The sequence below is a fragment of the Pongo abelii genome, chromosome 1, assembly GCF_028885655.2.
Source record: "Pongo abelii isolate AG06213 chromosome 1, NHGRI_mPonAbe1-v2.0_pri, whole genome shotgun sequence".
Lineage (NCBI taxonomy): Eukaryota > Metazoa > Chordata > Mammalia > Primates > Hominidae > Pongo > Pongo abelii.
Window position 1 is genome coordinate 222171066 of NC_071985.2, and position 139988 is coordinate 222311053.

The following is a 139988-nucleotide window of genomic DNA, read 5'->3' on the forward strand; positions in this document are numbered from 1 at the left end:
GAGCGGATTCACAAGCCGCTGGCTCTGTGACAATGGGCAGCTCTCTGGAGGGATGCTTTGAAGACAAAACAGAATAGAGCCCCATGTCTCTTGCGTGAGTCACTATATTCCTTGAAAGATAAATGGCCCCAGGCTTGCTTTTTCCTACACATAAGATACCATCTGGTGGGGTTAGTGATTCTGCCTCCACAATCGATTCAGCAGATGTGCTTTAGTCATCTATAGCCAGATGATGTGCTTTAGTCATCTATAGCCAGATGTACCCTATACCCAAACCTCGATGTGATTTTGTACATATTACAGCTTCACCACCTGTACATAAACTGTGAACTGAAACTGCCAGAGCAGCTGATAGAACCCCTCCACGGGGCTGCTCTCAGGCAATAGGCTCGGGCAATAGGCTCGGGCAATAGTCCTGGTAAAACTTCTGAATAAAAAGAACTCTTAAGTTTTTGTTTTTTGTTTTTGAGACAGAGTTTCACTTTTGTTGCCCAGGCTGGAATGCAATGGCGCGATCTCAGCTCACTGCAACCTCCGCCTCCCGGGTTCAAGCGATTCTCCTGCCTCAGCCTCCCGAGTAGCTGACATTACAGGCATGTGCCACCACGCCCGGCTATTTTGTATTTTTAGTAGAGACTGGGTTTCTCCATGTTGATCAGACTGGTCTCGAACTCCCGACCTCAAGTGATCCGCCCACCTTGGCCTCCCGAAGTGCTGGGATTACAGGCTTGAGCCACTGCGCCTGGCATTTTTATTTATTTATTTATTTTTAGACATGGTCTTACTCTGTTGCTCAGGCTGGAGTGCGGTGTTGTGATCACCACACACTGCAGTCTCAGATCTCCCTGGGCTCAGGTGATCCTCCCACCTCAGCCTACCCAGTAGCTGGGAACCACAGATGCATGTCACCATGCCTGGCTAATTTTTGTATTTTCAGTAGAGATGGGGTTTCATCTCTACATGTTGCCCAGGCTGCTCTTAAACTCCTGGGCTCGGGTAATCCACTGTCTTCAGCCTCCCAAATTACTGGGATTACAAGTGTGAGCTACCACACCCAGCCCGAACTATTCTTCAGAAGCTTTTTATTTTCTTTAGTTGACACCTGGCAAACTTCCACCACGGGAGTCGGGGGTGTTTGTCAGAATTTGCTGGGAATGGGATGGGGGGCAGCTAGTTCTCCCTCGAGGCTGGGGTGTTCTGTAACCCTCAATCCTGGTGGACAGGAAGGGTTCCCCCACCAAATCTGAGGCCTGGGGAATTCTCAAAGCCCTCCCTCTCCCCTTCTCCACTGGCTGAGATCTCATGAGTCCTGGATGGCCAAGAAAGGCTTCCTTGCCTCGGGAGCTGGAGGCCCAGGACACCTGGGTGCCTCTGGTATCCCATCAACAATGTTGGGGGATAGAGGAGGCAGGGCTGGGGGAAGCAGAGGGGTTTCTGCTGAGTTTCAGAGGCTATGTTGCCAACCCCTTAGCCACAGACAAAGAGGGCCAAAGAGAGTGTGGTCAGAGCTCAGCGTGGTGATGCCATGACAGGGGATGTCCCCAAAGGCCACCCAAACCATCATCAGGCACTCTTACGCCACCCCAACTGATCACATCACAATCCTGTGGGCCCAGCTTCCTCTCAAAACTTCCTGCAAGGCTTCAGCCATCCACCCTCACAGCCTCAGCGCTGGCCCCAGGGAGGGTCCTGCCCACCCACATCCCTCCTCCCTCCCTGTCCTCAGAGCCTCCACGCTAATGAAACTGGCAAGAAAGCTGCTGCCTGCATTGGCTCCCAGCAATAGCCCCTCCAGGAGCTGGGGGTGAAGGCCACTGGATCAAAGGACTCCATGCCCTGCTTCCATTCCCTCTTATCATCCTGGGGAAGGCATGAGCTGGAGCAAACTCAGGGGGCAAGTTCCATTCCAGGCAACAGGATGGCATCAATCTTATGATGGAAGAGCTGATGACAGTCTTGTCTTACCATTTATCACAGCTCCCCTCCCCGTCAGACCACATGCCCGGGTCTCTGCAGGTTGGATCTGGTTCACCTTTTCTTGGAGTTATCGCCCGTGTGCAGATGACAAAACTGAGCTACATACAGAAAGGCTAAGTGACACGGCTGCTGTCACGCAGTCAGTGGGTGGCAACACCAAGGGTGGGTGTTCGGAGCTACACTCTATGTCCTCCCACAGACTGGGCTGAAAAGTTCAGCAAACCTACAGCCAAGTCTGCATTGAGCCAGTGTGCATTCTCAGAACATCTGAATGCCACTTTCCAAAGGCAGAGGGGGAAAATCCAGCTGTGTGTGTGTTTCTGGGCCATGCACGCTTCACCTCATGATGAAGTGGGAGTGGAAGGGTCACCCAACCCCTCCAGGGAGAATTCCCCTTTGCAGCCTCCCTCTCAGAGTGTGGCAATCAGTAGCCAACAGGTCCTTGTCTTGCCTGGGAGGTTAAAAGTGGCCTGAGGGAGGGAAGGTGGGGTTATTTCCATACACTTCCATCTGCACGCCAAGGGACTGGGCCCTGCAGCTGCCAATGGATGGCGGACGTAGAGTTTCCCAGATGAAGATGTTTCAGCTGTCCCCAGCCACTCCCTACCGTCCACCCCAGGGGTCTAGACTTCCCTGGGAGACTGGTGCTGAGCCGAGACCCCACAATCTGTCTGAGGCCTAGAGCAGCAGATGCGCAGAAACCAGCGCAAGCTAGAACAGCAGCAGCTCAGCCCCAGTGCTAGATTCCCAGGAAACAGAAACCTCGGGTCTCAGGGCTGCCAGGCCTACCTTCCCAAGACCTGGGAGCTCATTTACTCCATCATTCATTCAACATTTATTTATTGAACGTCTATCATATGCCACATGCTGTACTAGGCCGTGGGGAGAGCGCCAAGGACAGGACAGGCTTGGTTCCTGCTGTGGAGCAGCTTACAGTCAAGTGTCACAAAGTCTACAATGGGGATGCTGCAGAACCCAACTCCAGGAGCCTTGGCCAGTTCAGTAGGATCAGGAAGGGCTCTGAGGAGTGGAAATAGAAGCTGAGGCCTGAATAGGAGTTCACTGGGTGGAAGAGAGCTTTGGGCAGAGGCAATGGAGTGGATAAAGACCCAGAGGCCAGGGGGAGCCTGCCGGTTTAAGACCCAGAAAAAAGCTTCAGCAGAGCTGGAGCCTCGCCTGGGAGGGGTGTGGGAGGTGTGAGACGTGGGTCAGGGAAGCGTGGTCGGGCCACTCTGGTTTTCTTCCCAGCACTGCCCGCCATCTGACACATTTTCTATTTACTGGCTTATTTCAGACTGCAGCTCCCCACCCAGCAGCAGGGAAGCTCCAGGGGGCAGGCTCCTGTGGCTGTGGGTGCTAGTGTTGTCTGCTTCACTGCTGCATCTGCAGAGCCTAGAACAGTGCCTGGCACACAGTAGGAGTCGAACACGTGGCTGGTGAATGAATGAGTGAGTGGGGGAATGGTGGAGGCATTACCGACCGTATCAAGGAGTTGGGTTCCATTTGGAGAGCATTCATCAGCTCTACACATTTTTTTTTTTTTTTTGAGACAGAATCTCACTCTGTCGCCCAGGCTGGAGTGCAACAGTGCGATCTCGGCTCCCTGCAAGCTCCACCTCCCAGGTTCAAGCGATTCTCCTGCCTCAGCCTCCCGAATAGCTGGGACTACAGGCACGCACCACCACACCCAGCTAATTTTTGTATTTTTAGTAGAGACGAGGTTTCACCATGTTGGCCAGGATGGTCTCGATCTCATGACCTCATGATCCGCCCACCTTGGCCTCCCAAAGTGCTGGAATTACAGGCGTGAGCCAGCGCACCCGGCCAGCTCCACACCTTTCTATTGAGGAATCCATCTCCCTGCCTTGTTAGGTGTGGTGGTGCTCGCCTGTTGTCTCACCTATTCAGGAGGCTGAGGCGGGAGGATCACTTGTGCCCAGTTCTGGGCTTTGGTGCCCTATGCTGATGGGGTGTCTGCACTAACTTGAGCATCAGTATGGTGACCTCCTTGAAGCCAGGTTGCCTAAGGAGGGTTAAACCAGCTCAGGTTGCAAACAGAGCAGGTCAAAACTCCAGTGCTGATCAGCAGGGGGGTAAATAGCCACTGTGCTCCAGCCTGGGCAAGGGCAAGAACCTGTCTCTAAAAAAGCTCTTATTTTAATTATTTTTATTTTTTGAGGCGGAGTCTCATTCTGTCACCCAGGCTGGAGTGCAATAGCACGATCTTAGCTTGCTGCAACCTCCGCCTCTCAAGTTCAAGTGATTCACATACCTCAATTTCCCAAGTAGCTGGGATTATAGGTGCTTGCCAATATGCCCAGCTAATTTTTGTATTTTTCACAGAGACAGGGTTTCACCATTTTGGCCAGGCTGGTCTCAAACTCCTGACCTCAAGTGATCCACCCGCCTCAGCCTCCCAAAGTTCTGGGATTACAGACGTGAACCACCATGCCCAGCCTCTTTTTTTTTTTGAGACGGAGTCTCACTCTGTCGCCCAGGCTGGAGTGCAGTGGCGCGATCTTGGCTCACTGCAAGCTCCACCTCCCGGGTTCACGCCATTCTCCTGCCACAGCCTCCGGAGAAGCTGGGACTACAGGCGCCCGCCACCATGCCCGGCTAATTCTTTTGTATTTTTTAGTAGAGACGGGGTTTCACCGTGTTAGCCAGGATGGTCTCGTCTTCTGACCTCGTGATCCGCCCACCTCGGCCTCCCAAAGTGCTAGGATTACAGGCATGAGCCACTGCGCCCGGCCTTTTTTTTTTTTTTTTTTTAAGAGAGATGGGGTCTTGCTATGTTGCCCAGGCTGGATTTGAGCTCCTGCCTTTTCTCACGTCCTCAGCTGACTGTCTCCAGCATGGTTAGCTCCAAGAAGACAAACTTCAGGCTGCTGCCTGGCCAGGGTCATGTTTCTAAGCTGTGGTGCAGGCAATGGAGGAGTCAGATCTTTCTTATTTCTAAATGACCAACACAAGACACTAGTTTTGGGAGAAGTAGGTGATCTTGCCTTTTTCCTTTGGGATTTACAGTACATACTCAGAAGGCACAAAAAAAGAAAAGAACGCTATCAATATGGGAGAGGGGGTGCATGTAAGGTGTATCAGGACTGTGCCCAAGCACTAGGGTCCTTTCATGCAGAGAAATGAAAGTATTTGTCCAACAACCTTCACAAGGCAGGTGAGAAACCAGGCTAGAGGGAAAAGCCAAATTCTGGAACACAGTTTAGCCAGTACTTTTGAAAAAGTACAATACGAAAGTATTTCAATGAAGAAAAACAATGCCATCTCTGTTTTCAGGAAGCTGCAATTCTCGCAGGGGAGAGAGCTTAGGCAATGCATCTCACTGTTAGTTACTTAATACTACTACTCAGGAGCCTTGGAGAAGAGCAGGAAGGCAGGCTGTGTAATGGCGGGGGCAGATCTGAGAACCCAGAGGTTCAGGGAGGACCTCTTGAAAGAAGAGACCTCCAAGCTGAGACATGGATGGGGCAAGGGTGGGAGACAAGACGAGCATCCAGGGTGACCCCAAGTTGTAGGGGTGAAAGGCCCGGGAGAATTAAGAACAGCTTGCAAGTACCTGGGAGGGCAGTGGGGACATTCACGAAATGGAACTGTGTGGGTGCCAGAGAGCTGCAAGACATGGGCTCTGCTCTAGGGGCCTCCTGACTGGAACCTTCATTCTTGGGGCCCCTTCAGCTTGAATAAGCCTGTATCCCATGCTGAAATCAGTCCTAAGAAGTGACTGGAGAGGCAGCCACAGGCCTAGGGCTTTCTCAAGCACCTCCCTGCCGTTCTCTGGAGGCCAGGGGCAGTGGCTCACGCCTGTAATCCCAGCACTTTGGGAAGTCAAGGCAGGTGGATTACTTGAGGCCAGGAGTTTGAGACCAGCCTGGCCAACATGGAGAAACCTCTTCTCTATTAAAAATACAAAAATTAGCCGGGCATGGTGGCGGGCGCCTGTAATCCCAGGTACTCGGGAGGCTGAGGCATGAGAATCGCTTGAACTCGCAAGAAGGACGTTGCAGTGAGCCAAGATTGCACCACTGCACTCTAGCCTAAGCGACAGACCCTGTCTCAAAAATTAAAAAGAGTTCTCAAGCGACAAGCAGGAAGGATCTGGTTCAGGCTGTGGTCTTCCTACGCCCGCCGATTGCTCCAGATGGCCCCAAGGAGGCTGCCTTCTGAAGAGACAGCCAGGAACAGGCAGAGCACAGAGGTCAGTACGTGGGAAGACAGGAGTTATTTGCTGCCACACAAAGAGGGTCTTTCAGGCTATGGCACCACAGGTTTCATTCAGCGCAGCGTCTACAGACTTTGGGCTGTGGTTCTCGTGCATGGAACTTACTGGGGGAACTTACTGGAAGCAAGCAAGCTGGAAGTCTTCCAAAGTTTCAAAAGAACTTTTTCCAGAGAAACCACGCACCCTGATGCATTATGGGCCCTGTGGCGGCATTCCAGCCTGTACGGTGATGGGAAAGAAGCATTTCTCTCTGGGTTAGGCTGTTGCTGTTTTGGACTTCTGTTATACACAGCTAAATCTGTAAGCTGATCTTAGCTTTGTAAATTTTGTAATTTTTTTTTTTTTTTGAGACAGAGTCTTGCTCTGTCCCCCAAGCTGGAGTGCAATGGCACTATCTCGGCTCACTGCAACTTCCGCCTCCTGGGTTCAAGTGATTCTCATGCCTCTGCCTCCCAAGTAGCTGGGATTACAGGCACGTGCCACCATGTCTGGCTAATTTTTAAATTTTTAGTAGAGATGGGGTTTTGCCACGTTGGCCAGGCTGGTCTCAAACTGCTGACCTCAAATGATCAGCCTGCCTTGGCCTCCCAAAGTGCTGGGATTATAGGGGTGAGCCACGGCACCTGGCCTAAATTTTGTAACTTTTTTTTTTTTGAGACAGAGTATCACTCTGTCACCCAGGCTGGAGTGCAGTGGCATGATCCAGCTCACTGCAACCTCTGCCTCCCAGGTTCAAGCCATTCTCCCGCCTCAGACTCCCGAGTAGCTGGGATTACAGGTGTGCATCACCATCCCCAGCTAATTTTTGTATTTTTAGTAGAGACAAGGTATCGCCATGTTGGCCAGGCTGGTCACGAACTCCTGACCTCAAGTGATCCTCCTGCCTCGGCCTCCCAAACTGCTGGGATTACAGGAGTGAGCCACCAAGCCCAGCCTAATTTTGTAACTTTTGTTTGACAGAAAGGCTTTGAATTATCTTCTCCCTCTGGCCAAAGAATTTCTAAAGAAACCACTGACTCCCACAGGTTCTCTGACTCAAAATTACACATGGAACAACAAACCAAGCCCAACTGAAATATGGGACAAAGGACCTGACTTCTCCAAAGAAGATATTACAAACAGGCCGGGTACAGTGGCTTGTGCCTATAATCCCAGCATTTTGGGAGGCCCAGGTAGGAATAGCCTGAGGCCTGGACAACATAGCAAGACCCTGTCTCTATTAAAAATAAACTAATAAAGATGTACTCCTGAACTTCAGTTAAAAAAAGACTATTAATAAATATTTTAAAAATACACAAATGACCAATAAGCACATTAAAACATGCTCAACTTCACTAATCCTTAGGGAAATGCTAATAAAAACCACAATGAGATACACTCATTATGGTTATAGTAGGATGGGTACTATCGAAAAACTGGAAAATAGCAAGTGCTGTTGAGGATGAGGAAAAATTGGAACTCCTGTGCATCACTGGTCGGAAAGTAAAACAGTATAGCAGTTCCTCGAAAAATTAAAAATAGAATTATTGGCCGGAGGTGGTAGCTCACGCCTGTAATCCCAGCACTTTGGGAGGCTAAGGTGGCAGATCGCTTGATCTCAGGAGTTCAAGACCAGCCTCGGCAACATAGTGAAACCCCTTCTCCACAAAAAGTACAAAAAAATTAGCCAGGCATGGTAGCACACGCCTGTAGTCTCAGCTACCTGGGGGGCTAAGGCAAGAGAATCAATCACTTGAGCTTAAGAGGTCGAGGCTGCAGTGGGTGAAGATGGCACCACTGCACTCCAGCCTGAGTGACAAAGTGAGATCCTGTCTCAAAAATAAAAAAACATAGAATCACCTTCTAATCCTGCAATTCTACTTCTGTATACCCAAAATAATTGAAAGCAGGGACTCAGACTTTGTTTCTCCAGAGAGAGGGAAAGGTTTTTATAGCTTCATAAACTCCAGGAAAAAACCCCAGGACAGCATAGCCCAGTTCCATCTCTAAGCCGAGAAACCTTAGAGAAAGTTCATGCCTCGTTTCCACATTTATTCCACTTATAAAAACAGGAATTTCATATTATGCAACCAACATATACAAGAGGTGAGTGAAAGACAGGGCGCTGCCTACTCTCCCAGACTGGACATCTGGGCTGTCTGCTAACCTTGCCTCCAACTCACTGCCCAGCCCTGTTTCCTCATCTGTCCCTGCTGGGGCTCTGAATGACCCGCGGCTGCCAGGGCTGGGTGGAGGAGCCATGTGACCCCAGGGACTTCCAGAGAGCCCTTCTGTCAATGGATCCCGGTTCTGGGACCAGGAAGGAGAGAGCTCAGTCACTCAACACGACTCACGGCTTCAGCGGAGGCCCTCACTGAAATGACTTTTTAATAACCTTGGCCCAGCCTGCCTAGGGGACCCCCCTCCCCCATCTGGTGGAGGCCACTACCCAGAGCTGGGGATCTGCGGAAGGAGCCACCCTCATGGTGACGGACACACACTGCCCAGTCCCGGTAGTTGCAGTATCTTCCTTCCGCAGGTGCCGGGAGGGCAGGCTGAGAGGCCAGAGTGCCTTCTGGGCCTCAAGTGCATTAGCAGGATGGAACCAGCACACGTGGGACTCGAGCTGCAGAGCACTGAGCTTTATTTACAAACTTCCACAGAATCCCTCACCCTCTACCCCAGGGTCCTCCCTCTCTGGAACCCAGGCAGCAGACAAGCCTGGGTCCACCCACCTGCCCAACCTAGGACAGCCGGGCCTGAGCTGGGCGGGCAGAGGCTTCCATCTCCTGGGTGCGCCGGCCAGAGGGGAGAGGCTGGAGGCAGCGGGAATGCTGTTCTCCTCCAGGAGTCAGTCCTCAGGGCTTCTGCCATGGGACGTGGGGCCGAGGGACCTGGGGCACTGACCAGGTCGGGGTCAGGGGCGGCACCTGCACTGGCGAGGCCTGGATGGGGAATAGGGAAGTCTCAGGGGGGCCACTTGAAAGGGACAGGTCATCCCCAGTTCCAGCCACATTCCCTCCTGAATCTTGCAGTCACGGTGGCCTTCCTGGGTGGAGCAGGGCAGGCGGCAGGGAGCAGAGGAGTTCCGAGGGATGGCTAGGGTCAGGGCTGGAGGGCTGGACCCTGCAGAGAGACACTCCCAGGCTCTATCCTCCCCACCTCAATCCTACCCCCCAGGAGACTCTGCAGTCCCCAGGCCTGCTGCGAGGTCTCTGTCCCTCTAGGGGGCACCCCAGGCTAGGATGCGATCTGGACCGTACCAGGTGAAAAGGGCTGCTGGTGCCTGACAGCTTCTGGTGCTGGGCCTCAGCGGAGACAGAGGACCAGAGGTCCAGGTTCCTGGGGGCTGAGCTTTTCTCAGACTTCGGAGGGAAAATGTCCCAGCCCAGCAGGCAGTGCTGTGGAAGGAAGGGGTTAAAAGTGCCTGACCTGGGACAGGCTCCCCACTGACTGGGCACACCCTCATCAGGTAGGGACTGTGCCCCCCATTAGGAAGGAGGCCCCCACCAGGGCAGGGCCTGTGTCTACCCACAAGATTACCCCAGGTCTCCCCTTTCTTATCCTGGCAGATCCAGCCATCCCTGGGGCCCTGAGAGCTGAAGTGGGAGGAGGACAGGTCAGTGACAGTGACAATCACAGAGCGCTTCCTGCTGTGGGCTCTCCAAGCGCCCGCATGTATTGCTTCACTGAACAGCTCCACCTCACCACCAACATCCCTGAGGATGGCGCTGTTATGTCCATTTTAGGGACCAGCAAACTGACTTTCCTCTGCATCCTTCTCCTCCTCTGACCCCAGCTGCCCTACTCTCAATTTAGGAGTCAGGGGGAGTTGCCACTGGCCCCCCATCCCGACCTGGAGACATAGGAAAGGACATTTTTTTTTTTTGAGATGGAGTCTCACTCTGTCACCCAGGCTGCAGTGCGGTGGTGAGATCTCAGCTCACTGCAGCTTCCGCCTCCCGGGTTCAAGCGATCCTCCCACCTCAGCCTCCCAAGTAGCTGGGACTACAGTGGAGGCTACAGTGAGCTGAGACCGTGCCAGTGCACTCCAGCCTGGGCAGTAAGAACAAAACTCAGTCTCAAAAAAAAAAAGCACAGAGACCTAGGTTCAAATTCCAGCTCCTCCACCAAGGCGCCTCCCCCTCTGCTTCGGTCTCCCCATCTGCAGGGTGGGGGTACAGCACTGCCTACACTCCTGGCTGCTGTGGGGGCTCCATGAGATAAGCCCCCTAAGGACTGTGCCTGCAGTACACAAGAGCATAATAAACAGGGCCCATTCATGTCATGCCAGCCCGCAGGCAGATCACCCTGGAAGCCCCGGGGTACGTGGAGTGAGGGGTCCTACCTCCCTTAGGTACAGGTGTGGGTGATGGAAGAGGCCCAGGCTGTGCTCCAGAGACTTGGGTGCTCACCCTTGTCGACCCTAGCCTCGCTCTACGACCCTCCCTGGGGACCTGGGCCAGTCTGGGCCAGCCCCACCCTCATCACCATCCAGCCCCATGTGGCTGCTCACCCGGGGCAGAGCCAGTGTGTCAGAGGCGTCAAAGCTCTTTCGCCGGTGGATGTGGTACCGGTGCGGGGGCTCCAGGATCGACAGCGGGATGCTCACCCTGCGCAGGGGGGCAGTGGGGGACCCCTGAGGAGCCTCCCAGCGGTTGGGGGCCCACGCCCAGGCCCATCTTTTCTCAAAACCAGTAGTTCAGGCTCTGTCCTCCAAGGTGTCCCAATACTCTGGTCACTCACCTGACCTGCGCTGGCTTCGCCAGGGTCCCAGGGCCCTGCTGGTCTCGCGGTGTCTTGCACAGGCGGCAGGGGGTGCCGGGATCCACAGGCACCAGGAACAGGCGCCGGTTGACACGGTAACAGTACATGCCTGCGAGACCCATGAGAAGCCGCAGCTCTCCCTGAGCCAGGAACCCAGGTCCCCAGGCCCCATGCTGCCCTCAGCAGCCCCCAACCACACAAGCTGCCAATCCCTCTGGGAAGCCCTTCGGCCCATTTCCTCCTAACCCCTTTCCTCCCAGAACCTGGGGCCCACGCCCTAAGGGGTGGGGAGGGACATCCTCCTGGGGCTCTCAGGAGCTGGGATGGAGTCCCACCAGCACAGGGGCACTGCTGGGGAGGGTGGGATGGTGTCACACAGGGCAGCCCCTAATTCGGTGGCCAGGCCTTAGCTCACTCCAACCTACCAGGGCTTGGCCACCCTGTCCAGACTGCAGGCCTCCCTCCACGAGTCTCAACACCTCAGGGGCCTCCCCAGGCCCCAAACCTCAAATGGGACTGCTCTAGGGCAGGGGAGGCCAGGACTACTCAGCGGCCTAGCCGAGGGCCCGCACTCACATTCATGGTCTTCCTCCACGCCGCTGCCACTGCTCTCGCGCAGGCCTAGGAACTGGGGTCTGAGAGGGCGAAGGGGATGAGAAGGCCGGGGGATGGAGCCGCTCAGCCGCCCTCGCCCACCCTCGCCCACCCCTGCTCACTCAGGATGGCTGCAGATACACTCCTCCTTGTTGGTTTCCCGAAACTCCTGCAGCTTCGAGAAGAAGGCCTCAGGCTGGCTGGTGATAGAAGAGCTGGTGTCCAGAGACCCTGGTGTGGGCAAAGCACCAGGCAGCTGACGGGAGAGGGGCTGGGGGCTGCTGTGTGGCCACCGGCCAAGGCTTAGAGAGACAATCAGCCCTGGCACCCCAGGCCACCTGCTTCACCCCTACTGTGCCTCAAACAGACCAGGAGGGCCCCTCCAGTCACTGGGACTGTTGGTTGGTTTCAGTGTCTGTCTACCCTGATGCATAGCCAACCATCCATGGAAAAAATATCGACAGAGCCCTTATGACAGCGCTAGATGCTGTTTTATGTGCCAGGAACTAAACAGACAAAGCCCCTGGCCTTAAGGAGGCTTACACTGTAAGGTGGCAAGAGATGAACTAGCCACCAAAAAAAAACCCGTGATACAAGACTGAATGGTGACACCTGCCAGAAAGCAAGAGAGCAGGGTCAGAGCCTAGTACGGCCAGGCAGCCATACCAGGGAAGGCCTCTCCGAGTGAGATGACCCTGAGCAGAGACATGGAGAAGCCACAGAGGCCTCCCAGGAAGGACATCACAGGCAGATGAAAGAGCAAGCACAAAGGCCCCGGGGTAGGCATGTGCGTGGTTCAGCTGAGGAACAGCCAGGAGGGGAAAGTGGCAGGAAGGCAGTGAGGGTGGAGGAGATGAGGTTAAGAAGCCCAAGGAGGGTTTGGGGACTGGGAGGGACACAATCATATCAGCCACATATTTTTACAGGATTCCTTCTCTGGCTGCGTCAAGGTGAGGGGAAGCAGAGGCATCAGTTAGGATTCAGCTGGGGAGAGGTAGGGGCAGCCCCCAACTTACCATGATTCGACTTAGGATGTTTCTTTTTTTACTTTTTTGAGAGAGAATCTCACTGTGTTGCCCAGGCTGGAATGCAGTGGAGCGACCTCAGCTCACTGCAACCTCTGCCTCCCAGGTTCAAGCGATTCTCATGTCTCAGCCACCTACATAGCTGGAATTACAGGTGTGCGCCACCACACCCAGCTAATTTTTGTGTTTTTAGTAGAGACAGGGTTTCACCATCTTGGCCAGGCTGTTCTCAAACTCCTGGCCTGATCCACCTGCCTCGGCCTCCCAAAGTGCTGGGATTACAGGCGTGAGCCACTGCGATACCTGGCCAGAATTTTTCAAGTTATGATTTATCAACTTTACAATGGCACAAAAGTGATCACATTCAGAACATCAGTAAGTTACATAAGACATTCAACACTTCATTATAAAAAGGCTTGTGTTAGATCATTTTCTCCAACTGTAGGCTAATGTCAGTGTTCTGCGCACATTTAAGGTAGGCTCAGCTAAGCTAGGATGTTTGGTAGGTTAGGCGTATTAAATGCCTTTTTGTTTTTGTTTTTATTTTTTTTTGAGACAGAGTCTCACTCTGTTGCCCAGGCTGGAGTGAGGTGGCATGATCTCGGCTCACTGGAACCTCTGCCTCTGCGGTTGCAGCGATTCTCCTGCTTCAGCCTCCCGAGTAGCTGGGATTATAGGCGGGTGCCACCACACCCAATTAATTTTTGCATTTTTAGTGGAGATGGGATTTCAGCATGTTGGCCAAGGTGGTCTTGAACTCCTGACCTCAAGTGATCCACCCACCTCAGCCTCCCAAAGTGCTGGGATTACAGGTGTGAGCCAGCACACCTGGCCTTATATGCCTTTTTGACTAAACAGTATTTTCTTTTTTTTTTTTTTTTTGAGACGGAGTCTCGCATTGTCACCCAGGCTGGAGTGCAGTGGCACGATCTCGGTTCACTGCAAGCTCCACCTCCCAGGTTCACGCCATTCTCCTGCCTCAGCCTCCAGAGTAGCTAGGACTACAGGTGCCCACCACCACGCCCAGCTATTTTCTTCTATTTTTAGTAGAGATGGGGTTTCACCATGTTAGCCAGGATGGTCTTGATCTCCTGACCTCGTGATCCGCCCACCTCGGCCTCCCAAAGTGATTACAGGCGTGAGCCACCGCACCCGGCCTAAACAGTATTTTCACCTTATGTTGGGTGTATCAGGATGTAGCTGGATGGTAAATCCAGCAAGTTTATGGCCTGACCTATTTAGTATGTGGAGTTGCAATTTATGGAGACAGGAAAGACTGCAGGAGGAGCACAGCAGTGGAAATCAGGACCTTGATTTCAGACAGAAGGTTAATAACTTCACGCTGATGTGGAGAAGACAGCGGGATATACAAGTCTGGAATTCGGAGGAGAGGTGTGGGCTAGAGATACAAATGGAGAAGTAGAGAAAGTGTCCAAACACCTCAGTGTTTGGGAGATCACAGAGGGAAGATAGAGAGGAGGAGTCAGAAGACCAAGTCCCAGGCCTAGGGGTGCAGCAGTCAGAACAAGGACCTTTCCTTCCCCAGAAGCCTGGGAAGGAGCACCAACAGAGATGGGGGAGAACCAGGAAGCAAGTGGCCAGAAGTCTAGGGGAGAAAGTGCTTCAGGGAGGGAGTGACCACTGTGTCCCCTGCTGCTCAAAGGAAGGTATAGATGAGGGCTAAGCTGGGGAGTTGGCACCACGGAGGCCACTGATGACCCAACTGAGGGCCATGTTGATGAAATGCTGGGAGCTGAAGCCCGATATAAAAAATAGTAGTGGAGGCTGGACACAGTGGCTCATGCCTGTAATCCCAGCACTTTGGGAGGCCAAGGCAGGCAGATCACTTGACTTCGGGAGTTCCAGACCAGACTGGCCAAGATGGCGAAACCCTGTCTCTGGCTAAAAATACAAAAATTAGCTGAGTGTAGTGGCACATGCCTGTAATCCCAGCTACTTAGGTGGCTGAGACATGAGAATCACTTGAACCTGGGAGGCGGAGGTTGCAGTGGGCCAAGATCACTCCACTGCACTCCAGCCTGGGTGAAAGAGCGAGACTTCATCTCAAAAAAAAAAAAAAAAAAGAAAAAAAGAAATAGTAGTGGAGAGAAACTGAAGGCAACGAGGCTAGACAGCCCTTTTGAAGAGGAAGTTTTATTATCAAGAAAATAGGCAGTCACTGGAAGCAAATGTGGGCTAAAGGTAGAAATGTGGCATCGGGATAAGAAATAACAGACTGCACTTTACCCCGACTGGATGTGAGCTGCTGGTAAGATTCTGTCTCACTAGGCCTCAGCCTACCCATCTGTGAATGGGCACCATGGTGGTGCCTACCTAACAAGCTTATTGTGAAGGGCAAAGGAGTTAGCAGGAGGAACAGGGAGCACAGCTTGGAGTGGTGCCCAGTGCAGGGAGCATGAGATACAACCAGCTCCCAGAATGCTTCCTGCACGTTCGTGTTCATGCTGAGGGGCAGGATGAGGATGCAGGACAGAGAGGGAGAGGATCACGGGGAGGAACCCCTGGAGGAGCCAGAAGCAGAGGGGCGGAGCACGCTGGAGCAGGGCCAGGGCCCAGGTGGCAGCATGGACAGTCACCTCGGGAAAGGCAGGGGAGCAGAGCACATGGACCAAGAGCAGGTATTGGGACAGGCCGCCTCCATTTCCCCAGAACCAGGAAGGAGGGCAGTGAGCTGAAAGTTCAAGAAGTACTCAAGGGCAGGGCCTGTGTCCCCGCCACCACTTGCTCTCAGCAACTCCACAGTGCACCTGTCTTGTTTTTTGAGACAGAATCTCGCTTTGTCGCCCAGGCTAGAGTGCAGTGGCTTGATCTCTGCTCACTGCAGCTTCCACTTCCTGGATTCAAACGATTCTCCTGCCTCAGCCTCCTGAGTAGCTGGGATTATAGGTGCCTGCCACCACACCTGGCTAATTTTTGTATTTTTAGTAGAGACAGGGTTTCACCATGATGGCCAGGCTGGTCTCGAACTCCTGACCTCAAGTGATTCGCCCACCTCGGCCTCCCAAATTGCTGGGATTACAGGCGTGAGCCACCATGCCTGGTCGTGGCCTCCTTTCTGGTCCTGCCATGCCTGTGGCCACCCCATTATGTGTGTAATCCCAGCACTTTGGGAGGCCAAGGCGGGCAGATCACCTGAGGTCAGGAGTTCAAGACCAGCCTGGCCAACATGGTGAAACCCCGTCTCTACTAAAAATACAAAAATAAGCCAAGCGTGGTAGTGGACGTCTGTAATCCCAGCTACCTGGGAGGCTGAGGAAGGAGAATTGCTTGAACCAAGGAAGCGGAGGTTGCAATGAGCAGAAATCATACCACTGGACTTGACTCTGGGCAACAGAGAAAAAAATAAAAACAAAAAAGGAGGAGGCCGCGAGGCTGGAAGAAAGAAAGATGGGAGGTCACATCATGGGGCCAGTAGAGGCCAGATCATGCCTCGTAATTCTAGATAGGGATTTTGGATTTTATAGTAAGTGCTGGGAAAAGCCCATGGGGAGGTCTGAGTAGGGGAGTGACATGATCTGATTCCCATGTTTAAAAATTCCCTCTGGCTGCTATGTCAAAAATGACAGTGCACAACCATGTCACCGGCAGCATTATTCCCAACAGTCAAGAGATGGAAACCACCCAAGTGTCCATCCATGAATGAACGGATAAACAACATGTTGCATCTACACACAACGGAATGTCACTCAGCCTTAAAAATGAAGGGAATTCCAGCCAGGCACAGCAGCTCACATCTGTAATCCCAGCACTTTGGGAGGCCGAGGCAGGAGAATCACTTGAGTGCAGGAGTTCGAGACCAGCCTGGCCAACACAGTGAAACCCCATCTCTACTGAAAATGCAAAAATTAGCTGGGTGTGGTGGCGCACACCTGTAATCCCTGCTACTCGGGAGGCTGAGGCACAAGAACCACTCAGACCTGGGAGGTGAAGGTTGCAGTGAGCCGAGATCGCACCACTGCACTCCAGCCTGGGAGACACAGTGCGACTCTCTCTCAAAACAAAACAAACAAACAAACAAACAAAAAAAAAAAAAAGAAGGGAATTCTGACACACAGTACAACATGACTAAATCTTGAGGCCATTATGTTAAATAAAATAAGCCAGTACAAAAGAACAAAGGCTATATGATTTCACTTATATGAGGTCCCTAGAAGAGTCAAATTCACAGGGACAGAAAGTAGAATGGTGAGTGTCCAGGGCTGGAGGGAGGGGGAATGGGAGTAATTATTTAATGGGGAGAGAAGTTTTTGGGAAGATGAAAAAGCTCTGGAGGTGGATGGTAGTAATGATAGCTCAACAGTGTAGACATACTTGGCACCGCTTAACAGTCCACTTAAAAAATGCCACAGGTGGCTGGGAGCGGTCGCTCACGCCTGTAATCCCAGCACTTTGGGAGGCTGAGGCGGGCGGATCGCCTGAGGTCAGTTCCAGACCAGCCTGGCCAACATGGTGAAACCCCTTCTCTACTAAAAATACAAAAATTAGCTGGGCGTGGTGCAGGCACCTGTAATCCCAGCTACTCGGGAGGCTGAGGCAGGTGAATCGCTTGAACCTGGGAGGCGGAGGTTGCAGTGAGCGGAGATCACGCCATTGCACTCTAGCCTGGGTGACAAGAGTGAGACTTCATCTAAAAAAAAATGCTACAGTGGTAAATTTTATGTTATGTATTTACACAAACACACACACACACACACATGCAATGGACAGCAATAGGACACAGGCCGGGGGAAACCAGCCAGAAGGCAGCTGAGGTTAGGTTGCTATCGGGGAGAGCTGGACAATAACGTGAAAAGAGCTAGCATTGGTATGAAGTTGTGCAGGGGCCTGGCACATAACAAATGTTCAAATATACGGCAGCTGGGACTCATTCATTCATTCAACAGATGCACCGTCTCAGTGCCTGAGGCTGAGAGAGCAGACATGGCTCAGAAGGTGCTCAGAGGCTGGTGTGAAGGTAGTGAGTTATCGCAATTGTATACTCACAGTCAGTGACAGACCAAACTCTTTGTTCTACTCTTCCCCCTTCTTCTCACTGCTGCTCATCTTGTTTTGTTTGTTTTTTGGAGACGGAGTCTCACTCTGTCACCCAGGCTGGAGTGCAGTGGTGTGATATCGGCTCACTGCAACCTCCGCCTCCTGGGTTTGAACAATTCTCTTGCCTCAGCCTCCCAAGTAGCTGGGATTACAGGCCCGTGCCACCACACCTGGCTAATTATTGTATTTTTAGTAGATACGGGGGTTTCACCATGTTGGTCAAGCTGGTCTCGAACTCCTGACCTCGTGATCTGCCCACCTCAGCCTCCCAAAGTGCTGGGATTACAGGCGTGAGTCACTGTGCCCGGCCTGTCTTCTCTTAAAAAGCAAAAAAAAAAAAAAGGCCGGGCATGGTGGCTCATGCCTGTAATCCCAGCACTTTGGAAGGCTGAGGCAAGCGAACACGGTGAAATTCCATCTCTACTAAAAAAAAAAAATACAAAAAAATTAGCCAGGCGTGGTGGCGGGCGCCTGTAGTCCCAGCTACTCAGGAGGCTGAGGCAGGAGAATGGTATGAACCTGGGAGGCAGAGCTTGCAGTGAGCCGAGATTGCGCCACTGCACTCCAGCCTGGGCGACAGAGCGAGACTCTATCTCAAAAATAAATAAATAAATAAATAAATAAATAAATAAATAAGAAAAAAAAGAACGTGGCTATGGGGGGCGGTGTCTCACTCCCGTAATCCCAGCACTTTGGGAGGCCAAGGTAGGTGGATATCTTGAGCTCAGTAGTTTGAGACCAGCCTGGCCAACACAGGGAAACCCCATCTCTACTTAAAATACAAAAAATTACCAGGCGTGGTGGTGCTTGCCTGTAATCCCAGCTACTCGAGAGGCCGAGGGATGAGAATCACTTGAACCTGGGAGGTGGAGGTTGCCATGAGCCAACATCGCACTACTGCACTCCAGCCTGGGCGACAGTGAGACTCCCTCTCAAAAAAAAAAAAAAAAAAAAAGAGGGTGCTCCCCAAAGAGGATGGCACGGTCAGAGAAACAAGCAACAGCACCGGGTGGAGGCTCAGACAGGAGCATGGAGGAGCCCAGGCCTCCACCTCCCACTCCCAGGCAAAGTGTGTGCAGGGCAGCAGCACGCCTTACCTGCAATCCAGTCATAGCCCAGGTATGGCCTAAGGCACCAGCTCCTCTCAGGAACTGCAGACTCCTCAGAGAAGGTCACCCTGGGCTGAGGAAGAAAGTACAGAGGGACAAGGACTAAGCCAAGAGGCCTGGCCCAGAGGAAGCCGCAATTCGAGGGACAGAGAGACTGTGTCTTAACTTACACCCTGACTTGGAGCCCAGGGCTCAGCCAAGGGCACAAGAGCAAGAAGGGAAATGTTTGGCCCCACTTTATGTGTGGCTGTGAACAAATCCTGGCCTCTTATCAAAGTGGTGTCTGAGAAACTCACAGCTACCACCTAGCGAGCATTTAGGCTGAGCCAGACCCAACTCACAGTATCTCCCAGGAGCCTCTTATTCTGCAAGGGAGGCTTCCCACAAGCACATGTGTCAGATAGGGAAACTGAGGCCCAAGGAAGCTCCTCCCATCAGCAGATGTCCCGCTCTCCCACGTTACCTTGGACAGTTTGCTCTGTTGAGCCAGGATGGACCTCAGGGCCTGTGCCTTCTGGGGTCCCGGATCACCCAGCCTCCCTGAGGGCTCTGGGTCCCTCAGGCTTGAGGTACCCAGCGAGGGTGCTGAGTGGGGTCTTGGTCGGCCCAGGGACTCCTGGTGCTGGCATTTGGCAGGTGGGAGAGAGGCTATCCCCGATCTGGCCACATCACGGAGGTCCCCTTGGCAGGCATCTGGTGGGCCCCACACAGACCACCGGCCCCGTGGGCAGGAGGTGCTTAAGGAAGTTGAGGATGTCTCTGGGGTCGATGGAGTCTCTGAGTTGTAGCTGCTGCTGGATTCCAGGCTTGACTGGAGAGAGGGGCCGGGTCACCCAGTGAGTGGCTGCCAGAACCTACCCACCGGGCCTACGCCAGGCACCAATGCCTGCAACCTCATCCTGCTCCGGCCTCAGCAGTGACCAAGGCCAGTCTCTTCCCTCCCCAGCCCCCAATGTCCCATCATCGGTAAAATGGGCGTGTTGAACAAGATGAGCCCAGAAGCCTGGATGCTGGCCTGAAGGTCAGGCGGCCCCTTCCTCTGGGGTTCCCAAGGCGGGCACGCACCTCTGAGGCTGCCCTGGCCACTGACCGCCGCACAGCATCCTGCCCTACCCACAGCTGCCTCAGGAGCTCCAGATTGAGCAGCCGCAGCTGTGCCAGTTCCTCAGCCTCCACCATCCTGGGCCTCTCTCAGCAGGTGTCACTTGCCCCTGGGCCGCAGGATGTCTTCAGGGCTGGGTTCCAGGCCCAGCTCTTCTACCTGAAGTCAAGACAGCAGGACACCGGGCTCAGTAGGGTGCCCTGTGGTGCCAGAGACCCCCATTCGACACTCTTTAACTGTACTGCCTCAGGCAAGTTATTTAACTTCTCTGTGCCTCAGTTTCCTCATCTGCTGGACGACAACAGTATCTACCTCATACGATTGTTGTTAGAATTAAAGAAAGCATGTTAAGCCTGGACAACATTTGTAGAAACATTTTTTTCTACAAAAAAAAAATTTTCGTTTTTTTTTTTTTTGAAACGGAGTCTTGCTCTGTCACGCAGGCTGGAGTGCAGTGGCGCAATCTCGGCTCACTGCAAGCTCCGACTCCCGGGTTCACACCATTTTCCTGCCTCAGCCTCCCAAGTAGCTGGGACTACAGGCACCCGCCACCATGCCCAGCTGATTTTTTGTATTTTTAGTAGAAACGGGGTTTCACCGTGTTAGCCAGGATGGTCTCGATCTCCTGACCTTGTGATCCGCCTGCCTCGGTCTCCCAAAGTGCTGGGATTACAGGCGTGAGCCACAGTGCCCGGCCAAAAAAAAAAAAAATTTAATTAGCTGGCCATGGTGGCACTTGTCTGTAGCCCCAGCTACTCAGGAGGATCGCTTTAGCCCAGGAGACCCAGGCTGCAGTGAGCCATGGTCGCATCACTGTAAAAAAAAAAAATACAAAAATACAAAAAAACAGGCCAAGTGGCTCACGTCTGTAATCCCAGCACTTTGGGAGGCTGAGGCAGGAGGATCACCTAAGGTCAGGAGTTTGAGATGAGCCTAGCCAACATGGCAAGAGACCCCGTCGCTACTAAAAATACAAAAATTAGCCGGGAGTTGGTGGCACGCACCTGTAATCCCAGCTACTCGGGAGGCTGAGGCAGGAGAATCACCTGAACCAGGGAGGCGGAGGTTGCGGTGAGCCAAGATCGCACCATTGCACTCCAGCCTGGGCGACAGGGTGAGACTCCGTCTCAAAAACAACAACAAGAAGAAACAATTAGCCGGGTGTGGTGGTGGGCGCCTGTAATCCCAGCTACTCAGGAGGCTGCTGAGGCAGGAGAATCGCTTGAACCTGGGAGGCGCAGGGTGCAATGAGTGGAGATCACACTACTGCACTCCAGCCTGGGTGACAGAGCAAGACTGTCACACACAAGCACAAAACACAAAAAACAAAGCACTCAGTACAGTGCTTACTTAATACAGTGCTTACAGTGGTATATAGTAAGCATTCAATAAACGTCTATTATTAGCAAAATGGCTGGGGCAAGGGCATGCTTACTTTTTTTCTTGGCTCACTGCAACCTCCGCCCCCTGGGCAGTGGTTTGGACAAGCTTGCTTTATAACTGGTGAATCCAATACAAATCAGGCTTCAAAAGGGATTCTTCCTCCTTTCCTGCCTCCGTTCCTCCTTCACTTTCTTTTTACATATGAAGAAACCAACTTCATATGTGACTTGCCCCAAGTCACACAGCTAGCAAGAGGCTAGATGTGACCCAAAATTTGACTCCAGGGTCCATGAGTTCAGGGTTCTTGGAAAGCCTTTCCCTGGAAGTGTGGGGGAGCCTGGGAAAACTCCGCCTCCTCCTCCCAGCCCTTGCCCCCCACCTCCAAGGATACTCAGGATCGGGTGCAAGGTCTGGAGCAGAGAGAAGCCGACTACCCTGGAACCTCCCCACACGTATATTACTCCGCAGGGCTGGGGGGCACGGAGATGCAGTCCAGAGGGGCCAACTGTTTGATCCGCAGGACAAAGATCCCGGCCCCCACCCCTAACTGGCCAAGTGGCTCTGGGCCACACCCCTGTAGTGAGAGGGTCGCCGTTTTCGCACGGGGTCAAAAGGCACAGCTGGCCTTGCCCTACCCTGGCCCCGGCCGCGCTTTGGAAAGGGAAACGCTGAGCAGAGACACCGGGAAAGCGACGCTCCAGAAACACCGGGGCCGCAGAAGTAACAGAGGGCGAGCGGGCGGACGCCGAGGCGGGACCCCGGCAGAGGCAGATGTAGCCTCCCCTTCTTTTCCACTGCGGCCCCCGAGCCCCTCGCGGGAATGCACGTGGGGCCTCCTGCCGAGCTCTTCCGCCCCACCCCAGTCCTGCTGCCCAGCACTCACCCGGCAGAATCCCCTAGCATGCGCCGCCGTAGCCGCCGCAGCCGCCTGAGCCGTTCTAGGGTCCTCGGCCGGCCATCCTGATTGGTCAGGTGAGGGGCAGGGCCGGGACGCCTGGTGAGCGTTACTCGGCTATCCGAAGTGGCAGTTTCAGCGTGGGGGCGGGACTAAGAGCGGAACTACACAACCGATTGGTCAATTTTCGAGGCCGGTGTGGAGGTCGATTCCTGGAATGGGGCGGGCCCCGGAAGGGCGGGCTCCGATTGGTCAGCTGCGGGACTGGCTATGCTGAGTTCAGCAGGGGCGGTTTCAGTCAGGGTCGGCGGCCTAGGCTCGGCGGCCTGGGCTCGGCGGCCTGGGCTCGGCGCAGGCGGCAGTCCGGAGCGGCTGGGTAGGTGGGGCAGTCGGCTGGCTACTCATTGTGCTCATCGTTTCATACTTTCTTTTTTTTATTTTGGAGACGGAGTCTCGCTCTGTTGCCCAGGCTGGAGTGCAGTGGCGCGATCTCGGCTCACCACAATCTCTGCCTCCCGAGTTCAAGCGATTGATTCTCCTGCCTCAGCCTCCCGAGTAGCTGGGACTACCGGCGCGCGCCAGCATGCCCGGCTTTTTTTTTGTATTTTTAGTAGAGACAGGGTTTCACTATGTTGGCCAGGCTGGTCTCGAACTCCTGACCTCGTGATCCGCCCGCCTCGGCCTCCCAAAATGCTGGGATTACAGGCGTGAGCCACCGCTCCCGGCCTGCTTCATACTTTCATTCAGGTTTTTAGCGAGTGCCCGCTTTGCGCCAGAAGATAAGGACTACACAGTAAACAAGAAAGTGTAGTATTGGGGCCGGGCGCGGTTGCTCACGCCAGTAAACCTAAAAATACAAAAATTAGCCGGGCGAGGTGGCCGGCGCCTGTAATCCCAGCTACTAGGGAGGCTGAGGCAGGAGAATCGCTTGAACCCAGCTACTAGGGAGGCAGAGGTTGCAGTGAACCGAGATCGTGCCACTGCACTCCAGCCTGGATAACAGAGCAAGACTCCTTCTCAAAAAAGAAAAAAAAAAAAGATACCCAGCCTGGGCAACATGGCAAAACCCCGTCTCTACAAAAAATGAGCCAGGCACGTACCTGTAGTCCCAGCTACAGCTACTCGGGAGGCTGAGATGGGAGGATCAGCTGAGCCCGAGGCTGAGGCTGTGGTGAGCTTTGATTGCACTACTGCACTCCAGCCTGACTGAGAGACCCTGTCTCAATAAATAAATTAATTAATTTAAAAAAGAAAGAAAGCGTGGTATTGGCGTCCAGGTAGACAAATGGATCAGTGCAACAGAATAGAGTTCCGATATGTGAGCAATTAATTTTTGACAAAAATGAAAGCGCAATTCAGTGGAGAAAGGATAATGCCTTCGGCCCGGGGCGGTGGCGCACGCCTGTAATCCCAGCGCTTTGGGATGCCGAGGTGGGCAGATCGCTTGAGGTAAGGAGTTACAGACCAGCGACACCCAACACCCCCCCAGCAAAAAATTTATTTTATCAATAATGTGTGTGGAAACTTTGAAAAACAAGAAAAGATGGTGTCTTCAACAAATGTTGTAGGTATAATTGAATATCCATACACTCATCCTAAAAAAAAAAAAAGAAACCCATATGCAAAAATTAACCTAGAATGGATCATAGATCTAGTTGTGAAACCTAAACTATATAACTTAGAAAAACTGGGGCCAGGCGCAGTGGCCCACACCTGTAATCCCAGCACTTTGGGAGGCCGAGGCGGGTGGATCACCTGAGGTCAGGAGTTCAAGATCAGCCTGGGCAACATGGTGAAACCCCGTCTGTACTAAAAATACAAAAATTGGCTGGGCGCGTTGGCTCACATCTGTAATCCCAGCACTTTTGGAGGTGCAGACAGGCGGACCACCTGAAGTCGGGAGTTCCAGACCAGCCTGATCAACATGGAGAAACCCCGTCTCTACTAAAAATACAAAATTAGCCGGGCATGGTGGTGCATACCTGTAATCCCAGCTACTCGGGAGGCTGAGGCGGGAGAATCGCTTGAACCCGGGAGGTGGAGGTCGTGGTGAGCCAAAATCGCACCATTGCGCTCCAGCCTGGGCAACAAGAGCAAAACTCTTTCTCAAATTAAAAAAAAAAAAAAAAAAAAAAGAATGAAAAGAAGATAGGTAGCCCCTCTACCTCCAGAAGAGCCGAGGGTGATAACACCAGGCACCGAGCTAGCAGGAAGCCCTCCGACTCAAGAAGATGGCTGATCCTTGGCAGGAATGCATGGATTATGCAGTAACTCTAGCAAGATGAGCTGGAGAGGTAGTTTGTGATGCTCTAAAAAATGAAATGAGGCCGGGACGACGTCTCACGCCTGTAATCCTAGCACTTTGGGAGGCCGAGGCGGGCAGATCAGTTGAGGTCAGGAATTCGAAACCAGCCTGGCTAACATGGTGAAACCCCGTCTCTATTAAAAATAGAAAAAATTAGCCGGGTGTGGTGGCGGGCACCTGTAATCCCAGCTACTGGAGAGGCTGAGGCAGGAGAATGGCTTGAACCTGGGAGGCGGAGGTTGCAGTGAGCCGCGATTGTGCCACGGCACTCCAGCCTGGGTGACAGAGTAAGACTGTCTCAAAAAAAAAAAAAAAAAAAAAAATATATATATATATATATGAACCCACATTCACTACTGGTGGGGATATAAGACAGTATAATCACTTCGCAAAATCTTGTAGAAGTTAAACATAAATTTACCATATGGCCCAGCAAGTCCAGCCTGAGATATCTACCTACAAAAAATGAAAACATCTGCCTACACAGAGATTTGAACACTAATGTTCCTAGCAGAAATACGCATAATGTTGTCTAAAAGATCACCAGGGTGGCTAAATAGTAGAAAGGAGCACTTTATTGTTGATACTTGTTTGCAAACCAGGAAGAGACGGTCTGCAGTGTGCACTGAAGGTGCTCTCTTCCAAGAGAGAAAGGACAGGTTGGGTTTTATGCCTCACAGGGCCCGTATTCATACATATTTAGCAGGTTTGAGGGAAAAGCTGTATACATATTTATGAGAGGAGGTGAACTCATGTGCAGTGGCTAAACAGGTTGTTCACAGCTTCTGTAAGCTGGCTGAAACTGGCTTAAGTTCTGCAGTTGCTTATCAGAAAAGAATGTTTGTTGGCTGGGTGTGGTGGCTCATGCCTGTAGTTCTGGCACTCTGGGAGGCTGAGGCAGGAGGATCACTTGAGCTTGGGAATTCGAGGCCAGCCTGGGCAATACAGTGAGATCCCATCTTTTTTTTTTTTTTTTTTTGAGACGGGGGTCTCATTCTGTTGCCTAGGTTGGAGTGCAGTGATGCAATCTCGGCTCACTGCAGCCTCCACCTCCTGGGTTCAAGTGATCCTCCTACCTCAGCCTCCAGAATTCCTGGGACTACTAGTACACACCACCATGCTGGGCTAATTTTTGTATTTTTTGTAGAGACAGGGTTTTGCCAGATTGCCCAGGCTGGTCTCAAACTCATGAACTCAAGCAATCCTCTCACCTCAGCCTCCCAAAGTGCTGGGATTATAGGCATGAGGCACCATGCCCAGCCATCATACATTCTCTATTTTAAAAATTAAATTAAATTTAAAAAAGAAAAAGAATGTTTGTGTCCAGGCATGGTGGCTCACGCCTATAATCCCAGCACTTTGGGAGGCCGAGGTGTGAGGATCATTTGAGATCAGGAGTTCGAAACCAGCCTGAGTAACATAGTGAGATCCCTCGTCTCTACAAAAAACAAAAAATTATCCGGGCATGGTGGTGCACACTTTTAATCCCAGCTATTCGGGAGGCTAAGGTGAGAGGATCACTTGAGCCTGGGAGGTCAAGGCTGCAGTGAGCCGTGATTGCGCCACTGCACTCCAGCCAACAAAAACCTATCTTAAAAAAAAAAATGTTTGTCAGACCGGTCTGCTATGTAATCAGAGGCATAAGTGTTTGGTTTGTAAATCAAGACTTGGGATAATTTGCCTGATGGCTCCTGATGTTAGGGAGTTTAGCGAGTATGTTGTTTTTCTTTGTAATTGAAGAAGGTTACTAATCAGCGAGTGAGATTTTTGTTGTTGTTGTTGTTTTGAGAGGGAGCCTCCCTCTGTCGCCAGGCTGGAGCGCAATGGCGTGATCTCGGCTCATTGCAACCTCCACCTCCCAGGTTTAAGCAATTCTCCTGCCTCAGCCTCCCTAGTTGCTGGGATTACAGGCACACACCAAGCCTGGCTAATTTTTGTATTTTTAGTAGAGATGGGGTTTCACCATGTTGGCCAGGCTGGTCTTGAACTCCTGACCTCGTGATCCACCCACCTCCCAAAAGTGTTGGGATAACAGGCATGAGCCACCGCGCCTAGCCCCAGAGGCAGATTTTTATCCACCTTAGGCTGGTCTTGAACTCCTGACCTCGTGATCCGCCCACCTCCCAAGTGTTGGGATTACAGGTGTGAGCCACCGCGCCTGGCCCCAGAGGCAGATTTTTATCCACCTTAGTCACTGCGTTGGCCAGGCTGGTCTTGAACTCCTGACCTCATGATCTGCCCACCTCCCAAAAGTGTTGGGATTACAGGCGTGATCCACCGCGTCTGGCCTCAGAGGCAGATTTTTATCCACCTTAGTCACTGCTATATCTCCAGCGCTTAGACCCATGCTTAGCATGTAGTAGGTGCACAGATATTTTGCTGAATTAATGAACTTCCTCATTTGAGGAAATTAGGGAAAATAGACCATTGGATTTTGAGGTTAGGGCTCATGCATATGAATGTCTGACATACTAAACTCTCAAAGTTCGCTGTTCTTATCTCAAGCCTAAGAGTCCCACTTAGACACAGGAAACCATCCACTTGAGGACACAGTGAACAACTTAGCTGACATCTGCAAGGAGGGCCCTGCTTCTGAAGCCATGTTATGAGCCAGATGCTCTCCGAGAGAGCTGCCTGGGCTGTCACCCCAGTGCTTGGGACACAGTGGAACATTCCTGACTACGCATTTTTTGTGATTAAATGGGGACATTGTTACCAGAGGGCTAAAACTTCCAGCCTCTCAGATTCCCCAGTGGACAGATGAGGTAGTCAGAGAAAGCACAGGAATGAGGCTGGCCTTGACTGGGAATAACTAAACAGGATTTGCATAAAGCAAGAAGGCCCTTTTTCAAACTATGGCTCATCACCCGGGATGATGGTGTTGTGAACAATTTAGTGGGTTGTACATAACATCTTAATGACAGAAACTACTTGTTTTGTGGATTGCAAAAAAAAAAAAAAAAAGGTAATGATTCATTTTTTCGTTACCTGAGAAAGTCTTTGGCTGCTGCCTTGAAACAGCCACAGGATGGCAAGGATAGGTGGGGACAAGGCAGGAACAGGAACCTGGATCTGGCCTGATGGTTATGATGGGGGTGAGGAAACTGGGCAGGGTCAACTTGGAAGACAGCAGGTGACAGATTTCGTGCAGCACGTGTGACTGCGGACTCGAGGGTGATGCCCCCAGTGTGTAGCCTGGGAATCTGGAAGGATGAGGTTGCTATCAGGTGAGCTGTGGCCTCTGTGGGCAAGCAGGGCGGACACTGGGTGGCACCAGAGCCGAGAGGACAGCTGTAGGGGCGGGGAAACTGACTAACCACCCCCATATCTACTGCTGAGGACCCTTAAAAAAAAAAAAAAAAAAAACAGTGGCTCATGCCTGTAATGCCAGCAGTTTGGGAGACCGAGGCGGATGGGTCACAAGGTCAGGAGTTCGAGACCAGTACGGCCAAGATAGTGAAACCCCATCTCTACTAAAATACCAAAATTAACCAGGCCTGGTGGTCGGCGCCTGTACTCCCAGCTGCTTGGGAGGCTGAGGCAGAGAACTGCTTGAACCCAGGAGGCGGAGGTTGCAGTGAGCCGAGATCATGCCACTGCACCCCAGCCTGGGTGACAGAGCGTGACTCCATCTCAAAAAAAAAGAATAGTCACAACCAAATTCTCAGAAGGCAAAGCAGGATGGAACAGTGAGTCATTTACTTTTTAAGTGAAAAATGGTCTGGAGTTACAGAGAAATCTGTAAAGAAATCAGTCTCGATTTCCTGATCCTTAAAGATCAGTTACACCATTTGTTCTTTTGAGAGTATCAAATTCCTTCCAAGAATAAGGAGCCAGATTATAGTGGGAACTTCCCCCAAAGTTATGGTCACTTCAGAATACAGCTGGCCATGTCGAAGAGGAGTTTGTACAAGAACCCAAAAAGACAGAGATCTCACAAAGGATTTCCAACTAGGCTTTATTTTAGTTTCCAATATTATGAGCAATGATACAGGAGTAACTCAGGCAAATACATCACCTTAAATACATCAGAGAAAACTCACTGTGTCAGCACGTCTTGTGCTCCAGCAAATGAACGTAAAAACAGAACAATGTCAGCAGCATTAAAGTGCTTTTGGCCATACTTCTTTCAGAAAGGGTCTCTCCCTCAGTGGTATAAATTTAATTTTACTTATTGAAGAGGCTCAAAATTTCATTAATTCCCCAGGGGCTACATTGAAAAAAATTCATGTTTATGCTAAAGAATTTTTTTTTTTTTTTTTTTTTTTCCCCAAAAAGAGCACAAAATCCATTGGAATTGTGTGACGGTGATTTTCCCTGACATGCTGTGAAGTGGCCCCTGTCCATTCAGGCCCGGCACACACCGGGAACATCCACCCACAGTATGTCCACCTGGCAGAGTCCATCACTTCGCCCCACACAACAGGACAGACTGAGGGCTTTAAGTACAAGCAGGTATGTGAACAGGACATCACCTGTGATGTGGCCACCAACCAGTGCACAGAGGCTACCAACTCATTTCCTCAAAGATGAGTGATGGCTGGGCTGCTGGGCCCCTGCCTTGTGGGCTGCTTTTTGGGAGAGGTGTTGCTTATTTCTAGGAAGCGATCCAACTTGTGCCACACAGGATTTGTCACCCAAACTGCTTTTCTCACACAGTCAACACCTTGGTGACAGGCATCTGCCCCCACTTCAACCAGTAACAATCCCAAAACTCAACATCAGCATAAAGACAAGGGGGTCAGTTGAAGGTTCTGGAGATCAGGGAGGGTGGAAAGATGGGCACTGGGTTTTCCACATTGTCCCTTGGCCAACTGCAGTCACTGGCACAGGAAATTTAGTCCATGGCACTTGGGGCAAAGTTGGGGGTGGGGTGGAAACATGTCTCTTAAAGGGCACAACAGGGATGCAATCAAGCCTAGTAGGTGGGGGCTCTCAGACCCATGAGCCCCTCGCAGAACGAGGCCAAGTGGACGGCCCATTCTCCAGCTGTCCTGTGTGGGGCCCATGCACCTCAGCCAGCCACCAACGTCCCCACCTTCCACCATCCTTCCTTCTACTACATCCTTCAACCACCTAGACCAAGCCATCTTCCAAAACAGATCTACACAAAACAGGCCTGCACAAGTCCAGCACTGACACTAAAGCAAAGGACACAATAATGAGAAGAGAGGCAAGTCCCTCCTTGTCCCAGTGACCGCCACCTGCTCTGCCAGCTCCCCATACATCCAACAGCCCTCCCCTCTGAGCTACTCCCACTCCTCCAACTGCCTCAGCAGCATCCTTTGTACCACCCCCAGCACAGGGCCCGCCTCAGCCTAAGCCCAGGGGTAACTGAGCCTCACCACCAAGACGTGTCTGAGGCTCTGCAAATGGGATGAAGCACTCAGCCAACAGGTGAGACGGACACACACAAGCCACAGTCCTTCCGGGACAGACTCTCTGGGAAGAAACTCCAATCATCCCTTACACCTGCAGGTGTGCTGGGCTGCAAGGAGGGCAGGTGCGCACAGGCTGGAGGAAGGTGGGGGTGTCTGCGTGATACCCTCAAAGGCTTCCATGAGGCATTGTGCAATGCTGAGATCCTGAGGCCTTATCAGGCAATCAAATGAACCAGAGAAAGCTGGAAAAAGCCTCAACTTAACTCCTTGGTACCATGCTGTCCATAGCTGTCGTTGAAAGTGTCCTTTGGGGGTATGAGCCAGCTCTTCCAGCAACAGCAGGCAAAGGTGGGGGAAAATAAGTAGTGCTGGAGGGCTCAAAATGGTACGAGACTGGGTGCTTCATTCTCTTGGTGGCGGCCAGGGGCAGGAGCCACACGTGCCCCTGGGGGAGCCCACACGGCACTCAGGGCTGGCAGCACCGCCCCTCTCCACGCAGGCTCCGCCTCAGGTGCCCACTATCTGCTGGGCTGCAGGTACTGGTGTGTGAACATGTTGAGCTCACTGTCCAACCAACCGGCTTTATTCCTGCAAAGAAATGGTTCTTTTGTAACCATGATAGCTGATGACAGGCAGTATTAGGACTACCCGCCAGGCACCATCCTAAGGACACTTGACACACACCCTTACATAATCCTCCAACAATCGTGTTTATCCGTTTCACAGATGGGGAAAAGGAGGTCCAGAGGGATTAAATAACTTCCCAAGGCCACACGGTTAATAAGCCAGGGAGCTACAAGTCAGGCTTTTCTGATTCTCAAGCCCTGTGTTTGCTTCACCCAGGACCATGTGCAAGTTCCTGAGCTGTCGGGAACTCAGTTTCCCTGCTTGCCAAGCAAGGGGTTGAGGTGCTGACAGGAGACTCTTTCCAGGTTCAGCCGTGTCACTGTGTCTGACAAGCATCAGTTCCCCCCATTCCCCGTTTGTGAGAGTCCCCAGACGGCAAGCAGTGTGTCCCTAGGAAGCAGCTATCCCCAGGTCGGGGGTAGGGAGCACATCCGCAATCGAGGGCAGGGAAAGCCCACTGATCTGGTGAGGGTTGGAGCTGACACCCTCTGATGCATCCCCCCTCTGGCTCTGCCGCCCTGCAGGCTCTGACGTCAGGGGCGAGGGCAGGAAGGGCAGGGTCCCCGTGTGCTGATGCTATCATGGGCTGGGCAGGCCGAGGACTTCTGCAGGGTCCCCGTGTGCTGATGTTATCATGAGCTGGGCAGGCCGAGGACTTTTGCAGGGCACTTTTACATTCAGTCATGCAGCGGTGTCATGAAATCTTACTCCCATTTTACAGATGAAAATAATGAGACACAGGAGAGTTAAGAGCTTTGGCCAAACATGAGTGGCTGGAGAGAACCCAGGACTCCAGACTCCTCAGACTGATGCTCTTTCCAGCAAATTATTAATGAAAGCTCCACAGAGACCCCATGGAGATCTGAGTTGCAATCCCAGCTCTGCCAGTCCCCAGCCAAGTAACCAGCTTCTCTGTGGGTAAATGGGGGGCTATGCCCTCTTCATGGGTCCAAAGAGCGGCAGGTAAGGAGAATCAGAGTGCGGGGGCTGCTGGAGCGAAGTACACCTGGGCTCCCCTCCTAGCCTGGCCATTTTCTGAGATGCCAGACAAGTTCCCCAATTTTTCTATGTAGAAAATGGAGGGATAGGGAAGACTGAGTGAAATAGCACATGTAAAGCACTGTAGGCCCTGTGGTTCAGCACAGGGCGCTGTGAACTGCAGTCTTCCAGTACTGCGATGCCATCATGCCTTCAACTGCAAGTGCCTTGAAGGCAGCGACGCTGTATCTTGTTGAGCCTCCAGCACCAGCACCAGCACCACCTGGCATCCATAGGTATGTGGCACACATCTTTTTTTTTTTTTTTTTTTTTTTTTTTTTTTGAGACAGAGTCTTGCTCTTGTCGCCCAGGCTGGAGTGCAATGGCATGATCTCGGCTCACTGCAACCTCTGCCTCCTGGGTTCAAGCCATTCTCCTGCCTCAGCCTCTCAAGTGGCTGGGATTACAGGCGCGCACCACCACGCCCAGCTAATCTTTGTATTTTTAGTAGAGACGGGGTTTCACCATGTTGGTCAGGCTAGTCTCAAACTCCTAACCTCAGGTGATCTACCTGCCTCAGCCTCCCAAAGTGCTGGGATTATAGGCGTCAGCCACCGCGCCTAGCCCATGGTACACATCTAACACGAATGAGCTAAATCCCCACCAGAAAAGTTTGTGTCCACACCCAAGACACAAGCCCAGCAGCTGAACCCCAGTGTGCTTGGGCTGCACCCTGGAGCCCTAACCTTTGGCCACGCGGGCCAGCCTCACCTGAGCAGCTTTGCTTTGCTCTGAAGTGAGTCAAGAACCTCAATTTTCTTGTTCATGGCGGCAATTTCCTGCTCCAGGTTCTCCCGGGTGACGTCAACTTGCTGACACAGATGAGCAAAGGTCCCAGACAGTTCCCTGGGGAGGAGAGAGAAGGGACCAGTTGGGGTGTGTGGAGCAAGATGCCCACTGGTGGCTTAACCCACCCAGAGTAAGGAGCAGCTGGGCCCGTCTATATCCCTGCCAGCAGCTCTGCCCTGAGCCAGGCCTGGTTTGGCAGAATCTCCTACACCCTGCTGAGACTGTGAATAATCATAACAACCAAACACACTCAGCATCACCACGGCCTGAGAAGCAACAGCACAGAGCTGTGCACCCTGGTTTGGGCACAAGAGATCCTGACTCTGCTGCTCATCAGCCAAGTAGCAGGAGACACGTCACTGTTTTTCAAATCTCAGTTCCTTCATTTTGAAAAAGGAGATGGCTATAAGACAACATCTACCTCCAAGAGTCAGAGAAATAAATAAATTAGGTGCAAAATGTCTAGAGCAAAGGGTCTGCCACACACAATAAAAAACAGGAAGCGAGCATATTCATGCCCACCACCCCAGATTAGGCAATAGATTCCCACCTGACCTAAGATGTGCACGAAGATCAGTCTGGGTTCAAAAACTTCAAAGCTACATCCACAGCCCAAGCTCTTCAAGGCAACCTCTAAAACTCCTACTAGGAATATCTCTTACCTTCACATTTCTTCCTCACCAAGGGGCCCAGAGGCCTAACCCGTCCCAGCCCAAGACACAAAGTGTCCCTGGGAGACCCCTCTCCCCATCACTAGCCTCAAAGCTGGCCCTGCACACCTGAAGGTCCAGGGTCTACGATGCTCAGGACCCAGTGGCTTCCAGGCCAGGTTGGAAGAGAGATGGGGAAGGGAGATGGGGCTGCCTAAAGGAAGTCCCCTGCTGGGGTCCGATGGGGCCACTCACTGCTGGACTTGGTGGCTGCAGTTGGAGCCAGTGTAGCTGATGACAAGCTGCAGCTTCTCGCTGGCATGCTCCACAAACTGGCGCTTGAAGGCCCTCTCCTTAGCCTTGGTGGTCCAGGTCAGACGCTCATAGACATAGAGGAGGCCATAGAGCCCAAAGGAGAGGGCAATGAGCCGCCAGCCCACTGCCTTCCACACCTGCAGAGCACATGGTCAGCCTGGAGTGCAGCCTCTCTGTGGCCCACCCTCCTTTGGGGCCCATCACTACCAGGGCCGTCTGAAGGGCCCCAGCCAAGGAGCCTTCATGTTTCTACTCTGAGTTCCTCTTTCAATGTCTCCTTTGATCCCACCGAGGCCAGAAGGTCTGGGACCATCTCCAGCGGGAAGTGAGGGAAACTTGGTGAGGGAGTAAGCACTCCCCATGCAATCACAGAGGAGAAAGTATGCAGTGGACTGTGGAGTGTGGCCCAATGCAGGGGCCACCGTAGGAACCTAGCCCTCAGGCCCCGCCCACCTGCCCTCCGCCCCCACCTTCCCGAGCAGAACTGGTCACTGACCACTCCTCCAACAACAAGAATGCCCATGGAGGTCCTCGATGTCAGGGAGGCCAGGCCGGTAACCATGGAAACCATGAACTCCTCCTGGGTGAGCGAGCCCTGTGGCAGTGGGGGCATGCTGGGGTTGGCTGGCGTCAGAGGGATGGGACGCTGGACCTGAGGAGAGAAACATGAGAAGGGTGAGGGGGACATATTGAGTCTCTCATTCACGTGAACCCTCAGTGTTGCCCTAGTCTGGGGAACAGGGACACAGAGTGGCTCTTCAATTTCCAAAAGGTAAAAAAGCGGACAACTAGCTTCGGATGCAGCAGAGGAGACCCTCAGGTGAGCACCATGGGACGTGCAAAATGTGAGCAGGAGCCATCCTGGCCCGCCTGGCAGCCTCCCCGAGCGTGGGATGTGTACAGAGGGCAGTACGTGTGACAACTCAAGTGGTTTAGAGATGAATGTTTTTAAAATCTGAACTTTAAAATAGTTGTATGTAGGTGGTTATTTTTAAAGTCATCTATTTTTAATAGTTACATACTTACTTCAATGTGTATTAGAGAAAAATACTAGCATCTGTCATTTCACAAATATCACTGCTTAGAACAAATCCAGGTCAATCAGTAGCAAAAATTCTGTCTGTGGTGTACTGTGTGGTGGGGCACACCACCACAGCTGCTGACCTTAGGGAACCCCCGTTTTAGAATGATTCCTGTGCCTGGAGGCGGGGTACAGACTGACCCCCCACAATGCCCTTGAGGTGAGGAACTTCGCTTGCCTGGTCATTGTAGCCCATCAAGGCCCGACGGCTGTTCTTGGGGCCCAGGAACCTATTCACCAGCATGGTCCATCCGAGAGAGAAATGGAACTCAATGTCTTCCTGAAAGTCAGCACACAGCTTGTCACAGTTCAGGTCATAGTTGAGGGAGAAGCACTGGCGCGGGACCAACATGTCTATCTGACTCCGCACAGACACAGGAAGGAGGGGTTTCAAGCCATCTGTCAGGAAGAGAAATGGAGGAAAAGCTTATCAGCTCAGCCCTGCACCACAGCGGCACCAAGCCCTGGAGACAGGGCTCTACCAGCTACTGCCAGGGATGCTGAACAGCTTTGCCTGGGACCCACACCCCAGTCAACTTGGCCCGTGAGACTGAGCATGCCTCACTTGAGGCCAGCTCTCCCAGGCAAGTGTGGACTCAGAGGCCATACTGCTAACACTTATGCCTCACATGGACTTAAAGGAGCAGGCCCAGTTCTCAGCCTAGGATAGACCCATGTGGTAGCACAAGATGGGCTCCCCAACCATGTGTACAGAATGAGTTCACAAGGCCAGGCCCGGTGGCTCATGCCTGTAATCCTAGCACTTTGGGAGGCCAAGGCAGATAGATCACTTGAGGTCAGGAGTTCGAGACCAGCCTGCCAACGTGGCAAAACCCCATCTCTACTAAAAATACAAAAAAATTAGCCAGGTGTGGTGGTCACGCCTGTAGTCACAGCTACTCGGGACGCTGGGGCAGAAAAATTGCTTGAACCTAGGTGGCAGAGGTTGCAGTGAGCCAAGATCATGCCACTGCACTCCAGCCTGGGTTACGGAGTGAGACTCTGTCTCAAAAAGCAAACAAGAATGAGTTCACAACATGTACCCAGAACCTGAAGGTATCGAATTGAATCATCATGAAAAGTGACAGATAAGGAAAGTCCTGATTTCTTTAGCTTGGCCTCCGCATCTGATCTTTGGGCAGCCCAGGGCCACAGCTCCCCAGTTTCCCATGAGCACTAACCTATCATGTCCTGCTGCATGGTCTGCAGGGAGTTGGTGATGGCTGTGGAGCAGCGGTCGGACATGTTTCGGCCCAGTCCTTCCTCTATGTGGCGGTGCAGCTCCTGCCACCAGAAGAGGGAAGTTAAGAGAAGCATGTCCATCAAAATTCCCTTCAGGCCACACCCACCAGGTGACCCCAGAAGGCTGACGGAAGCCTGGGCCTTGTCTCTGTGCCTTCTACTGTCACTGCTGGGGGGCCCTGACCCAGACCAGCAGGGGCTGAATCACTTTTGGGGGCCTCCTGCCAAGAGGACCTGTTACTCCATGACTCACATTCTTATAAACCTTGAGGACTACTGGAGAAGGGTGGAAGTCCATCTGGTAATCGTCCACCAGTACAGAGAGGCGCCTGATCTCCTCGGCCATCGCAGTCGACACCTACGGCAAAAGGAAGCACACTGTTAAGTATCAATGAAGACCAAGGTTCACTCCTGCAGCACCAGGAGAGATCCTAGCAGACGGCACATCCTTCCTCTCAAACCAGCAGCCTCCTCAGCTCCTCTATGGAATTAAAGCCTCTGAGGTGAGACGGTCTGAGAAACTGGCTGATCAAACGCCCACATGATCTGTGGAGGTCCAGAGGAAGGGGAACATGCCCAGCATCATACAACCCGACAACAGAACCCAAAGGGCAGCTCTGTATTCTTGAAACAGGGCCACAACTTTCTTCTGAAAGGCTGAGAAGTCCCTAAGAGGAGGAGGTCTGCTTTCTTCTGGACTCTACTCGGAGTCCAAATCTTCCCAGAATGCCTCCTCCTCATTTCTCACCTGCCTCTCCACTTCCTCCGTAATCTGCTTAATTCGCAGCTTATAGTCTTGAGCCAAGAGCTCCAGCTGTTTGTCAATAAATTTCAGTCGGTCTTGCCGCTCTTCACGCATTTCCTCGCAGTAAACCCTGAAAGCAGAGTACTGGTGAGAAATCCATGTTCCTGTCTGACTAAGCAGAGGAGCAAGAGGGGATGCCAGAAAGCCCACGCCGCCCCGCCCGCTATCTTGCCTGGCAGGGCTGCACACACACACCCAGGGGCATGGCCTTCCCCTTCCCAGGTAAGAAGGGGACCCTGCAGCCAATCATGCACTCTTCAGTCTTCCATGTGGGTCAGGTGGTGGGGACAGAGCAGGGAGGGCGCTTTAAGGGGGTTTAAACAAATTCTGCCAATTAATGTAGGGAAAAAAGCTCAACCTCACTAGTAATCACAGAAATGAATTTTTTTTTTTGAGATGGAGTTTCACTCTTGTTGCCCGGGATGGAGTGCAATGGCACGATCTCCACTCACTGCAAACTGCGCCTCCTGGGTTCAAGCGAGTCTCCTGCTTCAGCCTCCCGAGTAGCTGGGATTACAGGCATGTGCCACCACACCCAGCTAATTTTGTATTTTTAGCAGAGACAGGGTTTCTCCATGTTGGTCAGGCTGGTCTTGATCCGCCCGCCTTGGCCTCCCAAAGTGTTGGGATTACAGGCGTGAGCCACCATGCCCAGTTGTAAATGAAATTTTTAAAGGCACTATTTTCTACCAAGGCCTGGCAAAAATGACCAGGTCTGAAGTTCTGGTGAGGGCTGAGGAAATGGAAGGCCTATGGACAGTACTGGTCATGCAATGAACGGGTACGGCTGTTCTGAAGAGCAATCAAGAAAACAGACTAAAACTGGAAACGCGTGTACCCTAAAATAGAATCTCCACACTCCTAGAAATTCACCCCAGGAAGACTCTTAAAAAAGTGCACAAGGGGACACATGAACAAATGTCCACTGCAGTAGGATTTCCAATAGCAAAAAAAAATCTAAAATTCCATCCATATGAAAATGAGGCATATTCACAATGGAATATACTACAGCAGTTCCTATTCATAAACTCAAACTACACATACTAACAAGGATAAAGGGAAAAATGATGTTGAGAAAGCAAAGCCAGGTACAGTGACAGACAGTGTGATGCCACATCTGTACATCTGAAGCATGTAAAAACCTGACATATTCCTCAGCATTTATGTAAAAAGTACTGTTTGGGTGATAGAACAATGTAAATTCATGATTATGGTGCCTCTGGGCAGAGTGACACTGGGACAAATGCAAAAGAATCAAAAGGGAACTGAACTTTTTAAAATTTTAACTTAATATAAACAATTGAGAAAGTCAATTCTGTGTGATAGAAGCAAGGTGTTTTCATATTATTCTTTAGTGACAGGGTCTCACTCTGTTGCCCAGGCTGGAGTGCAGTGGTGCGATCACAGCTCACTGGAACCCTGAACTCCTGGGCTCCAGCGATCCTCCTGCCTTGGTCTCCCAAAGTGTTGAGATCACAGGTGTGAGTCACTGCTCCTGGCTGGAATGTTGTTTTTAAAAATGTGTTCAGGCTCTGAGAATGGCTGCAGAGCTCAGCAGGGTGTGGGCCAAGGCCTCCAACACAGGGAATTGTGCTGCACAGACCAGGTGGGGTGATGAAGCACCCAGCCGCCCTCCTCACCAGGCTGTCTATGTGGTTCTAACATGGTCTGGTGGCCAGGGAAAGGGCTCTGGATGGGAGCCCAGAGACTCAGCCCTGCCATCAAGGCGTGTCCTAACTGCCCAAGGCAGGGGTGGAGTGCCCTCGTCTCGGCAGCCCTCTCCACCTCTCTGCAGTCTTGGACTCTTACTGCTGCTCCCGAGCCGCCACGTGCAGCGAGTCCATGATGAGTCGAACCGCCTCTGCAATCTGCTTGGCTCGGACTGTGTGCTGCTCAAACTTGGTCTTCACTGCAGACTGGGAGATGCACTCCTGGAACACACAGAGGCACGGAGGGAGGTGAGGGCCACCAGGTGCCTACAACCAAGGGCCAGACTCTGGCTTTCACTGCCAGGGACACCGCCAGTGGGAGCTGGGGAAGCACAGAATCGCCACATACCAGAATCAAAGGACTCACCTCAAATCTCCTCTCAAAATTCTGAAACTCAAACATCCTCACTTGAAAGCCTTCTGCGAGAGCGCCCCCTAGGAGAGTTGTACTGCATTAGTCCAGAAACAACTTGGCAGCAGAGGAAAACGATGAAATCCCCAGAAACCAAGCCACTGGCTAAAGAGCAAGAGCCTCTCTGCTCTTCTCAGCATCCCATTCTCAGAAGGATTTTCTACTGACAGACTCCTCAGCACGAGACAAAATGTCTCAAACATCAGAGAAAAGGACATCTGTTCTCATCATTACCTCCTTCAGGCATGCCCTGGGCTTTCTGAATCCTGGCGTTGAGCACCTCCTTAGCAGACACAAAGAAGATGCGGTCCCCAGCCTGGGATCGATCCACCACGCCCAGTTCATCCACCAGGAAGCTGGTACAACGCTCCATGTGCTGCCGCCGCACCTGGAGCCCAAACAAATGTGTTCAGAGTGGGTGTAGGGGGCCCCACAGCCCCCACCTGCCTCTTTTATTAAAAGAATAGGTCATAAGAGGCTGGGCACGGTGGCTCACGCCTGTGATCCCAGCACTTTGGGAAGCCAAGACAGATGGATCACTCGAGGTCAGGAGTTCAAGACCAGCCTGGCCAACATGGTGAAACCCTGTCTCTACTAAAAATACAAAAAAATTAGCCAGGCATGGTGGCAGGCGCCTGTAATCCCAGCTACTCAGGAGGCTGAGGCAGGAGAATCGCTTGAACCTGGAGGCGGAGGTTGCAGTGAGCCAAGATAGCACCACTGCACTCCAGCCTGGGCGACAGAGTGAGGAAAAAAAAAGAATAGGCAATATATTCACATGGCTCACCAGGCAAAGGCACAAACACATACACAGTGCAACGTCTCCCACTGTTCTGCTCTCTCACCACCAAGTTTCCCAGACCGACATGTGGGGGTTACTTGGCAGTGAGCCTGCCAAAGATATTTTATGCATACACAAGCAGAAATGCTTAAACGTGCCCTAGACTGCCTCTTGTTAAGCCTATATAGTGCCTCACTTTGGTGCCCTGGAAGGAAAGGAACCCTGGGGTCAAGAAACCTAAATCTGGGAGCTATACTCTGACAAGCTGTGTCCTCCTGGGGCATTGTTTACAAAAGGAGTGGGCATCACTAGAACATCCCTCCTGGCTCTGACATCCTGGGGTTCTACCAATAAAATGTGACAATAGCTTCTTGTAGATACCTACCACGTGTCAGGTGTTTTTTGACAGATTTCATCCTCTCAACAAGTCTATTTATCACACCACCACACGGGCGAGGAAATTGGATTACCAGAAGGGTCAAGGAAGCTAACAAAGTCACACCGCCTAGTGTCAGTCAGAAGCGGGCCCAGTGGCTCACACCCGTAATCCCGGCACTTTGGGAGGCCGAGGCGGGCGGATCACCTAAGGTCAGGAGTTCAAGACCAGCCTGGCCAACATGGTGAAACCCCATCTCTATTAAAAATACAAAAATTAGCCAGGTGTGGTGGCGGGTGCCTGTAATCCCAGCTACTCGCGAGGCTGAGGCAGGAGGATTGCTTGAACCCTGGAGGCGGAGGTTGCAGTGAGCCGAAATCGCGCCACTGCACTCCAGCCTGGGTGACAATGACAAGAGCAAAACTCCATCTCAAAAAAAAATAATAAATAAATAAAGAATTTGGACTCTGGCCTACTGACTGCAACTGCATGTTTTATCATCCTATATTGCCATATTATCAATCTTATTACCCTTTATTTGTTTAAATTTTTTTTTGTGAGACGGAGTCTCACTCTGTCGCCCAGGCTGGAGTACAGTGGCACAATCTCAGCTCACTGCAAGCTCTGCCTCCCGGGTTCACGCCATTCTCCTGCCTTAGCGTCCCGAGTAGCTGGGACTACAGGCGCCAGCCACCACCACATCCGGCTAATTTTTTGTATTTTTAGTAGACACGGGGTTTCACCGTGTTAGCCAGGATGGTCTCGATCTCCTGACCTCGTGATCCGCCCACATCAGCCTCCCAAAGTGCTGGGATTACAGGCGTGAGCCACCGCGCCCGGCCTACTCTTTATTTTTTTGGAGATGGCGTTTTGATACGTTGCCCAGGGTGGTTTCAAATTCCTACTCTCAAGGGATCCTTTCTCAGCCTATAGGTGTACACCACCATGCCGTTTGTTACCCTTTTGTCTTTCATTTCACATATTTAAAGAGTTGTGAGGCCAGGCATGGTGGCTCATGCCTGTAATCCCAGCACTTTGGGAGGCTGAGGCAGGTGGATCGCTTGAGCCCAGGAGTTCACAACCAGCGTGGGCAACATGACAAAACCCCGTCTCTACCAAAAATACAAAAATTAGCCAGCCTCATAACCCAGTCTCTAAATAAATAAGTAAATAGCTAAGAGTTGTAAGTCACCAGTAAGAACCAGTTATTCTCCATTACTCTTTCCAGCCTCTTTCCCAGAGGCCTCCCTAGAGCTGAGCCTGTTCCGTATTAATTCCTCAGAAACCAAACTGAGCACCGGCCCTGAAGATGCACTAATGCAGCAGGGATCCTTTTTAGGCCTAGGGGAGAGCGGCTTGAAGAGGGGGTGCATCCAGCAAAGTGGATGGGAGAGAGGAAAGACCACCAGAAGATACCACAGAAGAGTATCTGGAGAATTCTTTGGCAATAAAATTAATTCAGGGAAGTCACTAGATCCAGGGGTACATGAAGTGGCCCCAGTGGCAGGCAGTGCTCCCTCGGGGTTGCATTCCCCAAACTGCCAAACAGAAGCACTAACCTCCTCCATGTACTCAGGCTCTGAGGCAGATGCATCCCAGCGGTTGTTCAGGATGAAGATGTTCGGCCGGGAGAGACGCTCACTCACCTTGTGGAAGAAGTGCTTTTCCTAGATAAAGGGTAAGACCTCGGTGGAGCAGGAGCTTGACAGCCAAGGCCCCATCAGCTGCCTGCCCAGGGGGTGCTAGGAGCTTGGGAGAAGGCAGAGGAGGAGTTACCGTCTGCATCAGGGTGGACTCTGAGTTGGCCACCAGCACAAACACATCAGCATCCAGACAAAACTTGTCAATCCAGCTGTCCAGCTCTGTGGTGACATCAATACCAGGGCTAAAGGTGACAGGGGTAAACCAAATCATCAGGCAGAGTAAGAGCCCTATTCTTCCTGCTGAGAACAGACCTGGGACTTGTGAGGCAGGCAGATCATGAAGGAGAAAGCCAGGGATGGGAGAGAAATCAGGCCTGGCCGTCATTAACAGATTTTTACTTTCCATTTCCTGTCCTTCCAGATTGCCTGGAAATGAGTGTTTTGTTTTGTTTTGTTTTGTTTTTGGATATAGAGTCTTGCTCTGTCGCCCGGGCTGGAGTGCAATGGCACGATCTCGGCTCACTGCAATCTCCGCCTCCCAGGGTCAAGCGACCCTCCTGCCTCAGCCTCCCGAGTAGCTGGCACTACAGGCACGTGCCACCATGCCCAGCTAATTTTTTTGGATTTTTAGTAGAGACAGGGTTTCACCATGTTGGTCAGGCTGGTCTCGATCTCTTGACCTCGTGATCTGCCCGCCTCAGCCTCCCAAAGTGCTAGGATTACAGGCATGAGCCACCGTGCCTGGCAGAAATGAGTGTTTTTAAACACATACATCTATTGCTTTTATAAAAACAGAATTACTTGTAATTCTACTTTAAAGATGATACACCAGGCGGGGCGCAGTGGCTCATGCCTGTAATCCCAGCACTTTGGGAGGCCAAGGCGGGTGGATCATGAGGTCAGCAGTTCAAGACCAGCCTGGCCAACATGGTGAAACCCCATCTCTACTAAAAATACAAAATTTAGCCAGGCATGGTGGCGGGCACCTGTAATCCCAGCTACTCCGGAGGCTGAGGCAGGAGAATCACTTGAACCCGGGAGGCAGAGGTTGCAGTGAGCCGAGACTGTGCCACTGCACTCCAGCCTGGGCGACAGACACTCTGTCTCAAAAAAAAAAAAAAAAGATGATATACAATTAAGGTGAAGTTGTGACTTGATGTCAGTCCAGGTAAACGCTACAATACTGTACATGTTGGTACAGTTATAACCTGTCCACCAAACCAAGGCAAAGTGTTTCTTCAAGGGAAATAAAATACACCTCTGACTCCACCACAACTCCTCACCCCCAGTACAAAGCACTGGGATGAGATTGAGAACCTCCCCCAACTTTTGAGCATCCCTCCTATCTTTTACAGACCATCCCTGGGACATCTGCAGGGTACTGATAAATAGGTATAGTAACTAGACTCCAGAGGAAAGCCAAGAGGCCAGAGGATTTGGTTGAGCCCATCTGAAAGGCAGTAATACTTAAGCAGAGCAAGGATGGGGCCCAGGGACCCTGGCCTAGATTATCCAGAAACAGAAACCTGGTGCCTTCCAGTTTGGACCTCCTAGGAGGGCACCTCCCTCTTACCTGTCCATCAAAACGAGGTCATCCTTCAGAAGTGGGCACTTAGAGTTGGGCCACATCACACTCACTAGGCTGCCGGCATGGAGCTGCTTGTCCTGGTGGAGGGCATGAGCCAGCTGGTTCACAGTCTGATGGCAGAGGAAGAAAGAGGCTGAGGAGGAACCACCAAGCCAGGAGATTTCCTGTGCCGCTGCATCAGAGCACAGTGGCTGGGAATGCTGCCCATCTGCTACCCTTTCTTCTTCCACATATAAAAAGTTAACAGCTGGGAGTTGTCAATAAGAACCCACTTTCTTCACTGCTCTTTTGAGCTTCTTTCCTGGATATCACCCTAAAGTCATCTGTTCTGCACTGATTGATTCTTTTTTTTTTTTTTTTTGAGACAGAGTCTCGCTCTGTCACCCAGGCTTGGAGTACAGTTGCGTGATCTCGGCTCACCACAACCTCCACCTCCTGGGTTCAAGCAGTCCTCCTGCCTCAGCCTCCCGACTAGCTGGGATTACAGGCACCTACCACCAAGCCCAGCTAATTTTTGTATTTTTAGTAGAGATGGGGTTTCACCATGTTGGCCAGGCTGGTCTTGAACTCCTGACCTCAAATGATCCACCCATCTCGGCCTCCCAAAGTGCTGGGATTACAGGCATGAGCCACCGTGCCCGGCCGATTGATTCTTTATGAAGCAAATTGAGCATCTGGCCCCAAACAAGAATGCAGCTGCCTCTCAGAAAACTCAGAATGTTAGTCCCTGACTGATAGGTCAGAGATACAGAGCAAATGCAGGAATTCCTCTCTGGCAATATCCCAAGGAAGAACACAGCACATACTGTCTTCCTTAATTAGTGAAGAGAGGTCAGTGGCCACTCAGAGCTGTATGAGGAACAGCAGGGTCCTCATTCTTGGTGATCCATGTTTCTGAAAACCGCCCCCGCCAGCCCCCAGAAGCCCTTACATCCTTCAAAAAGTTCATCTAAAATAGGGTCTCCCATTCACCTCCACAGGGTGGTGCTGCCCCCTCCCTAGAGGTGAGGTCAGCCGTGTCACAACGGAGGACTTGCTCCACCAGCAGGCACAGGGCTGACAGCCAGCCTGGCACCCTCACCTTGGCGCTTCTCTTTTCCTCTGAGCCCTCGGTAAGGAGAAAGGCCTCATGGCCATCTGTGCCCTCTACCCGCAGGAAGCAATTGGTGGTGTGGCCAATCCCAGAGGGCAGAACTTTGTCCCAGAGCATGGCATTGATCACGGTGCTCTTCCCATTGCTCGTCCTAGAAGGAAGTAACAGCTGTCAGCAAAGCCACCAATATCTGACCTGAATTACTTTCACAATGCAGATACCAGCCTGGAAGGCCAAAGCCCTATTCACTGCAATGTTGCCAGTGCCCAGACAGTGCTGAGAGACAAAGAGTAGGCGCTGTTTATTAAAATGAATAAACACCCCCAGGCCCAAACCTGTGACATGGCCCTGGTTCATCATTTCAGATCAATCTACAAGAGGCTCACTGCGTGCTGTCTGCCCCTTGAATCATACGGCCACCCTCAGCAACACTTACAGAGACGGTCTGTCTGTCTCCAAAGTTTAACTCAGGCCTACCTGAAACACCGACTCACCCCGAGTGTCTTCCTCGGTCTAAATGACCCCAGTGTTTCCTACACAGGGCATGTTTCACTGCTTTTTTCCCATCACGCTCCTCCTTACACATGAAGCTCCACCTTGTCAGTCCCAGCTGACAACTGCCAGGCTAAAGGGAAGGTTACTTTCTCATTCTTTTTTTTTTTTATTATTATTTGAGACGGAGTCTCGCTCTGTCGCCCAGGCTGGAGTGCAGTGGCACGATCTCAGCTCGTTGCAACCTCCGCCTCCTGAGTTCAAGCGATTCTCCTGCCTCAGCCTCCCGAGTAGCTGGGACTACAGGCGTGTACCACCATGCCCAGCTAATTTTTGTATTTTGAGTAGAGACAGGGTTTCACCATGTTGGCCAGGCTGGTCTCGAACTCCTGACCTCAGATGATCTGCCTGCTTCAACCTCCCAAAGTGCTGGGATTACAGGCGTGGGCCACCATGCCCAGCCGACTTTCTCATTCATACCTGTCACACCCATTTCATGTATTCTGGTGGGGTTTTTTGTTGTTGTTGTTGTTGTTGTTTGTTTTTTTTTGATACGGGATCTTGCTTTCTCGCCCAAGCTGGAGTGCAGCGGCGTGTGGTATGAATAGAGCTCACTGCAGCCTCGACCATCAGGGCTCAATGATCCTCCCACCTCAGCCTCCCAAGTAGCTTAGACTATAGGTACCACCTATATATAGACTATAGCTGCCACCACGCCCAGCTAATTTTTAAATTTTTGGTAGAGATGGCATCTTGCCATGTTGCTCAGGCTGATCTCAAACTCCTGGGCTCAAGCAATTCTCCTGCCTCAGCCTCCCAGTGCTGAGATTACAGGTGTGAACCACTGCACCCCGCCATTTCTGCTTCTTGACAATAGCTCTGCTCAGCAGACTCATCTGCTCTGAGTCTCAGAGCTTTCAACCTGTGCTAAGCACAGTGTTTCTCATTCTGAGTTGAAGTTTCCCAGCCACATCACTAGAGCAGAACTACAATGACCTTACCTGCACCCAGTGAGACAGGAAGCCCACTAGCTCACCTAAGTAGGGGGTCATACCTCCCAGGTGAGGATGAAGAAATGATAGTTCAGAGGAGTAGAGGACCACACCTGAGGTTACAGTTCATCAGGGTCAAGACTCTAGGCACAGTGCCTATTCCCCAGGCTACCACTATGTGCCTAGCATACAATCTGTCTAGATGCCTTTTTTCTTGTATTAGATTTTTTTTTTTTTGAGACAGAGTCTCACTCTGTCACCCAGGCTGGAGTGCAGTTGTGCAATCTTGGCTCACTGCAACCTCCACCTCCTGGGTTCATGCCATTCTCCTGCCTCAGCCTCCCAAGTAGCTGGGACTACAGGTGCCTGCCACCACACCCAGCTAATTTTTTTTGTATTTTTAGTAGAGATGGGGTTTCACCGTGTTAGCCAGGATGGTCTCGATCTCCTGACCTTGTGATCTGCCCGCCTCGGCCTCCCAAAGTGCTGGGATTACAGGCGTAAGCCACCGCGCCTGGCCATTATACAAGTTATAAATGTTTGGTGTAGTACTTTGGGTACATTGTGGCTTCACAAGGGCTAGTGTTAAAACTGCTTCCATGTCAAAGCAAAGAAAACTGCCTACATATTGGTTTGTCCTGGTGGGGAATAAAAAGGATCATTGGTTCCAGTCACAGGTATAGTAAATGTGGGTACTTTAAGGTTTGGAGCACTTACAAGGCTGTGGTAGAAACAGATACCCCATGGTTATCACATGTTAAACCATGTGTATCTGTGGAATACTCAATCTCAATGTGCACACCTTTGACTACAGCTGTGGAAGTGTTCCTTTAGACAAAGTTGTGACCCATTTTAATTTGGATAAGGGCAGAAATGGTTTACATTCCATTATTTGTAAAGTTATCTGCTGTTAGCCTTCATTATTTTTGCTACACTCATTTTATTTGTATTTAAAATGTTTTAGGCAATCTAAGAACAAATGTAAAAGTAAAGATGCAGGAAAAATGAATACTTCATGTATATCAAGCTAGCAGTAAAACAAAACAAAAAAAAAACACGTATTTAACTTATTTTTAGGTTCTTTGCTTTTGTGACTTTTGTTTTTTTGATGCTTGCCTAACATGCATGTGCTGTAAAAATAGTTAACAGGGAAATAACTTGAGATGATGGCTAGCTTTGTTTAATGTCTTACGAAATTTTCATGAACAATACAAGCACAATTGTTAAGAACGCGTGTATTAAATTCATGTAAGTGGAATAAAAGTTTTATGAATGGACGAAAAAAACCAAATACTGTATGATTCCACTTACGTGAGATATCTAGAACAGTCAAATTCATAGGGACAGAAAGTAGAATGGTGGTGGCCAGGGCAAGGGACATGTGGGACAGGGAGTTATTGTTTAATGGCTATAATACAAGCTTCAGTTTTGCAAGATGAAAAAGCTCTTGAGACTGGCTGCAAATATACCTACTAGTGAACTATATGCTTAAAATGGTTAAGGTGGTGAATTTTATATTATATGCTTTTAACCTTAATTAAAAAATAAAAAAAAAAATAGTCAGGCTTGATGGCATGCACCTGCAGTCCCAGCTACTCAGGAGGCTCAGGAGGGAGGATCACCTGAGCCCAGGGAGGTCGAGGCTGTAATGAGCTTCCAGCCTGGGTGACAGAGAACCCTGTCTCAAAAATCAAATAAATAAATAAAATATCAATTAAAAGGAAGGCAATGAATCCTGAAGCATGACCCTGCCTGGAACGTTGTGACCTTGCACAAAGTGCCTCCCTCCCTCCTAGCCAGGAAGAAAGAAAGGGTGGGTGCCTCAAGGACTTACCGGCCAAAAAAAGCCACTTTCATGTGCCGCCGAGCCAGCACCTCACTGATGCCTCTCACTTTGGATAGGTAACCTTTGACGTCCAGAACCTGTTCTTCTGTGGTAACGGGGTCCAGTTCTGCATTCCTGTACGTGTCTGGAGGCAGGGATTGAAAATGGGTCACCATGTGGTCAGAGGGGTTCCACAGTCACAAGTCTGGAAGGGCCAGAGCACCGGCCCTGCTTATCCTAAACGAGTCCACCTCTGGCTCCCTGCAGCCGACAGGCTGAGTTCCAGATCCTCTATGGTGGCCCCACGGTGTGGTGGTTAAGAAGATGGCTCAGGAGCAACACTGCCTGGTTTTGAAGCTGGTTCTTACAACTTTCTAGCTCTGTGGCCTCAAGCAAAAGAACCTTTCTGGGTCTTAGTTTCCTTAGGCACAAAACGGAGATAACTACAATACCTACTTCATGAGATCATTGTGAGGATCAAACGAATTGAAACACAAACGCTGTGAATGGCAGCTGGTAGAAGATGAATACTTAAATGTTAGCTGCCATCCTTGTTTATTTTTTCTTAACAAATATTTACGAAGTTCTTACCACATGCCAGGCACTGCTCCTTTCACTTTTCAAATTCGCTCTCTCCTTGGGTCCTCTTTATTAACGTGGCTCCAGAGTTAGTAAAAGGCAGAGCTAGGATTTGAATCAGGCAGCCTGGCTCTGGAGTCCAGGCTCTTAACCACTCTATGTCACTTCTTGAGGCCCTCCCTGCCCTGGCCCTGTTGGCCTCTTGCCACCCGCTGCCTCACGGTCTCCCTCACCATATCCCCAAACTCCCCAGCTTCCTCGGCCCTCTGGCTCCACTCCCTGCTGCCCAAACCCCTTCTGCACTCTCTGAAGAACTGACACACTACACTGCCTTGGGGCAGCATGGCTCATTCTCACTTAGCCTCCAGCCTAGCTTAGACAGCACTGCCCCCAGGAAGCCTTCTCTGACCACCCTCCAACCTGAGTCAGGACCCCGGACCCCTTCTCTGTGTGCCCCAGCACCTGCACTTCTCCCATCTCAGCTCTCACCTCACCATAAGGTAACCGTCCAGCTCACCTGTCTGTGTCATCTGCCTCATGAGGGCCACGCTATCTGATCCCAGCGCTCAGCAGGTGCACAAATGTTTGCTACGTGAGCAGACCTTTGGATCACTGCACTGCTTTTTCCCAGTGCCCTTAACAGGCAGATGGCCAACAAATTACTCCATACAGGAGCAACTGAATGAGATCCCACCACTGTCCTGTCTAGAACTCGCACCACACAGGTGCTTCAGCTGGCTGGAACACAGACGGGTGTTTAGCCCCTCTGCACACTCCTGGGAACTATGAGGCTGACAGGCCCCAGCCCTGAGAACACTCCGAAAACATCTGAGGCATGACAAGGGCCTGCCCAGTGAGTTTCCCCTGCAGCCAGAGCCATGAAAGGAAGTGACCAAGTCAACAACACCCCCATCTCCCCTCCCGCTATGTCCACCGGTCACCTCTGCCCCAGATGCATCAATATTCCTCCTTTATATGGGCACCTGGGCATGGCCTTTGGAATGTCCCTCGGAGGAAGCTGGCTCTCAAGCATGTGACTACACTTAAAAGCGAGAGCCAGCAGGCCAACAAGCTCTTGTTACCTGCCCGTTAGAAACAGTCCCCAGGCAGGAACCATTCTTTCCCTGACCCAACACAGCTCAGGATCACTCCAGCTCTTTCCCTTCCATTTAAACAACAGGGGAGGCCTCATATTTTTACACACAGAGAACTCAAAGCATGCATCACATAAACACCTGCATTACGCACGTGTTTGTCCACAACATCATCTGAGTAGGTGACTCAGAGCTTCCAAGAGGGTTAGTCTGGGCTCCCAGAGGGGAGCAGCCTGATCTACCCCATCTCTGCACGCCCAGCACCTGGCACACCATAGCCACTGATAAACAGGCAATGAGTTGGGATTATTTCAACTACCAATCATACTACTTTAAAATTCAGATTTTTTTTTAGTTCAACAAGTATTTAGGAAACACCTTCTGTTGCATCAAGCGCCATGCAAAGGGCAGGGCACAGATGAGGGCATGAGTTGGACAGTCTCTTTCTTCAAAGGAAGCCTCGTGTAGCAGCCTGGCATGTAAAACAACGAGAAGCCAAGCTGCTCTATTTGAAAGCAGAACGGAAAGAAGGTGGCCCCCCTGAGCCAGGGGCCAACCCCCGAAGCACCACCACTGAACTTCTAGGGTTCTGCAGACTAGAATCTGAAACCACTGTTCACACCTGAGCCCCACTTTCACAAGTGAGGAAACCAAGGGCAGATAAGACTCAGTTACTGGGTCTCCACAGACAATCTCAGGACCTGGCGCCAAAGTGCCCTTCTAAAGAGGGAGCCTGAGGAAGCGGTGCTGGAGTTGACACTCAGACGAGCAGGGCCCTGGGAACCAGTCCTTCTCTGCTGATAGACAAGGAACTAGAGGTTGGGCTCAAATTAGTAACTAGGAGAAAAGGCATAGGTGACGTGAGTTTCCTATAGTTCTGTCACCAATCTAAAAATATCAAAGAAAGGGCACCCTGGTCAGGGATCACTGACGCCCAAACAGTGCCTGGTATTAATGGCAGCCAGAACTAGGCAAAGGAAAACACGTGGGCTCCGGAGTTGGAGACACCTGGGTAAAACCCTGATCTATTACTTACAAGGTATCGGACAACTCTCAAACCTTAATTTGCTTGCCTTGTAGATGGGGATAAGATTCACCTATCTTTCATGATTAAATGAAACAAAACATGTGGACTTCTTGAAGTAATTACTAAATGGCAGTTCCCTTGTCTTCCTGGCCTCATCTCCCCAGACTCCAATTCCACATGATTTCAAGAGCAGAGCATTTCTAAGGCTATCTGGTTATGAGTTCCCTGGGAGCAGAGATATACTTCCCCACCCGCAAATCCCACTAGCTAAATATCTAAACAGGTAAGAGCGGGCCTGGCTGAGCAGGTGCCCCCTTACCTTCAAGGAAGGTGGCGCTCTCCTGGATATAGGCCCCCAGCTGCTCAAAAATGCCATTGATCTTCTTTTTGGCAGTGACAAAGTGCTTAAGTGGGGATGCATTCACCTCAGCCATGTGTCTCTTATCTTTCTTGACTGTGACGATAGAGTTGCATCGAGAGAAGAGCAGGGACATTGCGCTGCAAGAGAAGCCAACGTGAGCGAACCGAGCAACACCTACCTCGGGACATCCTGCTAGGGGGATGGCAGAATGCTTGGGGGAGAATCAAGAATATGGGGATCTCAGGTCACTGCAACCTCCAGGACTAGAACAAAGGACGGTGAGATAAGAACAGTGTCTCAGGCTGGGCGTGAGGGCTCACCCCTGTAATCTCAGAACTTTGGGAGGTTGAGGCAGGTGGATCACCTGAGGTCAGGAGTTCAAGACCAGCCTGGCCAACATGGTGAAACCCCATCTCTACTAAAAATACAGTAATTAGCCAGGCCCAATGGCACACACCTGTAATCCCAGCTACTTGGGAGGCTAAGACAGGAGAATCGCTTGAACCTGGGAGATGGAGGCTGCAATGAACCAAGATCATGCCATTGTACTCCAGCCTGCGTGACAGGGCGAGATTTTGTCTCAAAAAATAAAACAAAATTAGCCTGACACAGTGGCATGCATCTGCAGTCCTAGCTACTTGGGAGTCTGAGGTGGGAGGGTCACTTGAGCCCAGGAGTTTGGGCTGCAGTGACCTATGATCAGTCCACTGCACTCTAGCCTGGGAGACAGAGCAAGACCACATAAAAACACTATTGGTTAGGGGCCAGGTTCAGTGGCTCATACCTGTAATCCCAGCACTTTGAGAGGCCAAGGCAGGCAGATCACTTGAACTTAGGAGTTCGAGACCAGCCTAGGCAATATAGGATCCCGTCTCTATTTAAAAAAAAAACAAACAAAACAGCCAGGCATGGTGGATTATGCCTGTAATCCCAGCACTTTGGGAGGCTGAGGCAGGTGGATCACAAGGTCAGGAGTTCAAGACCAGCCTGGCCAACATGATGAAACCCCGTCTCTACTAAAAATAGAAAAAAATATAGCTGGGTGTGGTGGCAGCCACCTATAATCCCAGCTACTTGAGAGGCTGAGGCAGAGAACTGCTTGAACCTGGGAGGCGGAGGTTGCAGTGAGCCGAGATCGAACCACTGTACTCCAGCCTGGGTGACAGAGCCAGACCCAGTCTCAACAAAGAAAAACACACACACACAACTATTGGTCTATTTTAATATAGCACAGGTGTGCTACAGAAAATTTGGAAACTGAAGGGGAAAAAAACCCGTAACCCCATCATTTTGTGATAAGCAATGTTAACATTTTGTTTATTTACTTATTTATTTTTTATTTTGAGACAAGATCTCGCTGTTACCTGGGCTGGAGTGCAGCGGCACAATCACAGCTCACTGCAGCCTCAACCTCGTGGGCCCAAGCAATCCTCCCACCTCAGCCTCCTGAGTACGTGAGACCACAGGCATGCACCACCACGCCCCACTAATTTTTTAAAAATTTTTTGTAGAGACAGGAACTTCTTATGTTGCCCGGGCTGCTCCCAAACTCTTGGGCTCCAATGATCCTCTCACTTTGGATTCCCAAAGTGTTGGGATTAAAGTGCTGGGTTATTAAAGGCGTGAGCCATCACGCCTAGCCAACTTTTTTTTTTTTTTTTTTTTTTTTTTGAGATAGAGTCTTGCTCTATCGCTCAGGCTGGAGTGCTGTGGCATGATCTCGGCTCACTGCAACCTCCACCTCCCGAGTTCAAGCTATTCTCCTGCCTCAGCCTCCCGAGCAGCTGGGACTACAGGCACTCGCCACCATGCCCGGCTAATTTTTGTATTGTCAGTAGAGGTGGGGTTTCACCATGTTGGCCAGGTTGGTCTTGAACTCCTGACCTCAAATGATCCACCCACCTTGTCCTCCGAAAGTGCTGGGATTACAGGTATGAGCCACCGTGCCCGGCCCAACATTTTTTTTATTACAAGTCTTTTTTTTTTTTTGAGACAGAGTCTCACTTTTGTCACCTAGGCTGGAGTGCAGTGGTGCAATCTCAGCTCACTACAACCTCCACTCCCAGGTTCAAGCGATTCTCTTGCCTCACTCAGCCTCCTAAGCAGCTGGGATTACGGGCATGTGCCACCACACCCAGCTAATTTTTGTATTTTTTGTAGAGACAGGGCTTCACCATGTTGGCCAGGCTGGTCTCAAACTCCTGACCTCAAGCGATCCATCTGCTTCGGCCTCCCAAAGTGCTGGGAATACAGGCGTGAGCCACGGGCCCGGCCATATTATCACAGTCTATTTTTGTGTGACTGTCTCTCTTGCTCTCAATCCCACACATCTTTGTAGCTTATCTTTTCATATAACAGCATTTTAGAGGTCATGAGACTTGACTCCAAAGTCCTAGAGGTCTTTGGTCAAAGGTCAAAAGAGGCTGGGCATGGTGACTCACACCTATAATCCCTGCACTTTGGGAGGCCCAGGCAGGTGGACCACTTGAGACCAGCCTGGCCAACATGGTGAAACCCCTTCTCTACTAAAAATACAAAAATTAGCCAGGCTTGGTGGCAGGCACCTGTAATCCCAGCTATTCGGGAGGCTGAGGCACGAGAACTGCTTGAACCTGGGAGGTGGAAGTTGCAGTGAGCTAAGATTGCACCACTGCACTCCAGCCTGAGCGATAGAGCAAGACTCCATCTCAAAAAAAAAAAAAAAAGTTCAAAAAGAGGCAGAGACAGACACACCAGAAGGTAATGCCCAGGGTAAGACTGGGAATTCCAACCCCAAAAGTGGACCCCTGCCAGGTCCCTCAGAGTTCCCACCATGGCGAAAGCTACTTCTTGAGCAGAGCCCACCGATCCCAGGAAGTCAAAGGGCAAAAGCCCTCCTGGATGAGGGGGTGTGTGCACAGCTGACTGTGCCTGGGTCTGTCACTGCCTCCCCAGCCACCCTAATCTTAGGGCCCTCAGTTCTCCCCCCAGCAGTAAGCTCACTCTCTCTAGATGGGAAATGAGGTGTTGCTCCCCAGCAAGCACACATGAAAAACTTCCAAATGGGGCCAAAGTATGTTGCACAAGGTCCTGAAAAGCAGAAAGAACACCCAGAAGAGGTACATGAAGACCAAATGCCAAAACGGACTTTTAGTAACTAACCATCCCAAACAGTGGGCAAAAGACAGACTGACCCAAAGCGGGATAGGGACCCACATGTGTGCTCAAACCAACAAGTTCTTGCGCAATGTTAATGATTCCTCTGGAGACAAGGGAAGGAAGTGACCCCACTTCCGTTTCTACATTCCTTCTCAGCATGACGCCACAGCTATGAGAGATGTTTTCTCAGCATGGAAGCCATATGTCCAGGGCTTAAAGACAGTACAGCTCTGAGAAAGGAAACTGCAAAGAAAATGCTACTCTCACTCTTCCAAAGCAGCAAAGGAGAGTGCGCTGAAATCAGGCTTGCCATGGCCTGGCAGATCAGACTGTTCAAGAAAGAGGGGATGTGGCAGGCACAAGAGGAAAGCCACTCAAAAGGAAAAGAAAAGGGATCAGGGGTCAGGCACGGTGGCTCATGCCTGTAATCCCAGCACTTTGGGAGGCCGAGGCAGGCAGCTCACCTGAGGTCAGGAGTTCAAGACCAGTCTAGCCAACATGGTGAAACCTCATCTCTACTAAAAATACAAAAAATTAGCTGGGTGTGGTGGCGCATGCCTGTAGTCCCAGCTACTCCAGAGGCCAAGACAGGAGAATCACTTGAACCTGGGAGGTAGAATTTGCAGTGAGCCAAGATCTCGCCACTGTACTCCAGCCTGCTGGGCGACAGAGTGAAGTCTCTCTCTTAAAAAAAAAAAAAAAAAAAAAGGGATCAAGGATGGGACATGACATAGCACTACCTATGACAGGTTTTGTAATCAGGCAGAGCTGGGTTCAAATTGTGACTTTATTATTTCTGGGCTGCTTAAACTTAAGCAAGTTATTTCATCACAGAACCTTGGTTTCTTCATGTGTACAACAAACAAGACACCTATTGGAGAGAAAAACTGTCTCAAACTGTCTTTTTTCTCTACTCTTACACCATAATCATCAACACAAGAGACTTCTGTGACCAAATGTGAGGGGGTTTCTTCCCCACACACCAACCAGCGGACAGCAGCTGGGTATCCTCTCATTCAGTTCCCACGCTGTCTACCCGGAGAGAGTGTCAGATCCCACAGGTTGAGGGCTCAGTCCCCAGGACTGCCCCACCTCTCCACCACCACCCCTCAAACATACCAGTTGCAGGTCTGGGTCTCCAGAACTTCTCACTGACTGGCTTCAGGCTGGGGTTCCCATGACCCCCTCTTTGAGTTCGATTAATTTGATGGAGCAGCCTACCTAGCCCAGGGAAACACTTACTTACGTTTACCAGGTTATTATGAGGGATATCGCAAAGGATACAGATAAGGAGACGCTTAGGGCGAGGTATGGGGGAAGAGGCATGTAGTTTCTGTGCCCTCCCTGAGCAGGCCTCTCTCCAGGAACTTCCGCGTGTTCAGCTATCTGCAAGCTCCCTGAACTCTGTCCTCTTGGATTTTTATGGAAGCTTCATGACATCAGCATTCCTTCCCCCAGGATACAGGGTCCAACCCTCTCAGGGGAGGGTTTTAAGGCCCACAATCAGAAAGGTGGGAAAAGATTAGAGTGGAAGGAGAGCAGGAGAAGGTCAGAGGCCTGCCCCTGAGGCCTAACACATCTAACATTATAACAAAAAACCGTAACAAGGGCTATGGATAGGAGTTATGAGCCTGGATCCGTGGATGAAAACCAATATCCTAATACCACAATACCATCTAAACTGTGAGAAGACTAAAGCTGATGATGCAAACAACATGCTTCACATACAGTAAGAGCTAAAGGCAGCTTTACCTGTTATAAAGCAATAACAACCAACTCTACCAGCAAGATCACAAGACTCTCTCCATGAACACCCAGCCTTCAGAGAGGGCAGAGGCAACTCCGCCAACTCACACCACACACATCACTCCCTTACCCACTACCATGGAGATCAAATAAACAGGTCAGCTGGGGAAGGATCAGTGATACCCCACTCCAGAAGTGACTTGCTACAGGAAGCAAGTTCACCGCCATCAGAAGCAGATGCTTTTAAGTTCTGGTCAATGTTTGCAAGCCCAGGAGATATAAAACCAAAAGCATTAGTGCTCACTAACTGCACGACTCAACAGCATGTACACCAGTAGAAGCTTGGGAGCTCCAGGTTACAAGGTCTGCTGGGAGCTCAGCCAGTCCAGGAGCCTTCCTGCTCTCACCAATACCCAGCCTGCAGCTGCCTCCAAACCCCTGGCGTAAAACCTACTGTCAACCCCTCCAAACTCTGCCTGATTTATCTGGCTCTGCTAACTTGCAAGCTGAGATTCCACATTTGTGTTGCATGAGCTGCTTTCTGCCTGGAATCCTCCTTCCTTTTCCACCCATTTGGCATACTCCTACTGTCCTTCTAGACCCAACTCAAGTGCCACCCATTCCATGAAGCCTCCTCTGATGCCTCATAGAGAACAAACAACATCACAGACTTCTGGTTTTTATCACATCCTGTGTTCCCCAGTTATCTCAAGGCTTTGACTGCTGACTCCCTACTCCTCCAGGGTGATGCGGGGCAGCTGGGTTCCTGTTCGTCCTCTGGAAAGCCTTGATAATCTCTGCTCCACCACAGACCTCGCCACAGACATGTGGGGACCATCCCGCAAGCATAGCCTGAGAGCCCAGCTCCAACATCAGTGACACACTAAGCGTCACACTTCAAGCTGTGACTGCCTCGTAAGTGCTCTGGAGATTACTGTTTTGGATAGTTTCTGGCAGCACTTCCCAAAGCGTGGTCCACAGAACTCAACTTGCACCCAATATCCCATGTAAAGAAGGTTCAATAGTAGAATCAGTTTGTAAAACACCATATGCTAGGCCAGGCGCGGTGGCTCATGCCTGTAATCCCAGCACTTTGGGAGGCCAAGGTGGGTAGATCACAAGGTTAGGAGTTCGAGACCATCCTGGCTAACACGGTGAAACCCTATCTCTACTAAAACTACAAAAAATTAGCCAGGCGTGGCAGCATGCACCTGTAGTCCAGCTACTTGGGAGGCTGAGGCAGGAGGATGGCGTGAACCCGGGAGGCAGAGCTTGCAGTGAGCCAAGATCACGCCACTGCAAGATCGCACCACTGCACTCCAGCCTGGGCGACAGAGCAGACTCTGTCTCAAAAAAAAAAACAAAAAACACACAAACAAACAAAAAAACACCATACACTACCATTCCCCTCAGTGGAGCACGTGAGCACAGCAAAGAGTTTGGGAAGGAAGGCTTGTTGTAAAGACACTAGTTTAACTGTGTTGAATTCAGCATTTCACAAATATATTCAATGAAAAAACCCTTCTGTGTAATAGCTTTTAAAATCCCGAGGATCACGCTTTAGGGAAAGGCCCATTCTTTCTGGTACTCTCCTGCCCCTACCCCCAAAAAGTGCCAGGGGTACAGTATTAATAAATATTAACCTAAGACCAGAAATGAACCCAGTTCTAAATGAAAACTGCTATTAGCCCTCCAAGGTGGTCAACAGCTTTGCCTCAACCTAGGCTATTAGTTGAGGAGTATTAGGTATCTTGGGTGTAGAGACAGCAGTAGCAAAATTCAGTGCAAGGTGTGTTTGGATCCCAAGCACAGTCCCTGAATCCACACCACCTCCTTACCCAGTGTTATGTACAGCAACTCCTAGCAGGGAAAATAAAATGGATCCACGGATCGTCTGCTGGCACAACTGGAAAAGAGGAGAAGCTGAGAAATCGAAACAAAAAGAGTATACAGGGTAAAGGGGACAGAGCAGAATCTTAGAAGAGCAGTGACAAGGAGCCAACCTGTGCTGGGCCGAGATGGGGAAGAGCCAGCACAGCAGAGAAGACCAAATGAGGGAGATAGAGACTAATTCTTCAGGGAGCCCAAGAGATCCCAGCCACTTCTGAACTGTCAACTTTTAAACAGGCTCTCTAAGCAACAAGCGAAATCCTTCACGGAAGTAAAGAGATACAGCAGTTTTTCAACACAAGTTAGAAAGCTGTGGCTCTATACAAAGAGGATGCCATCCAAGAGACTTGCCACCAGAGGTCCAGGAGAGCACACCCCTGTCCACTCAACTCAAATCCAGGGTGCCAGAAGTCACAGCTACTACTTACTTTTTTGGATGGTGAGAGATCTTCACAGGATAGGCATCATGGACATGGCTGGAGTCCAAAAGACAAAAAGATTCTGAGTTCTCCTCTGTCCTGTCTCAGGTTGAGGTTGGCTACTGATTGACTGTGTTGACTCCACCAGTCCTGACTTATTAGAAAAGAAAAGGGAGATGGATCAGGTGTCCAAAAAAAAAAAAAAAAAAAACACTGGTGTACAAAACATGTCTAATCAGGTTTCAAGCCAAACAAACTCATCCCTGAGGGAAGCTTACTCATTGAGGTACTGGGGAGTTGCGCTGGCATGTGAGGAGGTGCCCTGGGGAAAAAAACGCAGAAGTGTGGGACCAATCCTGGCTGTGCACAAACACACGTTCCGCCATGTGCGGGTTTGAGGCACCACGGAGGTCCCTGCAGGAGCCCTGGGAAAGGTACATCCAGAGAGGGGAGAAGAGGACAGAGCAAAACTAGGAACAAAACTGGGCTTGAGGACTGTGGAACAGCTGACTATTGAGGAACAGAAGAACTGATTGAAAGCCAATGTGTTCAGTTACTGTAAAGTATCTCACTTAATTCTCTATTCTATGGGGCAGAGGGCTGGAATACTTGAAGATTTATAGACTGTTAGTCAATTGTCTAAGCTGGGATCTGAAATATTAGCTCCCTTTGACTCCAAAGCTCCTGGAGTGCAGCAGCGCGATCTCGGCTCAACCTCCGCCTCCCGGGTTCAAGCGATTCTCCTGCCTCAGCCTCCTGAGTAGCTGGGATTACAGGCGTGTGCCAGCAAGCCCGGCTAATTTTTGTTTTTAGCACAGACGGGGTTTCACCATGTTGGCCAGGCTGGTCTCGAACTCCTGACCCCAGATGATCCACCCGCCTCGGCCTCCCAAAGTGCTGGGATTACAGGTGTGATCCACTGCGACCGGCCTCCTTCCTTTTTTAACTACATTGGGCTGCCTTCCTCCCCCAAGCCCCAAACGTTGGGACACCAGAGGCGGATAACCAGAGCCCTTTTCTGGGTAGAAGAGAGATGATTGAGAATTTAAAGAAAGAGGGCAATGAAGGATTACGAGAGGGGGTAACGGGCAGTTCTGCCTTCGTGCGTCTTAACAGCTATTTATTCAACATTTTCTGTGTGCCTTCTCTGTGTGTGTCAGACGCCAGGTTAGGAACGGATAAGAAACAGTCCTGCCCTCCAGGGCCTTACAGTCCGGTGAGAAGTCATACAAGTAAACAGGGTTGAAGGACAGGGCAGTAACTGCCCAAAGTAGGGATGGCAGGGCGCTCCCGCGGTGAACGTGGACACCTATCAGGTGCTGAGTAAATGCTGGCAAAATGAAGACTGGATGAAAAATAGAGAAGAGGCAGGGATAGAACGTGGCCGTGAAGGGTGGAAAGGCGGGGGCGATGAGAAGCTACAGGGGACCCCACCTACCACTCCCAGGTCCCGTGGCCCGCCCCCTCCTCTCAGGGCCGGGGAGGGCCCGGCAGCGAGGCCGGAGAGTGGGGACCCCCGCTTGACTGCATCCCAGACCCCCGTGGCCCCAGAATCCCGTCAGCCCACGCCGAGCTGCTCAGGACTCGCCGGGCCGGGCCGGGCCGGGCCAGTCCCCGCCACCCCGGCTTGGTCGCCCTCTCACCTTCACCTTCCCGGCCTCGCGGCGGCCATCGCACTTACTACGTCACCAGCGAGCGCCACCCCGGGGGAAGGCGGGAGGAGGGAAGTGGATAAGCGCGTCACCAGTCGCCTCAGATTGCCCCTCGACCCGGGTGAGCTGGTGCACCCTGAGCCCAGCCGGCTCGCCCCGCCTACTCCTTACGCCTCTGCGGCCCCGCGACTCGGCGCTTCGAGCGGCGCCTCAGCGCGCCACTCCTCCGCCGGCGCGCCCCAAGCCGAGACGCAGAGGCTCGGACTCCCACTGCATCATGGGGGCTGTAGTTCCGGTGGGCGTCGGCCGGAGTTGGGGGGCGGGGCAGAGCGGGGCGGAGCCTCAAGCTGTCAAGGGGCGAAAAACCAAGGGCGTGGAGTAGAGGTTCCCGCTCTTTCGCCGGTTGTCCTAGAGCCTGACCCTGGGGCCTCTGCCAGCTCTGGAATCCAGATTTGCATTCTGTAATCTTAGAGGAGTGCTCTCTAGAGGGCCAGGCCCAGGGTGAAGTGACTCATCGGACAGACAGAAGCGAGCATGGGCCTGCTGCCCTTCAGTCGCCTTTGAGGAAAGAACAGCAGCAACAACGGCGAATCAATGCCAGTGACTGAACTGCGTCTCTAACATCCACCGCTGTGTTTAATGTCCACAGCAGTCCCAGGAGACGGAGAGGGGAGGTTACCCAAGCTCACATGGTTACCCAGATCACCGGGCCCCAGTGATGAGCCAGACACTAGGAAACCGCAGCAAACAGATCCCTTGCAGGACTTGGCTTCCGCAGGGAAGGCTCCAAGCCTGAGCGCGCCAGAACAGTAGGCACTAGCCACGTGTGGCTCTCGAGTCCTGAGCCAGTGCAAACGGAGATGCGCTATAAGACTTAGGACAAAAAAGACTGTTAAACTATCTCAATTTTTAGGAAAAAAAAATATCGACCGGGCGCGGTGGCTCACGCCTGTAATTCCAGCATTTTGGGAGGGCGAGGCGGGTGGATCGCTTGAGGTCGGGAGTTCAAGACCAGCCTGGCCAACATGGTGAAACCCCATCCGTACTAAAAATACAAAAATTAGCCATGTGTGAGGGTGCACTCTGGAGGAAGAGGCAGGAGAATCGCTTGAACACGGGGGGCGGGGGGGCGGAGGTTGCAGTGAGCCGAGATCATGCCACTGCACTCCAGCCTGGGCAACGGAGACTCCATCTCAAAAAAGAAAAAAAAATCTATTTTTGAGCCAGAGTCTCACTCTGTCACTTAGGCTGGAGTGCAGTGGTGCAATTACAGCTCACTGCAGCCTCGAACTCCTGGGCTCAAGTAATCCTCCCACCTCACTCAGCCTCCCAAGTAGCTAACCACAGATGCCGCAGCCATGCCTAATATTTATTTTTTGTAGACATGGGGAAGCATTTCACTTTGTTACCCAGGTTGGTCTCCTGAACTCCTGGACTCCTGGAGTCAAGCAATCTTCTCCTGCCTCCGCTTCCCAAAATGCTGGGTTACAGGTACCTGCCACAGTGCAGAGCTATTAGCCCATTAATATTTATATGCTGATTACATGTTGAAGTGATAATATTTTGGATCATTTTGGTTAAATACATTACTAAGATTAATTGCACCTGTTTCTTTTTACTTTTAAAAATGTGGCTACTAGAAAATTTAAAATTACATAAGTAGCTTGCACTTGTGGCTTAAATTGTAATTCTATGGGATGGTGCTGCTCTATAACCATGGTAGAACCACCTCAATTTATTGCCACAAATAACCTCGAGGCAAATCAGTACTCTGATATCGAACTGACTGGTTTATCAGTCTCCTGTGAGGATGGCCAAAGGGAGCTGTCCTGCCCACACTGCCCTCTGAGTAGCCTAGTCCCCTGCCGGTCTGACTGTGGACTGTGGGGTGTAGACTCGGCCTCAGGGTGTAGACAGGGCCCTGTCTGGGACGTGGCGTGCCTTGGGGCCTCAGTTGCTAGCTGCCTTGCACTGGGTCGTATTGTTTCCTCCTCCACAATCTCTGGACTCCCTAAGGGGAGGAACTCTAAATTCCACTTCCATTCTCTGAGGGCAGGAACTATAAATTCCATTTCCTTTTTCTTTTCCTTTTTTTTTTTTTTTTGAGACGGAGTCTTGCTCTCGCTCTGTTGCCCAGACTGGAGCGCAGTGGCACCATCTTGGCTCACTGCAACCTCCGCCTCAGGCAATTCTTCCGCCTCAGCCTCCCCACTAGCTGGGATTACAGGCATGCACCACCATGCCTGGCTAATTTTTGTATTTTTAGTAGAAATGGGCTTTCACCATGTTGGCCAGACTGGTCTCAAACTCCTGACCTCAAGTGATCCACCCGCCTCAGCCTCCCAAAGTGCTGGAATTACAGGCGTGAGCCACCACGCCCAGCCTTCCTCTTCCTTCTTTAGCAGAATCTTGCCCAAGTCAGGTGGAAGCCTGGATGTTTTCTCTCCTAAACATCTCCCCTGCTCACTCCCTCCTCTTCCCTAAACTTCCCTGCAAGCATTGGTCTAGGTCCTGGTCACTTGCCCGGACTGCTGTAGGAGCCTCTAAATCCATTCCCAGGCATTTAGTCTTGTACTCTGCCCAGCAGCTGGGCTTTATCTCTGAAACACATCTGCAAACTTGCCCAGCAAGTAGAGGAAATCTCACAGTTTGGAGATATGTTTCAACCCATTAACATGTGTTTCTCATTGAGATGGCTGAATCCTCGTTTCAACCCTCGGGATGATAAAACTCCCCTAGCAGTGCTGAGTGTTATTGGGAATGGGTGCACAGCACATTGATGTACAACTCCAGGAGACCTTTCTTTCTTACCTTGCTTTTTTTTTTTTTTTTTTAAGACAAGAGTCTTTCTCTCTCACCCAGGCTGGAGTGCAGTGGCGCAATCTCAGCTCACTACAACCTCTGCCTCTCAGGTTCAAGCGATTGTCGTGCTGCAGCCTCCTGAGTAGTTGGGATTACAGGCATGTGCCACAAAGCCCACCTTATTTTTCTTTTTTAGTAGAGACGGGGTTTTGCCATGTTGGCCATGCTGGTTGAGAATTCCTGGCCTCAAGTGATCCTCCTGCCTCAGCCTCCCAAAGCGCTGGGATTACAGATGTGAGCCACCACACCCGGTCCATATTACCTTTTTTTTTTTTTTTTTTTTTTGGTGACAGGTTGTTGCTCTGTCACCCAGGCTGGAGTGTAGTGATCCAATCTTGGCTCACTGCAACCTCCATCTCCCAGGTTCAAGTGATTCTCCCAGCTCAGCCTCCCAAGTAGCTGGGATTACAGACACCTGCCACCACACCTGGCTAATTTTTGTATTTTTTTGTAGAGATGGGGGTTTTGCCATGTTTGCCAGGCTGGTCTCGAACTCTTGACCTCAAGTGATCCACCCGCCTCAGCCTCCCAAAGTACTGGGATTACAGATGTGAGCCACAGCATCCGGCCCCCCATGTTACCTATTTTGTTTGACTTTTTCATGGTGAAGATGTGTTTGTAATCAGAAAAAAGTTAACAGTTAAAAACAACCCTAGGCCAGGCACAGTGGCTCACACCTGTAATCCCAGCACTTTCGGAGGCCGAGGCAGGTGGATCATCTGAGGTCAGGAGTTCGAGAACACCCTGGCCAACATGATGAAACCCCATCTCTACTAAAAATACAAAAACTAACTGGGCGTGGTGGTGGGTGCCGGTAATCCCAGCTAGTCATGAGGCTGAGGCAGGAGAATTGCTTGAACTCAGAAGGCAGAGGTTTCAGTGAGCCGAGATCACGCCATTGCACTCCAGGCTGGGCGATAGAGTGAGACTCCATCTCAAAAACAAAAACAAAAATAACCCTAACATACACAAACACACACACAGGCTTGTGTCGGCACAAACCAGCTCAAGAACATTCAAAAAACAGATTAGACATGGTGGCTTTCAGAGAGAGGAACTGAGCAGCTGGGGGGAAAGGATGAAAGATTAAGATTTGTGTTGTTTGAATTTATGATGAGTCAATTTTGAAAATGAAAAGATTCAAAAATATATATATATATATATATATATATTTTTTAATTGAGACGAAGTGTTGCTCTGTCGCCCAGACTGGAGTGCAGTGGCCCAATCTCGGCTCATTGCAACCTCCGCCACTTGGGTTCAAGCGATTCTCCTGCCTCAGCCTCCCGAGTAGCTGGGATTACAGGCATGAGCCACTGTGCCTGGCCTCAAGAATCTTTTTTAAAAGACTTTTAGGCCTGGTATGGTGGCTCACATCTGTAATCCCAGTACTTTGGGAGGCCGAGGCGGATGGATCACCTGAGGTCAGGAGTTTGAGACCAGCCTGGCTAACACGGTGAAATGAAACCCTGTTTCTACGAAAAATACAAAAACGTGTCTGGCATGGATACCTATAATCCCAGCCACTCAGGAGGCCGAGAAGCTAGCATGACCTTTCTTAAAGGCTCTAAAAAGAGGGCTCTTGGCTGGGCATGGTGGCTCATGCCTGTAATCCCAGCACTTTGGGAGGCCGAGGCAGGTGGATCACCTGAGGTCAGGAGTTCAAGACCAGCCAGACCAACCTGGTGAAACCCTGTCTCTACTAAAAAACAAAAATTAGCCAGGCATGGTGATGGGTGCCTGTAACCCCAGCTACTAGAGAGGCTGAGGCAGGAGAATTACTTGAACCCAGGAGGCGGGGGTTGCAGAAAGCCGGGATCGTGTGTGTCATTGCACTCCAGCCTGGAAGACAGAGCGAAACTCCGTCTCAAAAAAAAAAAAAAAAAGAGGGCTCTCAAAACCTCTCCCTGCAGACGGTCACACCAAGACACACGCACATCCACTCGCCCTGAGCATCTTCCCTTCAGTGGTTTAAATGACCTTTAATAGAAACTTTCCAGTTTCTGACGGTCTGTCCCTCTCTTCAGAGGCATCCAGGACAGGGTGACCCAGTGCGGTGTGTGGACCTGTCACTCCCCTCCCCACAGGCAAGTAGAAGATCGAGCTGTGCACAGATGCCTTTTCTGTCTCCCAAGAGGTTCTCTGGAGTCGCTCTCTCCAGGGGACTACGGTTTGCTCTCATGACCAGCCATGGAGGCAGAAGTCCCAGACTCAGGGCAGCCCTTGGAGTCTGATCCAGGTGTCTTTACTCCAAAACTAGAAGCAGAAGTCCCTGGTGCAACAGCTGTGCCTGGGAGAAGCTCTGGCCATGGCTTCTCACCCAGACAGTCTTTCCGGGCAACTTGGGGAAGCCCCTGTTCTGCTCAAGTCTCACCCCATGGAAGAGGTGGGGGAAGGGGGCCTTGGTTTTTCAGGAAGACAGGTTGGAGAGGACGAGTTACTACAAAGCAGTAAAAGTGAACGGTGTCTCCAGGGGCTGGGTCCAGAGCACCACGGAGAGCTCCAGCCACGGAGGTGTGTTCTGCCTCTGGCCTATAGGAATCTCTCTGAATCTCTCTGATTGGTGGCTCCAAGAGCAATGGGAAGTCAAGAGCCAGGAGGCTGGACTGGGTTCCCTGGGACCCCGAGGTACCAGAGGCTGCTGGGCAGTGGTTGTCGGCAAAGAAGAAAGGTCCAAGAGGGTCAGGCCTGGCCAATTAGGGATCGACGAAGGAGACTGCGATGTAGCGGGTGCCCCTGGTGGTGGGGAGCCCCTCGTGGTAATGCGTGAGTCGTCCAGGGTGCATGAGGGTCCAGCCCTTCCTCGGGGCTCGGATGGAACAGTTGTAGCGCAGGAACCGACAGCCCCCGCCCTGGGAGACAGAAAGCATCAGTGCCCTTTCCCCACCGCCCCCTGCCCATCTGTTCTCCCGTAAGTCAAGGCCAAGTGGCCCTCAGCACTGTCTGCCTGGGGATGCCTTCTGGAGTGACAGCCACAAGCGCTGCTAAGGTGGCCGGGCATGGTGGCTCATGCCTGTAATTCCAGCATTTTGGGAGGCCGAGGTGGGTGGATCGCCTGAGGTCAGGAGTTCAAGACCAGCCTGGCTAACATGGTGTGACCCCATCTCTACTAAAAATACAAAAACCAGCTGGGCGTAGCAGTGCGCGCCTGTAATCCCAGCTATTCGGGAGGCTGAGGCAGAATCACTTGAACCCAGGAGGCAGTGAGCCGAGATTGCGCCACTGCACTCTAGCCTGGGCAACAGAGTAAGACTCTGTCTCAAAACAAAAACAAAAACAAAAACAAACAAAGAGTAAGTGATCAAGAGCTCTGGCCTTGGAGTCAGGCAGCCCTGGGCAGACATCACCTCCACTCTTTACTAACTGTGACCAAGCTGAGCTTCAGTTTCCCCTTCTGTAAAATGAGGGTTAAACAGAACAGGGTAGTGAGAATTAAATGAGATGTTACAATTGAGAGCTGAGGATCAAGCTTCCCAACCTCATCGCTATAGACACTTTGCTGTGGAAGGCTGTCCCGGGCATCTCTGACTTCTACCCACTAGATGCTAGTAGCCCCTCATAGTTGTAAAAACCAAATATGTCTCCAGGTACTGCCAATGTCCCTTGCAGGCCACAGTTGCTCCTGGTTGAGAATCCTTGGATTAGGGATGCCTGATATGTTTGTTTTAAGCTCTCAAAAAAATTATAGCTCCAGCCTGGGCAACACAGTGAAACCCCATCTCTACAAATAAGAAAAAAAATTAGCTGGGCATGGTGGCACACGTCTGTGGTTCCAACTACTTGGGAGGCTGAGGTGGGAGGATTGCTTGGGCCCAGGAGGTTGAGGCTGCAGTGAACTGTGATCATGCCACTACACTCCAGCCTGGGTGACAGAGCAAGACCCTGTCTCGATTAAAAAAAAAAAAAAAAAAAAGATTATAGCTGTTTTTATGAGTGTTCTTCACAGCACCCAGCCCAGGGCTAAGTTCAAAAAACCTCTTTTTGTTTTTTTGGAGACAGAGTCTCGCTCTGTTGCCCAGGCTGGAGTGCAGTGGCACAATCTCGGCTCACTGCAACCTCCACCTCTTGGGTTCAAGAGATTCTCATGCCTCAGCCTTCCGGGTAGCTAAGATTACAGGCGTGTGCTACCACGCCCAGCTAATTTTTGTATTTTTAGTAGAAATGGGGTTTTGCCATGTTGGCCAGGCTGGTCTCAAACTCCTGGCCCCAAGCGATCTGCCTGCCTTGGCCTCCCAAACTGCTGGGATTGCAGGCATCGGCCACCATGCCGAGCCCAAAAATCTCTTACAACAGTAGCTTAAGAGCCTGGCCCCTCCTCCTGCTAGACTGTGAACCCTTCCAGGAAGCCCTCCCACAGACCCACATCCTTTTTTTTCTGGTTCTCTGGCACTGGTTACCTGGGGCCCCTCTGCCTCAACCACCCTGAAGGCTCTCCCCAGCCAGCCCTCCTCATCCCCATTGCCGGCCCCTTGACCCTGGCTGGCTCCTGCTCACCTCGTAATCCACTCCGACTCGGTTCAGGGCGATGTTGATGGTGAAGGTGGAGGCATCGTGGTGTGGCATCAGTGAGGGCTGCTCATCAGGCTTGTAGCGGACAACAAAGGCCAGGTCAAACTGGGCCTGTACCAAGGCAGGGGGACAAGAGAGCCCATGTTAGTTAAGGAGGACACAAAGGCCAGGAGAGGAGGGTGCACACATGGGGCCTGGTCCGGCCTGCTGCAGGTCAGCTTACAGGGGCCAGGTCTACATGGGGCTGTATGCTCCAGTGCCTGCAACTACCTGGCACAGAAAAGGTTCTCAACAAAAATGTATGGACAGAGGGGAGAGAGGGAGGGAAGGAAGAGAACGGAGGGAAAGGAAGGAAGAAAGGAAGGGAGGGAGGGAGGAAGGGAGGAAAAGGGAAGAGAAGAAATGAAAGGGAAGAGAAGAAATGAAAGGGAAGGAGGCCGGACATGGTACTCACGCCTGTAATTCCAGCACTTTGGGAGGCCAAGGTGCGCAGATCACCTGAGGTCAGGAGTTTGAGACCAGCCTGGCCAACATGGTGAAACCCCATCTCTACTAAAAATACAAAAAATTAGCCAGACATGGTGGTGGGCGTCTGTAATCGCAGCTACTTGGGAGGCTGAGGCAGGAGAATCGCTTGAATCTGGGAGGCGGAGATTGTAGTGAGCCAAGATTGCGCCACTGCACTCCAGCCTGGGTGACAAATGCGAAAGAAAAGAAAGAAAGAAAAAGAAAGAGAGAAAGAGAAGAGAGAGAGGAAGGAAGGAAGGAAGGAAGGAAGGAAGGAAGGAAGGAAAGGAATGAAGGAAAAGACAAAGGGGGGCATCCAATCCTCACAACCCTTTCTGGCAACTATCCAGGCTGGATTCCCTGAGGCAGGACCCAGGCACGCCATAGGCAGGTATCTGGAGAAACCAGGGACCAAAGAAGGAACTGAGTGAGGACTGGAGAAAGCCAAGGTAGCAGTGGACAGACACATGAGTGACAGCACTGGAAAGAATTGTGAGAATTAACCGAGGCCAGCCAAGTAATTGTTTCCGGGGAACCACAGTAAGTATTCAAGGGATGAATGACAGCTGTCAGTAACAGGAGTTCAGGGTTTTCCTCACTATTGGAAGAAGGCTGCTTCAGACGAAGAAGGCTGCTTTGAACGAAGCAGGGCCCAGGTGTGGGGCACAGGCTTGTGGCTAGGGAGGGAGTGGGCATACTGGCCGGCTAAGGCGGGCAGGGGTGCTTTTTTGGTGGGCTGGTATAGGAGCCACTGAGGCAGGGTTAATGACAAGGAAGAAAGATTCAAAACAGCTGAGGTCGGCCGGGCACAGTGGCTCATGCCTGTAATCCCAGCACTTTTGGAGGCAGAGGTGGGCAGATTACTCGAGGTCAGGAGTTCAAGACCAGCCTGGGCAACATGGTGAAACACTGTCTCTACAAAAAATACAAAAATTAGCCAGGTGTGGTAGCGCATACCTGTAATCCCAGCTACTCATGAGGCTGAGTGAGACTCCGGCTCAGGCTAGAGGCCAACTGGCCGGCCCTAGATGCCCACTCCAGCACCCTGTCTTCCCACACACTACTAGATGGAGGGGGTGTATGCGATGAGACCTCACTCCTGCCTGGGGACCAAATATCCAGGCCTCTTCCATAAGCTGGGATGCTCCTCCACCCCTACTCCAACCCAACCCCTTCCCCAGCCCTTCCCCTTGCCAGACTCTCCAGTCCCCACCCACCCCGGCCCTTCCACCCAAGCCCGCCACTCCACCCTACTCCCCCCACCCCACTCCACCCTACCCTCCCACTCCTGCCCCACACTGGCCTCCACCTCCCCACCAACTCCTGCCCCTTCCAGTCTCTCCACCCCCTCACCCCTGCCCCCCCTGCCCCTCCAGGCTTTCCACCCCCACTCACCCCTTCCCCTCCCAGGCCCCCTACTCCTCCCCACCCCTCCCAGCTTCTCCACCACTTCCCACCCAACCCCTGCTCTTCCCAATCCCATCCCCACCCCTTAGTACCTCCACCTCATGCCCCACCCTTGCCCCTCCCAGCTTCTCCACCACCCACCCTACCCCCACCAGTCCCAGGAATCCTGGCTATGCCCCAGGCTTGCTCACCCTGGTGTAGTAGCCGGGGTAGAGCTTCTCTGTCATGGGCGCAATGTACTCCAGCAGGAATTTGTGCCACTCCCGCTCAAAGCCGATCTGATTCATGTGGATGTCAATAGTCGGCACGTTCTCATAGCCACCCTGGATGCGGTTGTCCTGGAGGTGACCAAGGCGAGTGTTTAGGCAGAATTCTAGGATGGCCCCCAGGCACCCACACCCTGGTGCCCAGGCTCTGTCTACTCCCCTCTCCTACACCCGGGAATGTGACCAGACCACGTTACATTATATGACAAAACTGAACGGGCTTTGCAGATACAATTAAGGCCCCTAATCAGTTGACTTTGGGTTAATCAAAAGGGAGATTATCCTGGGGGGACCTGACCTACTAGGTGAGTCATCTGCAGGAAGACCTTATTTTTTGAGACAGGGTATGCCTCTGTCGCACAGGTCAGAGTGCAGTGGCACAACTTCAGCTCACTGCAGCCTCAACCTTCCAGGCCCAAGTGATCCTCCCACCTCACCCTCCCATGTAGCTGGGACCAGAGGCACGCACCATCACACCCAACTAATTTTATTTTTATTATTTTTATTTTTTTGTGTGTGTGACAGAGTCTCACTCTGTTGCCCAGGCTGGAGTGCAATGGCGTCATTTCAGCTCACTGCAACCTCCACCGCCTGAGTTCAAGTGATTCTCCTGCCTCAGCCTCCCAAGTACCTGGGATTACAGGCGTGCGCCACCATGCCCAGCTAATTTTTTTTTTTTTTTTGTATTTTTAGTAGAGATGGGGTTTCATCATGTTGGCCAGGCTGGTCTCGAACTCCTGACCTCAGGTGATTCGCCCACCTCGGCCTCCCAAAGTGCTGGGATTACAGGCGTGAGCCATGCGCCCAGTCACTAATTTTATTCTTTGTAGAGATGAGGTCTCACTATGTTGCCCAGGCTGGTCTTGAACCCCTGGGCTCAAGCGATCCTCCCGCCTCAGCCTCCCAAAGTGTTGGGATTATAGGCGTGAACCACTGCGCCTGGCTAAAGGAGGATCTTGAAGAGAGACTCTGTCTCTTGCTGGCCTTGAAGAAGCAAGTTAAGTTCTACAGCTGCAGGGGAATGAATTCTGCAACAACCAAGTGAGTTTGGAATGGAACCCTGGGCCTCAGATGAGACCCCAACCCCAGCTGACACCTCAATGACCCAGCTAAACTGGGCCCAGATTCCTGACCCACAGAAACCAGGAGATAACACATGGGTGTTATTTTGAGCCACGGTCATTTGTTACAGAGCACTGAAAACTTGTTTCAGGGCCAGAGTCAGCTGGGGTCCGAGGTCTGGCCCTGTCACTGGAGCACAAGCATCAGCCAGCCCCCAGAATGCACGGGCTAGTCCAGTTCCTGGCTTCTGGAGATCAGCTCAGCAACCAAAGCATGTGGATTAGGAAGATAACCAGAACTTCAGGTTAGTCCAGTTGCCAGGTCAGAGGTTGGCACACAGGTCCAGGGTCTCATGTGCCTTTAAAAATGGTGCCTTAAACTTGGGAACACACATTTCTGTTAAACAACTTAGAAAATGAGGCCAGGCACGGTGGCTCACGTCTGTAATCCCAGCACTTTGGGAGGCCGAGGTGGGTGGATCACCGGAGGTCAGGAGTTTCAGACCAGCCTCACGAACATGGTGAAACCCCTGTCTCTACTAAAAATACAAAAATTAGCCAGGCATAGTGGTGGGTACCTATAATCCAAGCTACTCAGGAGGCTGAGGCAGGAGAATCACTTGAACCCAGGAGGCAGAGGTTGCAGTGAGCTGAGATTGTGCCATTGCACTCCACCTGGGTGACGAGCAAAACTCTGTCTCAAAAAAAAAAAAAAAAAAAAAAATAGGCATGGTGGCCAGCACCTGTAATCCCAGCTACTTGGGAAGCTGAGGCAGGAAAATCACTTGAACTCAGGAGGCAGAGGTTGCAGTGAGCCAAGATCGCACCACTGCACTCCAGCCCGGGCAACAGAGCGAGGCTCCATTTCATCAAAAAAAAAAAAAAAAGAACGTAGAAAATGAGAGGTGGGGAGCCCAGTGCGGTGGCTCATGCCTGTAATCCCACCACTTTGGGAGGCTGAGGCGGGTGGATCACAACATGAGGTCAGGAGTTCGAGACCAGCCTGACCAACATGGTGAAACCCATCTCTACTAAAAATACAAAAATTAGCCGGGCATGTTGGCAGGTGCCTGTAATCCCAGCTACTCGGGAGGCTGAGGCAAGAGAACTGCTTGAACCTGGGAGGCGGAGGTTGCAGTGAGCCGAGATGGCGCCACTGCACTCCAGCCTGGGCAACAGAGCGAGACTCCATTCAAAAAAAAAAAGAAAAAAGAAAATCAGAGGTAGGTTGGGGCTTGAAGTACATAGGAGATATGAATGTTGTAAAACTGTCAGGAGACGAAAAATTCCTTTCTGAAGTTTCTCTTCTGTGAAAGGGGTGAGGGCAGAGTTTGCTTACTAGGTAATGTTGCCTTTAAGTACAGTGGTGTATTTTTATTCAAGATTGTGCTCTTTTTATCAAAATCCTATGGAAATAAATGTTCTGGGATCATTAAAATAAAAAAAATAATAAAATAAAAAGGTGCCTTAGGCCAGACGTGGTGGCTCACGCCTGTAATCCCAGCACTTTGGGAGGCTGAGGGGGGCAGCTTACCTGAGGCCAGGAGTTCGAGACCAGCCTGGCCAACATGGTGAAACCCAGTCTCTACTAAAAATACAAAAATTAGCCAGGGATGGTGGCACACGCCTGTAGTCCCAGCTACTGGGGAGGCTGAGGCAAGAAAACTGCTTGAACTTGGGAAAGGAAGGTTGCAGTGAGCTGAGATCACGCCACTGCACTGCAGCCTAGGTGACAAAACGAGACAATGCCTCAAAAAAAAAAAAAATTTACACATACACACACAAAATTAAATAAATAAATAAATAAATAATGCGAAAATTAGCTGGGCATGGTGACACATGTCTATAATCCCAGCTATTCAGCAAGCTGAGGCATGAGAATCTCTTGAACCTGGGAGGCAGAGGTTGCAATGAGCCAAGATTGCGCCACTGCTCTCCAGCCTGGGCAACAGAGTGAGACTCGGTCTCTAAATAAATAATTAATTAATTAAAACAAATAAAATGAAATTGTGACTGGTTCACAACCAGCCTGGGCAACACAGCCAGACCCTGTCTCTATTATTTAAAATATATATACAAAAAATTAGCCGGGCATGGTGGCGGGCGCCTGTAGTCCCAGCTACTCAGGAGGTTGCGACAGGAGAATGGCGTGAACCTGGGGAGGCAGAGCTTGCAGTGAGCCAATATTGCACCATACATATATATACATATATATACATATATATACATATATACATATATATACATATATACATATATACATATATACACATATATATACATATATACATATATACACATATATACATATATACACATATATACATATATACATACATATATACATATATACATACATATATACATATATACATACATATATACATATATATACATATATACATATATATACATATATACGTATATATATACATATATATACGTATATATATGTATATATATACGTATATATACGTATATATATGTATATATATAAAAGAAAAGAAAAAGAAAAAGACGGTACCTGAACTTTCCAGGACAGGAACAGGTGTTGGGATTGTCACGGAGAGAACACAGGGCCTCGCACCCTCAGCAGGCCACCTGCTCCTGCTGTCTGATGAACTTGGACCCGACAGCCCTTCCTAAAAGGCCCCTCATCCTGCCTTGGCCCTTTCCTCCCCAGTTCCTCCTGGGGGAAGTCTAGGGAACCAAGCTAAGCTATTCCAATAGCAAACCAGGAACTGAAAACCTAGTAGCTTACAGTCAAGGCAACTCAAAACCACACGGTGGCAATAGCAGCTCGGGGACCAAACTCCATCTCAGGTTTCTCAATCCCCCTATTCCTAACTTCCTGCAGACACCCATGCCAGCACCCCTATGTCAAGAGTCCCAGAGAGGGTGGCCAGGCCAGCTTGCCAGAAGACCCCAGACAGTGAGCGGCACTGATGGAGAGGCAGCCTCCCTGCGGCCCCAGCCCATGCATCAGGGTCCCACCTTGTTGTCACCCAGAGACCACTGGCCAAAGTGCTCCATCTCCTCCACCAGCTCATCACAGGCCACCTCCGTGAAGATGGGGAACCAATAGACATCCGGGCAGGGCTGGGGAGGGCAGGGACTCAGTCAAGGGGGTCCACAGTGGCACCACGGAATCCTCCTCCCTCTTCAGGGCCACACACCCAAGCCAGGGAGCCCTCCCAGGGTCCCCGGGGAGCAGGGAGCCCTCCCAGGGTCCCCGGGGAGCAGGGAGCCCTCCCAGGGTCCCCGGGGAGCAGGGAGCCCTCCCAGGGTCCCCGGGGAGCAGGGAGCCCTCCCAGGGTCCCCGGGGAGCAGGGAGCCCTCCCAGGGTCCCCGGGGAGCAGGGAGCCCTCCCAGGGTCCCCGGGGAGCAGGGAGCCCTCCCAGGGTCCCCGGGGAGCAGGGAGCCCTCCCAGGGTCCCCGGGGAGCAGGGAGCCCTCCCAGTGTCCCCGGGGAGCAGGGAGCCCTCCCAGTGTCCCCGGGGAGCAGGGAGCCCTCCCAGTGTCCCCGGGGAGCAGGGCCTTGTCGATCCTGGAGAGACTGAGTGGGTCCCTAAAGGGAAAAGGAGGCAGAGCCCAGAGACAGACTTTCCCAGCCGAGGTCACAGAGCTACCAGCACCAAGGTTAGAGAGATACATGGGCATGGAGGGAGGGAGAGGGCAGAGGCCCCAGGCTCAGGGGAAGCAGACATTAGTGAGTGGAGAGAAGCAGCCACTCCCGGCACTGGTCCAGGCATGGTGGGCCACAGCGGCCATCACATCCAGGATGTTTTCCTCCTTCCTGCCTGGGCCAGGGAGAGAGGCCCTGCAGAACCCCACAGCCTCCAGCAGGAAAGTGCCAACAGGTGGAGGGGCCATCCTGCCGCCCCCTACTCCCATCCCGCCGCCCCCCACTCCCATCCCCCCGCCCCCCGACTCCCATCCCCCCGCCCCCCGACTCCCATCCCCCCGCCCCCCGACTCCCATCCCGCCGCCCCCCGACTCCCATCCCGCCGCCCCCCCACCTCCCATCCCCCCGACCCCACTCCCATCCCGCCACCCCCCACTCCCATCCTGCTATCCCCCACTCCCCAGAGCAAGCAGTTTCCCTTTTGTGCCCTGCCCCCTGCAGCAGGCAAGGCTGGTCCAAGAGGGTATCCATGGCCCTTACCGTCTCCACCAGCTTCCCTGCCAGGGCCTTGGTGTAGTTCTGGTGGATGTACTTCTCCTTCCAGTCCTGTGGGGAGTGGGAAGCAGGCTAGGGTCCTCACCATTGGGTCAACCGCATGGGATGCTCTGAGCAGATCCCTCAAAGTGGGAGTGAAGGTGTACATGCCTGACGGAGGCAGGTGTTCACCTGCGCCCACTGGGTGCGTGTGTGCTGTCTGGGTGCACAGGTGTGCCCATAGGAGGTGGTGTTTGCACATGTATGTACGTGTGTGCTTGTGTGTACATGTCTGTGTGCAGGCATGTGCTTACACCCATCAGCTGCGAGCTCCCAAACATCTAGAAACAGTCACAACTGTCTCCTCTTCTGATCATCACAACACCCTCATGGGTAAGACAGGCTGGGACAGTATACCCATTTTGGAGCTAAGATAACCAAGGTCCCCAAAGCTGAAAGGCTCAACTAAGTCCCAGATGATGGCAGACCGAGACCACAAACCCAGGCCTCTGAGTCCTGGTCCCTCCTCCAATAGATGGTGTTGCCTCTCTGGACACCCTTCTCTCCCTACCCAAATCCTGCCCTATAGCCTCCTGGGGTGAAGGGAGGGTGGCAGGTGGCCCACAGGGGTCCTGGCTGTTGTAAGGCTCTGAGAGGGAAGTCCCTCAGACTGCAGGATCACTGGGCCCCTTCTGCTCCCAGCCCCTATGTGCCCACCCTGGCCTCACCTCGGGGTTGCTGAACACCTCCCAGAGGTCGTTGTGCAGGTGGGTGGTGCGGTAGCTGTCCAGGGAGAGCAGGTGGCCAAGGGTGTGCCGGTTGGTCAGGAACATGAACACATCCTGGGGAGGACAGGCCCGGTGGAAGAGGCGCTCCCCCACCCCTCCCCACCTGCCTTCACCCCTCCCCTGCACACTCCCAGACAGGCAACAGTGCAACCTCCTCCACCCACCGAACTGAAGTTCCCAAGATCAGAGACCAAGTGCAGTCACCCCTGTGTCCCCAGGGCCCAGCCCAGGCCTGACACTGAGAATGTGATCAGGGAAGTCTTCCCAGAGGACTGAATGCAGAATGAAAGAAAAAATGCGTAAAAGAAAAGGAGCGTGTTCCGGTCCTGAAATGTTGGTCACAGGGGAAAACTTCATCTTGCTACATGTTTAAAAAAAAAAAAGTCACAAAAATATATGGGGCAGGGCGCAGAGACAGGGTGAGGTGTCTCTCGGGCACATCACTTGGAGTACCTTTAGGTGGAAAGTTTCGTTTTCTTTGGGCTATGCCAAAAATGTAAATAAAATAGATGGTATAAAAACCAGGTCAGCTAAAATGGTCCCTGCAGACCCCTGAGGACCAGCTCTTGTGCCCGACGGCCCCCATTCCTCCAGCAGGCCCTGGTGGCTTCCGAGATGCACTGCTGGAATCTCTGGAGCTCCCAGGCCTATGGTGACAAGGCGGCCCGCCATGAGGGTCAGAGCTGGAGGCCCACCTTCCCGCCTGCCCCATCCAGAGGGTGTCCTGTGCCACCCGCTCCCGGCTGACCTGCTGCCGGACGTTGGCACAGAAGGCCATGTCGGGGTCCAGCTTGCTGTGGTGGAAGAGATCTGGGGACTGCAGCTCACCCCGCAGGGCACTGCCCTTGATCAAGTAGATGTTTGAAATATAGGGCACATTCCAGACACCACTGTGAGAGAGACAGAAAGAGGGTTGGGGTCAGAGGCTGGTGGTGGGGAAGATGGAGGGGGTCACAGGGTGGTGGTGGGGAGTCAGCCTGGAGTCTGGGCTGTGAGAAGGGGAAGTCACAGGCTGGGAGGGCACAATTGTGCTGATTTGATTCCCCCGCCCTTGACACATGGGCCTATTTGTCAGGAAGTCCTTCTGTGTGTCTAACTGAAGTCTTCCTTGCTTCAGGTTCAACAGGAATTTGAGGGTAACAAGAACAGGAATACTAGGGAGGGAGCCCCACAAGCCCAGGCAGAAGCCAGATGAAGGTGTCCCCCACCCACCCCCACCCTGCAGGTACTCACACACGCCGCCCCTGCACGATGTCCACGTAGTCCTCGGAACGGGCATAGTAGCCATCTGCACTGAGAGCCCCCCAGAAGTTCGACCACAGCCTCCCATGCCGGGTCATCAGCGGGGCAATGACGTTCCTGAGGAAGGGAGCACCTCAGTGGGAGGTTGCTGCCCACTGGGAGTGGGAGATAGCACTAACCAGGGATGGGGGGGTAGGTGCCCCTCAACCTGCACGCAGGGATCCCCAGGCACCTCACTGGGACAGGCAGTGCCTTGGCTGGGGTGTCGGGGGTTTGGCTCTTCTGGTACCTGCTCCCTCCCATGGGGCAGCCAGGAGCAGACAGGGCAGGACACCTTCTCTATCAGAACCTGGGGTATCAGGCTTGGGATCCACCTTCTCTATCAGAACCTGGGGTATCAGGCTTGGGATCCACCTTCTCTATCAGAACCTGGGGTATCAGGCTTGGGATCCACCTTCTCTATCAGAACCTGGGGTATCAGGCTTGGGATCCACCTTCTCTATCAGAACCTGGGGTATCAGGCTTGGGATCCACCTTCTCTATCAGAACCTGGGGTAGCAGGCTTGGGATCCACCTTCTCTATCAGAACCTGGGGTAGCAGGCTTGGGATCCACCTTCTCTATCAGAACCTGGGGTAGCAGGCTTGGGATCCACCTTCTCTATCAGAACCTGGGATAGCAGGCTTGGGATCCACCTTCTCTATCAGAACCTGGGGTATCAGGCTTGGGATCCACAGCTCTGGGTAATAAGTGAGGCCAAGGAGGAGGAGGAAGAGGAGGAGGAGAAAGAGGACGAGGAAGATGAGGAGGAGGAGGAAAAAGGAGGAAGAGGAGGAGGAGGAAGACGAGGAGAAAGAGGAACAGGAGGAGGAAAAAGAGGAGGAAGAGGAGGTGGACAACGAGGAGAGGAGGAGGAGGAGGAAGGCAAGGAGGGCTCCCACCCCGGGACCAGGCCAATCCTGAGCAGTGCTGGGTGCAGACGGAGCAGCCTCACTTGTTCTGTTGGATCAGCAGCCGCAGGCTGCTGGGCTCGGTCAGGGCCACGTCAGCATCCACGCTGAAGTAGTAGGTGCAGCTGCGGTCCTGCCGGCACAGGTCTCTGCAAGGAGGAGGACACAGGGTCAGTGCACCTGATCCTGGAGCTACTGGTGGCTGCTCACATCTGTGACCACAGTCTGGCTTCACCACATATCAGCCAAGGGGCTTTAGAGAGGTCACACCAGCAGCCTCAAAGGTTCCTCCCGACTGAGTCCCAAACCCCTGGACTGCTGGGCTCTCACCCAAGGCCCAGAGGTTGGCAACTGGTATCAAGTGCCCTGAAAATCCTGGCACTGGGAAGAACACAGCCCACAGGTGCCTACATGGCCCAGGGTGGGGAGTAAGCTGGGGCTGCCCTTCTGAAATGCAATTTGGTAACTTGTACAAAAGCCTTAAAAATTTATGTTACTTTTGTTTATCTGGTACGGGACTCAGCAAACCAGGGTCTGTGAGTCAAACTCTGGCCCTGCCTGGTTTTGTACAGCTCATGGGCTAAGAACAGTTTTATGTTTTTCCTTTTATTTTTGTTTTTATTTATTTATTTATTTTTGAGAACAAGCCTCACTCTATTGCCCAGGTCGGAATGCAATGGTGCAATCTCAGCTCACTGCAACCTCCACCTCCCAGGTTCAAGCAATTCTCCCACCTCCGCCTCCCAAGTAGCTGGGATTAGAGGTATGCACCACCATGCCTGGCTAATTTTTGTATTTTTAGTAGAGACAGGGTTTTACCATGTTGGCCAAGCTGGTCTCGAACTCCTGACCTCAGGTGATCCGCCAGCCTCGGCCTCCCAAAGTGCTGGGATTACAGGCGTGAGCCACTGCGCCCAGCCTTTTTTCCTTTTTTTAGAGATAGGGGTCTCACTGTGTCGCCCAAGATGGAATGCAGTGGCACAATCATAGCTCACTGCAGCCTCAACTTCCCCAGCTCAAGCAATCCTTGGCCTCCCAAAGTGCTGGGATTATAGGCATCAGCCACTGCACTTGGCTGGTTTTATGTTTTTAAACGGTTTCAAGAAAAAAAAACCAAAAGAAGAAGATGTAAAAATTATGTGAAGGTCATCACCAGGTGCAGTGGCTCATGCCTGTAATCCCAGCACTCTGGGAGGCTGAGGCGGGAGGATAACTTCAAGCCAGGAGTTTGAGACCAGCCTGGGCAACATAGCAAGACCATGTCTCTACAAAAAATAAAAATAAATAAATTAACTAGGCGCAGTGGCTCACACCTGTAATCCCAGCACTTAGGGGGACCGAGACAGGCGGATCACTTGAGGTCAGGAGCTCAAGACAGGCCTGGACAACATGGTGAAACCCGTCTCTACTAAAAATACAAAAATTAGCCAGGTGTGGTAGCATGCACCTATAATCCCATCTACTCGGGAGGCTGAGGCAAGAGAATGGCTTGAACCCGGGACAGGGAGGTTGCAGTGAGCCGAGATCGCGCCACTGCACTCCAGCCTGAGTGACAGAGTTAAGACTCTGTCTCTAAATAAATATATAAATAAAAATTTAAAAATTAACTGGATGTGATGGCACACGCCTGTAGTCCCAGCTTCTTGGGGGGCTGAGGCAGGAGGATCACTTGAACCCAGGGGTTTGAGGCTATAGTAAGCTACGATCCTGCCACTGCACTCCAGCCTGGATGACAAGAGTGACACCAAGTCTCAAAAAAAAAAATGACATGAAAGTCAAATTTCAGTGCTGATAAATGAAATTTTGCTGGAATGCAGCCTCACTCATTCACTTATGTATTATTTGTGGCTGCTTCTGTGCTACTAGGGCAGAGTTGAGGGTCATAACAGAGCAAGCAGAGCCAATTTGCAAAGATTTATGATCTAATCCTTAGCAGGAAGTTTGCCAGCCTTTGATCTGGACTGTCTGACTCTTCCACAATCAACACAAATTACTTCTTTCTTTGTTTTTGTTTTGCTTTATGAGACAAGGTCTCGCTCTGTTTCCCAGGCTGGTACACAGTGGTGCAATCACGGCTCACTGCAACCTCGACTTCCCGGGCTCAAGAGGTCCTCCTGCCTCAGCTTCTTCAGTAGCTGGGACCCCAGGTTCAAGCCACCACACTTGGCTATTTTTTTTTAATTTCTGAAGAGATAGGGTCTTGCTATGTTGCCCAGGCTGCTCTCGAACTCCTGGCCTCAAGCGATCCTTCAGCTTTGGCCTCTCAAAGTGCAGGGATTACAGGCATGAGCCACTGCTCCCGGCCTTTTTTTTTTTTTTTTTTTAAATAATAAAGCAAAACATTTGAGGTTGGCTCCCTAATTGTCAGCCTTTGTCTATTCTACTTCTGCCCCCAGTCCTTCCTCTTTCTCTGATTTGCTTCCTGAACCCAAATAACATGGCTCAGCCCTGCTCAGGAGCCCCGGGGGTTGGCAGGACAGAGGCTACTTCCCCATTGGACAGATGGAAACTCCAAGGCCCAGAAAGGGGCAGGAACTTGCTAGAGCACACACAGCCTTCTGAATTCCTGTCACTCAGCCTGCTGCTCCTTACCACAGCCACAGCTCCCCTGCCCGCCACTGTCAGTGGAGAGTACTGTGGCCCACAACTCACGCGCCCATGTTCCTGGCATCTGCATTCGCCATCCGCACCTCGGGGCCCACCAGCTTCACGGACTGGTACTCGCTGCCATGCTCTGCCAAGAACTCTTCCACCTGAGCCTTGTGGTGCTGCTCCTGGGGTTGGGGATGGGGAAGGGGATTGGGGGGTGAGGAGGAGGACACAGCTTCCACCCAGGGACTGCAGCACCTCCTGTCACTGCCAGGCCGTGCCCCTTCATCTCTGGCACCCCTGGCCATCTGCTTTCCTGTCTCCAGACCTTTGCCCATGCCAGCACTGTGCCAGGAACACCCTTCCCTGGCCAATCTTTGCCCATTCTCCTCTGACCAGGCCAGGCCTCCTAAGAGCCTCTGTCATCAGGATAGAGCCCTGCCACCACGCTTAGGATCCCACATCCAGAGACACTGCTGATTCCTGGGTGTTGGCCCAGGGATCCACTTTGTTACAAAATGTGCCAGGTGATCCTCGACTTCGCTTTGAAAAACAACAGTCCAGGCCTGGCACAGTGGCTCATGCCTGTATTCCCAGAACTTTGGGAGGCCGAGGCAGGTAGATCACAAGGTCAGGAGTTCAAGACTAGCCTGGCCAAGATGGTGAAACCGCGCCTCTATTAAAAATACAAAAATTAGCCAGGCTTGGTGGCGGGCACTTGTAATTCCAGCTACTTGGGAGGCTGAGGCAGAGAACTGCTTGAACCCGGGAGGCAGAGGTTACAGAGGCAGAGAACTTCTTCAACTCGGGAGGCGGAGGTTGCAGTGAGCCAAGATCGTGCCATTGCACTCTAGCCTGGGAGACACAGCGAGACTCCATCTCAAAAAAAAAAAGGAAAAACAACAGTCCGGCTGGGTGCGGTGGCTCATGGCTGTAATCCCAGCACTTTGGCAGGCCGAGGGAGGCTGATCACGAGGTCAGGAGATCGAGACCATTCTGGCCAACATGGTGAAACCCCATCTCTACTAAAATACAAAAAATTAGCCAGGCATGGTGGCAGGCGCCTGTAATCCCAGCTACTCGGGAGGCTGAGGCAGGAGAATGGCTTGAACCCCAGAGGCAGAGGTTGCAGTGAGCTGAGATCACGCCATCGCACTCCAGCCTGGGCAACAGAGCAAGACTCCGTCTCAAAAAAAAAAAAATACAAAAAGTTAGCCAGTTGTGATGGCGCATGCCCGTAGACCCAGTTACTTGGGAGGCTGAGGCAGGAGAATCGCTTGAACCCAAGAGGCAGAGGTTGCAGTGAGCTGAGATCATGCCACTGCACTCCAGCCTGGGTGACACAGTGAGACTCTGTCTCAAAAAAAAAAAAAAAGAAAACCAATTTGACTGCCACCAGATACAATTAGGAAGGATTAACAGGGACAGGGATGAAAGTGAAGATGACAACAGTTAGAAGCATCTAGATGCGTCCTGTGCACCAGGCACCTTTTACGAACTTCGCATGTCAACTTGCTTAGCCCTTGCAGCAATTCTGTGTGATTGGACAATTATTATCCCTATTTTATTTTATTTATTTATCTATTTAATTTCTTTTTTTGAGACGGAGTTTTGCTCTTGTTGCCCAGGCTGGGGTGCAATGGTGCAATCTCGGCTCACTGCAACCTCTGCCTCCCAGGTTCAAGCGATTCTCCTGCCTCAGCCTCCTGAGTAGCTGGGATCACAGGCATCTGCCACCACACCCGGCTTAATTTTGTATTTTTAGTAGAGGCAGGGTTTCATCATGTTGGTCAGGCTAGTCTCGAACTCCCGACCTCAGGTGATCCGCCCACCTCGGCCTCCTAAACTGCTGGGATTACAGGCATGAGCCACTGCGCCCGACTTTTATCCCTATTTTATAGATGAGAAACTAAAGCACAGAGAGGTTGAGTAATGTGCCCAAGGTCACACAGCCAATAAAAATAGCGGTGCTGGGATTCAAACTCACCCAGTTTGACTCCAGTCAACTCAGTGATTTGGGGACACAGTCCACCGGTGACTGTCATTTGGCCCAGATAAGCTAGATTCGGTGAGACCCTCAGAGGTCTCGGGCTACCTTGTGAAGCTGGGCCCTGGATCTAAGCCACATGACGACCCCACAGAGTGCCTGTTACTCACGTGGTTGTGGATGAAAAGTCGCATGTGTTTCTGGGGGTAGTGGAGCCGCAGGAGCCGCTGGAAGAACAGGGACACGAACGGCGTGGGCTGTTCGATGAACACGCCAACCAGGACCGTGGGCAGAGCTTCATCCTGCACCAAGGAGGGTGGCATAAGAGTCCAGCAGTGTCCAGCTGCAGCACTGCCACTCCACCCCAGGGTGGCCCAAGGGAGCCAGAGCCAGAATCAGAAGCATGTAGACTTCCCAGGAAAGGTGCCCGGGCTGGGGAACTCCAGGCAGTGGGTACGGGGGGCAGGGAAGCAGCAGGAGGGTGCCCCGGGGAGGGAGCAGCAGGAGCCCAGGCCTGGAACAACGACCCGATTGAGGGCCTGCTGTCAGGAGATCGTGGCTGGTGTGGTGTTCAAGGTGAGTCATAAATGAGGATGAGGTTCATGGGATGGGGAGGGGGCTGCAGGAGAGCCTGAAGGACCAGGCAGAAGAAACCAGAACCTGGACATCTCGGGGGAAGCTAGAGACATGCAGTCTGAGAGGGCTTCCAGGAGGAGGCACTTGGGTGGCAACCGGGATAGAACCCCAGGCAGGGAGGTGACCCCTTCACTTTCCAGCAAAGACAATGGAGTCTATTCCAGAATCACCCATCTCGCCATCTCAGGGGACTGAGCCCCCCGTGTCCCTCAGGCACAGGCCTGGGCGCAGCCTCACCCCAATGCCCTTGAGGCTTCGCAAGCCTTCGTCACACACGGTGCAGCCTGTCTCGAAGGTCCAGAAGCGCGGGATGTAGTTGCCCAAGTAGTTCAACTGCAGCTGTCGGGGAGACGTGGGGTCAAAGAGAAGCCAGCCAGCTCCACCTGCCACAGCCCTGACTCACATCTCCCTGGGCCCCCAGTGGGTCAGCAACATCCGGCTCCCTCCCACTCCCTAAGAGGGTCTTGGAGATAATGCTCCATCCCCAGGAGATCACCAAGCCGCTCTGAGAGAGGGCGGGGGAGGGCTTGGCGCTCTAGTGCTCCTGCCGAGAGCTTGTAAAATGCAGATTCCTGGGTCTCACCCCGCTCAGAGATTCCATCTGAACAGATCCTGGGTGGAGTCGGGAAATTTGCATTTTAAACACATCACATCCTCCTTCCTCTCCCACATTCCGGCAGTGAAGGACCACACTCAAATATGCTATAAGCTATGAGCCAGTTCCCCAGGGGCCAGTGAGGTCCATTCTGTCCCTGGCCGCAACTGCACCCAGTCCCTTCTGTCACCATGAACGCAGGACATCTGTCCTGCTTATGACTATGTGTTATTGTCCCGTGCAAACATGAAATAAAGGTTTACTGAGTGAATAAATGACTCTGCCCTGGGGTGACAGAGTGCAGATGGCTCTGGTAGCCCAGCCTAGGCCTGGATGGGGACAGCAGCCTCCTATGTGTCCTGTGCCCAGCGAGAATAGAGAAGAGTACCACTGACCACCACAGCAGGAAAAGAAGGCACCACGCTGAGCTCAGGACAGAGGCAGTGAGTTCATAGCAGGCCCCAGGTAGGTGGCCCTGGCCCCAGGGAGACACTGTGGGGTCACAGTGAGAATGAAATTGGGGCTCTGGCCCCCTCCCACACTCCCCAGGGGCTGGGGCCCCCCTACCTTAGTTGGCCCGTTGCCATGGATCAGGACCGGGAGGGTGTCATAGGCCAGGTTCCTCGCTCTCACGTGGCCCATTTCAAACTTGAGCACGACCTCATCTGGGGGTCAGAAAGCACAGCCCCACCCAGCATCAGACCCAGAGGTCAGGCTCAGGGTCCAACCAGCTGGGCTCAAATCCCAGCTCTGCAGTGAGTAGATTATGTCCTTGGGCAAGTCTCTTCTCTCTAAGCCTCAGTTTCCTCATCTATAAAATAGGAATAATCCCTTCCTCATAGGGTGAGGGGGAGGATTTGTGTTGGGCAAGCGTGGGGCACCAAGCCTGGCCCATGATGAGCACAGAATCCATAGCAACCCCTGTGCTTGTTGTGGTTACTTACAGCCAGAAGCAGGGACTGGGAAAAAAACAAAGACCTGGAACATCCCAGTTGCAGACACCCCAGAGAAGCTCCAAGAGAAAGGGTCTGGGAGGCACCTTCTCTGAGTAGGCAGAGCAGCACTGAGAAAATGCCAGAGTCATGAGCAGGGGAGGCCTGGGCATGATCAGGACAGATCTTGTCCCAGTGGAGGGAGCCCCTGCAGCAGGGTTCCAATACCCATGGGTGGGTGTGTGTGTGTGGGTGTGTGTGTGTGTGTGTGTGTGTGTGTGTGTGTGTGTGCAGCAGGATTCCAATACCCATGGGGGTGTGTGTGTGTGTGTGTGTGTGTGTGTGTGTGTGTGTGTGTGTGTTTTTAGACGGAGTCTCGTGTGTGTGTGTGTTTTTTTTTTTTTAGACGGAGTCTCATTCTATTGCCCAGTCTGGAGTGTAGTGGCATGATCTCGGCTCACTGCAACCTCCGCCTCCCAGGTTCAAGTGGTTTTCCTGCCTCAGCCTCCTGAGTAGCTGGGATTACAGGCACATGCCACCATGCCCGGCTAATTTTTGTATTTTTAGTAGAGACGGGGTTTCGCCATGTTGGTCAGGCTGGTCTAGAACTCCTGACCTCTGGTGATCCACCCACCTTGGCCTCCCAAAGTGCTGGGATTACAGGCATGAGCCACTGTGCCCGGCCCCCAATACCCATGTTTGACCCTATTAGTCTGCACATAGGAAAATGGGTATTTCAGCTGGGCACGCTGGCTCACACCTGTAATCCCAGCACTTTGGGAGGCCAAGGTTGGAGGATCACTTGAGCCCAGGAGTTTAAGACAAGCCTGCGCAACATAGCGAGACCCTGTCTCTATTTTAAAAATTAAAATAGGGCTGGGCATGATGGCTCACGTCTGTAATCTCAGCACTTTGGGAGGCCGAGACAGGCGGATCACCTGAGGTCAGGAGTTCGAGACCAGCCTGGCCAACATAGTGAAACCCCGTCTCTACTAAAAAAATACAAAAATTAGCCAGGCATGGTGGCATGCGCCTGTAATCCCAGCTACTTAGGAGGCTGAGGCAGGAGAATCACTTGAACCTGGGAAGCGGAGGTTGCAGTGAGCTGAGAATTCGCCACTGCATTCTAGCCTGGGCGACGGAGCAAGACTCCATCTTAAAAAAAAAAAAAAAGGAAAACAGATAGCTCCTGACCTACGTGGATCTGAACTCAGTGCTTCTTAACCCCCAGAAATCACAGGCAAAGGGCACGGTGTTTCTGCATTTTTCTGGGAGCAGAGCTGTAGCTTTCATCAGATTCTCAAAAGGGCCCATTTATCCACAAAATCAGCAATCAGTGGATCTGGTTCACTTCCTTTTGTAAAGATAAGAAAACTGAGTCCCCCATGGGGAGGAGGTGTGACTTGCCTGAGGTCACTCAGGAAGACCTACGGCAAAGCAATGTCATCACCAGCCACAGATGCGAGGCCAGGCCCAGGGATGTTTGTGGCATCAAGGGTCAAGTAGCCTTTTGCTTCCCAAGCTGCCCATCCCACCAGCTGAGTTCCTGCCCCCAGCCAGGACTCCTTCACCTGGAAGGTGGGAGGGCCGGGAAAGCGGGGAAAGAGGGCCCACCTGTAAGGACCTGGTATGCAGGGCAGGGGGTCCAGCACCTGCTGTGCGCATCCCCCAACTCCTCCCAGGCTGAATGCTCACTTGTCCCCGGCCCTCAAGAGAGACACGGCTCTGCGCCGGGACATCCAGGTGGCCCCTGGGGACCTGGGGATGAACCCAGTGACCTCCCAGCACAATGGCCAGAAAGAAGCAGCCCAGTTCTCCTCCTTGGGCTCGGGCCCTGCCTGGAATCCTTCCTATCACCCCTCTCAGGATCCACCCCTCCCCATGTGGGCTGCTCACCCAAGGCTCCATCCAGGTTCTGGAAGATACGGCAGCGGTGGTCCAGGGTGATATTGATCTGCTCCTGCAGGAAAGAAGGTACCAGGCTGCAGCAGGGACAGGCCCTGGGGGAGGCTGGGGCTACATCTCACCCAGTGTGGGGAATCTGTCCCCAAAGCTCAGCCCTCTCTCCCCACACCTACTCTGCCACGCCACATCAGGGCAGCTGGGTGCCCAGAGACCAGCAGCCAAGCTCCTGGGGTCTACAGTCTAGTGTCTCTACTCACAGAAAACCAGGGACTCTGAACTGGAAGGAATCTAAGAATGCAGCCGGCTCACCTACAACAATGACGGCCGTTAAGAGTAACTAGCGTCTGCCAAGCACTCCACTACATGCACATAGCTACTCCAAATAGTCTTTTTTTTGAGACAGAGTTTCGCTCTTGTCACCCAGGCTGGAGTGCAGTGGCATGACCTCGACTCACTGCAACCTCCGCCTCCTGGGTTCAAGCGATTCTCCTGCCTCAGACTCCTGAGTAGCTGGGACTACAGGCATGCACCACCATACCCGGCTAATTTTTTTTTTCTTTTTTTAGTAGAGATGGGATTTCGCCACGTTGAGCAGGCTGGTCTCGAACTCCTGACCTCAGGTGATCCACCCGCCTTAGCCTCCCAAAGTGCTGGGATGAAAGGCGTGAGCCATCGTACCTGGCCGCTACTCCAAATATTCTACACATGAGTTGGGTGCAGTGGCTCACACCTGTCATTCCAGCACTTTGGGAGGCTGAGGCAGAAGGATCACTTGAGCCCAAGAGTTTGAGACCAGCCTGGGTAACATGACGAAACTTCATCTCTATAAAAAAATTTTAAAATTAGCCAGACATGGTGGCGCAGGCCTATAGTCCCAGCTACTCAGGAGGCTGAGGTGGGAGAATCGCTTGAGTCCGGGAGGCTGAGGCTGCAGTGAGCTATGTTTCTGCCACTGCACATCAGCCTGGGTGACAGTGAGACCCTGTCTCAAATAAATAAATAAATAAAATATTCTACATATATTAATCAATTTAATCCTGACAACATCTCTGTGAGAAAGTATTATCATTATTGCTTTTTTTTTTGTTTTTTGAGATGCAGTCTTGCTCTTGTCTCCCAGGCTGCAGTGCAACGGCACAATCTCAGCTCACTGCAACCTCTGCCTCCCATGTTCGAGCAATTCTCCTGCCTCAGCCTCCTGAGTAGCTGGGATTATAGGCGCCTGCCACCACGCCTGGCTAATTTTTATATTTTTAGAAGAGACAGGGTTTCATCACGTTGGCCAGGCTGGTCTCAAACTCCTGACCTCAGGTGATCCACCCACCTCAGCCTCCAAAAGTGCTGGGATTACAGGTGTGAGCCACCGCGCCTGGCCCATTATTGCATTTTATAACGGAAAAGGCAAGGGACAGAGAAGTTGCCCAATGTCACACAGCTAGTAAATGGTGAGCTAGGATTGGAACCCAGGCAGCCTGGCCCTGAAGTCCTTATTCTGAACCAATGAACAATGCTGCCTCTTTAAGACCCAACAGCCAGGCGCGGTGGCTCATGCCTGTAATCCCAGCACTTTGAGAGGCCGAGGCAGGTAAAGCACCTGAGGACAGGAGTTTGAGACCAGCCTGGCCAACGTGGTGAAACCCCATCTCTACTAAAAATACAAAAATCAGTCAAGCGTGGTGATGCATGCCTGTAGTCCTAGCTACTCGATACGCTGAGGCTCCAGAATCGCTTGAACCAGGGCGGTGGAGGCTGCAGTGAGCCAAGATTGCACCACTGTACTCCAGCCTGGGCGACAGAGCGACTCTGTCCCAAGAAGAAAAAAATAGGATTAGTGTCCTTACCAATGAGGCCCCGTGAGCTCCCTACCCCCTTCCACCATCTGAGGACACAGAGAGAAGTCAGTTGTCTCTGTACCAGTTAGAGGGCTCTGACCAGAACCCAGCTGTGATCTCACCCTTCCAGCCTCCAGAACCATGAGAAATTCACATCCGTTGTCTGGGAGCCACCTAGCCTATGGCAGTTTGTCAGAGCAGCCTGAACAGACTAAGACACCAACCCAGGGGTTCAGGCCCGAGAAGAGCTGTTCCCGTGCAGCCTGGCCGGTGGATCCCCAGCCCCCTCTCCTTGGCCCGCCCACTGCCTCTTACCCTCTTCTCCGGGTCCAAGAAGATCCTGGTGTAAAACAGCTGGTCGCTGTCGCTGTCCTGGCCCTCCCACTCGGCCACCAGTTTGCTGAGGTTGGGGGCATAACCGATGAAGCCTGAAGGTTGGTGGGTGGGGACACCGAGACAAACCCTTAGCTTCCAGCCTCTAAGCCAGGGGCTTCCTCCCACCCTTCCCTCTTATCCACCTCCACTCATATGCCCACAAACCCTGTCACCTCTCAGAAGTCCTCCTGAATTGACAGGAGGTGGGGTTGCAGGTTGGAAATGGGCCTGCCAGTGAATGTCACTTATTAATGAGTTCCTAATGACCCCAAGAATAAGACCAATGGTGCCCACTAAGCTGTACTGTTCAGTGCTGGGCACCACATAGGTGGTGAAGAAACGGATTGTACGAGGAGCCCCTGGAGAGCAGGGCTGGGAGGATACAGGCCTGGTGTCCCTTTTTACGGTTATCTGGGAAACCTGGCCCAGAGAAGGGAAAGGCTGGGCCAAGCTCACACAGTGCCTTGGGGGCTGAGACCTGGCATAGTGGGGAAGCCCACATGGGCCCCTGGCTAGAGTACAGACGTGACAGGCAACCACGAGAGCAATGGGACATCCCTACTCCTGGGCCTGGGCCAGGGCAAGGCCATCTGGACTGCGCTTACTCTGGACCAGTGGAAAAAAGTGTCTGTTGAGGGCAGATGGCAGATCCCCATCTGAGGTTGAAAAGAGGCCTGTGGATTTTATTCTCCATGCAGTGGAAAGTCATTAAGTGATGTGTGTGAATTTGCATCTTTATTTATTTATTTATTTTTAAGACAATGTCTCGCTCTGTCGCCCAGGCTGGAATGCAGTGGCGCGATCTCGGCTCGCTGCAAGCTCCACCTCCCGGGTTGACGCCATTCTCCTGCCTCAGCCTCCCGAGTAGCTGGGACTACAGGTGCCCGCCACCACACCTGGCTAATTTTTTGTATTTGTAGTGGAGACGGGGTTTCATCGTGTTAGCCAGGATGGTCTCGATCTCCTGACCTCGTGATCCGCCCACCTCGGCCTCCCAAAGTGCTGAGATTACAGGCGTGAGCCACCGTGCCCAGCCTATTTACTTATTTTTTTGAGTGCAGTGGCACAATCTCGGCTCACTGCAACCTCTACCTCCTGGGTTCAAGAGATTCTCCTGCCTCAGCTTCCCAAGTAGCTGGGATTACAGGCGTGTACCACCACGCCCAGCTACCTTTTATATTTTTGGTAGAGATGGGGTTTTGCCATGTTGGCCAGGCTGGTCTTGAACTCCTGGCCTCAAGTTATCCTCCCACCTCGGCCTCCCAAAGTGCTGAGATTACAGGCGTGAGCCACCACACCCGGCCTTGGATTTGCATCGTTTAAAGAAACCTCTGGCTGCTGGATGGAGAATGGCCTGGAAGGGCATGAGGGCAGGGATTGGCAGAGCAGTAAGGAGGCTCCTAGCAATGGCCAGGAGCCCAGTGAGAATGGCGGCAGTGAACTGTGGGCCGGAGAGAGCAGATTCCAGAGATCTTTAGGAAGTAGGAGGCAGGTGGCCAGGTGTGGTGACTCATGCCTATAATCCCAGCACTTTGGGAGGCCGAGGCAGGTGGATCACTTAAGGCCAGGAGTTCGAGACCCACCTGGCCAACATGGCGATACCCCATCTCTACTAAATATACAAAAATTAGCTGGGCATAGTGGTGCATGCCTGTAATCCCAGCAACTTGGATGGCTGAGGCAGGAGGATTGCTTGAGCCCAAGAGGCGAGGGCTGCAGTGAGCTGAGATCCCACCACTGCACTCCAGCCTGGGCAACAGACTGAGATGCCATCTCAAAATTTAAAAAGTAGCAGACAGGTGACTGGCATCGGACGTAGGTGGAGGAGGGCAAGGGAGGAGTCAGGAGTGACTCCTGGGTTCTATCCATGGGGCTGCGTGTCTGTTGAATGAGATCAGAACTGCAGGGGAGCACATTTGGGGTTGAAAAGTCAGGAGCTCTATTCAGGACATTCTGCACTGGAGACCTGTGAGACACCCACATTGCACGTCAAACAAGGGGGGTCCTCACAAAGGCAGTAGATGGACCCCTCTGCTGGGCCAAGCGCCCTGCACCCAGGCCTCTCACCTCCAGAGCCCAGGAACCTCTTGCCATCGGAGACCACCGGATACTTGGTCTCCAGCCTGCGGTCTGGGTAGATGAGCTCCTCGGCAGAGAAGACTACCTGGCTCCTGGCCTGCCGGAACTTCTTCAGGAGCTCCCGGGGCCCCGATGCAAACAGCACGTCGTAGCTGTGGCCAGAGCAGCAAGAAGACGGAGCAGGGCAGGGGTGAGCAGGGGCCCAGTGAGGGCACAGACAGGAGGGATCAGGGATCAAGTGCTCCACAAATGGCCCTCTGCCCACGCCAGCCTGGGCCACCATCTGGGAAATGGACCTGTCTCCGTCTGCAGCCCTGCCTGCCAGGTTCCCACCTGCACCGTGGGCAGAGAGATGGTCCCCACAATATGTCATTCTTCTCTTACTTAAAGGGGGCCCATCACACTCATGGGCCACCTCCTCTTTATCTTTTCACCAAGCCTGGGAATGGACTTCACTAAGACCGGGAATGGACACCCTAAAACTAGGCAACCTTAGCTAGAGTGGTCCCCCTTCTTCCCCGATGTTCTGGGAGGGCCTCATTTTAGAATATTCTTCTATCTTCCTCGGAGGGGCCCAGGCTAGGAAGCCCTGACCCACCTACCTGTCTGTGAAGAGAATGACCAGATCCTCCTTGTCTGCGTGCTTCTCCAGAGCTTTCTTCAGCAGCCGGACCTTCTGCCCTCCACCTGCCGACGTCCCCTTCTCCACATTCCAGTCCTCCCCTAGGCCAAGCGCCTGGAGAGAAACACCCCTTAACACGGGCTTTTGGTAAAGAAATATTTTTCCAGGGCTGGGCGTGGTGGCTCATGCTGGTAATCCCAGCACTTTGGGAGGCCGAGACGTGTGGACCACCTGAGGTCAGGAATTCAAGACCAGACTGGCCAACATGGCGAAACCCTGTCTCTACTAAAAACACAAAAATTAGCGGCGTGTGATGGGACACGCCTCTAATTCCAACTACTCCGGAGGCTGAAGCAGGAGAATTGCTTGGACCCGGGAGGTGGGGGTCCCAGTGAGCCGAAATCGCTCCATTGCACTTCAGCCTGGGAGACAGAGCAAGACTCCGTCTCAAAAAGAGAAAAAGAAAGAAATAATTTTTTTGCTTCTGTGGGTCCAGCAACTCTGACCCTCCTCTGTAAGGAAACCATTCTCCACCTGTGTGAAGCTTATCTGGTTCCTGGTGGTCATGTGACCATGCCTGTCCAATCAGAATGTCCCACCCTTCCTGTCACTCCCACACCCAGAGATCTGAGCATGTGACCCCAACATGGCCTATCAGCGCCTTCCCTGGGACTGTTCTGTGAAAAACAGAACAGTCTGCAGGCCTTTCCTAAAAAGGAAAGGCTGTCTCCTTCTGCTGAAGTTGAGAAACTGGGGCACATGAATCCGTGGCTGGTGGTCATCTTGCCACCACGATGAAAACAAACAGGGCCTAGAGATGGAAAGACAAGGCCCTCACTTTGCTGCTTGAATCCCTGGATCCAGCCATGCCTGAAGCAACCCTCTGCTGCAACCCTCATTCATGTGAGCTAATACACTTGCTTGCTGACTTAATGCCACTAGATTGCAAGCTCTGTGTAAGCAATGACTTGTTCTGTATTGCCCATCACCCTATTGCCAGTGCCCAACCTTGTGCCTGACATAAGGAAGCACTCAGGATACTCGTCTCCCTGCAGGGCTCAGCCCCATGGACTGCACAGAGAGGACACCAAGCCCATGCCAGTGGTCGATCGGGCATTAGCTCATGTTTCTTTTTTCTTTTCTTTTCTTTTCTTTTTTTTTTTTTTTGAGACAGAGTTTCACTCTATTGCCCAGGCTGGAGTGCAGTGACGCCATGTTGGCTTACTGCAACCTCTGCCTCCCAGGTTCAAGTGATTCTCCTGCCTCAGCCTCCCAAGCAGCTGGGATTACAGGTGTGTGCCATCATGCCCAGCTAATTTTTTTGTATTTTTAGTAGAGATGGGGTTTCGCCATGTTGGCCAGGCTGGTCTCAAACTCCTGACCTCAGTGGATCATCAGACTCCCAAAGTGCTGGGAATACAGGCGTGAGCCCCCGCGCCAGACCACTCATGTTTCTTTAGAGCAGTGTTTATGATACCGGGAAGACGTCTAGACCATGCCCATCCCCAAATTATCTGGTAGAACTTGTGGAAATGCTGATCCCGAGGCCCTGTCCTCTAAACTAGCCTCTCAGGTGAGGCTCCTGCACACTAACATCTGAGCATTTCTCTAGCCAACTCTCTCCCTCTCCATCACCCCCTAGACTCATGCTGTGTCCTCTGCTGTGTCTTCCCATTACTGACTAACTCATTTTCATCCTTCAGGCTTCCAGAAGCCTCCCCTGTGGCCCCAAGTCTATCTCAAGAGCCATGGTAGTTTGGAAAGGACACTAGCTCCTAGATCCTCCTGCCACCCCTCACTGTCTCTGCCTCGCCCAGGAAACCCCTTACCTGGATCTTGTAGTTGAAGAACTGAGCTGAGCGCTTGAAGCGACGGAATCCCTCGGTCTCCTTAGTGGCCACCGTGAGGACTAAAAGGTTGTCTACAAAGACGAGGGTATGGTGAATGGGAATGGAGGATGAGGGAGGTGACGGGGGGAGGTCTTTGTTCCCAGTGACCTGTCAAATTCTGGCAGGAAGTGTCTTCATGTCAACCCATTACAGAACAGGGCCCAGGGAGGAAGGGATGGCAGAGCAGGAAATAACCCAGGTCTCCTGAGTCTCCTCCAGGGCTCCCTCCACCCAGTAACTGACCGATATAGTTGGATATTTGTCCCCTCCAAATTGCACGTTGAAATGTGATCCCCAGTGTTGGAGGTGGGGCCCAGTGGGAAGTGTTTGGGTCACAGAGGCGATCCCTCATGAATGGCTTGGTGCCATCTCCTCGGTAATGAGTGAGTTCTTGCTCTGAGTTCATGTGAGAGCTGGTTGGTTTTTATTTTTTTGAGACAGAGTCTCACTCTGTCACCCAGGCTGGAATGCAGTGGCATGATCTCAGCTCACTGCAACCTCCACCTCCTGGGTTCAAGCTATTCTCCTGCCTCAGCCTCCCAAGTAGCTGGGACTACGGGCGGGTGCCACCACACCTGGCTAATTTTTATGTTTTAGTGGCTTTGCCACGTTGGCCAGGCTGGTCTTGAACAGCTGACCTCTGGTGATCTGCTTCGGCCTCCGAAAGTGTTGGGATAACAGGCATGAGTCACCATGCCCGGCCAAGAGAGCTGGGGTTTTTTTTGTTTTTTTTTTTTTTGAGACAGCATCTCGCTCTGTCACCTAAGCTGGAGTGCAGTGGCACAATCTCAGCTCACTGCAACCTCCACCTCCTGAGTAGCTGGGACTACAGGCACTCGCCACCATGCCCAGCTCATTTTTGTGTTTCTAATAGAGGCGGGGTTTCATCATGTTGGCCAGGCTGGTCTCAAACTCCTGACCTCAAATGATCCACACGCCTCGGCCTCCCAAAGTGCCGGGATTACAGGCATGAGCCACCGTGCCCAGCAGAGAGCTGGTTGTTTAAAAGAGCCTTGCACTTCCTCCTCTCTCTCGCTCCAGCTCTCACCATGTGACATGCCTGCCATGAGTCAAAGCTTCCTGAGGCCTCACTGGAAGCAGAACAGATGCTGATGGTATGCTTATACAGCCTGCAGAACTGTGAGCCAAATAAACCTCTTTTCTTGAGAAATTACCCAGCCACGGGTACTTCTTTACAGCAACATAAAACAGACAAATAAAGCATGTGCCGTAGACAGGGGAAGTGTCTACACCCTGCACTATAGGACTGAGTTTCTGGCTTTAGAGGGTGTGGAAGGAAGAATTTACTCTGAATGCTGACCACCAGGAAGATCTCTCTGGTCAATGATAGACATTAGCCCAGGGACAGCAAATACATGGCTCACAGATCCCTGCTCTCCATACCTAACCCAGGACAGACATTGCTAATCTATCTCACAGTCTTTCTTGCTGAGTATCACACGGCTCTAGATTCTCCCAACACCATGCTTGAGGCTGTTACAACCAATGAGTCGGCCCAGAGTGGAAACTGACTTGAAATCCACTGGTCCACTCCTGACCTTTGGCCAGGGCAGCCATTCCTACAATTTTAACAAGGAACCTCTCCCAGGCTCTGTAGTGTGGCCTGCCTCTGTAACAGAACCTTCTGGAAATAACTCCCCAGAGAGCATCTCAGGGAGCCCTGGGGAAGCCCCTCTCAGAGCACACTTTGAAGCTGTGTTCTCTGAGAAGTGAGGAGTCTGGAGCTAGCCTGCCTGGTTAGAATCCTAGCTCTGCTCCTTACTAGCCATGTGACCTGGGGCAAGTCCCTAGCCCTTCTGAGACTCAGTTTCCCCTTGGAAAGCAGGAATAATAATAGTACCTACTTCTCAGGGCTGCTGGAGAATTAAATGATAAATGATAAATAAATGAGATCAGGCATGTAAAATCCTTATTGGGATGCTTGGCACACATGAAGAGGTATTACTGAAGGCTGGGCACAGTGGCTCACACCTGTAATCCCAGCACTTTGGCAGGCTGAGGCAGGCGGATCACCTGAGATCAGGAGTTTGAGAACAGCCTGGCCAACATGGTGAAACCCCGTCTCTACTAAAAATATAAAAATTAGCTGGGTGTGCCTGTAGTCCCAGCTACTTGGGAGGCTGAGACAGGAGAATTGCTTGAACCCAGAAGGTAGAAGTTGCAGTGAGCCAAGATCACACCACCACAGTCTAGCCTGGGTGACAGAGCAAGACTCTGTCTCAAAAAAAAAAAAAAAAAAAAAGAGGTATTACTGGTGCTGATTAATGAGAAGCAAATGCCTTGGCCTGGCATTCAAGGCCCTCTCTGATCTGGCGGGTGATATACTCATCCTTCTCCATCATGCAGGCCCTCCTCCAACTGGAGGGGGGGGTCTCTCCTTGCTGGGTTCCTCCGTCCTACCATGGCTCCCTCTGTATCCCCTTTCTTGTTTTTGTTTTTTGGGGGTTTTTTTTGTTTTTGTTTTTGTTTTTTTTTGAGACCCAATCTCACTTCCGTTGCCCAGGCTGGAGTGCAGACGCACAATCATGGTTCATGGCTCACTGCAACCTCGACTTCCTGCACTCAGGTGATTCTCCCACCTCAGCCTCCCAAGTAGCTGGGAGGGACTACAGGTGCACACCACCATGCCCAGCTAAATTTTTTAGTGGAGATGAGGTTTCGCCATGTTACTCAGGCTGGTCTGGAACTCCCAGCCTCAACCGATCTGCCCACCTCAGCCTCCCAAAGTGCTGGGATTACAGGCGTGAGCCACCACACCCGGCCTGTATCTCCTTTCTCTAACCTTCCTCCAGGTCCCAGGGCCAGTGACAATGACGTCCCTTCCACCTCTATGAAGCCTTCTCGGATTTCTCCTGCCCTCTCTGGCCTCCAAGCCACAGAGGCAAGACCCACACTGCGGTGCTCATCATTGTCTCCCTGAGTGAGTCTTAGCTCCCTGAGGGTCTGCAGCTTACACTTTTCACCTGGTGGCCCTGGTGCCCAGATTGACAGCAGGCAGGTAAGGCCCTCCCCTCCCACCACATCAAGAAGTCAGGAGGAACCTAGACTGTAGGAACAAAGGGGCCTGGCTTGCCAGAGCTGGCGGGGCAGGGGTAGCCAGAGCAGGGAGCTGGCCCCAGGGCAGGGGGCTGGCGCCAGGCGGCCCAGCAGGGATTGGCAGGGATCAGCTGGGGTCCTGGGGGAGGAGGGGGTGGATACACCGGGCAGGTGTGGGAAGAAGAGGCCTCACTACCTGAACCTGGGATCCAGAAACGAGGGGTGCTGCTCACACTTGGGGGAGGGCTCCCCCAAGCTCCTGCCAGGCCGGTGAAGTCCCCCCCCAGGTGAAGAGAACCAGAGCCACCAGCTCTGAGGCCCTCTTGGCAACAGGGGGCTGCTGGGGACAGGAAGAGTGTCACATTTCATGGATGGAAAAAGCCAGCGTGAGAGCATGTGAGTGAGTGAGCGTGTGTCTGTGCGTGCGTGCGTCTGTGTGTGTGTGTGTATGCACAATTCGAGATTCTTGATGGAACAGGCTCTTGAACTTCAGCAGCAGGGGTGGGGGAAGGGGATGGGGTGGCGTGGCTCAAAGCCCCTTTCTCAAGTTCCTGCTTCTCAATAACAGCAACAATAATGGCTTACCTTCATCGAGCATTTTCTGTGTGCCAGACACTTTTTTTTTTTGAGAGAGTCTCGCTCTGTCACCCAGGCTGGAGTGCAGTGGCTAGATCTTGGCTCACTGCACCTCTATCTCCTGGGTTCAAGCGAGTCTCATGCCTCAGCCTCCCAAGTAGTTGGGATTACAGGTGCTGGCCAATACGCCCAGCTAATTTTTTGTATTTTTAGTAGAGACGGGGTTTCACCATGTTGGCCAGGCTGGTCTCAAACTCCTAACCTCAAGTCATCGACCTGCCTCGGCCTCCCAAAGTGCTGGGATTAGAGGCATGAGCCACCGCGCTGGCCTTTTTTTTTTTTTGAGACAGAGTCCCTCTATCCCCAGGATGGAGTGCAGTGGTGTGATCTTGGCTCACTGCAACCTCCGCCTCCCGAGTTCAAGCGATTCTCCTACCTCAGCGTCCCGAGTAGCTGGGATTACAGGCACACGCTGCCACACCCCAATGATTTTTGTATATTTAGTAGAGACGGGGTTTCACTATGTTGGCCAGGCTGGTCTCGAACTCCTGACCTCAGGTGATCTGCCTGCCTCAGCTTCCCAAAGTGCTGGATTACAGGCATGAGCCACCATGCCCAGCCAGCGCTGTTCCAAGCACTTCACACATAGTAACTGCTCACTTTCCAGTTAGGAAACCAAGGCTAGAGCTGGCGAGTGATGTGCCCAAGGGAGCTAGGAAGCAGCAGCACCAGGACTTGGACACAAGCCTGAACCCAGAGTCTCCTCTCTTAACCTAAATGCATGCACTGCCCAGCCAGGGACGGTGGCCAGGCCATCTGTTGAGAGGGCCCTGTCCCTCCATCTATGTAAGGGAGCTGTCTAGCTGCGCCCTCCCCACATGTCCACTTTCCTCCCCATAACCTGTCTCTTCCCTGTTTTCCAGGGAAACAGTGCTGCCGAGAACCCACACTGGGGCCTTAACCCCCAGGTTCTGTGGCCGGGCGCAGTGACTCACGCCTGTAATAGCAGCACTTTGAGAGACTGAGGCAGGTGGATCACCTGAGGTCAGGAGTTTAAGAGCAGCCTGGTCAACGTGGTGAAACCCTGTCTCTACTAAGAATACAAAAATTAGCCAGGCGTGGTGGCACATGCCTGTAATCCCAACTACTCGTGAGGCTCAGGCAAGAGAATTGCTTGAACCCGGGAGGTGGAGGCTGCAGTGAGCAGAGACTATGCCATTGCACTCTGGCCTGGGCGACAAGAGCAAAACTCTGTCTCGAAAAAAAAAAAAAGCCAGGCACGGTGGCTCATGCCTATAATCCTAGCACTTTGGGAGGCCAAGGCAGGTGGATCACAAGGTCAGGAGTTCAAGACCAGCCTGGCCAACATGGTGAAACCCCATCTCTGCTAAAAATACAAAAATTAGCTAGGCGTGGTGGTGGGCGGGAGCCTGTAATCCCAGCTACTCGGGAGGCTGAGGCAGAGAACTGCTTGAACCCAGGAGGCAAAGATTGCAGTGAGCCGAGATAATGCCACTGCACTCCAGCCTGGGTGACAGAGCAAGACTCCGTCTCAAAAACAAAAACAAAAAACAAAACAAACAAAAAAAACTCCCGGGTTCCTTGGGCCATGCAGAGCCTGCCTCTCTGGTTGAGGATCACACGTGATTGTCCAGTTCAGAGGGTCCCAAACCTGCCCACACATCAGCATCACAAGAAAGGTTGTGGAATCCAGGCTCCTAGGCCCCACGGCTAGGAGTCTGAGGTGGGCCCAGGAGTCTGGATTTTTCCTACCTTTCCCAGGTGATTTCTGATGTCAGCCACATTTGGGAATCACTGATCCAATCCATCCCCTTGGTCCCCTGACACTGGGCTGCAATGCAGGGGTCTGGGAGGCAGTTCACAACAAGAGAACTGAAGGAAAGCCCTCCAACAAGAGACCCGGGCATGACCTCCTAACATCCCCAAGGAAACAGCCTCAGTAAACCCAGCCTGCACCCCATTCCCTTGACCTGTCTGCAACACACATTCCTTCCCCTAAAGAGGCCTCCAGTCTAACTCCTCCGGGAAGCCCTCCTTAATCTCATCCCATGTGGTCATTCCTTTGCACGTGCAGTCTTGGTTTGCCCAGTAGTTGACGTATTGGTACAAACCTGCTCCTTCTCCCTCTGCCAGGCCAGGGCCACGTCTTTATTTCCTTGGTCTCCCTGTCCCTCACCATGGCTGGGACTGGGCATGACCAAGACACACTGTACATTCTGGCCTTAAGCAGCTACGTGAGGCCTGACACAGTGGCTCACACCTGTAATCCCAGCACTTTGGGAAGCTGAGGCAGGCAGATCAGTTGAGATCAGAAATTTGAGACCAGCCTGGCCAACACGGTGAAACCCTGTCTCTACTAAAAATACAAAAATTAGCTAGACGTGGTGGCAAGAGCCTGTAGTCCCAGCTACTTGGAAGGCTGAGGCACGAGAATTGCTTGAACCCAGGAGGCAGAGGTTGCAGTGAGCCGGGGTCGCTCCACTGTACTCCAGCCTGGGCAACAGGTGAAACTCTGTCTCAAAAAAAAAAAGGCCGGGCACAGTGGCTCACACACCTGTAATCCCAGCACTTTGGGAGGCCAAGGTGGGCAGATCACCTGAGGTCAGGAATTCAAGTCCCACCTGGCCAACATGGCAAAACCCCGTCTCTACTAAAAATACAAAAATTAGCCAGGCAGTGGTGCATTTTACATGGTGCAAGTTATATGGTGGTGCATGTAATCCCAGCTACTAGGCCGGGCGCGGTGGCTCACGCCTATAATCCCAGCACTTTGGGAGGCCGAGGCGGGTGGATCACCTGAGGTCAGGAGTTTGAGACCAACCTGACCAATGTGATGAAACCCTATCTCTACTAAAAATACAAAAAAAAATTAGCCAGGCGTGGTGGCGGGCGTCTGTAATCCCAGCTACTCAGGAGGCTGAGACAGGAGAATTGCTTGACCTGGGAGGCAGAGGTTGCAATGAGCCCAGATTGCGCCATTGCACTCTAGCCTGGGCAACAAAAGTGAAACTCCATCTCAAAAAAAAAAAAAAAAAAAAATCCCAGCTACTTAGGAGACTAAGGCAGGAGAATCACTTGAAACCAGGAGGCAGAGGTTGCAGTGAGCCAAGATTGTGCCACTGCACCCCAGCCCAGGCGACAGAGTGAAACTCCGTCTCAAAAAAAAAAAAAAAAAAAAAAGCAGCAACATGGAAGGTAATTTTAGAAACAGCTACCACCACTGAACCCCTGTGAGATACCGTGTGCTATATGAGGCATGTTACATTCATTATCTTATTTAACGGTCAACACTCTATGAGGAAGGTGATATTTTTATCCCTGCTTCTTCAGGTGAGGAAACTGAGGCACAGAGAAGCTAAATACCTGACCCAAAGTCACAGAACCTTTAGGTGAAATGGGAATGAGTTGGAATTCTAAATGCCCATGCTCTTGTCTTCATTTCCCTGTCCAAGAGCCCAACATCCTAAGATGCCAGAGACTCCTGGCTGCAGACAGAAGCCAGTGCTTCCAGCACCTTCCCTCTGGCCTCTGCAGCACAAGCACTCAACTCCAGTCACGTGGTGAGGTCTTTTCCCAGCTCACTGTTAGGCCAGGCCAGAGAAACCCTTAAGGCATGGATGTGGAAGATTCATTTTCGAGCACCAAGGCCCCTCCCACCTGCTTTCTGTCTGGTCCAGCCAGCCGTCTTGGGCTAAGGCCAAGGCCTGGTACCCAGAGCTCTCAGCCCTCCCCACCTACTGCCCAAAGTCCAGCAATGACTTCCCCAGATGAACCCGTGATCCAGGATCAGCAGAAATCAATGAGATACAACAGAGAGGGTGCTAAAGACAGACTGCTGCGCAGGGAACTTAGCCTCTCTGTGCCTCAGTTTTCTCATCTGTAAAATGGGAATAATACAGATGATAGTACCTCCCTCCAGAGACTTTCATGAGGATTCAATGAGCCAATGCCATAAAGCACTTGGCACAGTGCCTGCCCTGGTAGCTGCGGGGGGTTCTGGCAACAGGGTGCCTCCCCTAAAAAGGGGAGCTGTGTCTTGGTAGGTGCTGCCCTGGGGGTCAGGAATAAAGGGGAGCTGCCTTCCTGAGAGCAAGAATGATGAAGAGGGTGGGGTGGCTCACACCTGTAATGTTAACACTTAGGGAGACCAAGGCAGGAGGCTTATTTGAGGCCCTGAGTTCAAGACCAACCTGGGCAACAAAGTGAGACCCTGTCTCTACAAAAAATTAAAAAATTAGCCAGGCGTGGTGGCACGCACCTCTAGGCCCAGCTACTCAGGAAGCTGAGGTGGGAGGATTGCTTGAGCCCAGGAGGTGAAGGCTGCAGTGAGCTATAATAATGCTACTGGGCCACAGGAATTAGCCAGGTGCAGTGGCTCACACCTGTAATCCCGGCCTTTGGGAGGCCAAGGTGGGGATGATCACTTGAGCCTGAGGGTTCAAGACCAGCGGGGGCAACACAGTGAGACCCTGTCTGTACAAAAAAATAAAATTTAGAAAAACTTTTAAGAGAAGAATGATGTGCACGGTGGCTCACACCTGTAATCCTAGCACTTTGGAAGAAGGTCAAGGCGGGTGGATCACCTGAGGTCAGGAGCTCGAGACCAGCCTGGCCAACATGGCGCAACCCCATCTCTACTAAAAATACAAACATTAGCCGGGCATGGTGGTGGGCGCCTGTAATCCCAGCTACTCGGGAGGCTGAGGCAGGAGAACTGCTAGAACTCAGGGGGCAGAGGTTGCAGTGAGCTGAGATCATGCCATTTCACTCCAGACTAGGCAAGCGAGACTCCATCTCAAAAAAAAAAAAAGAAAGAAAAAGAAAATGATGTGGAGACTGACGGTGAGGGCTTGGTTGGGGCGTGCCTATGTGATGAGCTCCTGGAAGAATGGGACCTCTGGGCACCCCTGGTTTGACTGTGCCAGCGGATGCCCCCTCCTCCCCAAGCAGTCCCAGCCCAAGGCGTGGGTGGTCACCGTGTGGCCTGAGTCAAGGCACAGTCATGACACACCCAGTCTGCTCTCTGGGGAGGCGGGAATGAATGAAGCCCTTCCGCCCTCTCCCTTCCCCCATCCTTCATCCCCACCCCAGGCTTGAACTGAAGCCAGGAACAGGGTCTGGCAGGAGCTGGGGATGCCCCGCACCTGGGAGCCAACCTTGGCCTCCCCGGGGCCAGCTGCCCACTTAGGTCTCCCCAGACCCGGCCCCACCCCCACACCATCCAGTGCAGCCTGCCTGACTCCCGGGACCCTTCTGTTCTCTAGTAGGGAACAGAATGACCTGAACGCCCAGCTGAGCCTCTGATCTCTGCAGCTGTCCTTCCCTCACCGTGTCCAAATCAAGGCCTACAGGGAAAGGCAGGAGCTGGAGATCTGCTGGAAGTTTCTACAAACGGGAGGAAGGGCTGTGGGACATCTGGCCTTGGCTCTAGGGATATCTGCCTGTTTGGATGTTGCCTTTTATTCTCCCAGTTCCCTGTGACGGAAGATGTTGCTTTGTTGAAGCCTTCTTGTGTCTCCCATCTTGTTCTAGAAGCCCCCCCAGGATGGTGCAATATCTCTCCCCTCAGACACGGGGTGTCTACTGAAGTGAGGTGCTCTGTACCCTCCTCTGACTGGGAGCCCCCTAGAAGTTAAAACGGTCCGTGTTTCTCTCCATGCACCAAGGCCACGGGTTTTGGGTGAGGGAACAGACAAGCTGCCGACAGCACCCCACCTACCTCACTCCCCGAGACTCTACAGCAAATCCCCTTCCCTACTCCAGCTGAATCCACCTCAGTAGCTGCCCCCTCCCATCCATCTGCCAGGGAAAGGGAAGAGCTGGCCTCTCTGGGAGCTGCTGGGGTACCCCCCACCAAACACACACACTAGTCAGGGGGCTGCTCAGACAAGACCTGCAGGGAAGATGAGCAACCCACTCTGTCCTGTCCAACTGGCTGAAGGTCACACCTCAGCTGGGTCTGGGGGAGCTGAGCAGGCTCCCCCAGGCAGCATTTCCAGGCAACAGCACCCCCTTCCCGTCCAGAGGTGCAGAAATGAACAGTAGGTCTGAGTTCCAGACAATGACCCCACCTCCAACCAGCTCTGGCAACTGGAGACCAGATGTTTAACCTACCAGGGCCTCAGTCTTCCCATCTCCAAAATGGGACTGATGATTCCTTACTTATCAAAGGGATCCTGGCTGGGCGTAGTGGCTCAGGCCTGTAATCCCAGAAGCCAAGGTGGGCAGATCGCTTGAGGTCAGGAGTTCGAGACCAGCCTGGCTATCATTGCAAAACCTCATCTCTACTAAAAATACAAAAATTAGCCAGGCATGGTGGCGCATGCCTGTGATCCCAGCTACTTGGGAGGCTAAGACAAGAGAATTGCTTGAACCCTGGAGGTGGAGGCTGCAGTGAGCTGAGATCATGCCACTGCACTCCAGCCTGGGCGACAAAGCGAGGCTCTGTCTCAAAAAAAAAAAATGAAAATGAAAAACTTAAAAAATAAAAAAAAGGAAAACAGGGAGGGATCCAAATGGAGAAGGGAAGCAAAGGGCCCAACTCAGACTGGCCTGACATTAGCCCCAGGCCTAAGGATCCGCTCTCTTGTGCATCAGTGAGCAAAGATGTGCTTTCTACCTACCAGGTGCTCTACCTGGGTTACCTCAGTAGCACACTGATCCTGTCCTCCACCCATAGCAGCACTGTCTGTGAAGGCTTCCTTGGATCTGCTCTGCCCTCCTCCTGTCACTTGCTGGGGATCAGGGTGCCTAACGCCCTGTCATCAGTCTGGTCCCTCTTCAATTCAACTCCCCGGGCTTCATCATGGGCAGCCGCGGTTTCTCTCCTGGAATGGTCTGGGATGCAGGCAGCCCATGTCAGGAGAAGCAGGGGGATCAAAGGCCCACAAAACAAGGCCACAACAGGGCTACTGGCCAGTGAGGGGACCCAGGCCGAGAGCCCTTTGCACAGCCCAGTGGTCAGCGTTTCCGTCACTGGACTTTCTGAGCTGTCTTACTGCCCTGCTGTAAGCTGGCAGCTCTGGGACCGGGAGAGAAAATGCCCTTTGCTGAGGGCCTTTCATGGGCCAGGCATTGAGCTGAACTCTCCCCAACTTCATCCCCTGGAATTCTTGTTAGAGCTCCAGGCGTGAGGTTGTATCACCGGGTCTTGCAGGCTAGAACACCAAGCCTCACAGAGAGCAAGCACCGCCGGCTTTACCACTGGGAGACGTGGGGCCTTGGGCATAACCTGGTCCAAGGGAGGTACTCAAGAAATGGTGGTTCCTGGCCGGGCGCGGTGCTCACGCCTATAATCCCAGTACTTTGGGAGGCCGAGGTAGGTGGATCACCTGAGATCAAGAGTTTGAAACCAGCCTGACCAACACGGTGAAACCCCGTCTCTACTAAAAATACAAAAATTAGCTGAGCGTTGTGGCATCCGCCTGTAATCCCAGCCACTAGGGAGACTGAGGCAGGAGAATCGCTAGAACTTGGGAGGTGGAGGTTGCAGTGAGCTGAGATCGCGCCATTGGACTCCAGCCTGGGCAATAGGAGTGAAACTCTATCTTAAAAAAAAAAAAGAAAAAAGAAAAGAAATGGTGGCTCCCGGCTGTAATCCCAGCACTTTGGGAGGCCGAGGCAGGAGGATCACTTGAGGTCAGGAGTTTGAAACCAGCCTGGCCAACATGGCGAACCTCGTCTCTTCTAAAGATACAAAAATTAGCTGGGCGTGGTGGTGCAGGCCTGTAATCCCAGCTACTTGGGAGGCTGATGCACGAGAATCGCTTGAACCCAGGAGGCAGAGGTTGCAGTGAGCCGAGGACACGCTACTGCACTCCAGCCTGGGGGACACAGCAAAACTCTGTCTCAAAAATAAAATAAAATAAAATAAAATAAATAGTGGTTCCCATCCCTGACCCAAAGAACCCGGGATCCTTCTGGTGGTACAGTTTCATCTTCTCCAGGAGGATAGGCTGAAGAAGAGAATGCCATGGAAAGTACCGCCAGTTCTGCTTGGCTTTGCTGGGACTATCCGAAGTCTATGCCCTTCTCGGGACAGCCCTGGAGATGGCCCATGCCAGGGAGGGCTGGGGAGGAGGGAAGCACCCACTCAGGACAGTGGGGCACACACTGCAATCCAATCTGCCTTGATGAAGTAGAAGGAATGCTAGACTGGAGCCCAGCTGACCTCGGACCAACCACCTCCGTCTGGACCACCCTGGACAGTCACTTCACCTATCTGGGCCTCGGTTTCCACAAGTATAAACTGCAGAGAGGGCCAGGCACGGTGGCTCACACCTGTAATCCCAACACTTTGGGAGACCAAGGTGGGCTGATCACCTGAGGTCAAGAGTTCAAGACCAGCCTGGCCAACATGGTGAAACCCCATCTCTACCCAAAATACAAAAATTAGCTGGGCGTGGTGGCACATGTCTGTGATCCCAGCTACCTGGGAGGCTGAGGTACAGGAATCCCTTGAACCGGCTGGGCGCGATAGCTCACGCCTGTAGCCTGTAATCCAAACATTTTGGGAGGCCGAGGCAGGCGGATCACGAGGTCAGAAGTTCAAGACCAGCCTGGCCAGCATGGTGAAACCCCGTATCTACTAAAAATACAAAAATTAGCTAGGCATGGTGGCGCGTGCTTGTAATCCCAGCTACTTGGGAGACTGAGGCAGGAGAAACACTTGAACCTGGGAGGTGGAGGTTGCAGTGAGCTGAGATTGTGCCACTGCACTCCAGCCTGGGCGACAGAGCGAGACTTCATCTCAAAAGAAAAAAAAGAATTGCTTTTACCTGGGAGGCAGAGGTTGCAGTAAGCCGAGATCGCGCACTGCATTCCAGCCTGGGCGACAGAGCAAGACTCTGTCTCAAAAATGACTAACTAACTAAATAAATAATACATTAAATAAAATAAAAAAATAAACTGCAGAGAGGAAGACTACCCTGGCAGGGACTAAGCAGACCACAGGGAACATGGGTGAAAGCACAAACTGCTCCACAAAGTGAGCCACACCTTCTACCCCCATCCCTCCCCAGTCCCCCTCAAGACCCCTCATTCCCATGGTCGTGAGGCCTCCTGGCTCTGGAACCAGACACCTGGGTGGGTGGGGTAAATCCTGGTTCCAAGGCCCACAAGTTGTATGATCTTGGGCAAGTGAATGAACTCTGGAGCCTCAGTTTGCCCAGCTGGAAAACGGGGATAATAGACGGAAACACTTACCAGGGTAGCAATCATGCCTAACTGATGCCTGGCCCATAGTGAGCACTCTGCAGAATAGCCATTGCTGGTTATTATTATGAGAACTATTATTATTCGAGCCTTTCTGTGCTGAATGGGACTCAGCTGTCACCCTTTCCTTCCCGAAGCAGGAACCGCAGCCCCAAGAGGGGAAGTGATTTGTTCAAGTCATCAGCGAGTAAGTGGACAAGGAGCCGGAACCCAGACTCCCTCTCCAGCCCAGGCCTCCCATTCAGGTCGTTCCCAGGGAGGCAGCCCGGGACCAGCCCTCCCGCCCGGATCCGCGCTCCCGCCCCCGGCCTTCGCTCCCTCACCCTCCGGCTTGGCGTCGCCCTTCGCTTCGGCCAGCAGCAGCCAGCCCAGCGGGGCCAAGAGCAGCAGGGGCCGCATGGCCGAGGTATGGGGACGATCGGCCGACCCGGCGGCTCTCGCAGGGCTGGAAACTTCGCGACGGGGCCGCAGGTCCCGCTGCCACGCACTGGGCCCGCCCCAGGGGCGGCCCTGCCCCGCCCCTCCCCGCCCTCCCCGCCCTCCCCACCGCCTGCCCAGGGGGGAAGGGTTTTTCTGCAGATATGCCCGAGTCCGGGCCTCTCCTTATCGGGGCAGCTCCCTCCGCCTGTCTGTGCAGCTCCCGGGGCTTCCGCCAGGCCCTGCCGCCTCTCTCCCTTCTCTGGGGGGCTCACTTCGACCAGGAAGAGGGCGGTGAGAGGAGAGCGAGGCCACGATTTCTAGACCCCAGGTTGTGGGCCAAGGCTCCATGGCATCGATAGCCGCGAGCCCCTGTTTGCTCGCCTGAAAAGTGGGGCTTATGATAGCGTCTGTTCATTGGGTCTTGCACGGGTTAATGGCGTTACCTGTAGCGCACTTCCAGCAGCCCCAGGTCAAGCCCCAAGGAAGTCAGTTTTCATTTCATTAGTCCTTCCCAAAACCCAAGGGGTGAGGGTGGGCAGGGATGCCTTCAGAGACACGGACACCCCTATGTGGCCCACCCAGGCACTGGAAATGCAGGAAGCCCGTCTCCACTCTCCCCAAAAGGCGATCACTTGATCTACCTTTGTGTCCCTGGGAGGCAAACCTCTGAGCCAAGGAAAGTCTTGCTTCTGAGGTTTTTGGTTGGTTTTTTTTTTCCCCCATTTTTTTGAGACAAGGTTGCTTTCAGTTGCCCAGGCTGGAGTGCAGTGGCGTGATCACCGCTCACTGCAGCCTCGACCTCCCGGGCTCAAGCAATCCTCCCATCTCAGCCTCCCAAGTAGGTGGGATCACAGGCCTGAGCCACCATCCCTGGCTAATTTTTCTACTTTTTTTTTGAGACGGGAGTTTCACTCTTGTTGCCCAGGCTGGAGTGCAATGGTGAGATCTGGGCTCACGGCAACCTCCGCCTCCCGTGTTCAAGCGATTCTCCTGCCTCAGCCTCCCGAGTAGCTGGGATTACAGGCATGTGCCACCATGCCCAGCTAATTTTGTATTTTTAGTAGAGGCGGGGTTTCTCCATCTTGGTCAGGCTGGTCTTGAACTCCCGATCTCAGATGATCTGCCCGCCTTGGCCTCCCAAAGTGCTGCGATTACAGGCGTGAGCCACTGCACTTGGCCAATTTTTCTAGTTTTTGTAGAGACAAGAGTCTCCCTATGTTGCCCAGGCTGGTCTTGAACTCCTGGGCTCAAGGGATCTTCCTGCCTCCCAAAGTGCTGGGATTACAGGCTGAGCCACCACACCCTACAGAGATTAATTGTTAAATGAGTAAATGAATCCATGAAAGTTTTTAGGGCCTCTTCACAGATACCCAAAGCCCAACAAACAACTCAACGGTCTCTAGAGCAGTCTCTGGGCTCCTGGACCAGATGTCAGACAGGGGCAGCCACCTCTGAACAAAAATCCTTCCTTCCTTGGAAGAAACCTCAGACAGAAGCCGGGCGCGGTGGCTCACGCCTGTAATCCCAGCAATTTGGGAGGCCGAGGCGAGCAGATCACAAGGTCAGGAGTTCAAGACCAGCTTGACCAACATGGTGAAACTCTGTCTCTACTAAAATACAAAAATTAGCCAGGCATGGTGGCGTGCGCCTGTAATCCCAGCTACTCTGGAGGCTGAGGCAGTAGAATCGCTTGAACCCAGGAGGCTGAGTTTGCAGTGAGCCAAGACTATGCCACTGCACTCCAGCCTGGGCAACAGAGTGAAACTCTCTTAAAAAAAAAAAAAAAAAAAAAAAAAACCTCAGACAGGGACCCAGGAGCCTTTTCCCAGCTGATTAGGCTCCAGAGGAGTGGGTGGCGGGTGCAACCCTAGGCTGGCAGGGGGTTCCCTGCAGGGGGCAAAGGGGTGGGAGAGAAGGAATGTCATGAATGTCAATGGACAACATAGAGCAGGCTATGCGTCCGTGCTGGGAAAAGATATTAATAAATCAACAGCATTCAGATAGGCTGGGTGCGGTGGTTCATTCCTGTCATCCCAGTACTTTGGGAGGCCAAGACAGCCAGATTGCTTGAGCCTAGGAATTCAAGACCAGCCTGGGCAACATGGTGAAACCCCTTCTCTACTAAAAATACAAAAATTAGCCGGGCATGGTGGCATGTGCCTGTAGTCCCAGCTACTCAGGAGGCTGACTGGGGAGGATCACTTGAGCCCGGGAGGTAGAGGTTTCAGTGAGCCATGATCGCACCGCTGCACTCCAGCCTGGACAAGAGGGTCAGACCCTGTCTCAATAAAACAAATAAACCAAAAAATAAAAATAAAAACAAAACAGCATTCAGATGCTGCACCCAGAGAAATACACTATCCATCTGATGTTAAGTGGAAAAGCAGAATATATAGTATGGTTCCACTCAGTAAAAATACATTCTTTTTTTTTTTTTTTTTTTTGAGATGGAGTCTTACTGTGTTGCCCAGTCTGGAGTGCAGTGGCATGATCTCAACTCACTGCAACCTCCGCCTCCCGGGTTCAAGCAATTCTTTGCCTCAGCCTCCCGAGTAGCTGGGATTACAGGTGCCTGCCACCATGCCCGGCTCATTTTTGTATTTTTAGTAGAGATGGGGTTTCACCATGTTGGCCAGGCTGGTCTTGAACTCCTGACCTCGTGATCCACCTGCCTCGGCCTCCCAAAGTGTTGGGATTATAGGCGTAAGCCATCATACCCAGTCAAAAATATATTCTTATCGATGTATACATGCATAGAGACAATGCTAGAAGAAAATTATGGCCAAATGTTTACTGTGATTATTTCCAGGTTGTGGGATTATTTCATATTTATATAGACAATTTTTGATGTTTCATATTATTTCCAGGTAGTTATTTTGTTATTTATATTTTTTTTTTCAATAAATATATACTATTTGTAAAATTCAACAAAATCGGCCCGGCACAGTAGCTCACGCCTGTAATACCAGCACTTTGGGAGGCGGAGGCAGGCAGATCACCTGAGGTTGGGATTTCAAGACCAGCCTGACCAACATGGAGAAACCCTGCCTCTACTAAAAATACAAAATTATCTGGGCATGGTGGTGCATTCCTGTAATCCCAGCTACTTGGAAGGCTGAGGCAGGAGAATTTTTTGAACCTGGAAGGCGGAGGTTGCAGTGAGCTGAGATCCTACCATTGCACTCTAGCTTGGGCAACAAGAGCAAAACTCCGTCTTGAAAATATATATATGTATATTCAAACAAAATCAATACATGCTATTTTTAGAATATAGGTCCAGGCCGGCACAGAGACTCATGCCTGTAATCCCAGCACTTTGGGAGGCCAAGGCAGGAGGACTGCTTGGGCCCAGGAGTTCCAGACCAGCCTGGACACTATAGCAAAACCCCTCCCCCATCTCTGTTAAAAAAACAAAGATAGAGTCAGTCACTGGGAACCCTGGAAATCATCTCATTGTGTGGAAATCATCTCATTGTATGGAGATGTGCTCATTGTACAGACAGCACAAGTGATATCCATAGGCATGGGGCAGCAAGCTCAAGGTCACAAGGCAAGTAAAAGGAAGAGGCGTGAGCAGAATCCAGGGCCCCTACCTCCCAGCTGGGACCCAGGGCTGGGAGTTTCAGCATCTGGAGACAGGACTTGGTGCCAGAATCCACCGGGTGTTTTGGATTCAGGAGGATGCAGACTCAGACTCCAGACCCCTGGAGGAAGAGGAAATGCCAGGAGGAGCAGAGGGAGGAGAATGAGCATGTGTTGGCTGGTTCAATTTTCTCTTTTTTTTTTGAGACAGGGTCTCACTTTGTTGCCCAGGCTGGAGTGCAGTGGTGTGATTACAGCCCACTGCAGCCTCAACTTCCTGGGCTCAGGTGATTCTCCCAACTTAGCCTCCTGAGTAGCTGGGACTACAGGCATGCACCTTGCCTGGCTAATTTTTTTTTTTTTTTTGTAGAGACAGGGTTTCACAATGTCGGCCAGGCTGGTCTCAAACTCCTGAGCTCAAGACATCTGCCTTCCTCAGCCTCCCAAAGTGCTGGGATTACACGTGTGAGCCAATGTGCCCGGCCCCTGGTTCAGTTTTCAAAACTCTCCCTCATTCCCTGCTCACAACAGCCTTGCTAATTAAGCAGTACTGCCCCATTTGCAAAATGAGAAAACAGACCCAGAGAAGTGAAGCAATTTGCTTGACGCCGCACAACTGATGCAGAACTACAGTAAGGGAGGCAGCATTGGAACTCAGCTCTAACTCTCCATTTGCTGTAGTCCAAGGAGAACCTCAATGGTGATGTACTATGAATAGAAAAAAAAAAAAAAAAAAAAAAACACCTTGAGGCCAGGTGCCATGACTCACGCCTGTAATCCTAACACTTTGGGAGGCTGAGGTGGGAGGATCCTTTGAGACCAGGAGTTCAAGACCAGCCTGGGCAAGTTAGTCAGACCCGTCCCCCCGCCCCCACCCACCTCCCATCTCCACAAAAAAAATTAGGAGGGTGTGGTGGCGTGTGCCTGTAATCCCAGCTTCTCAGGAGGCTGAAGTGGGAGGAACACTTGAGCCCAAGAGGTTGAGGCTGCAGTGAGCCATGATTGTACCACTGTACTTCTGCCTGAGTTACAGAGTAAGACTCTGCCTCAAAAAAAAGGAAAAGAAAAAACCCCTTGGGCGGTGGGAGTCCCATGGCCCAAAGTCATTTTAAGTCAGGAGGGGGAATCAATCTTGGAGGCTGCTGGCCTCTCTGGGAGAAAGGATTCACTCTGGCAAAGCCTGCCCTCTCCTCCTTTGGTATCTGTTTCCTGTTCCCTTCACCAAATTGCTGAAACTTGAACCCTGCCCAAGCTTCATGGAGAAAGGGGGCCTGTCTCTTTAACCAGTGGTGGCTGCCGTCCAGATGTTACTTCTGGTACGTGCTGCACGTGCTGTGGACAGTTAAAGGCGCAGGACTCAGATTTCTAGGGAAGGTGTAGAAAGGATAGCTGGCCTGGAGGGCAGCTGCCCGGTGCCATGAGGGGCTTTTCTCATTTTCATCCTTTTCTTATATTCATTTCCTTTTTTGGCCCAAGGAAGAGCAAGGGCCTCGGTAGGATGGCCATATTCTGTGCTGCTAGATGGGCGATCACCTCTCACTAGCACTTAAGCCTCCCTAATAATAATAATAGTAAAAGTAAATCATAATAAAATGTCCTCTTTCTTTTTTATTTTTGAGACAGAGTCTCACTCTGTCACCCAGGCTGGAGTGCAGTACCTTAAGGCTGGGCACGGTGGCTCACGCCTGTAATCCCAGCACTTTGGAAGGCTGAGGCAGGTGGATCATCTCAGGTCAGGAGTTCCAGACCAGCCTGACCAACATGGAGAAACCCCGTCTCTATTAAAAATACAAAAAATTAGCCAGGCGTGGTGGCGCATGCCAGTAATCCCAGCTACTTGGGAGGCTGAGGCAGGAGAATCGCTTGAACCTGGGAGGTGGAGGTTGTGGTGAGCCGAGATCGCACCATTTCACTCCAGCCTGGGCAACAAGAGCAAAACTCCGTCTCAAAAAAAAAAAAAAAGCCTAAACCTCGCATCACACAATATCCCCTTGTAATAAACCTGCACATGTACTCCCTGAACCTAAAATAAAAATTGAGAAAAAAAGAAAAGAAAGAAGGCTGAGTGCGGTGGCTCACACCTGTAATCCCAGCACTCTGGGAGGCCAAGGTGGAAGGACTGCTTGAGTTCAGGAGCTCAAGACCAGCTTGGGCAGCATGGCAAAAACCTGCCTCTCCAAAAAATATCAAAAAAAAAAAAAATTAGCTGGGCATAATGGTGAGGGCCTATAGTTCTAGCTACTCAGGAGGCTGACTTGGGAGGATCACTTAAGCCTGGGAGATGGAGGTTGCAGTGAGCTGTGATTGTGCCACTGTACTCCAGCCTGGGCAACAGAGTGAGACCTTCTCTCTAAATAAATAAATAAATAGGACTGGGCGTGGTGGCTCACACCTGTAATCCCAGAACTTTGGGAGGCCACAGTGGGTAGATCACAAGTAAGGAGTTCGAGACCAGCCTGGCCAACATGGTGAAACTCCATCTCTACTAAAAATACAAAAATCAGCCAGGCATGGTGGCAGGTTCCTGTAATCCCAGCTACTCGGGAGGCTGAGGCAGGAGAATTGCTTGAAACCAGAAGGCGGAGGTTGCGGTGAGCCAAGATTGCGCCACTACACTCCAGCCTGGGCAACAAGAGCAAAACTCCGTCTAAATAAATAAATACATAAATAAATAAGGCAGGCACAGTGGCTTACGCCTGTAATCCCAGCACTTTGGGAGGCTGAGGCAGTTGGATCATCTGAGGTCAGCAGTTTGAGACCATGCTGGCCAATATTGTGAAACCCGGTCTCTACTAAAAACACAAAAATTAGCCAGGCGTGTTGGCTGTAATCCTAGCTACTTGGGAGGCTGAGGCATGACAATTGCTTGAACCTAGGAGGCAGAGGTTGCAGTGAGCTGAGATCGCACCTCTGCACTTTAGCCTGGGGGACAAAGTGCGACTGTCTCAAAAAAATAAAAAATAAAAATAAGTAAAAAAAATTAATAAAATAAAAATGGTAAGCAGACTGTAGGACCACCTGGACAGTTCCTTCTAAAGGGCACTGGCCTCAGCAAACATTTGTGTCTGCTCACAGCCCACCAGAGTCCACCTCAAATGACCGTTTAATTTCCAACAACTGGGAAGCACTGTCTGGCTTTGGAATGTACTGAAACCAAAGTGGAAACAATCACCCATTGTCTGCCTCTGTGCTTGTATTGAATTTTTTTCCCAAGATACAAAGCAAAATTTCTCTTTTGCATCGATGATTCACAATTTAAAGGCATTTTCAAAGTATGAGACATTAGTGTCTTATGTTATTTAATAAGTTAAAACTTAGGGCTGACATCAAGAAGATGATTTGGTGTGGTTGGAGACATTGATGGCCCTTGGCTGGATTTGGATTTGTGTCCACGTGTGGTGTACATGCAGCTAGACAGGTCTGTTAACAAAATATTTTTTGGGAAGTCTAGTTTCTGGTGGTTAGTTTTTTTTTTTTTTTTTTAGACGGAGTCTCACTCTGTTCTGTTGCCCAGGCTGGAGTGCAGTGGCGCGATCTCAGCTCACTGCAACCTCTGCCTCGCTGGTTCAAGCGATTCTCATGCCTCAGTCTCTCAAGTAGCTGGGATTACAGGCGCCTGCTACCATGCCCAGCTAATTTTTGCATTTTTATTTTTTTATTTTTATTTATTTTTTATTTATTTATTTTTGAGATGGAGTCTCGCTCTGTCGCCCAGGCTGGAGTGCAGTGGCGCGATCTCGGCTCACTGCAAGCTCCGCCTCCCGGGTTCACGCCATTCTCCTGCCTCAGCCTCCCGAGTAGCTGGGACTACAGGCTCCTGCCACCACGCCCGGCTAATTTTTTATATTTTTAGTAGAGACAGGGTTTCACCTTGTTAGCCAGGATGGTCTCAATCTCCTGAGCTCGTGCTCTGGCGGCCTCGGCCTCCCAAAATGCTGGGATTACAGGCGTGAGCCACCGCTCCCAGCCTAATTTTTGTATTTTTAGTAGAGACAGGTTTTCACCATGTTGGTCAGGCTGGTTTCGAACTCCTGACCTCAAGTGATCTGCCCATCTCGGCCTCCTAAAGTGCTGGAATTACAGACGTGGGCCACCACTCCTGGCCTCTGGTGGTTCCCCTTCCCCTCCTCCTCCCTTTTCCTTTCTTCTTCTTTCTTCCTCTTCTTTCTTCTCTCTCTTTTTTTTTTCCTCCAGTTTTTCGTATTGTTTCAAGTGTTTTTGCAGTGAGGATAGTCTTTTTTTTTTTTTTTTTTTTTGAGACGGAGTCTCACTCTGTCGCCCAGGCTGGAGTGCAGTGGCGTGATCTCGGCTCACTGCAAGGCTGCAACCTCCGCCTCACAGGTTCAAGCAGTTCTCCTACCTCAGCCTCCTGAGGAACAGGGATTATAGGCATGCGCCACCACGCCCGGCTAGTTTTCGTATTTTTAATAGAGATGGGGTTTCACCATGTTGGTCAGGCTGGTCTCAAACTCCTGACCTCGTGATCCGCCCGCCTTGGCCTCCCAAAGTGCTGGGATTACAGGCGTGAGCCACCGCGCGCGGCGAGAGGATGGTCATTTTTACAGAAACAAAGTTGTTGTGTGTGTATGTTTTTAAATGTTGGGGCTGTTGAATCCATCAGTAGCAAAGGGGCCCAACACGTGTTCGGTTTGGCTGGCTCGATGTTTTTTTCACGAGTGAACTGGATGCTTCCAGTCCTCCCCAGACCCCTGCACTTAACTCCACTGGACTTCACTCTTCCGGCCTGCAAACGGGTGGTCCCGCCCCCGGCAGCTTCCGTCCCGCCCTCGCCGTGGCTCCGCCCTCTTCTCTCTGGCCCGCCTCTCTCTCCTCCCTCCGCCCTCCCGTTTTCCATCTGTCGTAAAAGACACGGCGACGCTTGACGGCCGGCGTCGTTTGACCGCTGGAGGCCACCGAGAAGAAGGAGGAAGCAGGGGTGGCGACTGCTGCGGTGGCTGCGGCGGGGGCAGGGGTGGGCGCCGCGGTCCGGGCCGGGCAGTGAGGCGCGGGCGGCCGGGCCGGTGGGCTGGGCGGCGGGCCCGGCGGCCGCCCTCGCGCCCTTGCCCGCGCCTGGCGGCCCGATGTGGCTGCAGCAGCGGCTCAAGGGGCTGCCGGGACTGCTGTCGAGCAGCTGGGCCCGCCGCCTCCTCTGCCTGCTTGGCCTCCTGCTGCTGCTTCTGTGGTTTGGGGGGTCCGGTGCGCGGCGGGCGGCGGGCGGCCTGCACCTGCTGCCCTGGTCCCGCGGTGAGCCGGGCGCCGCCGAGTCGTCTGCCTGCCTGGAGGCGGCCACCCGCGCCTGGCGCGGCCTGCGGGAGCGCGGCGAGGCGGTACCGCTGGGTCCTGGAGTGCCGGCCCTGGTGGCCAACGGCTTCCTGGCCCTGGACGTGGCCGCCAATCGGCTGTGGGTGACCCCCGGGGAGCGGGAGCCCGCCGTGGCGCCGGACTTTATGCCCTTCGTGCAGCTGCGCCCGCTGAGCGCGCTGGCTGAAGCTGGAGAGGCGGTGCTGCTGCTGCGGGAGGGGCTGCTGCGCCGCGTGCGTTGCCTGCAGCTGGGGTCCCCAGGTCCCGGCCCCGTGGCCGCCGGCCCGGGGCCCGCCTCCGTCTCTGGCCTTGCCGCGGGGTCCGGCCGCGACTGCGTGCTGCTGCAAGAGGACTTTCTGGCGCACAGGGGCCGACCCCACGTCTACCTGCAGCGCATCCAGCTCAACAACCCCACGGAGCGCGTGGCAGCGCTGCAGACTGTGGGGCCCACTGCCGGCCCAGCCCCCAAGGCTTTCACCAGTACCCTGGAGAAGGTCGGAGACCATCAGTTCCTCCTCTACTCAGGCCGGTCCCCGCCTACGCCCACTGGGTTGGTGCACCTGGTGGTGGTGGCCGCCAAGAAGCTGGTGAACCGCCTCCAAGTGGCTCCCAAGACGCAGCTGGATGAGACGGTGCTGTGGGTGGTGCACGTCTCTGGCCCCATTAACCCCCAGGTGCTCAAAAGCAAAGCAGCCAAGGAGCTCAAGGCGCTGCAGGACTTGGCACGGAAGGAAATGCTGGAGCTCTTGGAGATGCCAGCGGCGGAGCTGCTTCAAGACCACCAGCTCCTTTGGGCTCAGCTCTTCAGCCCAGGTGAGTCCTGGCCAGCGCTTGGTCCACTCTAGATATGTCCCTCCAAAGTCTGCAGAGGTGACACTGAAGGTGATGGTGGGGTGGTTAAAACTTGGGCTTGGCGTTTCACCAGGGGTTGAATCTGCTCAACTGCTTAGTGTCTGTGCGACCTTTGGATTCGTCGCCTAATTTCTCTGGGCTTGTATTTAATAACAGTAACGCCTACCTCAGAAGGTTTTTATGAGACTGTAGTGGACAATTGAGTGTAAAGGTCAATTCTTTCTGTTATTTGTTTTGGTAGATGGGGCGTGATGTGAGCAGAGTGAAGTGTTTTAGAGTCAGTTTGCAGAGGTGAAACCAGCAGGTGGATCCCCTGATTCTTTGCTCAGCACCGCAGTCGGCCTGGTGACAGAGGAGGGCTTCTTGACATAACCCCTGCTAGGCTGAGGTGCGTCCTAGCAGTTGTGGCTGCAACTGGTTCACAGGGAGGTTGGAGAATCCCTTCTTTTAGCAGGTTGAGATGCTCCCGCCTGATGAAAACTCTCCTCTCATTGACCGTTAAAGAGAAGAAAATCCTGTTCTGGATGAGAGAGGGGGTTTGGTTTCCAGGGTTCCAGTTGTCTGAACCCTTGTGTTTGGTTGCTCAGAGAGTTGAGTTCATTCAGGAAGTATCTATTGAATGCTTCTGCCAGGGCTGTTCTATGCATGGGGGGTGCAGATGGGAACCAGAGTTCCTGTTCTTATGGTGCTTGCTTAAATTCTGGTTAGGAGGAAGACAGACATTAGAAAAGTGAAAATTAAAATTAAAATAAGGCAGCTTTTTAGGCTAGAACGTGCTGGCTGGGCGCGGTGGCTGACGCCTGTAATCCCAGCACTTTGGGAGGCTGAGGCAGGTGGGTCACCTGAGGTCAGGAGTTCAAGACCAACCTGGCCAAGGTGGTGAAACCTTGTCTCTACTAAAAATACAAAACTTAGCCTGACCTCGTGATCCGTCCGCCTCGGCCTCCCAAAGTGCTGGGATTACAGGCATAAGCCACTGTGCCCCGCGAGAGGATAGTCATCTTCACAGAAACAAAGTTGTTGTGTGTATGTTTTTAAATCTTAGGGCTGTTGAATCCATCAGTAGCAAAGGGGCCCAACGTATTTATTCAGCAAGTGTCTATTGAATGCTTCTGCCAGGGCTGTTTTAGGCATGGGTGGTGGCCTGCAACTGTAGTCCCAGCTACTCAGAGGCTGAGACAGGAGAATCACTTGAACCTGGGAGGTGGAGGCTGTAGTAAGCTGAGATGGTTCCACTGCGCTGAAGCCTGGGCGACAGAGTAAGACTCTGTCTCAATAAATGAATAAATACATACATAAAGCTACAGGACTGGAGAGAGAAAGGACAGAGAGGAGAAGTGGCCTGAGACTGGCCTCAGCACTGGTGACTGATCTGGCACAGGAGATCTGACCATAGGGTTGGCGCCAAGTCCTGGTTAAGTCTGCGTTCCTCTGGGCTCTGGCACCAGGCCCCGCTGCTTTTTAACAAGATTCTAGATTTCAGGCCCACAGGCTCAATTGAGTTGGTTGTGTAAACAAGACAGGCTGGCTCTCTTCTATACTTTAGGGAGACGGGCACCACTGTCTTTATCATTAAGGCACAACACCTCACTCTTCTGCTGCCCTTGGTCTTTATTTCGTATGCTCTGCCTCCCAGCTGTCCTTCCCCCTTAACATGCAGCTTTCATGGTGTTGCAGGAGTGGAAATGAAGAAGATCACTGACACCCACACGCCGTCTGGCCTGACCGTGAACCTGACACTCTATTACATGCTCTCCTGCTCGCCAGCCCCGCTGCTCAGCCCCTCCCTGAGCCACAGGGAGCGAGACCAGATGGAGTCGACGCTCAACTATGAAGATCACTGCTTCAGCGGCCACGCCACCATGCACGCCGAGAACCTGTGGCCAGGGCGGCTGTCCTCCGTCCAGCAGATCCTGCAGCTCTCTGACCTGTGGAGGCTGACCCTCCAGAAGCGTGGCTGCAAGGGGCTGGTGAAGGTGGGTGCCCCAGGCATCCTGCAGGGCATGGTGCTCAGCTTCGGGGGGCTGCAGTTCACGGAGAACCACCTCCAGTTCCAGGCCGACCCCGACGTGCTGCACAACAGCTATGCATTGCATGGCATCCGCTACAAGAACGACCATATCAACCTGGCCGTGCTGGCGGATGCCGAGGGCAAGCCCTACCTACACGTGTCGGTGGAGTCCCGTGGCCAGCCTGTCAAGATCTACGCCTGCGAGGCGGGCTGCCTGGATGAGCCAGTGGAGCTGACCTCAGCGCCCATGGGCCACACCTTCTCAGTCATGGTGACACAGCCCATCACGCCACTGCTCTACATCTCCACCGACCTCACACACCTGCAGGACCTGCGGCACACGCTGCACCTCAAGGCCATCCTGGCCCATGATGAGCACATGGCCCAGCAGGACCCCGGGCTGCCCTTCCTCTTCTGGTTCAGTGTGGCCTCCCTCATCACCCTCTTCCACCTCTTCCTCTTCAAGCTCATCTACAACGAGTACTGTGGGCCTGGAGCCAAGCCCCTCTTCAGGAGTAAGGTAGGAAGCCGCCATCTGGTCGAAACCCGAGGCCTCGGCCTTGCTCTCAGCCCTGTGTCTCGGAAGGGGCTAGCCTGGCGAGGGGGGGTGAGGCCTGGGCAGGAATGGGTGTCCTGATGCCCTCAGCCCTTAACACCAGAGAGAGCGCACAAGTGTTTTGAGAGGAGACGACGAGGAAGGGAAAGCTGTGGAAATCCAGGTGTGAATTGATGGTCTTCTGGCTTCCCAGGGCAGCCCTCCCCTCCTCCCCCAACATAAATCTCAGCATTTAAAAATAACTGCAAGCTGGGTGTGGTGGCTTGTGCCTGTAGTCCCAGCTACTTGGGAGGCTGAGATGGGAGAATCCCTTGAGCCCAGGAGTTTGAGGCTGCAGTGAACTATGATTGTGTCATTGCACTCTAGGTTGGGCAACAGAGCAAGACCCTGTCTCAAAAAAGCAAAAAACAAAACAAAAAAGCAAATAAAAGTAAAAAAAAAAAAAAAAAAAAAAGGCAGGGCCTGGTGGCTCATGCCTATAATCTCAACACTTTGGGAGGCTGAGGTGGGAGGATCCTTTGAGCCCAGTAGTTTGAGACCAGCCTGGGTAGGATAACGAGGACTTGTCTCTACAAAAAATTTAAAAATCAGCCAGGTGTGGTGGTGCACGCTTGTAGTCCCAGCTACTTAGGAGGCTGAGGTGGGAGGATCACTTGAGCCCAGGAGTTTGAGGCTGCAGTGAGCTGTGATTACACCATTGCACTCCATCCCAGGTGACAGAAGTGAGACCCTGTCTAAAAATAATAATAATGAGGCTGGGTGCAGTGGCTCATGCCTATAATCCCAGTACTTTGGGAGGCTGAGGCGGGTGGATCACCTGAGGTCAGGAGTTCAAGACCAGCCTGGCCAACATAGCGAAACCCCATCTGTACTAAAAATACAAAAATTAGCTGGGCATGGTGGTGCATGTCTGTAATTCCAGCTACTTGGGAGGCTGAGGCAGGAGAATTGCTTGAACCCGGGAGGCGGAGGTTGCAGTGACCCGAGATCATGCCAGTACACTCCAGGCTGGGCGACAGAGTGAGACTCTGTCTCAAAAAAATAAAAATAATAATAATAAAAAATAATAATACAAATAAAATAAAAATAACTGCAACAAGCCCCTAGGTTGACTTGAAGCCTCTGTCTGAACTGCTGGCGGGATCCCCAGCTTCCCCCCATGTGCCTGTTCATGGCATGCAGAGGTCAGCCCCTTGCTCCAGGCCTCTGACCAGAGTGGCCATCTCGTTAGCATAGGACGCAGGACAGAAGCATTGCCCTCCAGTTTCCTGAGACATGTTTGCCCCTGGAAGCGGTGATTTTGGCCATCATTGCTGCAAGACTGTCATCGGGGCAGCATCTTAGCATCAGCATTGCTGTCGTGGGGTGAGGCTGCCTACTGTGTCCTGCCACCCGGCCTTCTGTGCTTCCTCAGGAGAAAGACCAGCAGGGATTCCAGGGGGAGGCCTTTGTTAGCAGTTGTAGAAGAAAATGTTTCCCAAAGAGCTGAGCTGTTGTTTCCCTTTCTCTTCTCTCCTCCCTCATCCCCCTGTCTCCTCCCCTCTACTCTTCCTCCCCTCCCCTCCCTTCTTTTCTTTTCTCATTTATCTTCTCTTTTTAAATGTAGTGACAGTAGAGAGGTATATTAGGCTCTGCGTCTGTGCTCCCAAGTAGTCAGCCCAGATCCCACCCTGGAGAAATGGGAAGTGTCCCATCACATCCACAGGGATGCCTGCGGCTTCTAGTTTCTGGCCCAAGACCAGGACTTGGAAAAGGAAGCAGAACTTGACCTGAAAGAGCAGAAGAGTGGGAGACAGGGCTGAGTTCCTCAAGTTCGAAGAAAGATCAAAAGTCAGATCAAAAAGGACCACACAGAGGCCTTCCTTGTGAGCCGCCTCTGAACTAGCTGCACTAGGACAGGTGCCAAATGTGCATCGTGTGGGTTTTGCCGTCTGTTGGGCAGGCGGCTGCTTTTCCCTGCTGCTTGGTGGCTTCTCTGCCCTTGCTCTTGAGTGCACCTTCGGTTCCCCCCACAGCTGGGGAAATGAGCCAAACTACCTTCATGGGGTACTGACCGATCTCTCCTTGACTCAGGCTCAAGCTGGGCCGTGCCAGAGCGGAGCCAGTGAACACTCAGCTCCAGAAGGGCCCAGGCCACTGAGTCCGTGGTAATTCTGCAAGGCTGGGTCAGAGCCAGGGTGTGGTGCCACTAGGGTTGTCTCCGTAGCCTATTTCTGTAGCTGGCCACTGGGGTTGGCAGTGAACAGTAATCACACTTGTTTTGTGAATTGAACAGGAAGATCCCAGTGTCTGAGTGAACTAACAGTCCTGCTTTCAGCCACCATTTGCACAAGACACCCAGCACTGAAAGTCCCGCTGCCAGGAGCAAGGGATCCTTTGGAAGCACCCGCCCTTTGTGCCTTGTTGGGGGAAACCAGTGACGCAGAAGTGAGTGTGGCTACACCAGAGTTTGCATTGGAAGGAACGAGTGTCACGTGGGGGGGGGAAGGGGCCAGTGGACCTTTTGTAAGCTTTCCACTCAATAAAACGAACCTGTATGGCAAATACTTGAAATGGAACTCACTCCTTCCGTTTTCCCCCTTTCTTCTGTCCCAGGAAATAGACCATCTTTTGAAAAGACTCTTGTCTAGGAAAAGTTGTGTCCTTTTCCTAATTTAACGTGTTCTTTCTTAATGAAGTTTTAATTTATTTTGGTTGCGATTTTGCTAGATGGCTTTTGCATCCCCTGTAGATGGTGAGTGTTGGCGGTGATGTCCGTCTCAGCGTTCGGAGGCCCCACGGTCCCGAGGCTGGGCCGGGGCCCCCCAGGGTGGCTGTGCTGCTGCCTGTAGGAGGGTGCGGATTGCGCTGTTATCCTTGGGTTTGCACGCCCTTTCTTAGGAGCCTATGGACATCTGTGGTTTTGTACTTCGGGGCTTCAGGGGAGGTGTTTAACTTTCTAGTGATTGATGATTGTCAGGTTTTGAAATACCAAAGCTTTTTTGTTCCGTTTTTAAATAAATGTCTTTCAAACTTTCATGACCGGTTTGTGTGTGGTTAAAACCTAGAGACATGCACCACGTCTGCCCTCAGCACTAGATCTGTCAGAAACAGGACACCCACCCGGCCCCGCTGTCACAATGCTATTTCTTTCCGGTATGTTCTACCTCTCTTCAAAGGAGTCTGCCCAGAAGATGTGTTGGTGGCCACCTTTCTGCTTGCCAGGGGGTTGCTGAGTGGCCCTGCCGAGTGGGTTGCTTCTGGCATTACCCCAGCTCCTTCCCTGCTAAGGTGCACTCTCCCCCACCTGCCCTAAAGAGCCAGGGTTCTCCTGCCCTGGGTTTTGCTGGCTATAGGATGTCAGCAAGACAAACTCTGAGTGGTCCTTCTCCAGGTTGTCTGCTGAAGCCACCTTCGGATGCCTCCCCTCTGTGGGGAGGAGAAGGGAACTGTCCACTCCGGGGACCAAAAAGGGGCCAAGCCAGGCATGGCAGTCCACCTGCGGGGCTGTCCTCAGCGTCTTGGCATTTAGACTTTCTCTGCGTTCCCAGACAGCATTTTAAGCAGCGTGACTCACCGGGAAGCCTGGTCTGCCTGCAAAGCAGCCAAATGTCTGGCCCACAGCTGACGGTTATGAGAGTGAACTCAAGTTCTGCTCTTAGTGGCACTGGTAACCCACTTACTTCTGTCCATGCGGCACCTTCTCCCCTGGCTGGTGCAGAGCTCTGACATGTGATCTTCCAGCCGTGGGCCATGGGCTGGTTCACCATTACAGAGTGGGAACCTCCTGGGGTGCAGTTGGTGTCATTTACAGTGTGACATTAAACGGAAAGCTGTTAGACCACAAGAACTGCAGCTCCCATTCCTTCTTGAACTTGGAACTGGGCATGTTGCAGGCTCCCATAAATGTAAAACAAGGCCGGGCGCAGTGGCTCACGCCTGTAATCCCACCACTTTGGGAGGCTGAGGTGGGCAGATCACCTGAGGTCGGGAGTTCGAGACCAGCCTGACCAACATGGAGAAACCCCATCTCCACTAAAAATACAAAATTAGCCAGGCGTGGTGGTGGATGCCTGTAATCCCAGCTACTCGGGAGGGTGAGGCAGGAGAATCGCTTGAACCTGGGAGGCGGAGGTTGCGGTGAGCCGAGATCGCGCCATTGCACTCCAGCCTGGGCAACAAGAGCGAAACTCCATCTCAAAAAAACAAACCTTTGTATGTGGTGCCTCAGAAATACCTATCGAATGATTAGAATGTCAATAAACTGAGGTTTGTAAAGTACAGCTCTCATTAAGTGCTCACCATACGTGTTAGATATTTCACATCAACACGGCCTTTTGGGACGAAGAGGTTGCTGGGGGTTAAGATCCCAGTTTGAGAGATGTGGAACTTGGACCTCACACAGTGAATCATTTGTCCAAGGCCACGCGACCATGGAGTGACTGGAGTGCAAACTCTGCCTCGATGCCGGTGCAGGCTTGCTTGGAGTCCCCACACTGCCATTTCTCCCCATGGCGTGCGTCTGATGGCTTCTGTGGCATGGCTCAGTGTCCACAGGGCTTCCAGCTGGCCACCGTGGTAGAGAGGAGATGCTGGTGGTCCACGATGGAGCGGGCCAAGCATTAACCCTGGTGGGTCCCATCTGCATCATCCAGTGGAGGCTGTGGCTGCACAGAGAGCCTTTTTCTTTTCTTTTTTGAGACAGGGTCTTGCTGTTGCCCAGGCTGGAGTGCAGTGGCACGATCTCTGCTCACTGCAAGCTCCACCTCCCAGGTTCACGCCACTCTCCTGCCTCAACCTCCTGAGTAGCTGGGACTACAGGTGCCCGCCACCACGCCTGGCTAATTTTCTGTATTTTTAATAGAGACGGAGGTTTCACCATGTTGGCCAGGATGGTCTTGAACTCCTGACCTCGTGATACCTCTGTCCCATCCCACATTCTCTCAGCCACTCTTTTTTATTTATTTTTTTTTGAGACGGGGTCTCATTCTGTTGTCCAGGCTGGAGTGCCATATGGCAATCTCAGCTCACTGCAACCTCCTCCTCCCAGGTTCAAGTGATTCTCCTGCTTCACTCAGCCTCCTGAGCAGCTGGGATTACAGGTGTGAGCCACCACACCTGGCTAATTTTTGTATTTTTGGAAGAGACGGGGTTTTACCATGTTGGCCAGGCTGGTCTCGAACTCCTGACCTCAGGTGATCCACCCACCTCTGCCTCCCAAAGTGCTGGGATTACAGACTTGAGCCACCGTGCCCAGCCTCTCCCAGCCACCTTGACTCCTGCCATTGTGGCGACAGCCAGCTCTGCATGGGTATGAGTGTCCTGGCAGCACCCAACATCAGCCTCTGTCATCTTTAGGAAGCTGTGAGGCACTCAGGCATATGTAGCCTTGAAGCATGTGAATGATAACACCGTTTGGGGCTACCCTTCACCCGTGGGACATGGAGCCAGTAGACACAAGCTCTCCTCTTCTGTCCCTGGCGTGGACAATTCGGAGGCACATTTTATTCGGCTCCTCAGAAGGTGCTACGGTTTGGATATGGTTTGTTGACATTTGGCCCTCAGTGTGGCAGTGTTGGGAGGTGGGGCTTTGTGGGAGGTGTTTGGGTCACAAGAGTGGATCCCTCATGGATGGCTTGATGCCTTCTCTCAGGAGTGAATGAGTTCTTGTGGGAACGGATATATAACCTGCTCCCAAGAGAGCAGGTTGTTATAAAACCAGGAAGCCCCTCGGGTTTTGCTTCTTTACACGTGTCTGCTTCCCCTTCAACCTTCTCCACCATGCTACGAGGCCAGGCAGATGGTGGCATCATGCCCTCGAACTTCTCAGCATGCAGAGCCGTGAGGTAAATAAACCTTTTTTCTTGACTGGGCGCGGTGGCTCACGCCTGTAATCCCAGCACTTTGGGAGGCCGAGGCGGGTGGATCACAAGGTCAGGAGATCAAGACTATCCTGGCCAACATGGTGAAACCCTGTCTCCACTAAAAATACAAAAATTGGCTGGGTGCGGTAGCTCACGCCTGTAATCCCAGTACTTTGGGAGGCCGAGGCAGGCGGATCACGAGGTTAGGAGATCGAGAGCATCTTGGCTAACACAGTGAAACCGCATTTCTACTAAAAATACAAAAAAATTAGCTGGGCATGGTGGCAGGTGCCTGTAGTCCCAGCTACTCAGGAGGCTGAGGCAGGAGAATGGCATGAACCCGGGAGGCGGAGCTTGCAGTGAGCCAAGACTGTGCCACTGCACTCCAGCCTGGGCGACAGAGCAAGACTCTGTCTCAAAAAACAAAACAAAACAGAAAACAAAAATTAGCTGAGTATGGTGGCACATGCCTGTAATCCCAGCTACACGGGAGACTGAGGCAGAAGAATTGCTTGAACCAGGGAGTCAAAGGTTGCAGTTAGCCAAGATCATGCCACTGCACTCCAGCCTGGCGACAGAGCGACACTCCGCCTCAAAAAAAAAAAAACAAAAAAACTCTTTTCTTTATAAATTACCCAGCCCCAGCTATTCTGTTATAGCAACATGACATAGACTGAAACAGAAGGTCCCCACAAGATCAAGCCCCGGGTAGGAGACCCAGGCTAAGGCACTAACCAAGAGGCCTGTGGCTGCTCTGGACGATTTTTCCAGGAGGAAGTGGGATTCTCCATGGCCACTGACATGGGCTGAATTGTGTCCCCTCCTCAAATTTCTATGTTGAAATCTTTTTTTTTTTTTTGAGAACTGTGAGTGCACCCAGGCTGGAGTGTGGTGACGTGAACATGGCTCGCTGCAGCCTCAACCTCCTGGGCCAGGCAATCCTATCTCGGCTCCCCAAGTAGCTGGGACTACAGGTGTGCGCTACCACACCTGGCCAGTTTTTGTATTTTTTGTAGAGATGGGGCTTTGCCATGTTGCCCAGGCTGGTTTCAAGCTCCTGAGCTCAAGTGATCCACCTGCCTCAGCCTCCCAGAGTGCTGGGATGACATGTGTGAGCCACCATACCAGGCCCCTGCGTTGATGTCCTAACTTCCAATGTGATAGGATTAGGAGGTGGGGCTTTTGGGGGGTTCTTAGGTCATGAGGGTAGAGTCCTCATGAATGGGATTAGGGCCCTTCTAAGGGGGCCCCACAGAGCTGCATCACCCTCTTTCCGCCATATGAGAATGCAATGAGAAGACAGCAGTCTGCAACCGGAAAGAGGGGCCCCACTAGAACCCAACCATGCTGGCACAGTGATTTGGAACTTCAGCCTCTGGAACTGGGAGAAATCAATTTCTGCTGTTTTGAACCTGCCCGGTCTATGGTATATTGTTAGAGCAGCCGGAACAGACCAATACGGGCATATCCTTCCAGCAGAGAAATGGAACTCTTCTCTGATGATAACAAACCAAGAATACAGAGAGTCATAGGACCGTGGATGCTGCTTTTTTTTTTTTTTTTTAAACAAGGTCTCGCTCTGTCGCCCAGGCTGGAGTGCAGTGGTGCAATCACAGCTCACTGCAGCCTCAGCCTTATGGGCTCAAGCAACCCTCCCACCTCAGCCTCCTGAGTAGCTGGGACTATAGGCACAAGCCACCAACGCCTGGCTAATTTTTTTTGTGTATCTTGTAGAGACGGGGTTTCACCATGTTGCCCAGGCTGGTCTCAAAATCCTGAGCTCAAGCGATCTGCCCACCTCAGCCTCCCAAACTGCTGGGATTATAGGCGTGAGCCACCGTACCTGGCCATATAAATCTTAGGGTATTTCTGGTGCAGGAGTAACCAGCTTCTGACCGAGCACAGTGGCTCACACCTATAATCCCAGCACTTTGGGAGGCTGAGACAGGAGGATCTCTTGAGCCCAAGACTTCGAAACCAGCCTGAGTGATATAGTGAGACCTTGTCTCTACAGAAAAATTTAAAAGTTAGCTGAGCATGGTAGTGGCGTGCACCTGTGATTCCAGTTACTTGGGAGCCTAAGGTGGGAGGATCGCTTGAGCCCAGGAGGTGGAGGTTGCAGTGAGCCAAGATCATACCACTGTACTCCAGCCTATGTGACAGAGTAAGATCCTATATCAAAACAAAACAAAAACAAACAAAAAACCCCACAAAACCAAAAACTGGTTAAACAAAAGGAAGAGTATTGGTTCACATAACAGTGTAGCTTAGTAGGAGCTTCAGGAACGGTTTGATCCAGGACTCAAGTGACTTAGGGATGTATTAGTATCTCTTAGCTCTGTTTCCTATAGATTGGCTTCCATCCTCAGACTGGCTACCCTCACGGTAACAAAAATGGCCACAGTTATCACAAGCTTGATGCCCTCCTAGCATTAAACCCAGTGGAATCCAAGTCCTGGTGTTCCTACCCAAAAAGCTGAGGCTCACCTCTGCACAGCCCAGCCCTAAGTCAATCACTGTGGCCAGGGTGAAAGGGATATGCTAATTAGGATAGGCTGGCCAGGCCATCTCAGAGCTGGGGTAGGGTCAACCTCCAACCACTGAACAGACACTGATTGGAGAGGAGCAGCTTCCCAGAGGAAATTGTGGGTACTCTTGTCATGGATGAGGGCGAACAGATGTTGGCAGCGCAGTACAGACCTCCAGTATTCCTGCAAGGTGGGTGTCAGTCCTGTTTTACAAATGAGGAAAGTGAGGCTCCCAGACGATAAGACGTTAAGCCAAAGTCACATAATTTGTGGAGTCAGGGATGCGTTCCCAAGTCTGTCCAGCTCCAAAACTAGATGCTGCCACTACTAGCTCAAGTGATGGCAGACGCATTTTAGAAACAGCCACCTGACCTACGTTTCCAGAAGCAGCATCAATTTCTGCCAGGCAGGGACGTTTTTCCTTTTCATCCCGGAATCTCTCTGGGCAGGGAAGGCTTGAGGAGCCTCTGAACAGTAGGCAGGACATTGGTGGACGGCACTTACTTCCAGGCTCATGAACCTGGTGGTGAGGAGCTTAGCCCTGGCGTGAGAGCGAATCCTCTCCAGGAATCTTTTTTGACTGGAACTCAAAGGGGAACAACACAGACACACCTCAGCAAATGCAGCCTGCAGGAGAGACAGACGAGTGTGAACGGAGGATTACCCAGGTGCCGAGGCAAGAGACTGAAGGCACAAACTGTTTCAGTATGATAAACAAAATAGTTAGAATGAGAATAGTTATAATACAAATTACATATAGAGAAGATCATGGACATTATAAATCATTAGTATAAACATTATTAATCATTAAATTTTAATACTACTCTTTGTTGTATAACCAAGGAATAACCGGCAGGTATAGGGACAGGTGCTGAAGGGACATTGTGAGAAGTGACCAAGAAGGCAAGAGGTGAGCCCTCTGTCACGCCTGCATAAGGGCCGCTTGAGGGCTCATTGGTCAAGTGGTAACGCCAGGGCCTGGGAAGGCACCCGTTGCTTAGCAGACCGTGAAAGGGAGTCTCCGTTTCCTTGGAGGAGTCAGGGAACACTCTGCTCCACCAGCTTCTTGTGGGAGGTTGGATATCATCCAGGCCTGCCCGCAGCCATCCGGAGGCCTACACCCCTCCCTGTGGTGCTGTGCTTCAATGCTCATGCTCCTTGTCCACTTTCACGCTCCTCCCGTACTCCTGGTTCCTCTTTGAAGTTCTTAGAAGATAGCGGTAGAAGAAATAGTGAAAATCTTAGAGTCTTTGATCTTTCTGATGAGTGCATAGAAGAAAACGCTGACGTATGCTGCCTTCCCTTTCTGCTTCGGCTACCTAAAAGGAAAGGGACCCCTGTCCTATGATCACGTGACTTGCTTGACCTTCTCAATCACTTGGACAACCCACCTTCCTTACCCTGCCTGCCCCCTTGTCTTGTATACAATAAGTATCAGTGCGCCCAGCCATTTGGGGCCACTACGGGTCTTCGTGTCTTGGTGGTAGTGGTCCCCCGGGCCCAGCTGTTTTCTATTTATCTCTTTGTCTTGTGTCTTTATTTCTTACAATCTTTGTCTCCGCACATGGGGAGAACACCCACCAAGCCCCGTAGGGCTGGACCCTACAGACGAGAAAGTGGATGATGATACTGCAGTCAGGGCTGCGGGACTATGGGGCAGGGACATCTAACCTCCCCTTGAAAGTCAGGGAGGTCTTCCTGGAGGAAGGTGAAACCTCCAGTCTGGAAACCGAAAGATGATGGGAGTCAGCCAAGCTAAGCAGTGGAGAGCCTGAGTGAATGAACGCACAGAGGTGGGTGGGTGTAGGGAAGCCAGGGAGCCTTTATTTTGAAACAGGGTCTCCCTCTGTCTCCCAGGCTGGAGTGCAGTGGTACAATCATGGCTCACTGCAGCCTCGAGCTCTTGGGCTCAAGTGATCCTCCCACCTCAGCCTCCTGAGTAGCCGGGACCACAGGTGCATGCCATCACACCCGGCTAATTTTTAAAAAATGTTCTGTAGAGATGGGGCCTCGCCATGTTGCCCGGGCTGGCCTCAAACTCCTGGGCTCAAGCGATCCTCCCGCCTTGGCCTCCCAAAGTGTTGGATTACAGGTGTGAGCCACTGCACCCACCCAAGAATTGGATTTCTTTGCCCACATCACTGACCTCTAGGGACAAAGGGTGGGCTCCAGCCCTAATTCATGGCAACAGGGACATTAGAGATCATCATTCCTCCCATGGATGTATCCCTTCTTCTCTCCTTATTACTGTCATAATTTTAGCCAATCTACAGCTTCCCTGAAAACCAAAGAACGGTTTTATCACCACGTTTTAAAAAGTGCAAATTGAGACCCGGTGAAAAACAGTGACTTGCTAAAGGTCAAAGAGAGGTCACTCATGGAGTTGGGTGGTGGCACCCTTGCAGGATGTACCCCCGGCCAGTGGTGTGTTAATCATTACCTCTGCTAACAGCTTGTGATGGTTAATAGTAAGCATCAACTTGGCCTGGCGCAGTGGCCCACGCCTGTAATCCCAGCACTTTGGGAGGCTGAGACGGGTGGATCACTTGAGGTCGGGAGTTCGAGACTAGCCTGGCCAACATGGTGAAACCCCATCTCTGCTAAAAATACAAAAAGTTAGCCGAGTGTGGTGGCGGGTGCCTGTAATCCCAGCTACTTGGGAGGCTGAGGCAAGAGAATCGCTTGAACCTAGGAGACGGAGGTTGCAGTGACCCAAGATTGTGCCATTGCACTCCAGCCTGGGTGACAGAGAGAAATTTCATCTAAAAAAAAAAGTGTCAACTTGATTGCATCGAAGGATGCAAAATATTGTTTCTGGGTGTATCTGGATGTTTCTGGGTGTGGCCAGAATAGATTAACACTTGAGTCAGTGGACTGGGACAGGAAGACCCACTCACAGCGTTGGGGGCACCATCCAGTCGGCTGCCAGCACAGCTAGAAAAAGCAGGCAGAAGAAGGTGGAAAAAGCCGACTTGCTGGGTCCTCCGGGCTTCATCTTTCTCCCGTGCTGGAGGCTTCCTGCCCTTGAACATCAGACTCCAAGTTCTTCAGCTTTTGGACTCTTGGATTTACATCAGTGGTTTGCTGGGGGCTCTCAGGTCTTCGGCCACAGATTGAAGGCTGTACTGTCAGCTTCCCTACTTTTGAGGTTTTGGGACCTGGACTGAGCCACTGCTGGCTTCCTTGATCCTCAACTTGCAGGCGGCTTATGGGACTTGACCTTGTGATCGTGTGAGTCGATTCTCCTTAATAAAGTCCCTCTCATATATACGTAGATCCTATTAGTCCTGTCCCTCTAGAGAACCCTAACGCACACGTGGAGGAGAACTCTGAAAACCCAGGCCAGGGGCCAGCGTGACTGCTCTGTGGCTGTCCCGGGAGACGGCAACGCTGGGCAAGTGAGCTCGTGAGAAAGGCTGGGGCTCCTCTCAGAATAAAACCTTGGGAAGAGACAACTACACAGCATTCGCAGGGGCTGGGCGCAGTGGTTCACGCCTGTAATCCCAGCACTTTGGGAGGCCGAGGCGGGCGGATCACCTTAGGTCAGGAGTTCGAGACCAGCCTGGCCAACATGGTGAAACCCCATCTCTACTAAAAATACAAAAATTAGCCGGGCATGGTGGCACACACCTGTAATCCCAGCTACTTGGGAGGCTGAGGCAGGAGAATCGCTTGAACCTGGGAGGCAGAGGTTGCAGTGAGCTGAGATCACACCACAGCACTCCAGCCTGGGTAACAGGAGCAAGACTCCATCTCAAACAAACAAAACCTTTCTCTTGTCATGTAACCCATACATACACATGCTATGTACCCACAAACATTAAAAATAAAAAGTTTAAGACAAAACAAAAACAACAGAAAACCTTTTTTTGAGGAGTCCCTAAGGCTTCACCAGTTTGTCAAAACTGGAGCTTGATTGCTGAGACTTTATTTGCATACCCACAATGCATTGTGCACCAAATAATTTTCGTCTTTAAAATTACTAGATCCCCTTTTTCCTTCAATCTATCTTTCCCGAAACTGAGATTGCTGTTCCAGAACTGTCTGAAGAAAAAGGCAGAAGTCAATAGCTCTTTTGGGCAGAAAGAAATTTACCATTAGCCTGTTGGGAGTAGGCATTACCTGAGAACTGAGTGCAGCTCACGATTGTGTCTCTGGTTTCTCTTCATGTCGCATAAATCTTTCGCCTTTTACTAAAGATTTCCGTGGAGAGGAGCGACTCTTGAGTTTTGAACCAATTTTTTAGCGGTCTTGCGCTTTCAGCAAGGCTTATTTGAGTGATCTAATAATAGATACACTTAGAAAGCCATTAGGATGGTTCCTGTTTATTCTGAAACAAGAAACACACTCAAAACTCAGAGAGAGCATTGTTCTCCAGTATTTAATTCTGAAGGACCAGAGCTGGCTTCTGGAGGAGCAGCTGGCTTTGAGGGAAAAGGATAATTACCCTCCTACGTAGCTTGAATGGGGCTTTGAGTCACGGGGGGCATAGCACGGCAGGGCTGGGCTGTGGGCGGCTGCTTCAGGGCCTGAGCCTGGGGTCAGAATATTTTTTTTTTTGAGACAGAGTCTCGCTCTGTCGCTCAGGCTCGAGTGCAGTGGCGCGATCTTGGTTCACTGCAACCTCCGCCTTCCAGGTTCAAGCGATTCTCCTGCCTCAGCCTCCCGCGTGGCTGTGACTACAGGCATGTGTCCTCCTGCTCGGCTAACTTTTGTATTTTTAGTAGAGACGGGGTTTCTCCATGTTGGCCAGGCCAGTCAAACTCCTGACCTCAGGTGATCTGCCCGCCTCGGCCTCCCAAAGTGCTGGGATTACAGGAGTGAGCCACCGCGCCCGGCCTGGGGGTCAGGATTTTTTGCGATGGATTTCCTCCCTCCTTTACTGGAACAGACCCTGCTAGTTTTTCCTCCCCAGTACTCAACCTCTCCCTAGAATCTCCCTAGCAGGGCTCACGGCTACCTGAAGGCGTGACTGCATTTCCCAGCCTCCCTTGCGGCTGAGACGAATTCTAGCCAATGGGAGTGGCTGGAAAATTCACTTTCTCTTGGGTTTCATCAAACCGGTTGGGTTGGGGGAGGACTAGCTGCGCGCCTGGCACGCTCCTCAGGCGGGGATACGGGGCAGAAGAGCCCTCGGGACTGCCTTCTTCGATTCTACACGGAGAAGCCGGCGGGAGCAGCGGGGGAGCTCGCCCCGAGTCCCTGCTTCATTTGATCGGATAGTCCAGCGGTCCCCAACCTTTCTAGCACAAGGGACCCGGTTCATGGAAGACAGTTTTTCCAAGGGCGGGGGAACGTGGGTACGGGGTTTGGACAGTTCCAGGTTGAAACTGTCCCCCTCAAGTCATCAGCCATTAGATTCTTAAAAGGAGCACGCACCTGGATCCCTGGCATACACAGTTCACAATAGGGTTGACGCTCCTAGGAAAAGCTGATGCTTTGCCTCCCTGACAGCAGGCGGATCTCAGTCGGTAACCCTCCCTCGGTCAGTGGCTGGGGTTAAAGACCCATGGTGTAATCAACCAACAAACCTACTTTCCGGTCAAAAGCAGTAAGTCACACCAACACATCAGCATAATAACTCCCCAGAAAAGCAGCAAAATTGATAACACATAAGTGAAAAACCTTAAAGTGAAAGTGCGCTATTATTTCATATTACACCTAATGTAACTACACACACAACTTATCAATATTAAATCTGTTTTTAAAACACTAAAACAAGCCGTGCTGAAACAGCAAGGCCTCAAAAAATTGGGTTCAGACTCACACTTGTTCCTCTCCACGGAAATCTTTAGTAAAAGGCGAAAGATTTATGCGATTTGAAGAGAAACCAGAGTATAACCCAAGCCATCGGCACTCAGTTCTTAGGTAACGACTTCTCCCAGTAGGCTAACGGTAACTTTCTTTCCGTCCAAAAGAGCTATTGACTTCAGCTTTTTTCTTCAGACAATTCTGGAACAGTAATCTCGGTTTCGAGAAAGATAGGTTGAAAGAAAAAGGGGAAATAATTTTAAAGACGAACATTATTTGGTGCGCAATGCATTGTGGGTATGCAAATAAAGTCTCACCAATCACGCTCCAGTTTCAGGAAATACCTTAAATGGTTCATGCGTTTTAGCGCTGCGCCTGAGGCCACCACCAGGGGGCAGAGCAGAGTCTGGTCCCAGAAGAAAAAGGCTGACTTTACCTGCTTCACTTACAGTGGGCGAGCTATTAGGTCGGTGCAAAAGTAATTGCGGTTTTTGCAATTTTTTTTTTTTTTTTTAATTGCATAATTAGCCTAATAAGTAAAGAATTTTTTTGAACGTAAGAAAAAAAGTAAAAAAAAAAAATTATCTTGGCTGGACTCCGTGGCTCACCCTTGCCCTTGTAATCCCAGCACTTTGGGTGGCTGAGGCGGGCTGATCGCCTGAACTAGGGGTTCGAGACCAGCCTGGGTAACATAACGAGAGCCTGTCTCCAAAAAAAAAAAAAAAAAAAAATTCTTACACTTCTAGCCACTCCAGACCTACTGCAGGCCTGGGGATTGGGCCCAGTCCCCTGGGTCTGAACTCATCCTCCACGTGATTCTGATGGGGGCTACATGGAGAACCTCTGTTGGGCAACTGTTCTGCCTGAAATACGGAGAGTGAGGAGTTTGGGAGACACATTACTGGCTGAGCAGGGGAAGGCCTGGGAAAGGCTGTGAAATGAGGAGAGAAAAGGCCAGGGAAGGTCCCTGGGGGATGGTGGCATAAAAGGAGGGGACAGTGCAGGAGCCTATGAAAGAGATTAGAGAAATTGAGGGAGGCAGGAGGAAAACCTGGACTGGGAGCCTCACAGAAACCGAGGGCAGAGAAGAAGTTTCCTGGCCGGGCGCGGTGGCTCACGCCTGTAATCCCAACACTTTGGGAGGGAAGAAGGAAACAGTAAGTGAGGACGGGCAGGAGATAGGGAGGGGGTGGTAGCCGGTTCCTGGTTGCGGATGGGAAGGAGAAGCGGTGCAGGTGCCTCCCTGCAGTGATCGTGGTCCATGGAGCCTGGGCACCCCCCCCACTACCCCTGTTCTTTCACTCCCCTGCAGCCCCTCCTTTGCTGGCCCCTCTTTCCCTCCATCTTCTCACCTAGGAAGATCCCAGGGCCGTCTTTCCAGCCTCTGCCCAGTAGCAGCTGAACTGCTGGAAAAATCCCACAGCAAGGGAACCTCCGATACAGGCCTCCACTTCATCTGTTTCTCTGATTGGCTCCATTTCCCCCCCTCAAGATGTCCTTTTTAGGCCAAGTGCAGTGGCTCACACCTGTAATCCCAGCACTTTGGGAGGCGGAGGCAGGTGGATTACCTGAGGTCACGAGTTCGAGACCAGCCTGGCCAACATGGGGAAACCCCGTCTCTACTAAAAATACAAAAATTATCTTGGCGTGTTGACCCGTGCCTGTAATCTCAGCTACTTGGGAGGCTGAGGCACGAGAATCACTTGAACCCAGGAGGTGGAGGTTGCAGTGAGCCGAGATCGCACCATTGCACTCAAGCCTGGGTGAAAGAGCAAAACTCCATCTCAAAAAACAAACAAACAAACACACAAACACCCCTTTTAATCCTTCTCTCCCTTCAGCTTCCCCCTCTGCAACTCACCGTGTCAGCCCACAACATCCCAGGGGCTTCCTTGAGAGGCCAGACGCCCTCATCTTCCCAGCCCGCCTGCAACCGCGTCTGCCTCATCTTCTGCCTCCTCCCATGAACGGCCCTCCTCCTGGGCTTTGAACCCCAACTCCACAAAGATGGCTCCCCTCCCATGCAATCCCCCAGCAGCACCCTCCGTGTCCCTCCCGCTGTGGTCTGAATGTCGTGGCCCCTCACACATCCACAGGCTGAAATGTAATCTCCAAGGTGATGGTATTGATAGGTGGGGCCTCTGGAAGGTGATTGGGTCATGGATGGGATCAGTGTCCTTATAAAAGGGTTTGAGGGAGCGAGTTTGTCCCTTTCACCCTCCCATCAAGTGGGGACACAGGGAAGGTGCCGTCTATGAGGAACAGGCCTTCACTAGACGGTAAATTTGCTGATGCCTTGATGTTGGACTTCCCAGCCTCCAGAACTGTGAGCAATAAATAACTTTCTGCTGTTTATAAATTATCCAGTTTAAGGTATTTTGTCATAGCACCTGAACTAGGACACCCCCCACTGGCTCATCTTCTAGACGGATAAGTAGGCTTCCTTATCTCCTAACCTGAGAGAGAGAGAGAGGAGTGAAGGAGGAAGTGGGGAAGGAAGAAAGACTTCCTAAACCTCATCACCATCAGCCACAACAAAGCAAAGTACTTTTACTTTGTATTTCTATTTTAGAAAAAAATCTGATGGAAATCTCTTTAGTAAAAAGAAACTTGGGGCCGGGCGCAGTGGCTCAGGCCTGTAATCCCAGCACTTTGGGAGGCCAAGGCAGGCGGATTCCCTGAGGTCAGGAGTTCGAGACCAGCCTGGCCAACATGGTGAAACCCCATCTCTACTAAAAACACAAAAATTATCTGGGCATGGTGGGCCCCTATAGTCCCAGTTACTTGGGAGGCTGAAGCAGAAGAATCTCTTGAACCCAGGAAGCAGAGGTTGCAATGAGCCAAGATTGTGCCACTGCACTCCAGCCTGGGGGACAGAGCAAGACTCCGTCTCAAAAAAAAAAAAAAAAAAATAGATTTCCAAACAGGGACTCAAACAGATGCCTCTACATGAGCGTCCATAGCAGCATTGTTCATAACAGCCCAAAGATGACAACAATCCCAGTGTCTATCAGCTGATGAATGGATAAACAAAATGTGGTTTATCCATACAATGGAATACTATTCAGCCATAAAAAGGAGAGAAATTCTGGTACACACTACATTGTAGATGAAATTTGAGGATGTATGCTAAATGAAAGCAGCCAGCCACAAAAAGGCATAGATTATGTGACTGTACTTAGGTAAAATATCTAGAAGAGGGGATAATAGGAGTTATTGGGTAATGCATAGAGTTTCTGTTTGGGGTGATGAAAAATTTTGGAAACAGATGGCAGTGATGGTATTACAACATTGTGAATGTTTTAAATTTATTTTTAGTTTTTAGAGCTGAGGTCTTGCTCTGTTGCCCAGTTAATTTTTAATTTTTATTTTTTTATTTTTTGTAGAAACGAGGTCTCATTATATTGGCCAGGCTTAATTTGTTTATTTTTATTTTTTGTGGAGCTGTAATCTTGCTATGTTGCTCAAGCTGGTCTCAAACTTCTGGCCTCAAGTGATCCTCCTGTCTCAGCCACCCAAAGTGTTGGGATTACAGGTGTGAGCCACCATGCCTGGCCCATTTTCCCTGATCAGGGAAAATGCATTGTTATGTGTGATATTTGGTGTGAGTTTTTTGCGTTTTTTTTTGGCAGAGTCTCTCTCTGCTGCCAGGCTGGAGTGCAGTGACGTGGTCTCAGCTCACTGCAACCTCCAACTCCCTGGTTCAGGTGATTCTCCTGTCTCAGCCTCCCAAGTAATTGGGATTACAGGCACACGCCACCATGCTCAGCTAATTTTTGTATTTTTAGTAGAGACGAGGTTTCACCACGTTGGCCCCGATGGTCTCGATCTCCTGACATCATGATCTGCCTGCCTCAGCCTCCCAAAGTGCTGGGATTACAGGCATGAGTCACCGCGTCCAGCCTGGTGTAAGATTTTAACATATAGCCTGTATTAATTATGTTAGGGAAATTTCCTTCTATCATCAGTTTTCTCTGTGCTGAGTTTTTTTTATCAAATGCTCTTCAGAATCTATTGAGATAGTTATATAAATTTTCTCCTTTGAATTCAGCAATATGGTGAATTACATTGCTAGTTTTTTTTTTTTTTTTTTTTTGGAGACAGAGTCTCACTCTGCTGCCCAGGCTGGAGTACAGGGGCACGATCTCGGCTCACCGTAACCTCCGCCTCCGGGTTCAAGCGTTTCTTGTGCCTCAGCCTCCTGAGTAGCTGGGATTACAGGTGTGCACCATCACGGCTGGCTAGTTTTTCTATTTTTAGTAGAAATGGGGTTTTGTCATGTTGGCCAGGCCGGTTTCAAACTCCCGACCTCAGGTGATCCACCCACCTTGGCCTCCCAAAGTGCTGGGATTACAGGTGTGAGCCACTGCTCCTGGGCCATTGCTAGATTTTTGGATGTTAATTATTTGCATTCCTGAGATAAGGCCCATTTAAGTCATAATACATTTTTCTTTATAATTTGATTTTTCCTTTTTCTTTTTTTTGAGACAGAGTCTTGTTCCGTCACCAAGGCTGGAGTGCAGTGGCACAGTCTCAGCTCACTGCAGCCTCAACCTCCCAGGCTCAAGCAGTCCTTCCACCTCAGCCCCCTAAGTAGCTGGAACTACAGGCATGCAGCACCACACCCGGCTAAGATTTTTCCTTTTTGAAAATGAAAAATGCAAGACTCAAAGATCAAAACTATGTAAAAACATATACTCAGAGAAGTCCCACTCCTGTCCCTAGCCCCTTCGCCCAGTTTCCACTCATCCCCATTTTCAATAGTTTCTTTATTTAAAGAAAATTTGTTTACATTTTGTTATTTGTAACAGAGATGGGGTCTCACTATGTTGCCCAGGCTGGTCTCTAACTCCTGGGCTTAAGTGATCCTCCCAACTCCCAAAGTGCTGGGATTTCAGGTGTGAGCCACTGCACCCAACCCATTTTCAATAGTTTCAATTTTCTGTGTGTGTGTGTGCGTGTGTGTTTTGTAACAATAACCACACACATATAGTTTATTTCCTCTTCTTTTTTTTTTTTTTTTTTTTTTTGAGACAGGGTCTCACTCTGTCACCCAGGCAGGAGTATAGTAGTGTGATCTCGGCTCACCGCAACCTCCGCCTCCTGGGTTCAAACATTTCTCCTGCCTCAGCCTCCTGAGTAGCTGGGATTATAGGCGCCCGCCACCACACGTGGCTAATTTTTGTATTTTTAGTAGAAGCAGGGTTTCACCATGTTGGCCAGACTGGTCTCGAGCTCCTGACCTCAGGTGATCCACCCGCCTGGGCCTCCCAGAGTGCTGGGATTACAGGCATGAGCCACCATGCGTGGCACACACTTTTTTTTTTTTTTGAGATGGAGTCTCGCTCTGTTCCCCAGGCTGTAGTGCATTGGCAAGATCTTGGCTTACTGCAACCTTCAACCTCCTGGGTTCAAGCAATTCTCCTGCCTCAGCCTCCTGAGTAGCTGGGATTACAGATGTGTGCCATCATGCCTGGGGAATTTTTGTATTTTTAGTAGAGACAGGGTTTCACCATGTTGGCCAGGCTGGTCTCAAACTCCTGACCAAAAGTGATCTGCCCGCCTCAGCCTCCCAAAGTGCTGGGTTTACAGGCATGAGCCACCATGCCTGGCCTGAAACTTCTACTTTTAAAAGTAGAGCTTCAATTCCAGCTCCATAGAGCATGGAATTGTGGAATCAGGGTACTTGAATAAAGTCTGAATCTCAGCCAAAGCCAGGGAGATTTGAAACCCAAGAGAAAATGCCAGGGAGACCCGCTAGCTCTGATGAGGTTGAATGAGTGAAAGCTGTTCCTACGGATACCAAAGCTCAGAATGTTGGCAAAGCAGCATGGATTGTGGGAGGCTTGCCTCGGGTCCCATCTGTGGGTCACCAAAATGTCAACCTAAAATCATCAAAAGGGTTAGAATCTAATTTAAACAGTGTTTATTCAAGCACAAAGTGTGAGGATGGACAACTCGGAAACACCAACTCCAAAGGAATGGTCAGCGTTCCAAAGTAGACAGAGACAGGGGAGTTTTTAGCAGGATTATAGCATTTTTCTTCTTCTTTTCTTTTTTCTTTCTTTCTTTCTTTTTTTTTTTGAGACGGAGTCTCACTCTGTCACCCAGGCTGGAGTGCAGTGGTGTGATCTCGGCTCACTGCAACCTCCACCTCCCGGGTTCAAGTGATTCTCCTGCCTCAGCCTCCCGAGTAGCTGGGATTACAGGTGTTCCCTACCACGCCCAGCTAATTTTTTTTTTTTTTTTTTGAGACAGAGTCTTGCTCTGTTGCCCAGGCTAGAGTGCATCGGCGCCATCTCGGCTCACTGCAACCTCCACCTCCCGAGTTCAAGCGATTCTCCTGCCTCAGCCTCCTGAGTAGCTAGGACTACAGGCGCCAGCCACCATGCCCGGCTCATTTTTTTGTATTTTTAGTAGAGATGGGGTTTCACCGTGTTAGCCAGGATGGTCTTGATTTCCTGACCCCGTGATCCGCCCACCTCAGCCTCCCAAAGTGCTGGAATTACAGGCATGAGCCACAGGGCCTGGCCAACAGTAATTTTTATAATCAGAAGAATAAAAGAACAATGATATTGAAAAGGGAGGGAAAGAGAGAGAGGGAAGGGGAGAGATGCAGAGATCAGAAAGAGCTCACAAACAAGAGCATCTGGCTGGGGAGGGGTCAGGAGCTAAGAGGGGAAGGTAAAGGCCGAGAAGTGGAAGGGGGTCTTGCTAAGGCCCATTACATGATGTCACCTGGGCCCTTGGGGGCTGCAGTTTGCAGTAGCTCAGGAGGGCATGCCTCAGTCCCGGCGCCCCACCCTTCTTCTCCCAGCTCTCTTCTCTCTTGCGCCATCTCTCCCCATTTCCAAGGAAGGTGGCTGCCCCTGCCAGATGCAGACGCATTGCACCGACCTCATTGTCTAGCTTTAACTAACTTGAAAGCAAGGGATAGGAGGGAGGAAAGGAACAGAGTCCCCTAGGAATGTTAGAGGCAGGGGGATGGGAAATTTTGCAGCCCAGCTGAGAGTGGGAACCCGTTGGGTTGGAGGGGATAAAGCATAAGACCAAAGTACAAATAATGATCGGATGGGGCAGCCTGTGATGCCTGCTCAGAGGCACTAGAGTGGTCCCAGAGAAAGCACTAGAGAAAATTTTAGGAGACAGAAACCAGGATTTGATCACCCAAAGACAGAGGCTGAGGCAAGGAAGAGCTGGGGGGCTCTGTGCCGGTCTGAGCCCTTGAAACAAATCCTACGTAGGGGATTGCTACGGGGCTAGGGGTCTCAGGGACTCCAGGGCTGAGTCCCGGCCGTGAACCCCGCTGGCGCCCGCATTTCAGCACCGGGGACAGGGGCCGACCTCAGATCCAGATGGGTCCTCAGATCCACTGGCGGCTCCATAGCCCCACTAGTTTCTGGCCCCCTCCCTGGCCAATCTCAGCCCGGGCGGTTCCCTTGGAGACCTCCGTGGCCCTTCCATGCTGGACCCCCTGGTGCCCGTGCTGCGGCTCCCGAGCACTTGGCAGGTGATGCGACCCGGGGAGCTAACCTGGAGCGCCCTCGGGTCCCGGCAGCCAAGATGGGCTCTGCAATCTGGGGTAGGGGCAGGAGAGGACCTAGTCTCCCCACCGCCCCCCACGTTTGGCTCAGCTTGGACAGAGTCTTGCCCTCCGGGGATGGCGCAAAAAGGAAAACGCCGAGGTGAGAGCAGGGAGGCAGCCAGAGGCACCCTAAGGAGAAGCCAGGGCCAGTACAGGTGCGGGACGTTGTCCCTGCCCGCCCAAGCGCATGGCCCTTCCAGAGACACCCCCTTTCTCAAGCGCAGCCCCGACCAGCCGCTCCCTGCCCCTCCGCACGACCCGACCCCGCCAGCTTTCATCGCCCCAGGGCACTGGGAGCCAGAACATGGACCAGGGCAACCCAGATCCCC

At 51.9% G+C, this 139988-nt stretch overlaps 4 protein-coding genes and 2 non-coding genes across 16 annotated transcripts; 2 read left to right on the plus strand and 4 right to left on the minus strand.

Moving 5' to 3' along the window:
• Window positions 1-8820: 8820 nt before the first annotated feature.
• Window positions 8821-22258, minus strand: MIIP (migration and invasion inhibitory protein). Of its 5 annotated transcripts, none has more exons than XM_054541659.2 (11): window positions 21864-22084; window positions 21281-21419; window positions 19857-20004; window positions 19207-19554; window positions 18732-18816; window positions 11677-11785; window positions 11537-11595; window positions 10940-11069; window positions 10710-10806; window positions 9457-9594; window positions 8821-9138 (listed from the first exon to the last, which is right to left on the minus strand). In XM_054541659.2, exons 3-11 carry the CDS (start codon window positions 19920-19922, stop codon window positions 9052-9054), a joined length of 1119 nt encoding a protein of 372 aa, XP_054397634.1. In that variant the 5' UTR covers window positions 19923-20004; window positions 21281-21419; window positions 21864-22084; the 3' UTR covers window positions 8821-9051. The 5 variants fall into 5 exon arrangements, with proteins under 5 accessions (XP_054397634.1, XP_054397618.1, XP_024108680.2 ...); XM_054541643.2 differs by having other exon boundaries at window positions 19809-20004; XM_024252912.3 differs by lacking the exons at window positions 21281-21419; window positions 21864-22084 and adding an exon at window positions 22112-22258.
• A 6114-nt stretch (window positions 22259-28372) lies between these two features.
• On the minus strand, window positions 28373-60102 carry MFN2 (mitofusin 2). 6 transcript variants are annotated; one of them, XM_054518707.1, is made up of 20 exons: window positions 59165-60102; window positions 57531-57675; window positions 57051-57118; window positions 50287-50465; window positions 47277-47412; window positions 43947-44109; window positions 42851-42975; window positions 41411-41519; window positions 41194-41301; window positions 38712-38865; window positions 38433-38500; window positions 38166-38287; window positions 36300-36426; window positions 35805-35909; window positions 35491-35593; window positions 34488-34708; window positions 33725-33880; window positions 33169-33365; window positions 32186-32320; window positions 28373-30397 (listed from the first exon to the last, which is right to left on the minus strand). In XM_054518707.1, exons 4-20 carry the CDS (start codon window positions 50459-50461, stop codon window positions 30328-30330), a joined length of 2274 nt encoding a protein of 757 aa, XP_054374682.1. In that variant the 5' UTR covers window positions 50462-50465; window positions 57051-57118; window positions 57531-57675; window positions 59165-60102; the 3' UTR covers window positions 28373-30327.
• A 3899-nt stretch (window positions 60103-64001) lies between these two features.
• PLOD1 (procollagen-lysine,2-oxoglutarate 5-dioxygenase 1) lies at window positions 64002-105650 on the minus strand. Its single transcript, NM_001133956.1, is given in 19 exon segments — window positions 64002-64887; window positions 66530-66655; window positions 68650-68796; window positions 72780-72884; window positions 73950-74015; window positions 74672-74785; window positions 75480-75621; window positions 75965-76090; window positions 76967-77071; window positions 79575-79696; window positions 81669-81800; window positions 82372-82473; window positions 83297-83394; window positions 85558-85621; window positions 87714-87826; window positions 89841-90004; window positions 90455-90588; window positions 92304-92395; window positions 105554-105650. Coding segments are annotated over 19 exon segments (2184 nt in total). The 5' UTR covers window positions 105630-105650; the 3' UTR covers window positions 64002-64731.
• Window positions 105651-114122: 8472 nt separating this feature from the next.
• Window positions 114123-120970, plus strand: KIAA2013 (KIAA2013 ortholog). Of its 2 annotated transcripts, XM_024233080.2 has the most exons (3): window positions 114123-115346; window positions 117063-117916; window positions 120228-120970. In XM_024233080.2, exons 1-3 carry the CDS (start codon window positions 114314-114316, stop codon window positions 120243-120245), a joined length of 1905 nt encoding a protein of 634 aa, XP_024088848.1. In that variant the 5' UTR covers window positions 114123-114313; the 3' UTR covers window positions 120246-120970. The 2 variants fall into 2 exon arrangements, with proteins under 2 accessions (XP_024088848.1, XP_024088861.1); XM_024233093.3 differs by lacking the exon at window positions 120228-120970 and having other exon boundaries at window positions 114145-115346; window positions 117063-118406.
• Window positions 120971-130472: 9502 nt separating this feature from the next.
• Window positions 130473-130592, plus strand: LOC112130897 (U5 spliceosomal RNA). The gene has a single exon (XR_002913066.2). It is a non-coding gene; the product is annotated as a U5 spliceosomal RNA (small nuclear RNA).
• A 1451-nt stretch (window positions 130593-132043) lies between these two features.
• LOC112130892 (U5 spliceosomal RNA) lies at window positions 132044-132162 on the minus strand. The gene has a single exon (XR_002913061.1). It is a non-coding gene; the product is annotated as a U5 spliceosomal RNA (small nuclear RNA).
• Window positions 132163-139988: the final 7826 nt, after the last annotated feature.

Coding starts and splice junctions, on each gene's coding strand:
- MIIP (XM_002811486.5), bottom strand. CDS start 19,922: ATGGTGGAGGCTGAGGAACTGGCACAGCTGCGGCTGCTCAATCTGGAG. Junction 11,596..11,676: donor TGTATCTGCAGCCATCCTGA/GTGAGCAGGGGT, acceptor TCGCCCTCTCAG/ACCCCAGTTCCTAGGCCTGC. Junction 9,139..9,456: donor CCAGCAGCCCTTTTCACCTG/GTACGGTCCAGA, acceptor TTCCCCATCCAG/GCCTCGCCAGTGCAGGTGCC.
- MFN2 (XM_024253213.2), bottom strand. CDS start 50,461: ATGTCCCTGCTCTTCTCTCGATGCAACTCTATCGTCACAGTCAAGAAA. Junction 41,520..42,850: donor GACCTCGTTTTGATGGACAG/GTAAGAGGGAGG, acceptor TGTCACCTTTAG/CCCTGGTATTGATGTCACCA. Junction 36,427..38,165: donor GTGGCGGCTCGGGAGCAGCA/GTAAGAGTCCAA, acceptor CTCTGCTTTCAG/GGTTTACTGCGAGGAAATGC.
- KIAA2013 (XM_024233093.3), top strand. CDS start 114,314: ATGTGGCTGCAGCAGCGGCTCAAGGGGCTGCCGGGACTGCTGTCGAGC. Junction 115,347..117,062: donor GGCTCAGCTCTTCAGCCCAG/GTGAGTCCTGGC, acceptor ATGGTGTTGCAG/GAGTGGAAATGAAGAAGATC.